At 43.7% G+C, this 144,179-nt stretch overlaps 1 protein-coding gene and 1 pseudogene across 1 annotated transcript; one reads left to right on the top strand and one right to left on the bottom strand.

Annotated features, from left to right (window-relative positions):
• Nucleotides 1-54,832: 54,832 nt before the first annotated feature.
• TSEN15 (tRNA splicing endonuclease subunit 15) lies at nt 54,833-131,213 on the bottom strand. The gene is made up of 4 exons (XM_077452657.1): nt 131,074-131,213; nt 124,937-125,018; nt 101,362-101,497; nt 54,833-55,811 (listed from the first exon to the last, which is right to left on the bottom strand). Exons 1-4 carry the CDS (start codon nt 131,158-131,160, stop codon nt 55,610-55,612), a joined length of 507 nt encoding a protein of 168 aa, XP_077308783.1. The 5' UTR covers nt 131,161-131,213; the 3' UTR covers nt 54,833-55,609.
• Nucleotides 115,508-115,626, top strand: LOC143928979 (5S ribosomal RNA; annotated as a pseudogene).
• Nucleotides 131,214-144,179: the final 12,966 nt, after the last annotated feature.

Genomic DNA, 144,179 nt, shown 5'->3' with positions numbered 1-144,179 from the left:
TGACCCCATAGCAAATGCCCTTAAACTTTTCCTGCAGGACAATTTAGGCTCGGCCTCTATAGACGTAGTCTGGGATGCAGCTAAGGCCTTCCTTAGGGGGCAATTTATCACCGCTATAAATGGTATAAAACGGAATACTAAAGCTTGGGAAATGGAGGTCGGTAGAGCACTTAGAGAGTCAGAGCAGGCCTATGTTGACAACCCTTCGGAGGACACTAAGAGGTCTTGGTTGGGGGCACAATCTATGTCTAGACAGGTGACTTTACAACTGGCAGAAAATAAACGATTTTTCCTACAACAAACGCACTTTGAGGAGGGGGAATCGACGGGCCATATGCTGGCTCTGCTGGCGAGGGCTCAGGGTTCCGCTCCTATGGTTCAATCACTGTGCGATTCGCAGGGGGTGACCCACTCGGACACCCCTGGGATCTTACAGATATTTCGGTCCTTTTATGCAGACTTGTACTCCTCCAAGGTGCAGCCCGGTGACGGGGAGATTGTGGACTTTTTGAATGGTTGTGATATCCCATGCCTGTCTACGTCGGATGGGGAGCTGTTGAACGCCCCCATAACGGGGGAGGAATTGGCTTCTGCACTGGAACACTCCCATAATAACAAAGCTCCGGGGGCTGATGGCCTCCCATCCGAGGTATACAAGCGTTATGCCGGTGTTCTTTTGCCCACCCTTTTGAAAGTGTTCAACAACGCCCTAGAGACAGGGGTCCTGCCTGCTTCTATGAACGAAGCAATCATAATTGTACTTCTAAAGCCGGGTAAGGTAGCGACATCACCGGATGCATATAGGCCCATCTCCTTACTCACGACGGACGTTAAGCTATTGGCTCGGGTCTTGGCGACGAGATTGTCCCTCAGGACCCGGCACGTCTTCCATGTCGGCAGAAGTGGGAGGCGGACCTGGGGCCCTTGGACGCGGAGACCTGGAACCTTTGTTTATCCTCCGCTCCGTTGGTGTCGGTGTCGGCCTCCCATAGGCTCTCCCATCTATACTTACTACATAGGACTTATAGGACACCAGTTAAACTGCACAGTTGGGGTGTTAGGGGGTCTCCCCTTTGCCCTAAATGTATGCGGGACCATGGGGATCTCATGCATATGTTCTGGAGGTGCCCGAAACTCAAACGGTATTGGGATGGAATCCTTGACACTATATCTTCTGTGTTCTCTGTTGGTATTCCGCGGTGTCCGTTGGTCTGCCTGTTGGGGGCCCTGGATGAAGAATTGTTGACGCCCTCAGTTCATACAACCATTATTAGGCTGCTATACGTAGCCAGGAAATTAATAGCGCGATTGTGGATAACACACAGGGTTCCCACCAGGCAGCAATGGACGGAACAGGTGAACCAGATGCTGATCAGGGAAAAGATAACATACCAACACAGAAATGCACCGCACAAATTTAATGCCATGTGGGGGGGATGGCTCGAGGTTCTGGGACTAGCTCCCCACCAACTTATACAGGACAGACTTTTACAGGGTTGAAGGTCCAAGGACATGTGCATGGAGGTATATAAACACTTGTGATCCCGGTAAGGGGCTAACTCTATGTCTCTCCCTCACCCGGCATTTGTAGGGGGTGTAGGGAGACACCAGTGGGACTGGGTGGAGGGATGCTGGACGCAGTGCATAATTCTGGTACTTATGTGGTTGTCTCCTGGTGCGGTGTGGTCTCTGAGAGAATGTTACTTTTGTTTTTATTCTTGGTTCCTTTTTTTTACTTTTTTTTTTAGTTTCATTGACATTTTCCATGTCTCAGCGGTCTACAAACCGAGCTTATTTGTACTTTGTGTTTCCTGTATACCTTTGGATGTAAAAACCAATGCTGCTGTACGACTGTACTTTACTCCTATGTTTGGTTTGTACCATATGTGTTTTGCAATAAAAACTTATTTGATTTAAAAAAATAAAAATAAACATACTGTAAATCTGAGATTATTTGGAATCAAAATCACTTGCTATTAATTAGGTTTAATACTAAAAGGAAGGATTTACCCCCTTCCTGACAAGAGCACTTTTTTGCAATTTGCCCTGCGTCGATTTAACTGACAATTGCGCGGTCGTGCGACGTGGTTCTCCAAAAAATTGACGTCCTTTATTTCCCACAAATAGAGCTTTCTTTTGGTGGTATTTGATCACCTCTGCAATTTTTATTTTTTGCGCTATAACCAAAAACAGAGCGACAATTTTGAATAAAACGCATTATTTTTTTACTTTTTGCTATAATAAATATCCCCCAAAAATATTTAAAAAAAAATGTTTTCCTCAGTTTAGGCCGATACGTATTCTTGTACATATTTTTGGTTAAAAAAAATCGCAATAAGCGTTTATTGATTGGTTTACGCAAAAGTTATAATGTCTACAAAATAGGGGATAGTTTTATGGCATTTTTATTAATATTTTTTTTTTTACTAGTAATGGCGGCGATCAGCGATTTTATCATGACTGCGACATTATTGTGGACACATCAGACAATTTTGACACATTTTTGGGACCATTGGCATTAATACAGCGATCAATGTTATAAAATGGCATTTATTACTATAAAAATTTCACTGGCAGGGAAGGGGTTAACCACTAGGGGGCAGGGAGGGGTTAAGTGTGTCCTGGGCAGTGATTCTAACTGTCTGGAGGATGGGTTAGCAGTGACAAGACACTGATCACTGCTCCCGATGACAGGAAGCAGATGATCAGTGTTCTGTCACTAGGCAGAACTGGAAGATGCTGTTTACATCGGCATCTCCCCATTCTTCAGCTCCGTGACACGATTGTGGGTATCCCAGCGGCGATTGAGTCCGCGAGTCCTGCGGGCACAGTCACGGAGCTAGCGGCAGGCATGCGCTGCCGGCATCACACACGTGCGCATGAATGACGGGAAATTCAAAGTAACATATGGGTACGTTACTTTGCCCAGCCGTGCCATTCTGCCGACGTATATGTGCTGACAGCAGTCGGCAAGTGGTTAAAAAGTAAGTGGCGACTATGGGGAAAAAAAGCTCCTGGCTAGCAATCTAGCTTGTATGCTAGAAATAAAATTAACTGCTAGTGCTAGCAGAGATCAGGCCTGATCTTGCTAACAATGCGGTGGACAATGTATCAGAGGGGCAGTGATTATAAAAATTATACTGACACTTCACTTGTTGGGGAGGGCAGGGGTGCTAAACACAAGGGCTGATCCTGCTAATGCTGCATTTTGGGGGACACTATATTATTGGGGACACTAGTATAGTTCTGTTAATAATCAAGGTACTGACTGTACAGACACTATACTAGCAATGGCGAAGATCAGTGGCTTATAGTGTGACTGCAATCTACTCTGACATGGCTGGAAGAGACGCTGACTGACTGATGCTGATATTGCTAGTAACACTATTACAGTGATCAGTGATAAATACTGTACACTGGCACTGTACCAACGGGTTAACTGGAGGGTAATCAAAGGGTTAAATGCGCAGGTTTATAAGTGTAAATTTGCTGCTTTTACTCTTGCAGGTCTTGCTTTCTTCTCTTCTTGAATGGAAAAGGGCTCGGGAAGAGAAGAACCAAAAATAGCCTGTGTCTGTGTTTACAAGCAAGACACAGGACCATGCTATGATTGGCTACAGCCGATCAGTAGGTTCACAGCCAAAATCATTGGCCAAAACCTGCTGATAAACTGTAGCCAACGATAGCACTGGTCAGACATTGTGCTTGTCAATGGCTATTGACAAGCACAATACTTAAGTGTTTTTAAACAGTTTATTTATTTTAATAGGGTAGCAACAATGCACTATTAGGAGCATCTTGGTCTGTTTCATGTATTTCGTGCAGAAATACAGTCACTATACCTGGGAGAAGGAGGATCGGCACCTGCATACTACCAAAAAGGGGATAGAGCGAGCCTGGAGAAATACAAACAAGTGTACAAAGACCAACTTATTAGTTTAAGGGGTCATGGATAGCTGGTGAGTGCGGCGTGTGGACGGGAGCACGGAATCAGCACTTGGAATAAATTATTACTGTACTTCTTAGCGAGAGTGATTTATAAGCCATTGGACACTTTATGATATTTTTTCTCAAATTTCTATAGAGAAAACTAAGAAAATATTATTGTACATTAAGAAGCACATGGACACTTTATACTTTGTGGAACACTTTAAACTCAATAAATAATAATTTTTATTTATTTATGTTTGCACATTAGCACCTTGCATTGTTTTGCACAGACGTTGCATTTTGCAGTTTATCGATTACACTGTAACTGAAAGTATTATTGCTTGATGAATAGTCCTGCACCCATACCCTTCACTTTATATAAAATGTTTATTCAAATACAATAACACACAAGAAATATCATAACCCTAACACAGAAACTTATTTAAAATAAATACCTACAACATCTGACACTATATACTTTCCAATAGTATATAAAGAACTAAATACTGACAATGAATCACAAAAACATCTATATAGGTCCATACAAATATATGAATATTGTTTGAAGAGTAACTCCACTTTTGTTGAGAAAAAAACATTCTGGGTGATCAACGTTCAACAGACATTGCAGGGATTTTAACAAACTTTATAGCAGATTCTTACCTTTTGTTATTCTGCAGAAATAGCTGTTTGTGTCCATGTGCAAAATCAGTGTGAACGTGAGAGATTTTATAAATTATCAATCAGCTGCTGCTCTTGCAGGGTTCTAATGAAGAAAGTGTCATGGTCTGTATTCCTTTAGACGCGATTTATACCTTTGGGTGCATTACACCAAAAATTACATTCCTGACAGGCTCCATGGCAGCATACGTGTGGGTTAGCCCCGCCTCCATAATTACCCAATAGGACCTCTACTCCCATAAATCTTTGCTCCAAGCTGCTATCCGTGTTCCTTTTTTGTCCTTCTCCATAGGACAGGTGTTTCCTATCTGAAGAGATCTTCACTACGATCAAGTCGGCCGACTATCAAGCTTTTGTTCCTCCGATAGGCCCTGTCTGTTAAGCATGGGTATGGAGTGTATGGCAGAGTAGCGCTGAAGGCTTGGTTTGTCCGAAGATAAAGTGCGCACGGCTTATTACCTGCTATGTAAGGTGGCCATTATCTGCCCGGTGGATCGGTGGTGTGTGCTTGAACCTGTTTGGCCAGACGATCGTTGGTGGAGTGGTGAGCTGTAAAAATTCAGTTTTTCATGGCAGCAGTGTTTATGTGTTTTTCTTTTTTCTATCTGTGTCTTTCATATGCCAGCTGGTTCTTGTGCATAGGCGCTGACGCTTCCGCGTTCCAGCAGCCTTTCTCCCCCTGTTTCCGGGTTCAGCGCTTCGTTCTGCGCATGCGCGGACCCAAATCCAAAGCGAGGCTTGGTTCCCGCGCATGCGCGCGGGCATCTCGCGTCTGACGCCGCTGATGACGTCATGGGCGCCATATTTAAAACACAGTGAGAGATGTCAGAATTTGGGAATGATTGCAGGAAATTCAGCGACTTCCCGGGGCCATTCTCTGGTTGGTGTAAGGTAGGTTATGATCTGCTCTGATGTATTATTGCTCCTGTGTTTTGTATGGCTGCTTATGAGGGTCTATTGTTGTTACAGTCAGCGTTCTTAGTCATGGATGCCTCACTGCCTACTAGTGACCTGCCCGCTTGTAACAGGTATGTGCATGGCTGGATTGCTGTGTATATGTGGAGTATTCCTTAGCATTTGATACCAGCCTGGTCTGTATCTCTCTCTCTTTCTTGTATATTTCCTTATAGCCCTTCTAGGTCTGAAGCGCATTACAGTGCGCATAGTCGCAGTGGATCGTCAAAATCGCACCACCGCAAATCATCGTCAAAGTCTGGTTACCGCAGGTCTTCCAGATCTGGACAACGCAGTGGTCACTTGCACTCAAGCAGAGGACCAGATAATTCATGTTGGGGCTGTAAGATGCCCATTTCATCAGACAAATCGCTCTGTGATCATTGCTTCTCTAAAGTCGCAGATGAAAGAGATGGTGCGGATCAACGCTTGGAATCTATGGTGAGAAGAGTGGTAAAGGAATCCCTGCAGCAGAGGGAAGCTCATCACGCTATGGAATCCCCCTCAGACCCATTATGTCCTTCAGGAGGTGAAGGGCTCTTACAAGAGACTGGGGAATCTTCTCAACCAAGCCACCACTCTGTGCTCTTGTCTGACAGCGAATCGGATCCAGAGGATCCAGGAGTAGGATTTGATTATGCTTTAGTACCTGCTCTTGTCAAGGCAGTGAAAGAAGCTTTAAAATGGGAAGAACCCACTTCTTCCCCCCTTCCCAAACAAAGAAAGTTTTTCAAACAACTCAAAAAGGAACGGCAACATTTTCCTTTCCTATCTGAATTGGGAGAAATCATTACTGAAGAGTGGAGCAAGATTGATAGGAAGAGCTCCATGCAATCAAAGGTGTCTAAATTGTACCCCTTTAAGGAGGATGATGTGAAGCACCTTGAATCAGCTCCTCTGGTAGACGCAGCACTTATGCGTTTAGTTAAATACGTGACTGTCCCTTTGGAAGACACGGTATCTTTCAAAGATCCGTTAGAGAGAAGAATTGACTCAGATCTGAAAAGAATTTATCTAACTTCAGGGATGGCTTGTAAACCAACTTTGGCTTTAGCCGCAGTCTCATAGGCTATTGAAACATGGGCAGACAATGTTGAAGAGTTCTTGAGAGGTATCTCAGTGAATACGGCTAAAGACTCTCCTATTCAGGAGATCAGAATGGCATCAGCTTTTTTGGGGGAGGCATCTATTGACATTACCCGCCTTCTGTCTCGGGCTATGTTGGCAGCAGTCTCGGCACGCCGTGCTTTGTGGCTCCGTCCCTGGTTGGCGGATCCAACATCTAAGCAGGCATGGTGTCGTATACCATTTGAGGGTACCTCCTTGTTTGGTAATAAACTAGATAGCGCCATATCCCGGGCCACGGGTGGGAGGTCTGGGTTCCTCCCTCAAGACAGACGTCTTCAAAACCAAAAACGTATTTTCTCAAGAAGGCAGACCTCGGATCGCGCTAGAGAAGCGCGCAGTTATAGGCCCGGCAGGGAGTTCTCTAGATCTTGGAGGTCCAGACAATCCTCCCTTAAGAAAACCTCAAAGGGGGCTTCCGCAGGTAATCAAGATTCTACCAAATCTTTTTGAAATTGGGCCCGCTCAAACATGTCAGGTGGGGGCTCGCCTTCTTCACTACCGACATGTTTGGGCGGCCTCAATTCAAGATTATTGGACCGTCAAGACGGTTTCCTCGGGTCACAAGTGGACTTTCATCAACACTCCGAGGTTAAGGTTCATTCCCACAACAATTCCAGGCTCAGAGGAAAAGAAACAGGTCCTATTGACCTACGTAAGTTGTTTGCTGGATCAAGGTGCAGCCGTGCCCGTGCCAGAAGACGAACATGGCGAAGGCATGTATTCTCCTCTGTTTATGGTTCAGAAAAGAAATGGCGCATGGAGGCCGGTGATAGATTTGACCCACCTCAATTCCTTCATTCGCAAGGAAAAGTTCAAGATGGAGTCTCTTCTTACAATCCAACAGTCAGTGCAGCTAGGGGATTGGTTAATCTCAATCGATTTGAAGGACGCATACTTTCATGTGCCAGTAGCAAGGGATTTCCAGCAATTTCTCAGTTTCGCAGTTGGCGATCAACACCTCCAGTTTACCTGTCTCCCATTCGGGTTGATGACATCTCCTCGGGTCTTCTCCAAGGTACTCCTAGCGATAGTAGCTCTTTTACGAGTCAAAGGAGTTCGTCTCCATCATTATCTGGACGATTTGCTCCTATTATCTCAGGACAGAGATCAAATTCTGGAACACAAGAGTTTAGTCATCTCCACTCTGCAGACGTTTGGTTGGCTCCTGAACCTAGAGAAGAGCCATCTGGTTCCAACTCAAGTGATCGTGTTTCTAGGGGCTCAGTTCGACACATTAAAAGGCACTATCTCCCTGCCGGAGGAAAAAATCAGTGTGATCCGGGACAGGATTCACAAGGCTTGGGAATCATCTCATCTTTCGGCTCTACAATGCTTGAAAGTGATCGGCACAATGACGGCCACCATCCCTATGGTGAAGTGGGCCCAGTGGCACACTCGTCCCTTCCAGAAAGGGTTTCTGCAACAGTGGGACTCGTCCAATCAAACACAGCGCATACGCCTTACACCAGCGATGAGGATGTCTCTCCTCTGGTGGCTTCAAGGGAAGAATCTACGCAACCATCATTCGATAGTCCCCATTTCCTGGATAATAGTAACCTCAGATGCCAGCAACAAAGGTTGGGGCGCCCATTGCCTTACGGAAGTAGCTCAAGGAAGGTGGTCGTTCCCGTCGCGGTATGTGGTCTCCAACATCCTGGAGTTGAGAGCAGCCTTTCGAGCACTCATAGCATTTCGCCATCTGGTGGCAGGGTCGTCAGTAGAACCGATAATGAACTGGGCTCAGAAGAATGTGGTCAACATTTCTGCTGTATACATCCCAGGAGTCCAGAATGTTCAAGCAGATTTTCTGTCAAGGGTCAAAATAGACAACAACGAGTGGTCCCTTCACAGGGATGTCTTCGAGTGGCTTCTGACTCTGGGAGTATCTCCAGAGGTCGATCTGTTCGCTTCGCCGTACAATCGCAAGATGCACAGATACTACTTGAGGTTCAGGGATCCTCAGGCGTTCGGGATAGATGCTCTCACGGATTGTTGGAAGTTCCAGAGAGCCTATGCCTTCCCTCCAGTTCCTGTAATCCTACAGTTCCTTCGGAGGCTCAGAGGGGAGAAGGTGGAAATCATTGCGATAATACCATTCTGGCCCAACAGGCCTTGGTTTCCTCTGCTGTTGCTCCTCAGCTATCAGGACCCAGTTCCCCTGCCTCTCAGGCCAGATCTACTGTCTCAAGGCACGCTGTTACACCCGTGCCCATCCTGTCTACACCTCAGGGCATGGTTCTTGAGAGGGGAAGGCTAGAAGCTCTAGGTTGCCCAGAAGAAGCGATTCCAACCCTTCTTAGTGCCAGACGGAAGAGTACCAATAAAGTGTACGAACGTATATGGGCCAGGTTTATGGGCCACATGTCTTCTAGGTCAAATTCATATAATTCTCCAGCAGTTCAAGATATCTTGTCTTTCCTTCAGTCAGGGTTAGACTTGTCTCTGGCAGTTAGCTCTCTTAGAGTACAAGTTTCTGCCATTTCAGCCTTTACAGGAGTTTCGTGGGCGAATCACACCTTAATTCAACAATTCTTTAAAGGAGCCATCAGGCTTAGGCCTCAAAAGAGGCCCAGGTTTCCCAAATGGGACCTTCCGTTAGTATTGGACTTTCTTTCTGATCTTTGGAAAGGTTTGGATGCTCCCCTGTCTTTAGGAGATCTCACTATCAAGACGGTGTTTCTGGTGGCAATAACTTCAGCCAAAAGAGTGTCGGAAATTAGGAATCTTGGGTCAGTTGAACCATTTCTAACTTTCTTTCCGGACAGAGTGGTCCTGATCCCTATGCTTGGATCAAATCCAAAAGTCACATCAGTATTTCACGAAAATCAGGAGATCGTGCTACCTACGTTTAGAATGTCAGACAACCAAGAGATTCATCCCCTGGATGTTGGTCGCACCTTGAAACAATATCTGGACGCTACAGCCTCGTTCAGACGAACAGACTTTCTTTTTGTCCTTCTTCATGGCAAAAATAAAGGGATGCGAGCATCAGTAAGATCAATCTCATCTTGGGTGGTCCAAACGATTAAAAGGGCATACAAGGCAAAGGGCATGGTTCCTCCTGAGGCAGTGACGGCTCATTCAACTCGGGGCATCTCGACCTCTTGGGCAGCAGTTCGACATGTCGCACCAGAAGTTATCTGTAGAGCAGCTTCCTGGTCTTCAATTAATACCTTTGTTTCCCATTATTGTGTAGAGCCAGCTGCGCTTTCTTCTGTTAATTTTGGTTTACAAGTATTGTCAGTGGACAATGAAAAATAAAATTCTAGTTTCTTTGCTCAACATTTTTAGCCCACCCGGGTGTGTTTGGCGAGTTATTTCCCACACGTATGCTGCCATGGAGCCTGTCAGGAAAATGGAAAATTTATATCAAATACTTACCGTAATTTTCCTTTCCTGATGGGCTCCATGGCAGCAGGAGTTCCCTCCCAAATGTTGGAGTAGGCTAGTTACGGAACACGGATAGCAGCTTGGAGCAAAGATTTATGGGAGTAGAGGTCCTATTGGGTAATTATGGAGGCGGGGCTAACCCACACGTATGCTGCCATGGAGCCCATCAGGAAAGGAAAATTACGGTAAGTATTTGATATAAATTTTCCATTTTTTTGTTTTAGGGGATGCCCAAAATCTGACTTGTATCTTAGTGCATACTTCTGTGAAAATTGGTAAACCAATCATGAAAACAGGAAATTACACCATCTGTGTACAGAACACGTCCCGGTTGCCATATTGCCTTGCATTTTACAGAAAATGACAGCAGTGTAATGAAAAGTAGTTTTCTTTGGACTTCTCTTCAGGTTTCATTATCAGAAATGTATTGTAATAGTAGCCTTAAAATGTTATGTTTACTTAGATGAATCCTATAGTCCGTGGACTAATGATGACCAAAGAAAGAAATGCCCAGGGAACAACAGAGTACAAAAAAAATTGTGGTTCTACAAAATGGGTCCATTCTTTCCTTTTAACCTCTTTTTTTCTGCTTGATCTTTTCACTCAATTTCCTTTGTAGTTCCCCTTGGTTTGTTCCATTTCTATTCCTTTTGTATTTCCCCAGCACTTGTCTGTATGCAGGGTAGGAACATGGGATAGCACTATTGCACAGTTTCACGGTCTATCCTGCAGCTTTCTGTTTGTGAAATTCTTACCTTCTTGCTGCAGTGGTTTTGCTAGATCTGTGATTCCATTAACCACTTTCAGACCGGACCATTTTGCTGGTCAAAGACCAGACCACTTTTTGCGATTCGGCACTGCGTCGCTTTAACTGACAATTGCGCGGTCGTGCGACGTGGCTCCCAAACAAAATTGACGTCCTTTTTTTCCCACAAATAGAGCTTTCTTTTGGTGGTATTTGATCACGCCTGCGGGTTTTATTTTTTGCGCTATAAACAAAAATAGAGCGACAATTTTGAAAAAAACGCATTATTTTTTACTTTTTGTTATAATAAATATCCCCCAAAAATATATAAAAAAACATTTTCTTCCCTCAGTTTAGGCCGATACGTATTCTTCTACATATTTTTGGTAAAAAAAATCGCAATAAGTGATTATTGATTGGTTTGCGCAAAAGTTATAGCGTTTAAAAAATAGGGATAGTTTTATAGCATTTTTATTAATAATTTTTTATTATTATTTTTTTACTAGTAAAGGCGACGATCAGCGATTTTTATTGTGACTGCGACATTGTGGGGGACCCATCGGACATTTTTGGGACCATTGTCATTTATACAGTAATCACTGCTATATAAATGCAGTGATTCCTGTGTAAATGACACTGGCAGTGAAGGGGTTAACCAGTGGGTGGCAGTGTAGGGGTTAAGTGTTCCTAGGGGTGTGTTACTAACTGGGGGGGGGGGGTTGGGCTTTCATTTAGTGAACACTGATCTCTGCTCCAATCACATGGAGCAGAGATCAGCGTCACTAGTTGCTAGGCAGAATGGAGCAATGTTGTTTACAACGGGATTTCTTCATTCGGCCGCTCCGTGAGACGATCGCGGGGATGCCCGCGGCGATCGAGTCCGTGCGTCCCGCGACCGGACTCACAGGGGTCCCGACCAGCGCGGGAGCGTGCCGGCGGCGGCGCGCTCCTGATGGCAGGGCGGCAAATTTAAAGGGACGTACATGTACGCCCATTTGCCTGCCTGTGCCATTCTGTCGACGTACATCGTTGTGCGCTGGTCGGCAAGTGGTTAATGTGCTGCTGGCTTCTATGTTCACCTATGGGTGTCACCTGCTATACTGTGGATTTATATCCCTTTCCCTTCTATCATTTCCTGGCCCACTCCCCAGACTGCTTCCCTATATATAGACATGCTCAGTGCAACGTGGGTTGTCTGAGCAACTTTCTAGTTTCTATGTGCTACTGGTTTGCCTTCTATTGCTTGTATTCTGTGCCTGACTACCTGTGTAGCGACCCTGGCTTTGTCTACCATTTTCGCTTGTCTGCCACCTGCCCTGACTTCGGCTCTTTTCCCTTATTCTCTTCTGTCCCCTGTCATCTGTATTCTGCATACACGAGTGGTTAGCCTGGCGGACCTGGGGGCGGCAACCTGGTTCCAGTTTGCTGCAAGTCCATCCCTACCATCAGGGGCCGTGTTGAAAAAGCAGGCTAGAGCTTAGACTCCGTGCCCTAGGGAACTCCACGTTGGCTTTCTACAAGGGCTCACTACTCTAGAAACACAAAGTTTCTCTGTCGGCTGCTTCAGAAGCTTCTAATATATTCTAAAACATTTTAAGTATATCTGTCTTGAGAGAATCACCCCTTCCTTTAGCTTCCGGGATATCATTGTGATGCTTTGAATGCCACAGTCTCACAGTTACTGATTCGAAAGTATAGAGATTAGAAAATCAGGCACATTTCTGACACACATTTTCAGCATGCATGTTCCCAGTTTATAACTAAATAATACTGAGTATGTAGCCAAAATAGTACCACTTAAATGGCCCCCAAACCTATGTCAGTCTGATCAGCATGTGAATAGTGATGGACGAACTTCCGACGGGACGTTTCGCGAACGCGAAACGCGAACGGACACAAACGTTCGCGAAAACGACCGTTCGCCGCGGGCTCCATTGACTTCAATGGGAGGCGAATTTCGCAAACCTTTAGGTCGAATTTGCGGCCACGGGGTAATTATTAGGGGGTAGCACGTAGTCCCACCACCTGGACAATAGCATAATACATGTATGAGGTGAATTTGGGATCGATAACTACAAGCATTTTTTTTTTATTTGGGAAATTGTTCTGACAATTCAGGACTATGGAGCTAATGAAGGCAATGGAGGAGAGGGAAGGTCAGGGACCAGGGTAGGCAAACAAGAGGGTGCAGGAGATACAGAGCACTGACAGCAGCACCGTAATACAGAGCACTGACATCAGCACCGTGACATACAGCGCTGACAGCAGCTCCGTGACATACAGCGCTGACAGCAGCTCCGTGACATACAGCGCTGACAGCAGCTCCGTGACATACAGCGCTGACAGCAGCTCCGTGACATACAGCGCTGACAGCAGCTCCGTGACATACAGCGCTGACAGCAGCACCGTGACATACAGCGCTGACAGCAGCTCCGTGACATACAGCGCTGACAGCAGCTCCGTGACATACAGCGCTGACAGCAGCTCCGTGACATACAGCACTGACAGCAGCTCCGTGACATACAGCGCTGACAGCAGCTCCGTGACATACAGCGCTGACAGCAGCACCGTGACATACAGCGCTGACAGCAGCTCCGTGACATACAGCGCTGACAGCAGCTCCGTGACATACAGCGCTGACAGCAGCTCCGTGACATACAGCACTGACAGCAGCTCCGTGACATACAGCGCTGACAGCAGCTCCGTGACATACAGCGCTGACAGCAGCACCGTGACATACAGCGCTGACAGCAGCTCCGTGACATACAGCGCTGACAGCAGCTCCGTGACATACAGCGCTGACAGCAGCTCCGTGACATACAGCGCTGACAGCAGCTCCGTGACATACAGCGCTGACAGCAGCTCCGTGACATACAGCGCTGACAGCAGCTCCGTGACATACAGCGCTGACAGCAGCTCCGTGACATACAGCGCTGACAGCAGCTCCGTGACATACAGCGCTGACAGCAGCACCGTAAGCAGCCCCAGGAGGAAGTCAGCACAGCACAGGGATGGTGTGATCCCCTCATAATAAGAACCCCCAGGAGGAAGTCAGCACAGCACAGGGATGGTGGGAGCCCCTCATAATAAGAACCCCCAGGAGGAAGTCAGCACAGCACAGGGATGGTGGGAGCCCCTCATAATAAGAACACCCAGGAGGAAGTCAGCACAGCACAGGGATGGTGGGAACCCCTCATAATAAGCAGCCCCAGTAGAAATATGACACCGCTCAACCTCTTCAAAGAGGAGGGTAGGGGCATATAGTACGGTGTGCTTTTTTGGGTCAGGGAAGTGAGCCAAATGAATTAAGAAGGTCTGTGTGCTTGATTCCAAAAATTGTTTATAGACATATACATGGTCTACTGATCACATGTGTTGAATTCCTCCGAGATCCATGCCTCATTCATTTTTAGAAATGTGAGGTAGTTAACACTGTCGTGAGCTAGGCGAGTACGCTTATCGGTCACAATCCCCCCTGCTGCGCTGAACGTCCTTTCGGACAGGACACTGGATGAGGGGCAAGCCAACAGTTCGATTGCAAATTGGGCAAGCTCTGGCCAGAGGTCAAGCCTGCCCACCCAGTAGTCTAGGGGTTCATCACTCCTCAGAGCGTCCACATCGGCCGTTAACCCAATGTAGTCGGACACCTGACGGTCTAGGCGTTCCCTGATGCTGGATCCGGATGACACCTGTCGATGGGTCGGCTGAAAGAATGACCTCATATCCGAAGTCACCAACACATCTTCAAACCGGCCTCTTCTTGCAGGCGCTGTTGGATTGGTACCCGCAAATCCTTCTCTGGGAGTGGGAATTGCTCCTCTGCCAGCGCACGCAAAAGCAGAATGCAGCATTTCTCGAAGCAAGGCCTGGAAGTGCTGCATTCTGACAGCCCTCTGCGACGGCGGTAACATTTCCGCCATTTTGTGTTTGTACCGGGGATCTAAGTACGTTGCCACCCAGTACTGGTCCTTGACCCTCATGCTTTTTATACGGGGGTCCCTATTAAAACACTGGAGCATGAAGGCCCCCATTTGCACTCAAGCGGAAGGTATGTGGTGGTGGTGGTGTTGTTGGTGGTAGTGTCTTTGGGGGTGCACATAGCAGAGAGTGAAGAAGAGGGTGCAGATCGAGAGGATGAGGAGGGTGCAGAAGAATAAGGCTGAGTGAGCCACTCAACCAAGTCTGGTGCGTCCTTTAAAGTAATTGAACGCACCTTCTGCAACTTCCCACTTTGGCTCAAGGCTGTTGCTCCTGCCCTACCCCTACCACCCCTGCGGAAGGGCCTGCCTCTTCCTCTGCCTGTCATTTTTTAAATCACCCTGTGACAAAACTCTTAGTCCCTATACCGCTGAAGGACTGCTGCAGTATAGGGCAGCGGTCAGCAGTAGTGCACGTCAACCCTATGTATTGTGGACCGATAGCGGTCCTTACAGAACAGCAGACTGTAACGCACTCAGGCCTATGTACCGTAGCACCCTATACCAAGTTACCAGTCCTTATAAGAACTTTTGTGGACCAAGCAGGTTGTGTGTTAGTGATTAGCAGACTGTACGTCAGTCCCTATACCAATGAAGGACTGCTGCAGTATAGGGCAGCGGTCAGCAGTAGTGCACGGCAACCCTATGTATTGTGGACCGATAGCGGTCCTTACAGAACAGCAGACTGTACTGCACTCAGGCCTATGTACCGTAGCACCCTATACCAAGTTACCAGTCCTTATAAGAACTTTTGTGGACCAAGCAGGTTGTGTGTTAGTGTTTAGCAGACTGTGCGTCAGTCCCTATACCGCTGAAGGACTGCTGCAGTATAGGGCAGCGGTCAGCAGTAGTGCACGGCAACCCTATGTATTGTGGACCGATAGCGGTCCTTACAGAACAGCAGACTGTAACGCACTCAGGCCTATGTACCGTAGCACCCTATACCAAGTTACCAGTCCTTATAAGAACTTTTGTGGACCAAGCAGGTTGTGTGTTAGTGATTAGCAGACTGTACGTCAGTCCCTATACCGCTGAAGGACTGCTGCAGTATAGGGCAGCGGTCAGCAGTAGTGCACGGCAACCCTATGTATTGTGGACCGATAGCGGTCCTTACAGAACAGCAGACTGTAACGCACTCAGGCCTATGTACCGTAGCACCCTATACCAAGTTACCAGTCCTTATAAGAACTTTTGTGGACCAAGCAGGTTGTGTGTTAGTGATTAGCAGACTGTACGTCAGTCCCTATACCAATGAAGGACTGCTGCAGTATAGGGCAGCGGTCAGCAGTAGTGCACGGCAACCCTATGTATTGTGGACCGATAGCGGTCCTTACAGAACAGCAGACTGTACTGCACTCAGGCCTATGTACCGTAGCACCCTATACCAAGTTACCAGTCCTTATAAGAACTTTTGTGGACCAAGCAGGTTGTGTGTTAGTGTTTAGCAGACTGTGCGTCAGTCCCTATACCGCTGAAGGACTGCTGCAGTATAGGGCAGCGGTCAGCAGTAGTGCACGGCAACCCTATGTATTGTGGACCGATAGCGGTCCTTACAGAACAGCAGACTGTAACGCACTCAGGCCTATGTACCGTAGCACCCTATACCAAGTTACCAGTCCTTATAAGAACTTTTGTGGACCAAGCAGGTTGTGTGTTAGTGATTAGCAGACTGTACGTCAGTCCCTATACCAATGAAGGACTGCTGCAGTATAGGGCAGCGGTCAGCAGTAGTGCACGGCAACCCTATGTATTGTGGACCGATAGCGGTCCTTACAGAACAGCAGACTGTAACGCACTCAGGCCTATGTACCGTAGCACCCTATACCAAGTTACCAGTCCTTATAAGAACTTTTGTGGACCAAGCAGGTTGTGTGTTAGTGATTAGCAGACTGTACGTCAGTCCCTATACCAATGAAGGACTGCTGCAGTATAGGGCAGCGGTCAGCAGTAGTGCACGGCAACCCTATGTATTGTGGACCGATAGCGGTCCTTACAGAACAGCAGACTGTACTGCACTCAGGCCTATGTACCGTAGCACCCTATACCAAGTTACCAGTCCTTATAAGAACTTTTGTGGACCAAGCAGGTTGTGTGTTAGTGTTTAGCAGACTGTGCGTCAGTCCCTATACCGCTGAAGGACTGCTGCAGTATAGGGCAGCGGTCAGCAGTAGTGCACGGCAACCCTATGTATTGTGGACCGATAGCGGTCCTTACAGAACAGCAGACTGTAACGCACTCAGGCCTATGTACCGTAGCACCCTATACCAAGTTACCAGTCCTTATAAGAACTTTTGTGGACCAAGCAGGTTGTGTGTTAGTGATTAGCAGACTGTACGTCAGTCCCTATACCAATGAAGGACTGCTGCAGTATAGGGCAGCGGTCAGCAGTAGTGCACGGCAACCCTATGTATTGTGGACCGATAGCGGTCCTTACAGAACAGCAGACTGTAACGCACTCAGGCCTATGTACCGTAGCACCCTATACCAAGTTACCAGTCCTTATAAGAACTTTTGTGGACCAAGCAGGTTGTGTGTTAGTGATTAGCAGACTGTACGTCAGTCCCTATACCAATGAAGGACTGCTGCAGTATAGGGCAGCGGTCAGCAGTAGTGCACGGCAACCCTATGTATTGTGGACCGATAGCGGTCCTTACAGAACAGCAGACTGTAACGCACTCAGGCCTATGTACCGTAGCACCCTATACCAAGTTACCAGTCCTTATAAGAACTTTTGTGGACCAAGCAGGTTGTGTGTTAGTGATTAGCAGACTGTACGTCAGTCCCTATACCAATGAAGGACTGCTGCAGTATAGGGCAGCGGTCAGCAGTAGTGCACGGCAACCCTATGTATTGTGGACCGATAGCGGTCCTTACAGAACAGCAGACTGTAACGCACTCAGGCCTATGTACCGTAGCACCCTATACCAAGTTACCAGTCCTTATAAGAACTTTTGTGGACCAAGCAGGTTGTGTATTAGTGTTTAGCAGACTGTGCGTCAGTCCCTATACCGCTGAAGGACTGCTGCAGTATAGGGCAGCGGTCAGCAGTAGTGCACGGCAACCCTATGTATTGTGGACCGATAGCAGTCCTTACAGAACAGCAGACTGTACTGCACTCAGGCCTATGTACCGTAGCACCCTATACCAAGTTACCAGTCCTTATAAGAACTTTTGTGGACCAAGCAGGTTGTGTGTTAGTGTTTAGCAGACTGTGCGTCAGTCCCTATACCGCTGAAGGACTGCTGCAGTATAGGGCAGCGGTCAGCAGTAGTGCACGTCAACCCTATGTATTGTGGACCGATAGCGGTCCTTACAGAACAGCAGACTGTAACGCACTCAGGCCTATGTACCGTAGCACCCTATACCAAGTTACCAGTCCTTATAAGAACTTTTGTGGACCAAGCAGGTTGTGTATTAGTGTTTAGCAGACTGTGCGTCAGTCCCTATACCGCTGAAGGACTGCTGCAGTATAGGGCAGCGGTCAGCAGTAGTGCACGGCAACCCTATCTATTGTGGACCGATAGCGGTCCTTACAGAACAGCAGACTGTACCGCACCCAAGCCTATGTACCGTAGCACCCTAGACAGACCAAGTTACCAGTCCTGATAAAGAGCTTTGTGGAACAAGTGAGTTGTGAATGATTAGCAGACTGCAGCAGAAGGGCAGCAGTCAAGTATAATATTCTTTCTATATTTGGAAGAAAGAATATTATACGTGTACAAGCCTATTACCGTACCACTGATACCAGTCCTGAAAAGAACCTTTGTGGAACTAATAGTAACAGCAAGTCTTTAAAATTATCCTCACTGCCTGACACACTGCTTCCTGCCTGTCCCTATACAAATTGGCAAAAAAGAGTAGGCTGGAACGATTAGCTGGAACAGCTCTTTTGTGGACCTGATAGTAACAGCTAATGATGATGATGATGATGATGATGAAGAAAGACTAATCTGGCTGAGCTGTCCCTAAAATAGCAGCATACAGCGCTCTGTCCCTTTATCTAAACTGACAAAAGAAACTCAGGCTGCTGACCTAACACCTATACCAGTCCTGAAAAGAACTTTTGTGTACCAAATAGCTAGCGTTTTCTCTGTCCCTACTCCACACAGGATCCTTTCCCTACAGTGACAGAAGAAAGAATGTAAAATGGCCACCGGATCGGGTGTATTTATAGGTTAGGGGGAATGTCCAAGTGTCCATGAGCTGTCATGTCTCAATTGGTTGTCCTGTAACACATGATAAACGTGTCACGAAAGGTTAAAGTTCTTGTATACATTAAACACGTAAGTCCGCCGGGGCGAACGACGGAAAAAGGCGTTCGAACCCGCGGACGGCGAAAGTCGGAAATTCGCCGCGAAACGACCGCCGGGCGAACCGTTCGGCCATCACTACATGTGAACAGACTGACACAAAACTGAATTGCCTTGTCAGTCTCCAGTAGACTTCAACAAAATGGTGGCGGTTTGCACACAGGCACTGACTCCCTGTTTCATAAATGTGAATGAGATGAGTAAAAGATAGCTTTAGCTCCTGTTCTCCACCTGTAAAGAACTCCTCAGACGCGTTTCACCCTTAATCGTAGAGGCCTTAATCATTAATCATAGAGGCCTTATAGGCATAGTTTCCAACTGTCCCGAATTTCCCTGAACATTCCCGGGATTAGGACATTTGTCCTGATTTAATTTTGTCCCGGGAAATTAGGTTTGTCCCGTTTTTCACCGCCACCGGCTGCTATTTTAAAGAAGACCTGAAGCTGGTCTTCAATAGAGATCAGATGCTGCGGCGCCGCCCACCCTCGCTGCCAGTGTGCCTGTGAAGTGCAGTGGGCGGCGCCGCAGTTCAAAGTAATTCCACGCGACAACTATGGCGTGCCGCGTCTGGAGGAGGTGTCAGGGCCAGTCTGTGGATGTCGGGGGCCGGTCTGGAGATGTGGGGGCCAGTGAGTCTGTGTATGTGGGGGCCAGTCTGGAGATGTGGGGGCCAGTCTGTGGATGTCGGGGGCCAGTCTATGAATGTGGGGGCCAGTCTGTGGATGTGGGGGCCAGTCTGTGGATGTCGGGGGCCAGTCTGTGGATGTGGGGGCCAGTCTGTGTATGTCGGGGCCAGTCTGTGTATGTCGGGGCCAGTCTGTGTATGTCGGGGCCAGTCTGGATGTGGGGGCCAGTGTGGATGTGGGGGCCAGTCTGTGGATGTGGGGGCCAGTCTGTGTATGTCGGGGGCCAGTCTGTGTATGTGGGGGCCAGTCTGTGTATGTGAGGGCCAGTCTGTGTATGTGGGGGCCAGTCTGTAGATGTCGGGGGCCAGTCTGTGGATGTCGCGAGCCAGTCTGTGGATGTCAGAGGGCACAGTCTGGATGTCAGAGGGAGCAGTGTGGATGTCAGAGGGGCACCAGTTGTAAGGAGGGGCTCCGCTGATGGACACAGATGTGAGGAAGGTACCTCTGATGGGGCACCTGATGTAAGGAGGGACTCTGCTGGGGGCACCTGATGGCATCTGGTGGCAGGCAACGTGGCTAGTGACGCGCTCATGGCTCCCACTGATTCTGCATTACGGTGAGTTGAATGATTTCATTTCATATTACAATGTAATAATAGAAATATCAATCATCCTGACACCATAACAATCATGGCTGCGCTCGCCGCATTTTCACCTTTTCCTATGCCACACCTATAACCGCATGCCCCGCAACCCTAATTATAACACAACACCGCCTACTGCCAAAAAAGTGTTCCGAATTTTTTTTTACAATGTTGGCAACTATGCTTATAGGTAGTCTGTGTGTACCATTTTGTTTAAAAAAACTGAAGCCAGCCAACTAGCATTTTTAGAAAAAGACCACAAATGGAAATTTCCTTATTCTTGTCATGAGATGTGAATAGTAAGAAACTATTAAAAATAGTGCTTATTTCTATGTGCACCACTTCCATTGTTCTTACTGTATATCCAGGCATGTACTGGCCATCGGGACTACCGGGAGATTCCCGGTGGGCCGATGGCTCAGTGGGCCGGTTTCAGTGACAGCCTGCCAAATTAATGGCTGCGCTACTCACGCAGCCATTCATTTGAGCACCGCTGTACTTCCGAGCGCAGCACGGCGCACTTCGGCTCTTTCCGCCCCCACTCGGTGCTCTCAGAACACTGGCATTGCACACATCTTCGGCCACCTCCGGCCCACAGTCGTCCTTTTCCGCCACCGCTCGGCTTCCCCCGCCCCCTTCCTCTCCGACAGCTCTTCAGCTTCAGCAAACAAAACTCGGCTATCTCCGGCGGCCCCCGCGATAACGGACGCTGTGAGTTTAAATGAGACGGGGGCCGCCGTGTGATGTCCTGAGAGCAGCCGACAGGCAGAGAATTCCCCAGAGCAGACGAGGGAGGCTGGAGGATGGCGGTGCTGCAGGTAACCAGCAGGCCCAGCACAGCCATTGAATACTGTATATAGCATATGGCTGTATATATATATATATATATATATATATATATATATACTGTATATAGCTGTATATATATATATACTGTATATAGCTGTATATAGAATATGGCTGTATATATATATTGTAGACATGTCACTGGAGAAGTGATCGAGGGGGTGTACATCTCACCTAGGTTGCTACACAGTGTGAGATGGTAAATCCAGGATGGATCAGTTTCTCAGCAGCGATATGCTGCTGAGTTGTTATTTAATTTTGCCGGGCCTGGGTTTATATGGAATGGCAGGTAGGTTTGGTAGAGGGACCTGTCATTCCACATCCCCCGATCCAGTTCTGGGTTTGGGATCAGGTGAGCTTGGATCCTAATTAGCCTGGGAAGCTAAAGGCTCTGTAGGGTCTGCAGGAGATTGCTCTCAGCCAGGGAATGAACAATCTGTGTGTTGAAGGAAGCTCCAAGCACAGCCACTGCTGGAGCTAAAACTCACCCTGCGACATCCAGGCGAAAGACGCTGTGTTTGTAAGTGTCAGATAGGTGAGCAGAACCTGTTAGTAAGCGCCCAGCCGGGCTAGGACTTTTTATTTTTGTTGTACTTAGAAAGCACGGTGTTGCTGTATATTTTGTTTGCTGGACTGTTTGTACCACGAATAAACGCCAAGATCTGCTTTATAAATTCCAAGTCTGCTGTGAACTGTGTCCAAACACACCCTACCCCGGGAAGATCCCTTACAATTGGTGGAGAATGCGGGCAAAGTCGGTTGCTAGGGGCAACGGTGTGGACAGACTTGGCTACAGCTGCTTATGTCTTGGGTGAAAGCTGCAATGACACTCCAGGAACAGTCCAGCAACATGGAGGAGATGCTGAAGCAGTTTATGCAAGTGAGTTTGCAACAACAGCAACGACATGAACAGTCCATGGCGGCACAACAGCAGATGCATAAGGAAGAGTTGCAAGCTTTGCGCCAAAGCCAACAACAACTTATCGAGCACCTGATAGTAAATCGTGAGGCGCCTGTGGTTACTAATCCACCCATAGTGATGGGAGCCGCTCCAGAGATTTTTTTTGGGAGAAGGACTGTGCAGAAAGCGCTGCAAAAGATGACTGCTGAGGACGATGTTGAGGCCTTTCTAACAGTATTTGAGCGCGTGGCTGAGCGAGAGAAGTTACCAGCCGCTGAGTGGGCAGAGGTAATTGCGCCCTATTTAACAGGTGAACCCCAAAAGGCCTACTATGACCTCAGTGAGCAAGAGGTTAAGGACTATACTCGGCTAAAAGAGGAGATACTTGCCCGACTAGGAGTTACTACTGCAGTCCGTGCCCGGAGGGTACGCAACTGGAGCTACAGTCTGGACAAATCAGCGAGGTCCCAGATGTATGACCTAATCCATTTGGCAAGAAAGTGGTTGGAGCCAGACACTTCTACTCCTGCACAAATCCTAGAGAAGGTCGTGATGGATCGCTACCTCCGAGCGCTTCCTACTGACCTGCAACGCTGGGTGGGACAAGGTGATCCTAAGAACGCAAACGAACTTGTCAACCTTGTGGAGAGGTTCCAGGCGACTGAGGACTACCTCCGTGATGTTCCTGCAGCATCTTCACCTCCCCGGAGCGCCAGATCTGTGCCGTCAGCTGGTAAGAGACTTCCATCTATTGGGGGAGTGTGGAGGGGTGCTGATGGGGGGAAAAGGGCTCAAGTGGTGTCTCAGGGACAAAAGACTGGTGATGGTCCCGGGTGGCTAAGGGGCTCTGAAAAGGACTCCTTGCCAAAGAGACCAGGCCCTATCCAGTGTTGGAGATGCCATGAGGCGGGACACGTGTCGGCCCATTGCCCTCTTACCTCTGAACCCATGGAATGTGACGCTAGCCGGCGTCAGTCGCTATTTGCGGAACCATCTTGTGCTGCAGTTCCTGGACTAGAGACTGAACCGCAAATCTGCGATATTACAATCAATGACTTTCCTGTTAAAGCGTTAATGGACTCAGGAAGCCTTGTAACCTTGGTGCATGCTAGCCTGGTGACTGGGGACTTAGAGTCTCAAAAGCATATGAGTGTTGTGTGCATACATGGTGATACAAAAATGTACCCTATAGTGCTGGCTAAAGTCGGGACTGAACAAGGCACCGTACAATATGAAGTGGGTGTGGTTAAAAACCTCATGCATAATGTAATATTGGGGCGCGATTTTCCATTATTCTGGGCTCTCTGGGAAAAAAGAAAAATCCCCAAAAGGAGTGAGGATACCTCTAAGGGGGTTGCCTTGTCCACTGTGAATGATAAAAGTATGCAGGATGAAAATGATTGTTTTCCTTTACAGGTCCTGGCTGGGGAGGAGGAGGCTCCTCCCACTGAGCAAAATATACTAGACTTAAAGGTGTCTAGAGATAATTTTGGGGCTGCACAATTACAGGACCCCACTCTCAAAAATGCGAGAGAGCAGGTTGCTGTAATGAATGGGGTACCTCAGGAACCAGATGCTGAAAAAAGATTTCCACATTTTTCGGTGACTAATGATCTTTTCTATAGGGTTAATAAGGTTAAGGATGAGATTGTGGAACAGCTTCTGGTACCTAAGCCGTACCGGCGTCAGGTGCTTGACATGGCACATAACCATGTTCTTGGGGGACACTTGGGGACTGACAAAACGCGAGAGAGGGTTCTCCAGAGGTTTTTTTGGCCGGCCATATATGATGACATTAAAAAATACTGTGAGTCGTGCCCCACATGTCAGGTTAGTGCCCCAGTGTCACATTTTCGCAGTCCTTTGGTTTCGCTCCCTATTATAGAGGTGCCTTTTGAGCGTATTGCCATGGATTTAGTGGGTCCCATTGTAAAGTCAGCTAGAGGACACCAGTATATTTTGGTAGTCCTGGATTATGCGACCCGCTATCCTGAGGCTGTACCCTTAAGAAACACTGCATCTAAAACAATTGCACGTGAGTTGTTTTATATGTTCTCTAGGACTGGGATCCCCAAAGAAATCCTAACTGACCAAGGTACGCCATTTATGTCGAAAGTAATGAAGGCATTATGCAGACTATTTAAAATCTCACACATCCGTACCTCTGTGTACCACCCCCAGACGGACGGATTGGTGGAGAGATTTAATAAAACTTTGAAACATATGTTGAAGAAAGTGGTGGCAAAAGATGGTCGTGACTGGGATCATTTATTACCCTACCTCATGTTTGCTATTAGGGAGGTGCCCCAAGCGTCCACAGGGTTCTCACCATTCGAGTTGGTCTATGGTCATCACCCTAGGGGTCTACTAGACATTGCAAAAGAGACATGGGAGAATGAGTCCACCCCATACAAGAGTGTTATTGAGCATGTAGCACAAATGCAGGACCGTATAGCCACTGTAATGCCCCTGGTAAGGGAACACCTCCAGAGAGCTCAAGAGGCCCAAAGTAGAATTTACAACCGGTCCGCAAGAATCAGGACATTCAACCCAGGCGATAGGGTCCTTATACTAGTCCCCACTGTTGAGAGTAAATTCTTGGCGAAGTGGCAAGGTCCTTATGAAATTGTTGAAAAGATCAGTGAGGTGAACTACAAGGTGCACCAACCAGGTAGAAGGAAGCCTTTCCAAGTTTATCACATAAACTTGATCAAGCCCTGGAAAGACAGGGAATCCTTGGGGGCGACAAATACTGTTAATAATTTGTCACAACCAATCCCTCCAGTCAAGGTAGGTGATGCTCTATCAGTATCACAGAAACAGGAGGCTCAGGAATTTTTACAGAAAAACAAAAACAAGTTCTCTGACCTCCCAGGGCGTACACACCTCATCCATCATCACATTGAAACTGAGCCTAGAAGCAGAGTAAACCTTAAGCCCTATAGGATACCCGAGGCACGTAGGGAAGCCGTATCTGCCGAGGTAAAACGTATGCTTGCTCTGGGGGTAATTGAGGTGTCACAGAGTGAATGGTCCAGCCCAATTGTGCTAATCCCAAAGCCCAATGGAACTTGGAGGTTCTGTAACGATTTCAGAAAGTTGAATGAGATCTCCAAGTTCGATGCGTATCCTATGCCCAGGGTAGATGAGTTGATTGAGAAGTTGGGTAACGCCAGGTACATAACCACCCTCGATCTCACAAAGGGCTATTGGCAGATTCCACTTTCTGACGAGGCTAAAGAGAAAACTGCTTTCTCCACCCCTGATGGGCTATTCCAGTATGTAGTGATGCCGTTCGGGTTACATGGAGCGCCTGCAACTTTCCAGAGGTTGATGGACTTGATTCTGCGACCACATCGTGATTACTCAGCCGCCTACCTCGATGATGTGGTCATTTTTAGCCCTGATTGGGAAAGTCACCTCTGTAAGGTACAGGCCGTGTTGGATGCCATAAGTGATGCAGGGTTGACCATAAATGCCGAGAAGTGTGCTCTAGCCCTAGAAGAGGCCAAATATCTGGGCTACATTGTTGGAAGAGGATTGGTTAGGCCACAGCTAAATAAAATTGAGGCAATACAGAATTGGCCTAGACCCCTGACAAGGAAACAGGTTAGAGCTTTCCTGGGTATTACGGGTTATTACCGTAGATTTGTGCCGAACTTTGCCTCAGTTGCTGCTCCGCTAACTGACTTGACAAAGGGCGGAAAGACAGCAATGGTCACGTGGACCCCAGAGGCCGAGGAGGCTTTCCAAAGCCTTAAGTCTGCCTTGTGCCAACCACCTGTGTTAGTCACCCCCGATTTCAGGCGAGAATTTCTGGTCCAGACAGATGCCTCTAGCACAGGCTTAGGTGCAGTACTCTCACAAGTAGTGAATGGTGAGGAGCATCCGGTGACGTACTTGAGTAGAAAACTAACCCCGGCCGAGAAAAATTATGCCATTGTGGAGCGAGAATGTTTGGCAGTGAAGTGGGCCCTAGAATCTTTAAAGTATTACTTGCTAGGCAGGAAATTCAAGTTGGTGACAGACCATGCCCCCCTAACATGGATGAAGTTAAACAAGGAGAGAAATGCAAGAGTGACTAGATGGTTTCTCTCCCTACAAAACTTTAATTTCACTGTGGAACACAGGCCAGGGAAATTACAGGCAAATGCTGACGCATTGTCAAGGGTAAGTTGTCTGTGGGGACAAAAGGCTCAGCCCTCCGGTCTGAAAAAGAGGGGGGGGATATGTAGACATGTCACTGGAGAAGTGATCGAGGGGGTGTACATCTCACCTAGGTTGCTACACAGTGTGAGATGGTAAATCCAGGATGGATCAGTTTCTCAGCAGCGATATGCTGCTGAGTTGTTATTTAATTTTGCCGGGCCTGGGTTTATATGGAATGGCAGGTAGGTTTGGTAGAGGGACCTGTCATTCCACATCCCCCGATCCAGTTCTGGGTTTGGGATCAGGTGAGCTTGGATCCTAATTAGCCTGGGAAGCTAAAGGCTCTGTAGGGTCTGCAGGAGATTGCTCTCAGCCAGGGAATGAACAATCTGTGTGTTGAAGGAAGCTCCAAGCACAGCCACTGCTGGAGCTAAAACTCACCCTGCGACATCCAGGCGAAAGACGCTGTGTTTGTAAGTGTCAGATAGGTGAGCAGAACCTGTTAGTAAGCGCCCAGCCGGGCTAGGACTTTTTATTTTTGTTGTACTTAGAAAGCACGGTGTTGCTGTATATTTTGTTTGCTGGACTGTTTGTACCACGAATAAACGCCAAGATCTGCTTTATAAATTCCAAGTCTGCTGTGAACTGTGTCCAAACACACCCTACCCCGGGAAGATCCCTTACAATATATATATATATATATATATATATATATATATATAGAGCAAAGGATGTGGTGCTAAATAAAATAACAAAAAAAATCAATTTGGTGAAAATAATGATTAAAATAATATGCAAAATCCAACATAGCTAAAAGTTCACCAAAACTGTCAATTAATATTAAAATGTGCATAAAAATATTTTCAGCAAAAAATTCATATATAAACCATGCTTATAATTAAAATCCCCCCTTTTTTTTTTGCACTCTTTTTGCACTTTAATACCAAGGACATAGTTTAGATAAAATGGTTTTAATTATAAGCATGGTTTATATAAGGTAATGAGGGAACCATCTTGTTAAGAGACATCCATTTTGGGTAATGGAAAATTACTGTCAGCATGACATAGAAACCTATTGCTTAAGGTCATATGTGTTTTTGCTTGTACAAGGTATTTAGAATTATCACAAGGTTAGATATCTGTTCAGAACAGATGGATGCGGTTAAGCTACTTCCCTTTTTAAGAGCAGAAGTAACTTCATGGCGTTAGACCACAGGCCTGTCTTGCATCACACCTAAGAAACATTTTAAACTGAATGTATATGTATATATTTAGCTTTTGTTACTAGGCAGAAATATTGCTTGTGCAAAAAACCATGATGACGTAGTAAAATATACTATCTTGCATATTTTATGTGGCAGTCCCTGATTGGCTAAACCACAGGGCTGTGTTTTAGCTCAAACTGCATAAAACTACTGTGTGCTCCAATAAACTCACAGTCATTATTCACGTACAATCGTGTATGTGTGGTGTCTGTCCACCGGTGATCGGGACCTCCGCTCTTCCATCCTAGCCTAGGCTACCAGGGGTATTATTAAGAAGACGAAGCACCTAACAGTTTATATATGATTTTTTTGCAGAATTTTTTTTTATGCGCTTTTCAATATTAATTGACACGTTTGATGTACTTTTAGCTATGTTGGATTTTTTGTATTATTTGAATCATTATTTGCACCAAATGGATTTTTTATGTTATTTTGGTTAGCATCACATCCTTTGCTATATATTCAATTTATCTGTGGGTTTTTGTTAACCTGTTGGATGTTGGCAGCTTCTCATTACTGCGGTTGATCAAAAATAAGTGTGCGCATTAGTTGTTTATTTTAAAATATATAATGCAGAGCCAGGCTTCGGGCGGGTGACAGGGGGACACCAGGGGGTAGAGGGGGGGGGGGGGGGCTGGAAAATAAAAGATCACCAGCAGTGTGCTGTCGGCTTCTGAGTTTGCATACTCCTGCTATGTGTCTAGCCGGGCCGTGATGACGTCACTCTCGTGCAAGTGCGCAGCATACTGTTTTTGTGCATGTTTGCAAAATTGGAGTGGGCCGGTCTGGATGAAGTCCAGGGCCAAATTTTTGTCCCAGTCCAGCCCTGTGTATATCTCATTGTTCAAAATTAATGTTTTAAGAGTAGGAATGGTAGATAGCTGCTAGGCCCAAACCCTCTGTTTTTGATTTGGTCAGCTTCACATACCATGTTCAATGCATCATTGAATACATCTGGAGCATTCAAGCACACATGCTTTTCATGTAGCTATTCTGGTCAGATGCAGATGTCCCCTCTAATTCAAAATGTGGCAACATTTAAATCATAACCCTTTTTTCCCTTTTTTTTCTTACTATTGTAATTATTATATAACTTACTAGCACTGAAAAAGAATAACCCATATGTCAATAATGTCTGTAAATATATATATATATATATATATATATATATATATATATATATATATATATATATATACTGTATATATATTGTGACAGTAGGAGATGCTGTCACGGTACAATTGGTAGTTTGGGGTACACAGGGTGTGCACATTTGCTTGGTGCAAGGCTGTAGAGCATAGATGTGGACTGGAGAAGACTGCTTTTACAGCTTTCTCCAGGTTTTGGTATTCCGGCATGGGGCTCTGTAGTTTGGAGATTTCACAGTGTCTTGGGAGGGACGGGATGTCCAACCCTGTATCCAGATGTAGCACTGACCCCCGAAGGAGCTGCTGGTTTAGTTGGGCTTACTGTTACCTTCTTGACCTCGCCTCAGTCTAGGGGTTTCCGTGGTAGATGGCCCAAAGAAATGCAGAAACTGACACTGGATCCTCTTTCGGTTATTTATTTTTAGAAGATAATACAGTTTCTTAATAAAAGGTAGAGAGTTAGAAAGGAAGTTCAGGTACTTTTTTTGGACTGCAAAATCCAGAGAATAAACGTTTCACAGCTGGATTCTCACAACCCCCGGATAGACCTCCTCTTACTAGTCCTAGCAGCCATCAGGGTATTAAGTAAATCAAAGTCTCTGCCACAGACTTGAATGTAGAACACCTGAGAAATAAAAGTCTCTGCCACAGACTTGAATGTAACTGAGGGACGTAGATAAATTTAGAGAACTATGATACAGTACCAGTATCTCTCAGCCGGTCCGGGGAAACTGTATGACTATAGATCCACAAAGTGTCCTTCAACTGAGCCTCTAGGCTCCTTCTGAGAAACCAGCTTTACGCATGGCCTTCTCCAGAAGAGTCCTCCCCTTAGTGCTTCTCCAGTTGCTGGGCCTCTCCCTAGATGAGACAGCACTGGACCACCTTTGAATCACTATGGCCTCATTTCCATTCAGGCCTGTCCCTGCAGTTGTTCGCCTCAGGCTATCCAGCCCCGAGGCTCGGAATTGCATGGATCTGCACCCCATGCCAGGAGGGCCATGGGGGCTGGTCAGGAGGAGCAGGACCGAACAGACAGAAAATCTCTTCTGGACCGGAACCCCCGAAGAATGTGATCGCAGTACCTTAAATACCACCTCCCAGAATGCACAGCAGGACAACCCTCCCACTGGGCTGGTTCCCGAGACAAGAATGGTACTCAATACACCCAACTAGACTGCGTTCTACCACTTGCTGGTGGTGACAGCGACATCTGAAGCCAAGGAGAACCTAGTTCAATCCAGCTAGACTGGTACTGAAACCATAATTTGGCAAAATTAGCCCTAAAACCCAACTGTGGCTTTAGGAATATTAATTTTTACAAATATATAGCCCGTGCTCATCAGAAGCTGGCACTACATACCCCCCCCTCCCATTTAGACAATGTCCTCATCGTCTGGGAAAGAAGAAAAAAACACTTTAATCCTAGAAAAAATTTAAGTACCTGAACTTTAAGGTTGAAATAGGAAGTGGAAAGAAACACAGAAAACATTGAACAATATAATACTTTTAACGGTTAATACAAGTAGGTTACAGATCACACATCCCAATTCCTGACTATCTACATCACTCACTCTCCAGTAGCATGACAGATGCTCTTAGTGAATCCTGTAAAGAAAAGCACACAAAACAACAATAAAATACACATTATTGCTATATTTTTAGAAGGCAGAGTCTCATCCTCATCCGACAATGATACTCTCTCTCTTTAAGTGCTGAGAATTTACATCCTAGCGAAGAAGACCAGGAAGTTTTTTTTTTTGTGCAGACTCACACCACCTGGTGGTAAAAGTCCTTCTTTAAACAAGTGGTGTGACCCATGGGTAGCCTTGACACGGAGCTCTCTTAGAAAACTAACACTAACTAGCTACCCCACAGTCCTTGTATTCAAGAAAAAAGAAGGAAAAAAAAATATTTTGAGCCAAAAAAAACAGTCCCGATAGTCTACCAATAAAACCTTGGGTCAGGTAAAGTAAGTGTTTTTCCCTGAGTGTCTACTGTAGTAATGAATTAGACAACATTGTCCCTTCCCGGCCGGCAGATCACAACTTTGTCCGAGTAAATATGTCTTAAATAACTCCAATTCTGGAGACAACGTTCATACATTTCAGGGGCACACACTTTATTCCTGAATGGTTTAGGTACCTTCAAATAGTCCCATATATCGCTTGCGTACCAGTCCTCTCGATTCTCCTCAATTTCTTCATAATCTCCTTAGGAAGATAAGGAAATTCCAGTCCATATTCTGTTGTTATACAGCAGCCGCTGGGACCGGGCGAGCCTGGGTAGAGCTCGAACACTTCCATCCCCGGGAGGCACACAGGAATCGGGAGATTTGTGCACCATTGTAAAAGATGTTTTCTTTGGTTCAGGTAAATTGACAGGCTTTGGTAAAGTTAAGTCTATGGTAGTAGGGGTTCCCGCCCGAGGCGATGTACTGCCTGAATTAAGGGCCAGCCAGCCGGAGACACTGCAAATTGCGGCCACATCATCCACATTTACCCACAACATCTCCTGGGACAAAGTCTTGAAATCATCCCCCTACATCGGAGAGAGAATCTAACTCCGAATCCCCCATCTCCTCTGCTGGCAGATAATTATTCACAGTCCCGCTCAACACAATTGCCCCAGATTTCTCACCAGTAATTGTGGCTGACTTCTCTGGAACGATCACCTTCCTCTGATCAGGTTTGGATAAGCTTTGAGATGGACCTCTACTGCGGCCGCAGGAGGCCTTGACATAGCCCACTCTCTTCTGAGCAGGTCCGGTGGTAGTGGTGACAGTGAACGAAGTGGTGTCCATGACATCTGGAGTAGTTCCTCCAGTAACGGCAGTAACAGCATCTCCCTCCGGGACACTGGCAGCAGCAAGCAATGTAGAAGTTGTAGGCTTCACCACAGGAGTGTAGATAGTAGACTCCTCAGTGGCAAAGCCCGTGGCCCAGTCCATGCGGTAGGCCCTAGTCACTGCGATGGGTTGTTCCACCTTGAACAGGTATTCTCCACACTGGAGATAATGAACAAATGGCCGGGGACTTGCGACTAGTCCCTCACACTTTCTGCAAAGCATCCCATGGGCCTCAATGTCCCCCGACGTATACAGGACAAAACGGCCCTGCGGTAACAGGTGAATTCCTGTATACGTCAGCACAGTCCCAGGCAGATTCACACTCGTGCGATTTCCCACCGAAGGCATCCTGGGTCCCAAGATGGGCAATGTCCCTGGCACTCTGAACATTTTCACATTTTTTTCTTCTTTTCCACAGCAAAACACAACCTACTTCCTCTCTCTCCTATGACACACTCACGTGGTGCCTCGTGCAGGGAAAAGAAACAGGCATGACTCCTCCCATTGGTTCCTCTGGTCACGCAACTCGTAGGCTTTTTCCAACTCTGCTCACAGTTTTCACGCCAACAGTGGATGTCAATCACTCTTTGCAGAAATGGCGCAAAAATTATAACCCTCTACCATATAAATACCACAGGGTGGACAATTCTCTTTCTTTGCGAGGGGTAACGGTAAATCCCGGACGAGCCCCCACGTGTGCATACACCCACAGCTAGCCCAACCCCCCTGTGGTCATTGCCCACAGTCTCTAGATAGCTTGACAGATTGTTACAATCACTGGGGCACCCCAAAATAAGTAAATAAGGGGGTTTCACTTACCGGTCCAGGCACAGGGCAGCCTTAGAAACGAATCTTCACACATCACAGCGATTTCAGTCACTTGGGGACCTTCAAAGACTGGGTACCCTTTCAGTTTTAGGGTCCACTCCCTTGGACCTGTACAGTACCCTGCAGGAATGCCTTAACTCTGTGGTGTTCAGGATTCCACTACTCGGGGTCATGCGCTCTAATGTAGTGTTACAGGCAAAACCTTTCAGGATCCTTGCATCTTCTTTGTGAGGCTCAGGTACCATTTATTTAACCACTTGCTTACTGGGCACTTAAACCCCCCTCATTCCCAGACCAATTTTCAGCTTTCAGTGCTCTCACATTTTGAATGACAATTACTCAGTCATGCAACACTGTAACCAAATGATTTTTTTGTCATTTTCTTCATACCAATAGAGCTTTCTTTTGGTGGTATTTGATCACCTCTCGGTTTTTTATTTTCTGCGCTATAAATGAAAAAAGACCGAAAATTTTGAAAAAAAATGAATTTTTCTTCGTTTCTGTGACAAAATTTAGCAAATTAGCAATTTTTCTTCATAAATTTTGGCCACAATTTATACTACTACACATCTTTGGTAAAAATAACCCAAATTTTTGCATATTATATGATCTGTGTGAAATTTATAGAGTCTACAAGCTATGGTGCAAATCATAAAGATTTGCAAAAAAAGATCACATCTGATGTACTAAGGCCTATCTCCATTCTTGAGACCCTAACAAGCCAGGAAAGTACAAATGCCCCCCAAATGACCCCTTTTTGGAAAGTAGACATTCCAATGTATTTAGTAAGAGGCATGGTCAGTTATTTTAAGTTGTCATTTTCTCCCATAATTCTTTGCAAAATTACGATTTTTTTTTCACAAAATTTTCATTGTAATAGCTTATTTCTCCCACACGGAATGTGCATACCACAAATAACACCCCAAAATACATTCTCCTACTCCTCCTGAGTATAACGATACCACATGTGTGAGACTTTTACACAGCCTGACCACAAACAGAGGCCTAATTTTGAAGTAGCACCTTCAGGCATTCTAGGAGCATAAATTACACATTTCATTTCTCAACCACCTATTACAGTTTTGAAGGCCCTGGAACACCAGGGCAATGGAAACGTCCAGAAAATGACCCCATTTTGGAAAGCTAACACCCCAACGTATAATCTATGAGGCATAATGAGTCTTTTCAATGGTTCATTTTTTTCCAGAAGTTTTCGGAAAATGTGGAAAAAAATGAAAACGCATTTTTTTTTACACAAAGTTGTCCGTTTATAAGATATTTCCAACGCATAGCATTTACATAGCAAAAATAACACCCCAAAATATGTTCTACTACTCCTCCTGAGTATAACGATACCAAATGTGTGAGACTTTTACACAGCCTGACCACATACAGAGGCCTAATTTTGAAGTAGCACCTTCAGGCATTCTAAGAGCATAAATTACACATTTCATTTCTCAACCACCTATTACAGTTTTGAAGGCCCTGGAACACCAGGGCAATGGAAACGTCCAGAAAATGACCCCATTTTGGAAAGCTAACACCCCAACGTATAATCTATGAGGCATAATGAGTCTTTTCAATGGTTCATTTTTTTCCAGAAGTTTTCGGAAAATGTGGAAAAAAATGAAAACGCATTTTTTTTTACACAAAGTTGTCCGTTTATAAGATATTTCCAACGCATAGCATTTACATAGCAAAAATAACACCCCAAAATACGTTCTACTACTCCTCCTGAGTATAACAATACCAAATGTGTGAGACTTTTACACAGCCTGACCACATACAGAGGCCTAATTTTGAAGTAGCACCTTCAGGCATTCTAAGAGCATAAATTACACATTTCATTTCTCAACCACCTATTACAGTTTTGAAGGCCCTGGAACATCAGGGCAATCGAAAACGTCCAGAAAATGACCCCATTTTGGAAAGCTAACACCCCAACGTATAATCTATGAGGCATAATGAGTCTTTTCAATGGTTCATTTTTTTCCAGAAGTTTTCGGAAAATGTGGAAAAAAATGAAAACGCATTTTTTTTTACACAAAGTTGTCCGTTTATAAGATATTTCCAACGCATAGCATTTACATAGCAAAAATAACACCCCAAAATACGTTCTACTACTCCTCCTGAGTATAACGATACCACATGTGTGAGACTTTTACACAGCCTGACCACATACAGAGGCCTAATTTTGAAGTAGCACCTTCAGGCATTCTAGGAGCATAAATTACACATTTCATTTCTCAACCACCTATTACAGTTTTGAAGGCCCTGGAACACCAGGGCAATGGAAACGTCCAGAAAATGACCCCATTTTGGAAAGCTAACACCCCAACGTATAATCCATGAGGCATAATGAGTCTTTTCAATGGTTCATTTTTTTCCAGAAGTTTTCGGAAAATGTGGAAAAAAATGAAAACGCATTTTTTTTTACACAAAGTTGTCCGTTTATAAGATATTTCCAACGCATAGCATTTACATAGCAAAAATAACACCCCAAAATACGTTCTACTACTCCTCCTGAGTATAACAATACCAAATGTGTGAGACTTTTACACAGCCTGACCACATACAGAGGCCTAATTTTGAAGTAGCACCTTCAGGCATTCTAAGAGCATAAATTACACATTTCATTTCTCAACCACCTATTACAGTTTTGAAGGCCCTGGAACACCAGGGCAATGGAAACGTCCAGAAAATGACCCCATTTTGGAAAGCTAACACCCCAACGTATAATCTATGAGGCATAATGAGTCTTTTCAATGGTTCATTTTTTTCCAGAAGTTTTCGGAAAATGTGGAAAAAAATGAAAACGCATTTTTTTTTACACAAAGTTGTCCGTTTATAAGATATTTCCAACGCATAGCATTTACATAGCAAAAATAACACCCCAAAATACGTTCTACTACTCCTCCTGAGTATAACGATACCACATGTGTGAGACTTTTACACAGCCTGACCACATACAGAGGCCTAATTTTGAAGTAGCACCTTCAGGCATTCTAGGAGCATAAATTACACATTTCATTTCTCAACCACCTATTACAGTTTTGAAGGCCCTGGAACACCAGGGCAATGGAAACGTCCAGAAAATGACCCCATTTTGGAAAGCTAACACCCCAACGTATAATCTATGAGGCATAATGAGTCTTTTCAATGGTTCATTTTTTTCCAGAAGTTTTCGGAAAATGTGGAAAAAAATGAAAACGCATTTTTTTTTACACAAAGTTGTCCGTTTATAAGATATTTCCAACGCATAGCATTTACATAGCAAAAATAACACCCCAAAATACGTTCTACTACTCCTCCTGAGTATAACGATACCACATGTGTGAGACTTTTACACAGCCTGACCACAAACAGAGGCCTAATTTTGAAGTAGCACCTTCAGGCATTCTAGGAGCATAAATTACACATTTCATTTCTCAACCACCTATTACAGTTTTGAAGGCCCTGGAACACCAGGGCAATGGAAACGTCCAGAATATGACCCCATTTTGGAAAGCTAACACCCCAACGTATAATCTATGAGGCATAATGAGTCTTTTCAATGGTTCATTTTTTTCCAGAAGTTTTCGGAAAATGTGGAAAAAAATGAAAACGCATTTTTTTTTACACAAAGTTGTCCGTTTATAAGATATTTCCAATGCATAGCATTTACATAGAAAAAATAACACCCCAAAATACGTTCTACTACTCCTCCTGAGTATAACGATACCACATGTGTGAGACTTTTACACAGCCTGACCACATACAGAGGCCTAATTTTGAAGTAGCACCTTCAGGCATTCTAGGAGCATAAATTACACATTTCATTTCTCAACCACCTATTACAGTTTTGAAGGCCCTGGAACACCAGGGCAATGGAAACGTCCAGAAAATGACCCCATTTTGGAAAGCTAACACCCCAACGTATAATCTATGAGGCATAATGAGTCTTTTCAATGGTTCATTTTTTTCCAGAAGTTTTCGGAAAATGTGGAAAAAAATGAAAACGCATTTTTTTTTACACAAAGTTGTCCGTTTATAAGATATTTCCAACGCATAGCATTTACATAGCAAAAATAACACCCCAAAATACGTTCTACTACTCCTCCTGAGTATAACAATACCAAATGTGTGAGACTTTTACACAGCCTGACCACATACAGAGGCCTAATTTTGAAGTAGCACCTTCAGGCATTCTAAGAGCATAAATTACACATTTCATTTCTCAACCACCTATTACAGTTTTGAAGGCCCTGGAACACCAGGGCAATGGAAACGTCCAGAAAATGACCCCATTTTGGAAAGCTAACACCCCAACGTATAATCTATGAGGCATAATGAGTCTTTTCAATGGTTCATTTTTTTCCAGAAGTTTTCGGAAAATGTGGAAAAAAATGAAAACGCATTTTTTTTTACACAAAGTTGTCCGTTTATAAGATATTTCCAACGCATAGCATTTACATAGCAAAAATAACACCCCAAAATACGTTCTACTACTCCTCCTGAGTATAACAATACCACATGTGTGAGACTTTTACACAGCCTGACCACATACAGAGGCCTAATTTTGAAGTAGCACCTTCAGGCATTCTAGGAGCATAAATTACACATTTCATTTCTCAACCACCTATTACAGTTTTGAAGGCCCTGGAACACCAGGGCAATGGAAACGTCCAGAAAATGACCCCATTTTGGAAAGCTAACACCCCAACGTATAATCTATGAGGCATAATGAGTCTTTTCAATGGTTCATTTTTTTCCAGAAGTTTTCGGAAAATGTGGAAAAAAATGAAAACGCATTTTTTTTTACACAAAGTTGTCCGTTTATAAGATATTTCCAACGCATAGCATTTACATAGCAAAAATAACACCCCAAAATACGTTCTACTACTCCTCCTGAGTATAACGATACCACATGTGTGAGACTTTTACACAGCCTGACCAAATACAGAGGCGCAACATGCAAGAAACACCGTCGGCGTTCCAGGGACACATAGCCTGCACATACCAAGAATTACACCCCCAAATACATTATGCTGAGCAAAGGGTAAAGAAAAGATTACCTGTGGTTTTAGAAGCGCAGTTGTCCACAGGAGGATATCACTGGTCCAGGCAGCAGGCAGGGACTTGGTCAGCAACAGCGAACACAGTTTTTCAGGCAGCAGGCAGGGATACTGTCCATATTACAGTCCAGGGTTAGTGCAGAGATGTCAGCAGTGCCAAAAATATTGGTCCTGGTAGTAGGCAGGTCCTTGTGGTGTGGTCAGTGCGGCATGATGGCAGTAAGTCCTACAGGCAGCAGACAGAAGTAGAGCCTCGTTCAGGACAGAATGGGGATAGGGGTAGAGGCTTCTCCCTCCCAAATCTCTTTGAAGCCTCCGAGTCTCCAGACCCTAATCTAGGAATAAGAAAACAAAGAAAATTGTTTTCTTCTTCCAGAAAAACTATACTGGAGCCCCTCACATATGTGAGACCCCGTGTTGAATCCCACTAGTCCAGTTGCAGAATACAAGATCAGTCCAAAAGGCAGGCAAATATCGTGGTCAAACAGTCCAAGGTCAGTTCCAGATCAGGCAGAGATATATACAGAATCGTTTGACAGAAGCATGGTCAAATAACAGTCCAGGGTCAGTTCCAGATCAGGCAGAGGTATGTACAGAATCGTTAGGCAGAAGCGTGGTCGAATAACAGTCCAGGGTCAGTTCCAGATCAGGCAGCGGTATGTACAGAATCGGCAGGCATAAGAGTGGTCAAATAACAAGCCAGGGTCAGTTACAAAGCAGGCAGTGGCATAAGGGGTGTGAAGGTGTATGAAGGCAGGAACTGAGGATTATGTTTACCATACTTCACTAAAAATTTATTGAAGTATGGTAACGCCGAAAACAGTCGCCTATGCAGAGGCCTGGTTGGGAAGGACATTGTGCACAATAATAAGATGTGTCTCTTCTGACTCCTGCTTTGGTACACACCTTACATCTTTTTTGGCGTCTTTTGCCTGTTGGTGTGGGGGGAATTTTATCCGGAAAGTGGCGCTCGGAGAGTCGACTAACAACGTCTGATCTGATATTTTCTGGTGGGCCGTTTGGGAAAATAAGGGCTGTGAAAACTTCCTCCTGGTAGCCAAAGAAACGTTTGGGGTTTTGGGTGGCGTTGCTGTAAATTACATATGAATTGTAAATGGGCAATTGAAAAAAATAAATTGCTACTTTTTTGTACCAATGATATGTCCGTCTTGAGACCAGATATGGTTCCATCATTTGGTCGTTGAAGTCGACTCCTCCCATGAACAAATTATACTCGGAAATACATTTGGCCATTCCTTCTGGGGATTTCCACGAAGGTATCGTTGTGGATAGAAGACAACATATACACATCCCTTCTGTCCCTCCACTTCACTGCCAGAACCTCCTTGTTTCTTAGACTTGCGGTTTCTCTTTTCCGCAGCTTCTTGTTCACCAGACTTTGAGGAAAGCCCTTCCGATTCTTTTTTACAGTGCCACATGCTGGCGTCTTCTTCCGGTGAAGGTTGTGGAACAGGGGCAGAGATGTGTGGAAGTTATCTACATAGAGGTGGTAGCCTTTATCCAGTAGGGGGTATATGAGGTCCCAAACAATTTTTCCGCTGGATCCCAAGTAGTCCGGACAATTAGGGGGCTGCAGCTGGGTGTCCTTCCCTTCGTACACCTTGAAGGAATATGTGTACCCTGTGGCTCGGTCACATAATTTGTAGACCTTCACCCCATAGCGGGCCCTTTTGCTGGGCATAAACTGCTTCATCCTAAGCCTGCCACTAAATTTAATAAGGGACTCATCCACACATATGTGTTGGTCCGGGGTAAACAATTTGGGGAATATTTCAGAAAAATAATTTAGTATTGGTCGAATTTTGTAAAGGCGGTCATAATTTGGATCATTTCGTGGAAGGCATTGGGAATTGTCACTGAAATGTAAGAACCTCAGGATCATCTGATATCTGGTTCTGGGCATTACCGCGGAGAAGAGCGGTGAGTGGTGGAGGGGGTGGGTTGACCAGTAGGTACGTAATTGGTTTTTTTTGTTGAGTCCCATATTAAAAAAAGCTTGAACTCTTCCACTGTTAGGTCTCTCCATTCGTAGGGACGGGCATAATAGGAGGTCGGATTTTGAAAAATAAATTGTTGTGCATACAGGTTGCACTGGGCCACAATTGACGCCAACATGTCCTCCGTAAAAATTAAATTAAAAAAATCGATGGGGCTAAAATTCTCCGTGTCCACCTGGACTCCTGGCTGGGTGGTGAAAGGGGGAACATTGGCCTCTCCTGAATTAGGAGGAAGCCACAAGAGGTTCTGAAGGGCATAGGGAAGGCCAGCATGGCTCCTAACCCTTTGGGGCTGAGATGACACCCCACTGGTACTTGGCCTTTCTTGCTGGGGCACTGCGGTGCTGGTGGACGGCATTGCGGTGCTGGTGGACGGCACTGCGGTGCTGGTGGACGGCACTGCCTCACTAGAACGCCTTCGCTTGATGGGCCGGATATCTTCCTCCTCGGATTCATCAGTCAGTGTTTCACTGCTGAGGACTGGCTCATAAGTTACGTCGGCTTCAGAATCCGAATCCGAAAAGGAATCGGAAGAGGAGAGCTCCCCGTTGCTCTCGTCGGCCGCGGAAATAATTTGGTACGCCTCCTCAGCGGAAAAGACGCGTTTAGCCATTGTAGCACTGATGGGCACTGATGAGGTGGCACAGATGGGCGCTTTTGAGGTGGCACAGATGGGCGCTTTTGAGGTGGCACAAATGGACACTGATGGGTCGGCACAGATGTGCACTGATTTATTGCACAGATGTGCAGATTTATTGCACGGATGTGCACTGATGAGGCGGCAGATGGGCACTGCTGAGGCGGCAGATGGGCACTGCTGAGGCGGCACAGATGGGCACTGCTGAGGCGGCAGATGGGCACTGATGGGTCGGCACAGATGTGCACTGATTTATTGCACGGATGTGCACTGATTTATTGCACGGATGTGCACTGATGAGGCGGCAGATGGGCACTGCTGAGGCGGCAGATGGGCACTGCTGAGGCGGCAGAGATGGTCACTGCTGAGGCGGCACAGATGGGCACTGATAGGTCGGCAGATGGGCACTGATAGGTCGGCACAGATGTGCACTGATTTATTGCACGGATGTGCACTGATAAGGCAGCAGATGGGCACAGATGGGCACTGCTGAGGCGGCACAGATGGGCACTGCTGAGGCGGCACAGATGGGCACTGCTGAGGTGGCACAGATGGGCACTGCTTAGGCGGCACAGATGGGCACTGCTGAGGCACAGATGGGCACCGATTGGTACAGATGGGCACCGATTGGCACTGGCGGTGCACAGGTGGGCACTGGCGGGCACTGGTGGTGCACAGATGGAGCACTGGCGGTGCACAGGTGGGCACTGGCCGTGCACAGGTGGGCACAGGTGGGGTAGATCTGGGCACTGACAGGGTAGATCTGGGCACTGGCAGGGTAGATCTGGGCACTGGCAGGGTAGATCTGGGCACTGGCAGGGTTTTTGAGTTTTACTGGCACTTTTTATTTGTAACTGACTGGCAGAGAAGCTGACTCACGGTTCGCTGTCTCCTCACACGCTATCGCTGTGTGAGGAGACACATTCGGCAATGGGTGATGATCTCATTTGTTTACATTTGAGATCATCACCCATTGGAGGAGGCGATCGCGCTGTAAACGGCCACTGTGATTGGCCGTTTACAGCGATCTGTGATTGGCTGTGTCCAGCGGACACGGCCAACACAGATTTTCCCCGATGCGCGCTCCCGGGAGCGCGCGGGGAACTCTTAAAGGGGACGACGTCAATAGACGTAGTCCCAGAAATTGAGATCCGTGCTGTAGCCGTCATTTTACTATAGCGTGGATCTCAAGTGGTTAAGCATAAAAGCTTTTCTTCAAATGGATCTGATCGGTCAATCCCTTGATTCATTATAATAACCGTTTTGAGACTCAAGACCTGAAGCTCAAGAGAGCTCAACAAACGTGCCCATCCATCTTGCAGACACTGGTAAAAAAACTGAAGTACTTCCTGTATGGGGGGTTATATAGGGGCGAACTTCCTGTCTAAGACTGTCTACCAGTGTCTATTTACCTAGAGATGGTGTATAACCCAGTAGGTAATGGATAATAGCCTAATTCTGTGTGATAAAGAAAAACACTGTTAAATGTTTCATGCATAATTAAGTTACAAAAATAAATATTAAAAACTTTATCAGTGCCCATCAATGCAGCCTATCAGTGCTCATTAGTGCCCATCAGTGCAGCTTATCAGTGCCCATCAGTGCTGTCTCACCAGTGCTCATCAATGCAGCCTATTAGTTCCCATTAGTACACCTTATCAGTGCCACCTCACCAGTGCTCATCAATGCAGCCTATCAGTGCCCATCAGTACAGTTTGTCAATGCCGCCTCACCAGTGCTCATCAATGCAGCCTCACCTGAGCCCATCAGTGCAGCCTCACCTGTGCTCATCAATGCAGCATGACCAGTGCTGGGGATCAGAGAGAGGTGAGGAAAAGGAGAGCCCTCCGCATTATCACACAGAATAGGGATCGCTGGCTGTGACAGCTTGGATTTGAATTGCCGGAAGCTCACAGTCACACACAGTCCAACCTCCTGGATCGACTCCTATGATAGACACGACACAGCTCGGCATTGGACCGATGTTCTGTCTATTAAAGGAACTGGTCCAGGAGGCAGGATTGTCACAGCCAGTGATGCCTGCTGTGTGATAATGCGGCCGGCTCTCCTCTTCCTCTCCTCTCTCTGATGCCTTGGCCAATTACTGGGAGAACGGCTCCCATTCAACACCACCTGCCGGTGGTGCTCGCCCCCTCCTCCCCTCAGAGGCAGTCCCACACCCACCCTCAAGCTTGTTCCACTCGCCAAATGCGAGCAAGCAAGTAGAAATTTTAAGGGCTGGTCTACAGTACTTTTGTATTAATATTTTGCAAGTTTGCAGCTTAATAAAAGGCTCTTCGGAAATGGCAAATCATGATTTAATGTAACATTTCAATACTTTAAAGAATCTTTCTTTTAGCCCTTCAAAACCTCATCATTCCAATGTCAGTGGTTATAAATTAAAGCCAGTGAACACAGTGGAGTTGCTGGGGGTGCAGTCCGCACCTGGGTAGCACCCGCCAGAGGGTGACGCCACACCAGGCTGAGACTGGCAATCTGGCGCTGGTGCCGTGTCTCCCTTCTTCCATTCCAGATCTTCTCAGCTGCATGCGATGTGCGGGGAGGGGGGTGCAGTGGTGTCACTAGGGTTGGTGTCACTTGATGCGGTAAAACATGGTGTCACCTCCCCGGGAATGGATGGAGCCGGGATGGAATCAGAGGAATGAATGGAGCCGGGATGGAATCTGGGGAATGGATGGAGCCAGGATGGAATCGGGGTAATGAACTGAGCCGGGATGGAATCTGGGGAATGGATGGAGCCGGAATGTGATCAGGGGGTGGATGGAGCTGGAATAGGATCGGTGGGGATGGACGGAGCCAGGATGTGATCAGTGGAGTGGATGCAGCCAGGATGGAATTAGGAGAATGGATGGAGCCGGGATGTAATTAGGAAAATGGATAGAGCCAGGATGGAATTAGGGAAATGGTTGATTGAATGGAGCCAGGATGCGATCGGGGGGGGGGGGGGTGGATGGAGCTGGAATAAGATGGGGGATGGATGGAGCCAGGATGGGATCACCGTAATGGATAGAGCCAGGATGGGATTGGGTTGTGAAAGGAGATGGGATGGGGTGGAGCTAGGATGGGTTTGTGGATGGAGCTGGGATGGGATCAGGGGGATGGATGGAGCAAGGATGGGATCAGAGGAGTGAATGGAGCCAGAATGTAATTAGGGGAATGGATGGAATTAGGGAAATGGATGGAACAGGGATGGAATCTGGAGATTGGATGGAGCTGGGATGGGGTGGTGCATGCAGCCAGGATGTGATCGGGTGGGGTGGATGGAGCTGGAATAAGATGGGGAATGGATGGAGCCAGGACGGAATCAGGGGAATGGATAGAGCCAAGATGGGATGGGAGCGGTGGATGGGGATGTGGATGGAGCTGGGATGGGGTTGAGGGGATGGATGGAGCTGGGATGAGATATTTGATTTTGGGGGGTTAGAGGATATGTGCTAGGAGTGCTTTGGAAGGGGAGAGGAATTGTGCGGGGGGGGGGGTTAAACTTCAAATCTACCTCCCTCCTGATAGCACAAGTCATTTCTAAGCCAAAGCAAAGCACCCATTAGCACATATCCTCAAACGCCCCTTCCTATAATGACTCTCCTGGCAGCATAGATGTCCCCCTCCTCTGCAATACCTCGGCCCAGGGCAGGTGCTGTAGCGCACTGTCCCTATTCTTCCACGGCTCCTCAGTCAAGGAGGCAGCAGCTATAGTCTGGTATGCAGTGCGTGCAGCCGGTGGGGAGAGAAATGATTGTGGCGTGTGGGCCAGTGTCAGACTCCGGGCACCTCTGCCTCACTACCTCCCCCCACCCCACACATGGCATGCAGCTGAGGAGCTCTGGAAGGGAAGGAGGGAGCCTTGGCGCTGGTGCCAGACTGCCAGCCTGGTGTGGTTTCACTATCTGGTGGGTGTCACCCGGGTGTGGAATGCATCCCCCACCCCCCCTAGTAACACCACTGGGGGGAGTTAGCTGAGGAGCCAGGGAGAAAGAGAGACAGCATGCTAAAGAACCTGTCCTGGGCTGAGGTAGGGGACATCTATGCTGCCAGGAGAGTCATTTTAGGGAGGAGGGGTTTGAGGATATGTGCTAGGGGGTGCTTTGCTTTGGTTTAGAAATGACTTGTGCTATAAGAAGGGGGCAGATTTGAAGTTTAACCCCTCCAGCACAATTCCTCTCCCCTTCCAAAGCACCCCCTAGCACATATCCTCTAACCCCCCAAAAATCAATATCCCATCCCAGCTCCATCCACCCCCCTTACCCCATTCCTGCTCTGTCTACCCCCATCCCATCCCAGCTCCATCCCTCCCCCTGATTCCAGCTCCCCGATCCCACCCATCCCCATCCACCACCCCCATCCCAGCTCCCTTCACAACCCAATCCCATCCTGGCTCTATCCATTACCATGATCCCATCCTGGCTCCATCCATCCCCATCTTAATTCAGATCATTTAACCCCTCAGATCACATCCCGGCTCCATCCACCACCCCATCCGAGCTCCATCCATTAGCCTGATTCCACCCTGACTCCACCCATTTCCCAGATTCCATCCTGGCTCCATCCACTTCCCTGATCCCACCCTGGCTCTATCCATCCCCACTGGTCCTATTCCAGCTCCATCCACCCCGATCACATCCCGGCTCTATCCATTCCCCAGATTCCATCCCAGCTCCATTCATTCCCCAGATTCCATCCTGGCTCCATTCATACCCCTGATTCCATCCTAGCTCCATCCATTCCTGGGGGAGAGGGGGGTGACACCATGTTTTGCTGCACCAGGTGACACCAACCCTAGTGATGCCACTGAGTGAACTGTGTCTGGCAGAGGCTATTTAGCTAGAGGGGCCAAAGTGCGAGTTGACATCTAAATGTGTTGTTTTTTGTTTTTTTTACTGTATTAGGGATCTGCAACAAATCAACTAATACAGCTCTTGTTCCTGAAGACTGCAATTCTATTTCAAGTGTTGGACAGTACAAACAGGACAAAAAGTACTCATTAAAGCAGCCTTTATATGATGTATATATCTTGATCTTTACAAAGGAAAAGCTGCAAAATAGTCCTTTTCCCACAGTGGGATACCATGGCTCCAGGGACGTGCAGTGAGGTCAGTGGCTGGTGAAGCACTGGCTAGTATCAGTGCCAGATATACAGGTTACATACACCAGCAATCATTTTAGCACTAGACCTCCTCTGTAACTCTAAACAGGTAACCTTTCAAATTTTGAATGTGTCATCTATGGAGATTTTTAAGTACCGGTACTGAAGTTTGGAGCAATTTTAAAGAGTGACATGTTAGGTATGTATTTACTCGTCCAAACATCATCTTTCACATTATACAAAAAAATCAAGGCTAACTTTAGTGGGTGTTTTTTTTATTCATGAAACAGTTTATTTACCAAAAAACGTGTTTGAAAAATTTCTGTGCAACTACTGTGCAACATAAAAAGTTGCAATGACCACCGTTTTATTCCCTAGGGTGTCTGCTAAAACAATATATATAATTTTTGGGGGTTCAGAGTAAATTTCTAGCAAAAAAAATATTTTTATATGTAGGAGAGAAGTGTCAGTGGCAAGGGGTTAATTACCATAAGAAAATAATATACAAATAATTATTATATATTTTTAAGGTAATTGACTGTAGCGCTGACTCCTGGCGAGCAGGCACTATGGTTTTTTTGAAAAGTTAATTTGCCTGAAACCACAGTTGGGTTTCGAGACGATTTCTCTAAACTTCTGGTTTCAGTATTAGTCCAGCTGGGTTGCACTGGGTTCTCCTTGACCGCAGGTGTCGCTGTCACTGAATTGAATGCTACTATTCTCTCGGAAAGGAGCCCAGTGGAAGTGTTTTTCCTGCTGTGCATTCTGGGGGTGTTATTTAAGGTACCAACACCACGTGGTTTGGGATTCCATTTTTATTTTCTGTCTGATCGGTTCTGATGGTCCTCCTGACCAATCCCCATGGCCCTCCTGGCCTGGGGTGCGGAACCATGCATCCTGAGTCTCGGGGCCGGCTGGCCCGAGGCGACGGAACTGTAGGGACAGGCCCGAGTGAAGTTTTGGGGCCTACTGATTCAAGGGTGGTCCGGTGTCGTCTCATCCGAAGGGAGAGGCCCAGCAACTGAAGAACCCCAGGGGAGGACTCTTCAGGAGAATGCAGTGCATAAGGCTGTCTTCTTTGAAGGGGCCTGGAGGCTTAGTTGAAGGATCCAGCCTGGATCAACACTCATACGGTATCGCCGGAACGGCTGAGAGAACCTGGTACCATATGTTAGCTCTTTAAATTTATCTACGTCCCTTGGTAATGCTCAAGTGTACCTCATAAGTCTGTGGCAGAGACTTTACCGAACACCCCAACAGCTGCTAGGCCTAGTGAGAGGAGGTCTATCCAGGGGTTGTTAAATCCAGTTGTGAAATGGTTGCTATTCTCTGGATTTATCTCTAAAGACTTCTATTTTTTGCAATCTAAGTACCTGAACTCACTCCTAACCCTCTACCCTTTATTGAAAGACTCTGTTTCTGTTCTAAATAAATAACCCAAAAGAAGATTCAGTGTCAGTTTCCACATTCTTTGGACCATCTACCATGAGAACCCCAAGATGGAGAAGCAAACAAGGAGGTAACGGTAAGCCCAAATAAAACCAGCAGCTCCTTCGGCGGTCAGTGCTACATTACTACAGTTTCAAAAACTGTACTCAAACAGGGGACTTAATGGACAAATTATTGAAGTTATAACTTCAAACCAGTAATTTCACAGTAAATAGATAAATAATAAATGATCTTATAATATAATAATATATGATTTAGCTTGATTAAAAACAGTACCCTTTCAACAGCAGCAGATCTCTTAACTGTGTGAGAAAAACATGGGATTATAGGTAAATCTTATACCCATAAACCCATGTTTTTTCCTTGTAGATAGGAGGGCTGGGCTGGAAGGGAGAATTGGGTTTTTTGACACATGTCCCCTTCTATGACACTGCAGTGAGAGGACAGCCTCCACTGCAGCATTTTTATTGGACAGCTGGGGCCAACAGAGTGTGTCAGCTTGTATTTAAACTAACTGCTCTGTATGACAGGTTGCACAAGGAGCTCCATATCTCCGGAACGACACGATAGGAGCTCCAAATTTTGACCAGTGGTGGGGAAGGACTCCAGCTACCTGACCCCAGGTTGTTATTTTTATTTTTTTAATGTTCATGGCAGGTGAAGCTTCTATTTCTGTATTTGGATGGTGGCACTGTAAATATTTAAATAAAAACTTTTTAGTACCCTTTTCCTAATCGATATACAGCTGTCACATGACCCAGCCATTTCCCAGCCTGGCTGCAGAGAAACATAAGCAGGAGGAGCTTCTAGTCCTCTGCTGCTGATCACATGTTCAAAATAAAAAAACAGCCTTTGGGAAACAGAGTAAAAATAAATAAATAAATAATTTAAATAAACAGTTTTAAATTGTCTTACAAATATATATTTTAAATGAAATCTGCCCACATGGTGTGGGCAGATTTCTGCCAGTCACAGGCTGTTTCACGCCCCTCCAGCCTGTGAAATGCACTGTCATAGCAATGTCCTGGGAGATCACGGTGCATACCATTTGCGGTTAATCCATTACAGCTACTCCCCAATCTGAGGCATCTGGCACAGCCCTCTGACATAATATTCAGCACCCGAAGGCTGAGTGCTGCAGCGCTGTATGAAAGAATTACATTCTTCCGGCGGATCCTTCCTAGCAACTCCGCTGGTCTATTACACCAGTAGTCATCAACCCTGTCCTCGGGGCCCACTAACAGGCCAGATTTTATGTATTATTTTGGGGAGATGCAGACCAGAATACTGCAATCACTGAGCAGCAAATGATATCACCTGTGATGTATTTCAGTTATCTTGCAAACCTGGCCTGTTATTGGGCCCTGAGGACAGGGTTGATGACCACTGTATTACACCATCTCTAATGGCCAGCAAGTAGCCTTATAACTTGCACCTAATGTGGCTCGGATGTGTTTGCCTGGTTTTATCACAATTTTATACTTAATAGCACTACAAACTTGCACTACAGTGCATATGTCTATAATTTAAGTTTTATATGGCTTAATAAACATTTGATGCTTGCTTATATACATTACTCCAGTGGAATCTATATTAGTACTGTAATCCACCATCAGTGCATTGACATAATATAGAGCTCCTAGTGCTTTCATAGAGGTTTTTTTTATGGTGTTTTTTTGTTCTCCCTGCAAGGGATATCTCTAGCAGCTATGGACTCTTATTAACTGCTTCAGGACCGCCTCACGCCATTATATGTTGGCAGAATGGCATGGTTGGGCACAAGCACGTACAGGTACATTGCCCTTTAAAGAGGAAGTAAACCCTGATGGGTTTACTTCCTCTTTCATTCCCTGCAAAGGCAAAGCATAATGGACTACTATGCATCGCATAGTAGCCCATTATGTGTCACTCACCTGACACAGGAGCCAGCGATGTCACCGCTGTCCCCTGTAGTCCGGTGCATCCATTTTTTCTGTGGGGTCTCGCAGCTCCGCCGCTGTCATTCGGCGGAGCCGCGATGACGTCACTCCTGCGCATGTGCGCGGGAGCCGACACGCGCGGCAGCTCCATTGTTGGAAATGACGCGCTCAGTGCGCCTGCGCGCCGCTGTCTACGGCGCATGCGCCGTAGACAGCGGTGCCTGTCTTCGGGCAAATATCTCCTAAACCGTATAGGTTTAGGAGATATTTCTTGGACCTACAGGTAAGCCTTAATCTAGGATTACATGTAGGTCAAAGTGGTTTGTAAGGGTTTACAACCACTTTAAGTGTGCAGCAGTGGGTAGTGGTCCTTAGCTCCGTGACCGTGGCCGGTGTCCCACGATCGGGTCACAGAGCTGAAGGACGACGAGAGGTAAGTGTAAACAAACCTCTCCTTGTGCTTCCTAGTGAGGCTGTCACTGATCATCAGTTCCCTGTTATAGGGAAAGACGATCAGTGACGTCACACGCCAAGCCACGCCCCCCTACAGTAAAAAAACCAAACACACACACGTAACGCCTACACTACACTGCCCCCTAGTGGTTAACCCCTTCATTGCCAGTGACATTTTTACAGTAATAGGTGCATTTTTAATCGCACTGATCCCTGTATTAATGCCAATGGTCCTAAAAATGTGCCAAAATTGTCCGACGTGTCCGCCATAATGTCGCAGTCACAATAAAAAAATCACTGATCGCCACCATTATTAGTAAAAAAAAAATTATTAATAAAAATGCCATAAAACTATCCCCTATTTTGTAGACGCTATAACTTTTGCGCAAACCTATCAATAAACGCTTATTGCGATTTTTTTTACCATAAATATGTAGAATACGTATCGGCCTAAACTGAGGAAAAAAAATGTTGTTTTATATATTTTTGGGGGATATTTATTATAGCAAAAAAATAGTGCATTTTTTTCAAAATTGTCACTCTATTTTTGTTTATAGCCCAAAAAATAAAAACGAGGTGATCAAATACCACGAAAAGAAAGCTCTATTTGTGGGGAAAAAAAGGACGCAAATTTTGTTTGGGAGCCAACGTCACACGACCGCGCAATTGTCAGTTAAACCGACGCAGTGCCGAATCGCAAAAAGGGGCTTGGTCCTTTAGCTGCAAAATGGTCCGGGGCTTAAGTGGTTAAAGGATCTTTTGGTCTACATCTCCTATATTGGTGCCTGATTTTTTTATGTGTGTGTGAAGCCTAAGCCTAACATATAACTAAAAAGTAAAAAATATTAATTTAAATTATTTTTAAGTATGCTGGGTAAATGGGAACATATATATTTGGCTAAAAATACACTTTAAGCAAAAATGCTGGAGTCAGAGTCCCGAGCCGTCCCTGTCCCCTCTCTCCCCTGATTGGCTAACTGACTTTGATTGACAGCCACAGGAGCTAATGGTGCTGCTGCTGTATCTCAGCCAATCAGGAGGAGAGTCCCGGACGGCTAAGACACTCGTGGACATCGCAGGAGAGAGAGGAGGTTCAGGTTAATAATTAGGGGGTGCTGGGGAGGCGGCTACACACAGAAGGCGTTTTCTCTTCATGCATAGAATGCATGAAGATAAAAAACCTTCTACCTTTACAACTCCTTTAAGGACTATTTACAAAAATGTTCTGATTAGCAAAATATACATCCTTGTATAAGTAATCATTAAAATACATAACCGGTCAAGAGTTAACTTAGACAATTTAAAAAATGTGTTAAATCAGTGGACTGTTAACCTAATCCAATTTGCACATGGATTCCTGGGGCACTCTGAACTTTAAGGTCATTTTCATACAAATGTCCTCAGCTTAAGTATCCTACAAAAAAAAAAGACAATCACAGCTGCAAATCTCCCATGTTATAACTTGTCTGGAATGCATGCCTCTGTCTGTTTCTGCTATACTGGGAACATGTGCAGGTGTGGTGCAGTTTATTCGCCAAGGAAACAACATTTTTAGAAAGAATGACTGGCAAACAACAATATTCAAAGAGATAAAATGAAACTGATAAAGTTCCGTTCAATTGCGCTTCAGTTTGTTCCTACATTGGGATACAAAGGCTCTGGGGTACCAATTAGTGCCACAAGGGGGTGCAGTAAGAAGGGAGAGTCATTCAGATTCAGGTGGCGGTGTGTTGGAATCTAATTTTCTAAAAATGCATTTGCATTATGCACATTTGATCCAAAAAGTTTTTTTTTTTAGGATAATTTTACACTTATGCTTTTGCAATATAATGCATTTTTGACAAGCTTTACAGCATTCATTTATAAACACGTACGAACATTTCAAAAGGTTTTTTTTTTCATGCATTATTCAAAGCGAAGAAGAACCTTTCAGTATAGAGATTTTTAATGCTGCAGATGCAATAAAAACCATAGACACAGACCCGCTCTAACTTGGAAATAAAAAAAACCCACTTCGTTTTAGGCTTAATGTACACGGGACGTTTTAAAACCTCTCCTCAACAATTTAACTTGACAAATAGTAACGGACGTTTAAAAACGTCAGTTTTGCAATGGTTGCGTTTAGAAGTGTTTTTTTTTGTAGGCCTGTTTGGTGGTTTTAGTTGGCCTGTTAGCTTGTTAGCTTTTGTTCTGTTGCTCACCCCACACTTGGACTGCTTTTGGATGCTGGAATACTTAAAGTGATATTAAACACACAATGTTTAATTTACATTGCCCCCTCTTTTTCTGTATGTGGATGATGGCACTAAGTATTTTAATAAAAAACAAAAAAAAATCTAAAGTACATTTTTCCTAATCAATATACAGTTGATACATGACCCAGATCTTTCCTAGCCTGTCTGCAGGGAAACATAAGCAGGAGGAGCTGAAAGTCCTCTGCTGCTGGTCACGTGTTCAAGATAAGAAAAAAAAATCAGCCTTTGGAATTCAGAAGTATAAATAAATAATGAATATGAATACACTGTTTTAAATTGTCATACAAGTATATATTTCAAATCAAATCTTTATTATTGTTTGGCAATAACATGGTGTGGGCAGGAATTTCTGCCCCTCCAGCCTATGCCTTAGTATAAGAGGGAGGTGAAGCATCCATCTATATGTAATATCCCATCCCCACTGTGTTTAGCTGGTTAGCGGGCATGGAGGGAGATTGAGGGAGTTGGCTGTTATTTACCACTGTGTATGTGCCCACGTGTGTCACTCTATAGTCACATGGGCTGCTCAGATGTGATAGGGAGGAAATGCTCAGCATAGAAACTCACTGAAAACTGAGCATGTGCAGAGCTGTCAAAGCTTGCTGGCTGGCTGCGGTACCCCATCTGCAGATATACAATTGCACAAAAAGATTTTCATTCAAAAATGGACTTTAAAGTGGTTCTAAAGCCAAAAGGTTTTTTGTCTTAATGCTTTACTTGCATTAGGATAATAAATCTTCCATTAGTTGTTTACCCCCCCGAATCCACTCCCTAAATACTTACCCGAGCCCTGTATCAATCCATCCTCTCTCTCTTCTTACAGGCTCTCCACACCTGAGCTGGCGTTTGGATGCTGCAGTCCATAATGCATGCATTTCCTTGCACACCTGAACTGAATCCTGGTGCTGGTGTTAGTGATACATATTCTTTTCTCCTACAGGTATCCGCTATCTCTTTTTGTTTTCCTCCCTTGCCTCTAACTTCATTGGGCTTCATCATTTTTCCTTTGCAAGAGCAATTTGTTTGTTTTTTCTTTTGTCTGCATTTTTTCCTTTCATCTGTTCCCTTTCCTGTGACCAGCGTGCATGCGCAATCCGGTCCAGGTTTTGTGTCCGTTTCTGGTCTCAGGACCGGCTATGGCGTCCATGCATGCACTGTGCAGAGGCAGCCATCTTTTGCTATGGCATGTCCAGATTTACGAATGCGTGAGGTGTTTTTTGCACTGGGAACATCTTCTGTTTTCCCTTGCTTATGCTGCAGGTGAAGGGGGGAGAGGAGGATGGTGATTCAGGCACATGTCTATGATTTGTTTGCTTCTTTTTCTGAGTCTTCTTTTTTCTTTCTGCGCAGTACTGACATCCTTGCTCCAATAGGAACTTTCTGACACATAGCCAAGACCTTTATGCGCTCAAGTAGGGACCATAAGTCTGGTAATTAAGAAGAGAAAAAGAATGCCTTTCCATGAGCATGGCCTTTGTCTTCTGGTGCAACCTAGCCCGATCTCACTCTTGCTTAGGGTCAAGCTAAAAGAGCATTACCATGTCATGACAAGTCCAGTGTGGACATCGGCTTGCGGGTCCCGCAGACTCGATCGCTGTGGGGATATCCGCGATCGTCTCACGGGGAGATGATAATGTAAACAAGCATCTCCCCGTTCTGCCTAGTGACAGTGTCACTGATCTCTGCTCCCTGTAATCAGAGCAGAGATCAGTAACGTGTCACACTCGGCCCCTCCCCCCCACAGTTAGAAACATGCCCCAGGACACACTTAACCCTTACACTGCCACCTAGTGGTTAACCCATTCACTGCCAGTGTCATTTACACAGGAATCAGTGCATTTGTATAGCACTGATTGCTGTATAAATGACAATGGTCCCAAAAATGTGTAAAAAATGTCCGATGTGCCCGCCATAATGTCGCAGTCACGATAAAAATCGCTGATCTCCGCCATTTACAAAAAAAAATATTTGCCATAAAACTATCCCCTATTTTGTAAACGCTATAACTTTTGCGCAAACCAATCAATAGCTTATTGCGATTTTATTTTTTTACCAAAAATATGTAGAAGAATACGTAGCGGCCTAAACTGAGGAGAAAAATCTTTTTTTTATATATTTTTGGGGGATATTTATTATAGCAAAATGTAAAAAAGTATGTGTTTTTTTCAAAATTGTCGCTCTTAAATAAAAACCGCAGGGGTGATCAAATATCACCAAAAGAAAGCTCTATTTGTGGGAAAAAAAGGACGTAAATTTTGCTTGGGAGCCACGTCACACGACCGCGCAATTGTCAGTTAAAGCGACGCAGTGCCGAATCGCAAAAAGTGCTCTGGTCAGGATGAGGGTAAATTCTTCTGGGGCTGAAGTGGTTAACCGCTTGTCGACCGTATACTGTACATGTACAGCGGCTCCCCTGTGCAGAATCACATACCTGTACATGATCCTGCATCTCTGGGTCCGAGGCGTGCTGCCGTCAATCCTGCTCCTGCTGTGATTGGACACAGTGGGAGCCAATCAGCAGGTCCGGTGGACTCAATATCCGCTGGGACCCGCCGATCGTTCCCAATAAACAAACAATTTAAACAAGGCACATGGCAGTTCTGTTGGTAGGGAAGGTAGAGATCCTGTGTTTCTGCTAAGCAGAAACACGGATCTCTGGTTGCCTACAGAAAAAAACACATCCCACACAGTTAGCAAGCACTCCCTATGAACACATTTAACCCTTTGAGCACCCCTGGTATTAACCCCTTCCTAGCTAGTGTCATTAGTACACTGACAGTGCATATTGTTAAGCCCTTGCCCCCCCCAAAAAAGTGTTTAAAGTGTCACTTAGTGTCCGATTTTGTCCACCACAATGTCAAAGTCCTGCAAATGTTAAAGTAACGCAGTGGTGTATTGCAAAAAAATGGCTTGGTCATGAAGGAGGGTAAACCTTCCAGAGCTGAAGTGGTTAAAGGGGATTTATTCATTTTAGGACAGGGGTGCAGCTATGCAAATCTTTCCTTTATGCCTCTTTGTGGCCAATTACACATCCAAAATCACTGGTTTAGATGGCAGATACAGTCTTTATTATAGGACAATTTATTCCAAACTGCATACAGCTGTACAGTATAGTTGGGCATCATCAGTGCAGTTATGGAAACTACAGCTTCTATGCAGTAAGGCTTATGGAATAACACAATGGAACAAATAGACATGTTATAATGAGGTGGGCTCAAATGAGCTAAAAAGCAAGAACACAAAAGATTTTTGGCAGGAAAAATTAACAGGTGGCGGATTAAGCATCTGGCAAAGGACTATATGCTGGTTGACATGGTACCCCAAACTCTTAAATTCAGTATATGTAATGTTTAACCTCTCCCTGCAGAAACTGTGATAAAGTTTGGTGTTGAATATATTCAAAACATGCAATTTCAACAGGGGTGCCAAAACTTTTACGTTTCTTTTTAGCACAATATAACTATGAGAACTCTAGTCCCTGTGATTTCAAAACACCTATGTATGCACTTATGTGTGTGGAATATACATCTTTACAAAATTGAATAACAAAATGGAGGAGTGGATGAAGACAAAGTAGTTGAAAAACTCAGTATTTTTAATGAATTTCACTTTTCTCTTACACGTTTTTTGGTGCTCGCAGTGGGCTTGTAAGTAGAACTGAAGTATTCATGAGATTTACATTTCAGATTTTATAGTTATAATTATCTCGGAAAAAACAACGCTCATTAAAAGGCTGCCATGCGGAGTACTGCTGCAGAAATATATGCCAAGTGTTATCCACTCAGTAACATGACAAATCTCTTGACACTGACCAGACATTTCCACCCATCATCCATTTTGGTACAGATTATTAAAGTGATTGTAAAGGTAAATAAAAAAAAAATACAAATAAAAAATAACAAACATGTCTATTTACCTGCTCAGTGCCGCGGAGGGGCACAGAGCTGCCGAAAATCTCCACTTTTCCGGTCCCCTGCTGGCGCTCCTGGCCCCTCCCCTCTGTCCAGTGACCCCATGGGAAGCCACACCCGAGCTCTGTTGCTGCGTTTATTGACACAGACAGTGGGACTTGGCCGCACCCCGCTCCCTGGATCGAAAGAGGGCTCAAGTAAATAAAAGGGGGGGGGGGGGGGTAGCTGACACCTAAACATTTTTTAACTTAATGCAAGGAATGCATTAAGGTAAAAAAATGTTTAAGCTTTACAACCACTTTAAAGGCTCTTCAAATATTTTTATTAGGTGGTGTTAATATAATACGTTAATAGAGATATACCCATAACAAGCACAAAGATGACACCATCATCTTAAAAAAAAAAAACCCACACAATTTCAGCACTGTATAACTTTTTGGCTATCTCAAGCACCTAAGTTTTTTCTTTTTCCAGCGTTTATTGTCCACATCCTCTGCAAAGTCTGGGGGATCTGGTATCACAAAACCGTTTGTCAGTTTGTAGTAAACAATAGTTGAATCAGATTCCACAATGCCTAAAAGTGTTGAATATGATACATTTTCATCTTCTGCTGTGTGGCCGAGTTTCAGATACTGCTGAATTCTGAAACAAAAACAAACATAAAAGAATACTTAATAAAAAGAAAATAACAATATAAATAGCTGAAAGTTTTATTACTTTGACTATGGGCAATTCATGTTGGCTCCCTACACTTCACTACCATATCTTTAGTGTAAAGTTGGCCAACAATTTAAGTAAACAAAAGGTCTCCAAGCTCAGTCACAATTATCCTCTGTGACCAAACATTCTATCATTAGCCTTTCCATAAAAAAGGGATTACTCCTTGCGCTCCTATTGAGGAAACAGAATTGACACAGTACTATGATAAAGGTTTTGCAGTCTCATCCCATGGCAACCTATGCGCAATGCCAAAAAATTAAATCATACAATAGTTTGTTTTTACACATCTGCAGACCACCTTTGTTGGAATATTGTGGCTGTCCCTATCATAAAACTGTAAATGTTTAACCAAGGCTCCATCCCCTTAACTGTCACAGGCATGAATGAATGGCAAGAATGTACACAAACATGAGCTTTATGGGGTTTACAAGACGACGTCTATGAGAAAATCCTGTAAAACACCCAATGGTATCTTGTTATGACAAATGTCAAATGTGTTTTTCTTTTCAACACAACCCACAAAATCTTTTTCAACAGCATCCATATTTTTCTATCAGAACAATTTCAGTTTTCATCCAGGAAAACAACACGGAATCAGATATTTCATTTAAAACTGAAAAATAAAAATGGGAACCAGTCAGAAATACACCATCTTTTCACCAATTTCAGGGCAGCTTATAAAAACATGCTGTAAACCAAAGAAACTGTTTGAAAGTGAAGTCAGGTAAAATTGGTGAAAATGACCAAGGTTGGTAAAATATATAATCTTAATGAACACCTTGACTTAGGCTTCTGTGCAGGTGAGACCATGCTCAACAATTGAGGGCTTGTTTACACTACAAAGTGTGTCCAGGTACACACCCTTTTTGTGCATTCCAGCACGGCGGATTAAGGGCAGCCCATTAGCTTTAATGGTCTGCTCTATGCATATGAAACGCACACAAATAGTGCAGGCATGATTTTTAAAATCGTGCTTCACTAAACTGCACAGGTGCTGAGGTACCATGCATTTTGGCAGCTGCAGGCGCATATGCATTTGCCAGATCCATGGGGGGTGCTATTAACCTCCCTGGCGGTATGATTATTTCAGATTTTAGATGCTGAAAGCGGTACAATTATTTTGCAAGAGAAAAATTTTTAAATATGAAATCATAATATATATAAAAATAAATAACTATACATAATTATAACAAATAATAATATAACAATAAAAATTATTAAATAATGTAATCAAATAAAAAACACTGAAATATGCTGAGTTGCAGAATTGTCGCTGTCATTACTTTTAGTGTTTGATGACGAATTTCCCCACAAATTACTATCGCTCAATTCTGCGAGTGATTCTAATTTATTATCGCTGTTTTCTAGCTGGTCTATAACCACTTTTGATGTAAACGGACACTTTTTGGTTGCTATGGACAATCTCCAGTTTCCAGGCATAAAGAACTGTATTTATAATCTAAAACTGTATGCAGGGCACTGGACAAACCACTAGGGACAAAGGGGATGTGTAATTATTTGATACAGTACTGTAATCGGTAAGATTACAGTATACTGTATCTATACTGTGTATTTTACTTTTTGAATTTAGCGCCGACCTCGGTCTCCGTGCGTCGCAATGCTTGCAGGGAACGGAGCCCGGCGATGTGACAGATCGAGCGGAGGACGGCTCGCAGATCACAGCGGGGGGACATCACTGGATCCAGGGGACAAGGTAAGTAAACCCCTCCATGGATCCAGCGATGCGGTCCCGAGTCTGGCTTGGGAATACTGCTTATGGTATTTAAAACTTACCCCGAGCCATACACGGGAATACCGCCAGGGAGGTTAAGACTTATTGGCACATGTGTTTGTGGGTGGAGCAGGAAAACACACAATTTTGCACATGTTCCCACACCACACCTGTGTGTGAACAACCCTTAATGTATATTATAAATATTCAAAGCACAGTGCTCTGATAAAGTCCAGTCACTTTTATCTCAACCGTTAATACAGACATGCCAAACTCTGTGAGCAAAATGAGGACTAAATCTTCAAAGGGGCCACATTATGTCTACTGTGGGCCATTTTTGGATTGTAAACTTGGATTGTAAGCTTATGCCGCGTACACACGATCAAATAATCCGGTGGAAAAGACAATCCGCCCGTGTGTAGGCTCCGGCTGACTTTTTTTTACCCAAAAGTCCGGCGGACTAAGAAAGTAGTTTTGCACACCAATCTGTCCGCCGGACCCGCATTTCGGCAGACAGTACGGCCGTGTGTGTGCCAGTCCGCCGTACTTTTGAAATGAACTGACTTTTCCCGCCCGGAGAAATGTCTGCTCATTTTGAGCGCGGCTCCAGGTAGCCGGGGCCAGCGAAGGAGGCGTCACTGGCCCCGTCACCTGGTATGGACTTAAAGGGGAATCCCTACGCCGAAAAATCGGCGTGGGGGTCCCTCCCTAGGTCCATATCAGACCCTTATCCGAGCACGCTACCCGGTCGGCCAGGAAAGGAGGTGGGGACGAGCGAGCACCCCCTCCCTCCTGAGCCGTACTAGGCCGCGTGCCCTCAACATGGGGGGTGCCTTGGGGAAGGGGGGCTGCGTGGCCCCCCCACCCCAAAGCACCCTGTCCCCATGTTGATGAGGACAAGGGCCTCTTCCCGATAACCCTGGCCGTTGGTTGTTGGGGTCTGCGGGCGGGGGGCTTATCGGAATCCGTGAGCCCCCTTTAATAAGGGGGCCCCCCACCCTATGTGAATGAGTATGGGGTACAATGTACCCCTACCCATTCACCTGTGAAAAAAGTTAAAAAAAAACAACACACAAGGGTTAAAATAGTTTATTGCACAGCTCCGGGGGTCTTCTTCCGTCTTCGGGGGTCTTCTCGCCGGACTCCTCCGCTATCTTCTGCTAGCTCTTTTACTAGCGGAGGAGCCCTGCTTTCTTCTTCGCCGCCGCCACCCTCTTCTTCCGACTTTGGGGGTCTTGTCCCCCTTTTCGGGGGTCTTCTCCCCTCTTCAGTTCTTCTTGCCTTGGTCTTCTGTCGTCGCTGCTGCTGTCGCCGTCTTCTGTTCTTCTCTTCTGGAGATGTTGCCTCGTCGCTGTCTCCGGTCACAATGACAGGACACGCGATGCGCGGCGACTTATATAGGGACATCACCGGATGATGTCCCCGCCCATTATGATGTCACAGTCCCAGAGGAGTCCCGTGAGAAGACCCCCGAAGACGGAAGAAGACCCCCGGAGCTGACAATAAACTATTTTAATCCTTGTGTGTTGTGGTTTGTTTTTATTTTTTTTCACAGGTGAATGGGTAGGGGTATATTGTACCCCATACTCATTCACATAGGGTGGGGGGCCGGGATCCCCCTTATTAAAGGGGGCTCACGGATTCCGATAAGCCCCCCGCCCGCAGACCTCAACAACCAACGGCCAGGGTTGTCGGGAAGAGACCCTTGTCCTCATCAACATGGGGACAAGGCACCCCCCATGTTGAGGGCACGCGGCCTGGTACAGCTCAGGAGGGGGGGGGGGGCGCTCGCTCGTCTCCACCCCCTTTCCTGGCCGGCCGGGTAGCGTGCTCGGATAAGGGTCTGATATGGACCTGGGGGGGGGGCGATTTTTCGGGGTAGGGATTCCCCTTTAAATCCATACCAGGTAAATCCCATATAGATAACTTAAATGACCCATAATATAGCTTTTCTGAAGGGTGCTTTTTTACCTAAACCTTGTTGAGAACTTAAACGAAGTACCCCCAGCGGATGACAAATGCACCCCCCAGAGAACCACACAGCGGCACAGGTGCTCACACTGTGGAGGCTATACTACCCCTGCAGGGGCAGGGTATCTGGTGAGGGCATTACCAATTTTTGTCATGCGCACTGGGAAGATCTTCATTATTAATTACACATCTCCTGCACAAATTATCTGTACAAACTTTTGGGACCTGTATACCTGAGGACTTAATGATTGTCTATTGGATGTTTTCACAGTTTGCATTTTCTGATATTTGATTGTATCGTTACTTATCAATTTTATGTAAGCACTTCCGCATAAGGATTGTATATTGTGACCGCTGAGGATATATACTCTCACCGGTCACTAATAAACACACACATTTTATATATATATATATATATATATATATATATATATATATATATATATATACACACATACATACATACATACATACATACACACACACACACACATACATAACTTATTTATTTTATTTTTATTTTTTCACACACACACACACATTTTCTCCACGTATATAATCATAGAATTTTTCACGTACACATTTTTTTCTAATAACATTTTATTCACTAACACGACTCCATGAAACACTTTTATTTATGTTTATTTATAACCTCACGTAGGTTTACACATTGTTAATTTTTTAGCACCACTGCGATATTTTTTCCTATTCCGTATTAATTCTTCCTATTTGTCATTTAAATCTTAAAAAGGTATAGCGCCAGATCTGCTTTCTTTCCCTTAGATTATATCCAATAATCCAATATATTTTCACCCAGGGGGTGGCAATATTAGGCAGAGGCAGCTCATACCATTAATATATCGTCTTTATCCATAGCGTAATTTCTTTTCACCATTTTTATTATTTACCTATTTACTGTGAAATTACTGGTTTGAAGTTATAACTTCAAACTTTAGTCATCTGTCCGTTAAGCCAACTGCTCGAGTACAGTTTCAGAAAATATAGTAAATTACCTTAAAACAATATATATTATATGTATATTACTTACTCATGGTAAGTAACCACCCAGGCCAATTCTGACACTTCTCTCCTATATGTAAAAATCATAATTTTTTGCTAGAAAATTACTGAGAACCCCCAAATATTATAATATATATATATATATATATATATATATATATAGCAAAATGATGGCGGCAAAGTGGTTTCAATATCCTGACCAAACGTCATGATGTCTTCAGGATATTGAGCCGCTGCGTGCCCTCGGGGTTGCGCATTGCGGTGATCGTTGATGCAGGGTAGTCAGTCTGACACCCCCGCAACACCGATCTAGGTAAAGAGTCTCTGACGGAGACTCTTTGGACACGGCTGATCACGTGGTAATCACGGCTGATCACGTGGTAATCACGGCTGATCAGTGTAAACAGGGAGAGCGGATGATCGGCTTTTCCTCACTCGGGTCTGTCTGCCTTTTTTTTTAATGTGTTTAGCAGAAAATAAAAATCCCAGAGGTGATCAAATACCACCAAAAGAAAGCTCTATTTGTGGGAACAAAATAAATGATAAAAATGTAGTTTGGGTACAGTGTAGCATGACCGCACAATTGTCATTCAAAGTGCGAAAGTGCTGAAAGCTGAAAATTGGTCTGGACAGGAAGGAGTATAAGTGCCCTGTATTGAAGTGGATTAAAAAAAAAAAAACACTAACTTTAGCCCGATTTTTTATTTTTTTTGTGTAATGTGAAAGATGGCCAAACTTCTGGTTGGAAGCTAAACAGAGGGGACCTTGAGTGGAGAGTGAACAAGTCTCGCTTTTTGACTGCTGGTGACTGCTGAGTTGCATTTTTTAGGTTCTTTTTGGGGCTATTCCTTGTAGCTTTTAAACACCCTTTTCTGACACTTTTTAAACAGTTTTTTTTCTGTGCTTCATTCAGCCTACTAATTAAGGATAGTGGTTAATTGGTCACAGGTGCTTGAGGCCTATATAACCTTGTGCAGAACTCATTGTGAGCTTGCTCATCTTTGAGTCTGCTGGAACTCTGTCCAAGTGGAACTGGTCAAAGTGGTGAGTTAAAAACCAGAGTTTAAAACAGGAGGTAATAACAGGGGTCATAGTACCTGTGTAGTGTGCATACCTGAGTGTTGTCTGAGTAGTGTGTGTGGATCGTTAGTACTTGTGTATTGTGAGTGCGAGTGCACATAGTTCTGAAAGTGCACATAGGTCTGCGAGTGCACATAGTTCTGCAAGTACCTGTGTATTGCCTTGAGTATTAGCCCTTGTACACACGGTCGGACATTCCGACAACAGAATCCAACGGATTTTGTCTGAAACTGTTGCATACAGTTGTCGGAATGTCCGATTGTTCAGAACGTGGTGACGTTATTTTGTTACGACGGGACTACGTTCAGGCTAGTAGCCAATAGCTTTGGTGTAGGAATTTGATCTGAGCATGCGTGGCACTTTGTCCGATTTGAATTCTCTACACATGATCGCACAAGGTCCGATTGGATCATGTTGTCGGAAAGTTTTATAGCCAAGCTGGAAAACTTGGTCCGTCGGATATTCGGATGGAAACAGTCCAATGGAGCCCACACACGGTCGGATTATCCGACAACACGGTCCGATCGGACATTTTCCGTCGGGAATGTCCAACCGTGTGTACAAGGGCTTAGTGTCAGGAAGCTAGTTAGGCAATTTGGACAGGCTATAATCCCCAATCCTCATTAAATGTAATAGGTCCGATGCCTGGCGGGTGTGGAGAGGCGACTTTTTGTACATCTTGTGGCATTTATGCGTTTCTTGACCATCCGATCGAGGGTGAATACTGCTGTGCAAAATGTAAGCACATTGTTTCCCTGGAAGCCCAGGTTCTGAATCTGTGGAAGCAACTGTCAGCACTGAGAAGTCCCTCCATACCAAAGGAGAGCCAGGAATGTACACGGCAGCTGCCAGCACAGAGGTGGGTAGAGACAAATAGGTGCAGGCACTAGCAAAGAGTAGATGGGTGACAGTCAGGAAGGGTAGAGGGGGGGGGGGGGAGTGCCAGGGAGGCTGATCCTGGGCTGGAGCATCCCAATAAGTATGCTCCATTGAGTGACATTGGTGAAACCAGTCAGGGACCAGCACTGCTGGAGCTGATTGACTCTCCTAGCTGCCAGGGGAAGAACTCCTCCAGTGAGAGTGGGGGGGGAGGGAGGGAAAGGAAAGACGGATTCTGGTGGTAGGGGGCTCAATTCTTAGAAGGACAGAGAGGCCAATCTGTAAGAAAGACCTGAAGCGCCAAACAGTATGTTGTCTACTGGTTGCTCGGATTCGGCACATCACGGATCTGGTGGACAGATTACTGGGAAGGGCTGGGGAAGACCCAGCTGTTATGGTGCATGTTGCCACCAATGACAAAGTCAGAGGCAGATGGAGTGTCAAAAAGAATGATTTTAGGGACTTAGGCCGCGTACACACGGGCGGATTGTCTTCCCAACTAAGTTCGTCAGACAATCCGACAGACAGTCCGTCCAAATTTTGAATGAACGGACTTGACCACACACGATGAACAGACAGTCCGCTGAAAACTTGCGCGATGACGTGTACAGCACGTACGACGGGACTAGAAAAACGACGTCCAATACACTGCAATGCAACCTTCGGCCGTGTAAATCCTTTCTGAGCATGCGCCATACTTAGTCCATCCAACTTGCCTACACACGAGCGGACTGTCCGCTGAAACCAAGTTTGGACGGACAAAACCAAGTTTGGACGGACAAAACCAAGTTTGGACGGACAAAATTACGGAAATTCCGAAAGACAAAGTCCGTCAGACTGTCCGCTGAAAAAGTCCGCTGAAGCCCACATACGAGCAGATTGTCCGCTGAAACACGGTTCAGCGGACTAAGTTGGGCAGACAATCCGCCCATGTGTACGCGGCCTTAGGAGCTAAATTGAGGAAAAGGACCTCCGAGGTAGTATTCTCAGGAATACAACCGATACATTGAGCCACACCAGAAAGGAAGAAGGAGATTAGAGAAGTAAACAAGTGGCTGAAGAGCTGGTGTAGTAAGGAGGGGTTTGGGTTCCTGGAGGACTGGGGCGACTTCTCAGTCGATAACCGGTACTATAGAAGGGACGGACTGCACCTAAATGAGGAGGGTGCAAATCAGCTGGGAATGAAGATGGACGAAAAGTTAGAGGGGATTTTAAACTAGGCGATGAGTCCAGAGGGTAGTATTGGGGGCATTAGTGGTAGGTTGACCAAACCACATAAACCCAAGGTAAGTATAGTAGCAAGTATTAGTTGCATTCTTGGAACACCCAATAAGAGGATAATACGATAATACGCGACCCATCTAAACTACGTGACATGTTCACCAATGCCAGGAGCCTGGCAGACAAGATGGGTGAACTAGAGATACTATTGTATGAGGAGAATTTGGATTTTGTGGGAATTTCAGAGACCTGGTTCAACAGCTCTCATGATTGGCTGGCAAACATTCAAGGGTATACCCTTTATTGCAAAGATAGAGAGGGTAAAAAAAGGGGGGAGGGGTATGCCTATATATCAAGAATAATGTACAAGTGAATGTGAGAGATGACATCACTAAGGGAGCTAGGGAGGAGGTGGAATCCTTATGGGTAGAGTATGTTATAGACCCCCTAACCTGAGGGAGGAAGGGGAGACAGATCTCCTATAACAATTTGGATTAGCAGCAAGGATGGGAAGTGTTATCATAATGGGAGATTTTAATTATCCAGACATAGACTGGGCGGAGGGAACTGCGCATTCATCTAAGGCTCGCCAGTTCCTAAATGTCTTGCAGGACAATTTTATGGGTCAGATGGTAGACGCAGCAACTAGAAATAAAGCGTTACTGGATCTACTGATTACCAACAATATAGACCTGATCACGGATGTGGAAATATGGGGAAATTTAGGGAACAGCGACCACAGGTCAATTGGCTTCAGTATAAATCACACAAATAGGAAACATAAGGGGAATACAAAGACACTGAATTTCAAAAGAGCCAACTTCCATAAACTACGAACCTTACTAGAAGGCATAAATTGGGATAAAATCTTAGGAACAAAGAATGTGGAGGAGAGATGGGTTTGCTTTAAGAGCATATAAAATAAGGGCCTTAGCCAATGGATCCCATTGGGAAATAAAATAAGTCCTGGGTGGCTTAACTCCAATGTAAAAATGCATATAAAAGCAATGGAGAAGGCCTTAAAAAAATACAAGGTTGAGGGATCATCATCAGCATTCAGACTTTATAAAGAATGCAACAAGAAATATAAGGGTGCAATAAGGACAGCTAAGATAGAACATGAGACACATAGCGGAGGGGAGCAAAAAAATCCCAAGAAATTCTTTAAGTATGTAAACAGTAAAAAAGGGAGGACAGACCATATTGGCCTTAAAAAGAATAAGGAAGGACATCTGGTTACAAGGGATGGGGAGATGGCAAAGGTATTGGATTTATTCTTATCCTCAGTCTCAGGGAATCGGGGGGCTTCAGTAACCAAAACTGCAGTGTTTACCCTCATGACACATCACAGGATGCACCTCCATGGTTAACAAAAGACATAAAGTCTAAAATTAGACTTGGGAAACGTAACATTAATAAATCACCAGGACCAGATGGCTTGCACCCGAGGGAACTTGGGGAACTCAGTCAAGTAATTGCCAGACCATTGTTCCTAATTTTTACTGACAGTATACTGACTGGAATGGTACAAGCTGATTGGAGAAAAGCCAATGTAGCACCAATGTTTAAAAAGGACCCAAAATACATCCCTGGGAATTACAGACCTGTTAGCCTAACATCAATAGTATGTAAACTCCTGGAGGGGATGATAAGAGACTAAATACAAGATTTTAGTAATGAGAGCGGTATCATTAGCAGTAATCAGCATGGATTCATGAAGAATCGTTCTTGCCAAACCAATCTACTAACCTTCTATGAGGAGGTGAGTTGCCAGCTAGATAAAGGAAGGCCCGTAGATGTGGTGTATCTGGATTTTGCAAAAGCATTTGACACAGTTACCCATAAAAGTTTACTGTACAAAATAAGGTCCATTGGCATGGACCATAGGGTGAGTACATGGATTGAAAACTGGCTACAAGGGCGAGTTCAGAGGGTGGTGATAAATGTAGAGTACTTGGAATGGTCAGGGGTGGGTAGTGGGGTCCCCCAGCGTTCTGTGCTGGGACCAATCCTATTTAATTTGTTCATAAACGACCTGAAGGATGGGGTAAACAGTTCAATCTCTGTATTTGTGGATGATACTAAGCTAAGCAGGGCAATAACTTCTCTGCAGGATGTGGAAACCTTGTAAAAAGATCTGAACAAATTAATGGGGTGGGCAACTACATGGCAAATGAGGTTCAATGTAGAAAAATGTAAAATAATGTATTTGGGTGGCAAAAATATATATGCAATCTATACGCTGGGGGGAGAACCTCTGGGGTAATCTAGGATACAAAAGGACCTGGGGTCCTAGTAGATAGGCTCAGAAATGGCATGCAATGCCAAGCTGCTGCTAACAAAGCAAACAGAATATTAGCATGCATTAAAAAGGGGATCAACTCCAGAGATAAAATGATAATTCTCCCTCTCTACAAGACTCTGGCCTGGCCGCACCTGGAGTATGCTGTCCAGTTCTGGGCACCAGTCCTCAGGAAGGATGTACTGGAAATGGAGCGAGTACAAAAAAGAGCAACAAAGCTAATAAAGGGTTTGGAGGATATTAGTTATGAGGAAAGGTTGAGAGCTCTGGAGAAGAGACGCTTGAGAGGGGATATCATTTCAATATACAAATACCATACTGGTGACCCCACAATAGGGATAAAACTTTTTCGCAAAACGGAATTTAAAGCAGAAGTAAACCCATTGATTTAAAAGTTTACAAAAGCAGTTACATTCACGGCATGCCGGGAATGCTGTCACATTGGTTGTGCTCTCAAGCAAACTGTCAAACCATCCAATGGCTGGTGTCATAACTGATCACATGTGCAGCATCATGACAGTTGAAGATTAAACAGAGGCCAAGATGGCAGCTTCCTTGGCTGAAAACGATACAAGGAATTACTTCCACTTTAACAAGACTCATGGCCACTCATTAACATTAGAAGAAAAGAGGTTTAACCTTAAACTACGTAGAGGGTTCTTTACTGTAAGCCCTTGTATACACGGTCGGACATTCCGACAACCAAATCCGTTGGATTTTGTCCGACGGATTTTGTCCGAAAACTGTTGCATACACACGGTCGGACAAAGTTGTCAGAAAATCTGATCGTTCAGAACGTGATGACATTATTTCGTTACGACAGGACTACGTTCAGGCTAGTAGCCAATAGCTTTGGTGTAGGAATTTGATCTGAGCATGCGTGGCACTTTGTCCGATCGGAATTCTCTACACATGATCGGTCAAGGTCCGATCGGATCATGTTGTCGGAAAATTTTACTGACAAGTTGGAAAACTTGGTCCGTCGGATACTCTGACGGAAACAGTCCGATGAAGACCACACACAGTCGATTATCCGACAAAACTGTCCAATCGGACAGATTCCGTTGAAATCTCCGACCGTGTGTGCAAGGGCTAAGAGTGGCAAGGATGTGGAATTCCCTTCCAGAGGCGGTGGTCTCAGCGGGGGACATTGATAGTTTCAAGAAACTATTAGATAAGCACCTGAACAACCACAACATACAGGGATATGCAATGTAATACTGACATATAATCACACACATAGGTTGGACTTCTTTTCTTTTTTCAACCTCACCTACTATGTAACTATGATGTTATGCTGAGTAAATAGATACCCAACATGTTACGCTTTAAAATTGCGCACACATTTGTATAATGGCACCAAACTTCAGTATTTAAAAATCTTCATAGGTGATGCTTTTAAACATTTTTACAGGTTACATGTTTAGAGTTATTGAGGAGGTCTAGTGCTAGAATTATTGCTCTCGCTCTAACATTCGTGTCAATACCTCAAATGTGTGGTTTGAACGCCGTTTACATATGCTAATAAATCCTTATGCTGGTTAAATTAGTAAACTATGAGAACTAATGAAGGTGCTATATATAAATCAATATAATCAGAGAATGGTTCAGGTTCTATTCTTTTATTACATAGATTATATATGGCACTTTCATTAGTTCTCATAGTTTACTAATTTAACCAACATAAGGACTTGTTTTAATACAATCACGACTTTTGGTAGCTAATGGGAATCAAATATGTAACTTGCGAATATGTAACCTGTGTGTATCTGGCTCTGATACTAGCCAGTGCCTCACCAGCCACTGACCTCACTGCACATCCCTGCTAGGAGGAGAGTAGCTGGGAGAGTCAATGGTGAAGGATCTGGGTGTTCTGGTAGATCATAAGCTTTATAATGACATGCAATGCCAAGCTGCAGTTTCTAAAGCAAGCAAAATCCTTTATTGTATTAAGAGAGGCATGGACTGCAGAGAGAGAGATATCATTTTGCCTCTGTACAAATCATTAGTAAGACCTCATCTGGAATACGCAGTTCAGTTTTGGGCACCAGTTCATAAAAAGATAGGATAGCCCTACTAATGGCAAAAAATACAGTGCAACTATATTCATAAATGGAAAAAATTAAAAATAAATTTTTGAAAGTGCAACCGTGCATTAATGAATCAAAAGGTGACTGTGTGCATAATACTCGTAAGGTTTGCTGTAATAAATCACAAAGTGACTGTGTGCATAATACTCATATGATTTGCTGCACACACCAAAATGCATAAGCAAAAAACAGTGTAAGAATAGTTAAATATGTACAGAAAATGGAGCAAATGGTGACAAATGATAACGTGAACAATAAAACAAAATCTGAATCCAAGTGACAGCAGTGAATCAAACTAAAGTGTCCCATACATGATCAGATAGTGCAATTCGGTAAACACACTTAGATTAAAGTGCAACGTGCTGAGCCAACAATCCTTCAGTGATGATCCGTGCAAGTGATGCTAATGCTATGCAATTACCTCACCGCTGTAAGGTAAACAGCGAAAATAATTCAGGGCACCCAGGTAACAAGGGATGATCATGGGGATGGCTGTGCAGCAGGCTCTTGGAGACTTCTCCAACTTCCTCATATGTGGTAAATGGTAGGTAAGCTCAGAGGGATGAACCAAAGAGAACCGCCATAGTGTAGTATTTCAAACGTATATCATTTATTAAGAATATAAAAACTACTCACAAAAGAAGTTGGGAAATACACAGTGACAAACAACAGTAGACCGGATATGAACGTCACTTCTGGGTTCCTACGCGTTACGTCGTCAAGACTTCAACTCCCAGTTGAAGTCTTGACGACGTAACGCGTAGGAACCCGGAAGTGACGTTCATATCCGGTCTACTGTTGTTTGTCACTGTGTATTTCCCAACTTCTTTTGTGAGTAGTTTTTATATTCTTAATAAATTATATACGTTTGAAATACTACACTATGGCGGTTCTCTTTGGTTCATCCCTCTGAGCTTACCTACCATTTACCACATATGAGGAAGTTGGAGAAGTCTCCAAGAGCCTGCTGCACAGCCATCCCCATGATCATCCCTTGTTACCTGGGTGCCCTGAATTATTTTCGCTGTTTACCTTACAGCGGTGAGGTAATTGCATAGCATTAGCATCACTTGCACGGATCATCACTGAAGGATTGTTGGCTCAGCACGTTGCACTTTAATCTAAGTGTGTTTACCGAATTGCACTATCTGATCATGTATGGGACACTTTAGTTTGATTCACTGCTGTCACTTGGATTCAGATTTGTTTTATTGTTCACGTTATCGTTTGTCACCATTTGCTCCATTTTCTGTACATATTTAACTATTCTTACACTGTTTTTTGCTTATGCATTTTGGTGTGTGCAGCAAATCATATGAGTATTATGCACACAGTCACTTTGTGATTTATTACAGCAAACCTTACGAGTATTATGCACACAGTCACCTTTTGATTCATTAATGCACGGTTGCACTTTCAAAAATTTATTTTTAATTTTTTCCATTTATGAATATAGTTGCACTGTATTTTTTGCCATTAGTAGGACTATCCTATTTATTTATCATTATCTTTATTAAGGCCTCATGCACACGGACGTTTTTACAGCCACTTTTTTGAGCTTTTTTTGCAGCTTAAAAACGGCTGTCCATGTTAGTCTATGGCTTCATGCCCACCTAGGCGTTTTTGAGCTGCAAATGGCATAGGCGTTTTTAAGCTGTAAAAAAAACCCAGGACCAGTGCGTTCCGTGGCGTGGAGCTAGAGCTGTAAAAACGCGAATCGCGGGAAAACGCGCAAAAACGCGCATAAACGCGCATAAAAGCGCAACATATTTTCTTTGTTTTCTGAGTGCTATAGCCAAGAGATGTGTTTCTTAAAAAACGCTCCTTAACGCTAACGCTAAAAAACGCGCAAAAACGCGCAAAAACGCCAATGCAAAACGCGGTAAAAATCACGTTTTTAACAACAATTTTTCCAGGCATCGGAGCTAGCTTTGCAGCCAGTTTTTTAAAACGTCCGTGTGCATGAGCACTTATGGTTGTAAATTAGCGCATCACACCCCTTCCCTGTTTTAAAGTTTACATTAGTGAGAGCCAACTCATATAGTGATTGCTGATTTTTTCATTCGCTGTTTTTGGCTTCTTCTATTGTCCATAGAGCGCAGAAGTCCTTAGCTATACACAGTTCATAAAAAGGATATTGGGAAACTGGAGAAAGTGCAGAGAAGGGCAATCAAACCTGAGAGAAGGCGTGGAAGAGCTCACCTATGAGGAACAATTAGCTGAACTGAATTAATTCTATCTTGAGGAGATTAAGGGGGATATGATCAACGTGTATAAATACATAAGGGGTCCATATAGTGAACTTGTTGATTAGTTATTCACTTTAAAGTCTTCACAGAGAACAAGGGGGCACTCTTAACGTCTGGGAGGAAAAAAGATTTAATCTCCAAATACAGAAAGGTTTCTTCACAGTAAGAGCTGTGAAAACGTGGAATAGATTCCCTCAAGAAGTGGTTCTGGCCAGCTCAGTAGATTGTTTTAAGAAAGGCCTGGATTCTTTCCTAGATACACATAATATAACTGGATACTAATATTTATAAGTAAAGTTGATCCAGGGAATATCCTCCGATTCCCTGGGTATAGTGAACAAAAATCTTGGGACTTTCACATTCTTTTTGGTTGCAAATAAATCCACTTCTGGGTTTCCCCAGTATAAGGCTATGCTGTTGAATAACTCTGGGTGAACCCTGGTTTGAGAATTAGTGCCGACTCAGAAAATCTGGGGTATTGTTCTGCTCTCCCTTCCGATGAACTGCAGAAATAGAATTGAGATTCCGATTCCAACTGAAAAATAGTTTTGGCCAGTGACATTAATTAGGGATCCTTGGAACCCCCTTGTTTGTTGATATTAGGGATGAGCCTGGTGTTCGAGTCAAACAATTCGTGTGGCGCTCACGGCCCACAATGCACTGCGCCATCACAGTGCATTGCTGGCTCATGATTGGCCAAGCATGCACTGTGACCCCGCATGCTTGGCCAATCACAGCGCCGGCAGCGAGGAGAGCCATAATTGGCCACAGGCAGAATGCCTGTGGCCAATTATAGCTCAGGAGGTTTAGTACACGCCCCACGCTATATAAGGCAGCGAGCGCTGCAGCGTTGTGTAGTGTGTTCCGGCGTGCAGGGAGAGAAGGATAGGCAGGGACCGTGTGTTCTTTTCTCAGGCATCTGCAGGAGTTAAAGTGGGTGTTGTGTGCCTCCAGCACAGTATACATCTGTATCTACCCTTTATTGCTGGTGTTCTCTAATACAGGCATCTGCAGGACTTAAAGTGGGTGCTGTGTGCCTCCTACACAGTATACACTACCCAATTTCTGGTTTTCCCATCTCCCTGCAGGCCATTACTACTGTATGTCTGGAAGGCCAACAAGGAGAGGCAGACAGTCACGAGCCAATAAAAGAGGACAAGCAGGCTCTGTGTCTAGAGACAATAGTGCTGGTGCATCGTCATCAGCACGTGGCCATGGGACACGCTTGTCCTTATTTTCGGCAGCTGGACGTGTTGAGCCGCATCATGCCAAAGACTTGGTAGAGTGGATGACCAAGCCCTCCTCATCCTCTCTCATCCAGGCTCAGGGTACTAGCAAAGCAGCTGCCAATGCGTCCTCTTCTCTCGTCTTAATGTCATCAGTCACTCCTTCCCTAGACTCACCGAACTGTTTAAGCACAGTGTTGGGTAGATGCTCCAGGAGGATGCCCAGCGTTTTGAAGGCTCTGATGATGATACCCAGCTAGAGGAAGGCAGTAGCATGAGTGCAGAGAGAGGGGATTCTCAAGTAGGACAGCAATCTGGCAGTCATGTTCCACCAACTGCAGCATACTGCCAGGTTTGCTCCAGTGATGAAGAGGGAGGTGATGATGAGGTCACTGACTCCACGTGGGTGCCTGATAGGAGAGAGGAGGAGGACACACATCTCCAGCGAGGCAGGATGCCCTCCGGGGGCCAGCTTAGGGGCAGCACACCGACTGAATCAAACTGCAGAGCTCCGCCTGTGCAGGGCGCTGCCTCTGAGCGTTATTACAAAAGTTCTTTGGTGTGGGCTTTTTTTGAGACGAGTGCTATTTGCAACAAATGTCTCAAGCGTATCTCGCGTGGCCAAAACATCAGCCGTTTGGTCACCACATGCTTGACCAAACATATGTTGACCTGTCATGCAGCTTGTTGGCAAGCGTACCTTAAAGACCCACACCAAAGAACAAAGGGGACCTCTCCTAGCTTCTCATCAGCTGGGATCTCCAACCCCACTAGACCTTCAGTCCTCTCTGAAACCTGCACTGAGAGGAATGAAGGTGTAGAATTAGGTGTGTCACAGCCAAGTACTTGCACACACTCTGCTAGCAGTACACCCACGTCTGATTGTAGCAGGCAAATTTTCCTCCCCCAGCTGCTGGACCGTCGAAAGAAGTTTACTCCCAGCCATCCACATGCCCAGCGGTTGAATGCTAGCTTGGCTAAATTGCTAGCACTTCAACTGCTGCTTTTTCAGTTGGTAGACTCAGCCCCCTTCCGTGAGTTTGTGCAATAAGCAGTTGCTCAGTGGCAGGTCCCCAAACGTCACTTTTTCTCAAGGAAGGTGATTCCGGCTCTCTAACGGCATGTGGAAGACAATGTCCATGCCTCGCTGGACAGGGCGGTCATCGGCAAGGTGCACATTACCACTGACTCATGGACCAGTGTTTTTTAAAAATGCTCTCCATCTCCAAAGATCTAAAAATTTTGGGTCCTTGAATCAATTCCAGATAAATTTCCCCCAGCAGAACGTTTCAAAAGGCTGTGTCGTCAGGAAACTTATTGGATTTTCACTTTGGATACCATGTTGCCTAGAGGAATGAATGAGGAGATCGAAATCAGCACTGTTATTTAATCAGGTGCTGGTGTGATTTTTTCCCCCCATGTCATGCCTCAGTGGGTCGCCCGGTTACTGGTGAATGGATACCCAGTTTTTTCCACTAAACAGCTCATTTGGGCAACAAACACAAATTTGTCACCGCCTTTTTTTTTTATATATATATTTTTACCACCCCCATTTTGTTTTTACCGCCCCTTTGTCCTTTTTTTTCCTTTTGCCCCCCTTCCCTTCTTTGTACAATATTGTGTTCCCTCTAGAGAGTATTGGGACATAAAGATGTTTGTATATACTCACGTATATACATGCGTTTGTTGCACATGTACATGTTTACAACTGCACGTACGTGCAGGTATGTGGGTATGTATATGCATGAGCTGTTATTGTATTTGTGTGTGTGTATATGTATGATTATATGTGTGCACACATATATACACAGTAGGTATTACCATCATTATCCATTAACCATTTATTATCTGAAGATTTGATTTTATCCTTTTGAGAGGTATTTTTGGTCATGATATAACTTAGAACCTTAATATTATATCTAGCATAGAGTCCTTTCCTTCCTCCATTCTCACCATTTTATTAATTCATTATTCATGAATTCATGAATTCATTAATTCATTGTGGGGAAAAAAAAGGATGTCAATTTTGTTTGAGTACAGTGTCACACGACCACGCAATTGTTAAAGCGACGCAGTGCCGAATTGCAAATAATGGTCCGGTCATTCAGCAGCCTTCCGGGGCTGAAGTGATTAAAGAAACTAGTGCCTCGGCTAACACTTTGGTGAAAAGTCTCGGGGACAATAACAGCCCGAAAGGGAAGGGCCCTGCACTGAAAACGATAAATCTTGCCTCTGATCTAAATTCCTAGGCGGCAGAACCTTTGACATTCTTCCCTTATGGGGATATGTAAATGGCCATCTTTTAGATCCAAAGTTGCCATGAAGACTTCTTTTTTGGAAAAATAGACACCATGTGAAACCTATTGGATGGATGAGTTCAAGGCTGGAGATTCAGTCTGAATTTCCCGGATAGTTTCCGCAATACAAATACCGTATATACTCGAGTATAGGCCGACCCGAATATAAGCCGAGGCCCCCAATTTACCCCCAAAAAAACTGGCAAACTTATTGACTCGTGTATAAGCCGAGGGTGAGACATGCCTGTCCATCCCTGTGTGTGTGTCCGTCCATCCCTGTGTGTCCGTCCATCCCTGTGTGTCCGTCCATCCATCCCTGTGTGTGTGTGTGTCCATCCATCCATCCATCCCTGTGTGTGTGTGTGTCTCCATCCATCCATCCATCCATCCCTGTGTGTGTGTGTCTCCATCCATCCATCCATCCCTGTGTGTGTGTGTGTCTCCATCCGTGTGTGTGTGTGTGTGTGTGTGTGTGTGTGTGTGTGTGTGTGTGTGTGTGTGTGTGTGTCCAGCCTACCTGTGTCCCGAGCCTTTGTCCCGAGCCTCCGTCCCGTGCCTTGCCTCCTTGCCTCCGTCCCGTGCCGTGCCTTGCCGCCGTGCCTTGCCTCCGTCCCGTCCCGTCCCGTGCCGTGCCTTGCCTTGCCTCCGTCCCGTGCCCTCTTCGTCGGCGGCCATTGTAAAATTCAAAAGCCGCGCCTCCTCCTTCGCCTGTGATAGGCGGAACACTGAATTTCCCAGCAGCCTGTGTTCCGCCTATCACGGACGTCGTATCATCCTCGTCCGTAGTACGAGGATGAGACGATGCCCGTGATAGGCGGAACACAGGCTGCTGGGAAATTCAGTGTTCCGCCTATCACAGGCGAAGGCGGAGCCGGAGGCGCGGCTTTTGAATCATAGAATGGCCGCTGTCTGTCTGCTCGACACGCTGATCGAGCGGGCAGACAGCGATGACTCGAGTATAAGCCGAGGGGGGCACTTTCAGCCTCAAAAAAGAGGCTGAAAATCTCGGCTTATACTCGAGTATATACGGTACGTGCAAAAAAAAAAACACCAAAAAAAACCCGTGTTCCTGAACTGGGACTGGTACCAATACTTCTTGGTCTACAATTTCCCCAATAAGTAAAGGTAAGGCCTTGGCTTTCTCTAGGTCTCCAGGCAATTTTGTAACAAGATACTTCGGGGGTGGATTTTCTGTGAAACTCCAGGGCATAGCCCTTTATGATGTTTTGCACAAAATTGTTTGCTGTTACAGCTTCCCGCTGTGGGAGAAATCTTTTCAATCTTCCTCCCACCGAAAACCTGGCATAACTGTGGTTTTGACTGGGACAGTTAAAGAGAATACCTCCCCTACCTTTACCCTTATGTCCTGACCAATGCTTCTTAGGTCTGAACTCTCTCTGCCTTTGGGGGGGCGAAAAAAAAAAATGTATTTGTAAAAACGTATTTTTTCGCGAGAAAGGTCTGCTGTTTGTCAGCTGTTCTCTCCAGGGCGGCATCCAATTCTGGACCAAATAACAGGTCCCCAAGTAAAAGGGACGCTGCACAGATGCATTGTGGATGCTGTATCTCCTGTCCAAGTTTTCACCCATACTGATCTTGTGGCCGCTACTGAGAGATTAGCAGATTTAACTGCGAACTTGATGGACTCTGTCGATGCGTCTGCTATGAACCCCATGCTCTTGAACAGCACTGGAAAAGATTTTAGTAGTTCTCCTTTTGGGGAACCTGAAACCAAATGCTCTTGCAGCTGCGCAAGCCAGAATTCAAGGTTGCTACGACACAAGTTGTGGCTAATGCTGGTTTTAGATTGGCCAAAGATCCCAGGCCCTTTTTAGGACTATATCCGTTCTATCCATAGGATCCTTCAAGTGCCCCATGCCTTCAAATGCCAGGTCTGCCTGTTTCCCTAGACCCCGATACATCATATTATGTCTGGATAACTGCATCTCTTCCTCCTGGATTTCAATAGTATCCTAAATTGCGCCTAGTAGCCCATTCACCTCTTCAGGGTCAATTTGTACTCTGCAGTTTTACTAGCCATGGCCTGCTCTTCATCCTGCTCTGAATCTGAGTCTGAAGAGGCTGGCCTGAACACTGCCGTGCTCTGCTCTCTATCCACTTGGGGCTCTGCTTTCAAGGGACTGTATGTTTGGGGGTTCTAAGTAATTTTCTAGCAATAGCAAAAATACTGATTTAAAAACTTTTAAACAAGTGCAAGAAAAGGCTTTGTCTGCAAACGGTTATGACAACTCAGTAGTTCCATGTAAGGTTTATTAACCTTTCAAAAAGTATTTTCTATAATTTGCCAACAAAGATGAAATTCAAAACCTGCTTATAGAGTGTACCCTTTTATTTCACTAAGCCGTTGTATTTTCCACACTGAAACACTTCACACTCCATCAAGTCCAAAGTGGACTTCATAAAACTGTACTACTCAATCCCAGAACAGTTTATTACTTGTGTAAAACAAAACTATGAATGCCATTTCTCCCACAGTGTTAGAGTGTGCTTTGGCAATTGTATGCTTTTAACTGATGCAGGCGCAATGCTTTAAATGTCAGAACATAATGTAAACAAGACCCATATTGTTGCTGTGCTTCAATATAATAAAGCGGGGGCATTCTCCTAAAAAAATAAATAAAAAAATAAAATAAAAAAGGTTTATTTAAAGGAAATGGAGAACACTGTGTCACAGCAGAATACTTATCAGGTTTTAAAGGGGGACCCTACCTGTAAAATGTAAGAAGCCGCTAGATAAGGTAATTGGTAGAGCTTACACTCGGAAAACTGTTAAAAAAAGCTTTCTGTATTCCACTCGTCCCCAGAGTACTGCTATATTATTTTCTGAAAATGCACAAGTGTGTTGAACCATCTGGGATGCCCAATAGTCAGCTGCACAGATTCTGTCACCTCAATCTGTAAATATGTTGACTTGTTCTTGCAGCTGCTGGTGGAGGAAACGCCATCATAACTTAAAGCGGATCTAAAGTCATCAATTTATGGGTTTCAAAGGAACAGTTCCCATCAAATTGCTGGAGTCATAACTGATCACCATGGCAGTTGCCAATCTACAGAGGCTAAGATGGCAGCCTTATTGGCTGAAAAGGATAAGAGGGTTTAGTTCCGCATTAAGGATACCAAGCAAATTATTAATACATTGTGAGAGGTTGCTTCTGAAGATGTTTATTGGTAACAGCAGATGTTCCCTCTTTGCATTCTATTATTCCCCACGATGGAGGCTTTGAGGTGGTTAGGCATTTTCTCCTACAGGATGGAGTTTTTTCTGATGTACAAAAAGTTTTCATTTTTGAGCTCCTTGACTTTGCCATGAAGTATAACTACTTCTGGAAGGATGGTAAGTTTTAGTTTTTTTTAGAAAACAGGTGTGGAGATGGGTGCCAAGTTCGCTCTGAGTTTACCAACTTGTTTATGTCCTGGTGGGTGGAGGATGTCACCTGGGGGTTTCCCTGCCAGATTTTGCTCTCCGGAGGTGGTACATTGATGACATCCTCCTCCTATGAAGGGTAGATTCCTTGCATAGCTAGGCAAAGGCAAAGCTTAATGCCAATAATCTGGACATTAAATTGCCCTATGAATGAAATTAACTTTCTTGACCTCACTATAATGATTAAGATAGGTCATTTTATACCAAAAAATTTTTCAAGAAGACCAGCAGGAATACATTCCTGTAGGGAGCTCTCACCGTTCTTTATGGCTGAAAAGCCAATGTCTCCATTTAAGATGCAAGTGCTCATCCGTGGAGGACTTTCATTCCCAAGCTAAGGTTTTAAAATTGAGGTTTCTTGAAAAGGGTTATGGAGAGCACCAACTGGTGGAGCATATACAGCAGGTATCTCAGGTTTGATCGAAATAGACTACTTGGGAATAAAAGAGAAGTTAAAACGGGAAGAAAACTTTGAAATGGCTTTAGTTACAACCTTTTCTAGGCAATATTGCAAGCTGAAGAAGCTGGCCAATAAACACTGGCATATTTTAAAGAATGATTATACCTTGGGCCCCATGTTACCCAATAAGCCAGCTATTATTTTAACCACTTCTCGACCAGCGCACGACGATGTACGTCGACAGAATGGCAGGGGCAGGCATATTGGCGTACAGGTACGTCCAATATTCAATGCCGCCCTGCCATCGGGAGCGCGCCGGCGGCACGCTCCCGCGCTGGTCGGGACCCCCGTGAGTCCGGTCGCGGGACCCAGGACTTGATCGCCGCGGGCATCCCCGCGATCGTCTCACGGAGCGGCCGAATGGAGGAAATGCTGAGTAAACAGCATTTCTCCATTCTGCCTAGCAACGCTGATCTCTGCTCCATGTGATTGGAGCAGAGATCAGTGTTCACTAAATGAAAGCCCAACCCCCCCCACAGTTAGTAACACACCCCTAGGAACACTTAACCCCTACACTGCCACCCACTGGTTAACCCCTTCACTGCCAGTGTCATTTACACAGGAATCACTGCATTTATATAGCAGTGATTACTGTATAAATGACAATGGTCCCAAAAATGTGTCAAAAATGTCCGATGGGTCCCCCACAATGTCGCAGTCACAATAAAAAATCACTGATCGCCGCCATTACTAGTAAAAAAAAAAATAATAATAAAAAATTATTAATAAAAATGCTATAAAACTATCCCTATTTTGTAAACGCTATAACTTTTGCGCAAACCAATCAATCGCTTATTGCGATTTTTTTTACCAAAAATATGTAGAAGAATACGTATCGGCCTAAACTGAGGGAAAAAAATGTTTTTTTATATATTTTTGGGGGATATTTATTATAACAAAAAGTAAAAAATAATGCGTTTTTTTCAAAATTGTCGCTCTATTTTTGTTTATAGCGCAAAAAATAAAAACCGCAGGGGTGATCAAATACCAAAAGAAAGCTCTATTTGTGGGAAAAAAAGGACGTCAATTTTGTTTGGGAGCAACGTCGCACGACCGCGCAATTGTCAGTTAAAGCGACGCAGTGCCGAATCGCAAAAAGTGGTCTGGTCTTTGACCAGCAAATTGGTCCAGTCTGAAAGTGGTTAAAGAAGGTCCATACATTAAAGGGACAAAATTGCTCCAAATATTGTTGTGCCAAAAAAAAGAATTAGGTTATTTGAGAACTGAAAGGTTTTTTTCCTTACAGAAGGTACAAGGTTTATCCATGTGCGGGTGCCAATGCCCCAACGTCCTCATCCTTTATCTCTAATAGTACCAGTTATACTTCTGAAATTCACGACTTTATCACATGTTCTACAAATATTGTTAATTAGAATTTCCCTGTGGACTTTGGTGCATTGGAAGGACGACCCACAGTTTAAAAACCAGGAGAGGCAAGCAAACTGCTAACATGTGTAAAATATTTGGTGAGCTCAATTTATCGAGGCAAGGACCCAAAAGAACTCAAAATCCTGGGAATAGACACATTTTTGCCCCACTGGAGGGAAAGTAATTGTTGAAAAGAGATTTACAGGATGGAGACCTAATGAATTTACAATATGAAACATACAGCCCATATGGGCTAAATATTGTTTGGCACATACATTGTTTCTTTAACAACAGATGAATGATTTTTATGGCTTTATAAAGCATGAGACCATTCTTTATGTTATTGATGACTTTAGGGCATTTTGGTCTATATATGATTTTTAGAAACAGTAACATGCAATATAAAGTATCTTCCAATACTCCTGCTCTTACTATTATATGTATATATTTGTGAGTGTATATTTTTTTTTACCACTAGATGGTGCCTTTTTTAGTTTTTAATTGGATTTTATAGTATTGGATGATCTAAAAAGGTAGTACTGTGTGCAGGCAGGCTGATTCCGGCCATTCCAATACCCATGAAAGTGGGATGAGTACATATGACCTCCATATATTAAGGGGTCTAACCATCTGGTAAAGGGTGCAATGGTATGTGGTGGTGGGGAAAGTTTGCCTTGGCATTACAAGTCAGATGGTGAGAATAGATTTATATCCTGTTTATAGAGTGTTTTTAATATATTTAGACTTGTTGTTTATAAATACTTACAGTGAATTTTAGGGCTTCTGGTTTTGTCACTAAGGACTTTTTAATGTTAGAAACTCTATGTTGTAACAATTTCAAATGCTATTAACACCATTGCTGCACTCTATGTGATACTATTACACATATATTTTGAATATTTAATTTGACTGAGATTTTGAAGGTATCAGAACCACGAACCACTTGGCTACTCTAATCTGACATTAAAAGGATAAAAAATTATTTAACAGGAAACAAAATAAATCAAGTACGGCGCTGTCACATCCTATCCAGTTCCTCCAGAATACCTCTGCACAATATATATTGCTTGTTACATCCACTCTGGGTGTTGCTGCTCTTATTAAAGTCCACTGGGTGGCAGACAAACCTAAAAAGCACAGAGAAACAGAGCGCACACCAGCCCTAGTGCATTAAAGTTTATTTAACTCAATAAAAGGTTAAAAAAGCCAGGTATGTCACTCACAAACATCCGTTGAGTAGTAGCATTGGTATTTACAGCCTCCACTGTTGCCACCTTCCCCGATTTTAGGCTCCCTGCAGTAGCTAGCAATACGGATGGTTAAGTACTCGGTTCGCTTGCTGGCTGCAGGTACACTCTCTATCCACGCCTCACACGCACGGACCTGCATGCTCTGGATGACGTCACTCGCAATGGGGGGCGGATCTCTCAACGTGTGTACTGACTCTGACGCTGGCTATGACTGTTCCCAAGACAACATGTTTCGGAGGTGTGGCCTCCTTCTTCAGGTGACGCCCTAATGTGTGCTTACAGCATAAATACGCTGACACCCTCCCCGCCCTCCCTGCTAGTGCCAATCACAGGGAGCCTAACATTTAGGGGAGGAGACAAGCCCATCTACCAATCAAGAAGAGCGACAAGGAAACAAGGATATTATAAGACTACTATTACAATCATAGCTATTAGAAGTTCTTTCAATGTATATCTGCATGTAACCATAACAAGGAAATAAAATAAAATTATATTATATATACATAAAATTAAGATAATACTAAAAACTGAACCAACAAAATTAGTATATATAAAGAATTAAATTAGAAAAAAGAATTTTATATCAAATTAAAAATAAAAATAGAAATGAAAAATAAAAAATAATAATAAAAATAAAAATAAAATATAAAAATAAAAATAAAATTAATATAAATAAAAGTAAAATTATATACATATATATATATACATACACATATAAACATGTACACATACATACATACACACACATGCACCTAGAAACAATTTTTTGCAAATGGATGAATGAACTATATGAATTTTTTAAAAAAGGATAAAAGATAAAAAAAAAAAATTTGAAATATATATATAAATTAGAAGTCTATTAGAGGGGACTAGTACAGATGGGTTTCTGAGATATATAGATATATAGATATATAAATTCTCTTCATATGGAGACAAAAGCTATTTCTTTGTAGCAAGTGTATATATATACATAACAAATACATCATATATATACATTATATTATATATAATATACAAATATTCTGCATATATATCTCTCTCTGTATATACTTGCACCTCTGCATACCAGCATGCATGTTATCAGCTTGAACACTCCTTTCATCTGGTGGGCGGTATAGATAGCCTAGGGTTATATGAGGGCCCCAATTTCCAGCTCCTCGTTTAGCCCTTCCGGTGCCATACTATTTAACGTAAAAATCCAGAAGGATTCACGTTTGCACAATCTGTCAAACCGTTCACCCTCCGGTATGGACATCGGAATGGCTTCTATACCAAACAATTCTAACCCTTTGGTGCTACCGTCATGCTTGTGTTTAAAGTGGCGGGGTACACTATGTTTCTCTATTTTCTTCTCTATAAATCTCCTGTGTTCACCGAAGCGAGTTCTCATTTCGCGTACTGTCCTACCCACGTAGAGGAACCCACAAGGGCACCTTAGCCCATAGATTACAAATTGTGTACTGCAACATATGAATTGTTTAATCTGAAACTTACGGCCATCCTTGCAGCTAAATGTTGTTAGTCCATGTGTGATAAATCTGCATGCCTTACATTTTTTACTTTTACATTTAAAGCTGCCTATAATATCAAAAAGCTGGGGTATAGTACGCATATTTTGATTGTGACTTTTCACCTTTTTGATACGACTGGGGGCAATAATACTCTTTATGTTTTTAGCGCGTCTAAACACTACCTGAGGTTTTTTTGGGAGAATTTTACCCAAAATTTTATCCTGGCCCAAAATAGGCCAATACTTTTGTACTGCTCTCTTTATAGCCCAGTGTTGGTCATTAAAGGTGGTGATAAATGGTATATCACGCTGATCTTTTTCCCACATATTTTCCTTCTTGTTATCAGGGATTCCGTTCATATAGCGGTTTTTTGCTTCTTCTATCTGTTTTTCTTCATATCCCTTTTCCAAGAATTTTTTAGACAATATGGCCGCCTGAGCTTTATAATCCTTAATATCGCTACAGTTTCTCCGTAATCTACAGAATTGGCTATGGGGTATATTTTCTTTCCATCTGGGATGGTGGCAGCTCTTACGATGTAAATAGGAGTTGCCTGCTGTTTCTTTAAAATGTGTTTTTGACATGATGTTACCATATGTGTCATAGCTAAGCTCAAGATCCAAGAATACTAGTGACCTAGCATCCACTACATAAGTAAAGTGGATGCCAAAGGTATTGTTGTTACAGTATGAGACAAATTCTTGGACTAAATCCAATGTCCCATCCCAGATGATAAGAATATCATCAATGTACCTCCCATAGTACACTAGATGTTTAGCAAATGGCAGCATAACCCATTTGCTAAACATCTAGTGTACTATGGGAGGTACATTGATGATATTCTTATCATCTGGGATGGGACATTGGATTTAGTCCAAGAATTTGTCTCATACTGTAACAACAATACCTTTGGCATCCACTTTACTTATGTAGTGGATGCTAGGTCACTAGTATTCTTGGATCTTGAGCTTAGCTATGACACATATGGTAACATCATGTCAAAAACACATTTTAAAGAAACAGCAGGCAACTCCTATTTACATCGTAAGAGCTGCCACCATCCCAGATGGAAAGAAAATATACCCCATAGCCAATTCTGTAGATTACGGAGAAACTGTAGCGATATTAAGGATTATGAAGCTCAGGCGGCCATATTGTCTAAAAAATTCTTGGAAAAGGGATATGAAGAAAAACAGATAGAAGAAGCAAAAAACCGCTATATGAACGGAATCCCTGATAACAAGAAGGAAAATATGTGGGAAAAAGATCAGCGTGATATACCATTTATCACCACCTTTAATGACCAACACTGGGCTATAAAGAGAGCAGTACAAAAGTATTGGCCTATTTTGGGCCAGGATAACATTTTGGGTAAAATTCTCCCAAAAAAACCTCAGGTAGTGTTTAGACGCGCTAAAAACATAAAGAGTATTATTGCCCCCAGTCGTATCAAAAAGGTGAAAAGTCACAATCAAAATATGCGTACTATACCCCAGCTTTTTGATATTATAGGCAGCTTTAAATGTAAAAGTAAAAAATGTAAGGCATGCAGATTTATCACACATGGACTAACAACATTTAGCTGCAAGGATGGCCGTAAGTTTCAGATTAAACAATTCATATGTTGCAGTACACAGTTTGTAATCTATGGGCTAAGGTGCCCTTGTGGGTTCCTCTACGTGGGTAGGACAGTACGCGAAATGAGAACTCGCTTCGGTGAACACAGGAGATTTATAGAGAAGAAAATAGAGAAACATAGTGTACCCCGCCACTTTAAACACAAGCATGACGGTAGCACCAAAGGGTTAGAATTGTTTGGTATAGAAGCCATTCCGATGTCCATACCGGAGGGTGAACGGTTTGACAGATTGTGCAAACGTGAATCCTTCTGGATTTTTACGTTAAATAGTATGGCACCGGAAGGGCTAAACGAGGAGCTGGAAATTGGGGCCCTCATATAACCCTAGGCTATCTATACCGCCCACCAGATGAAAGGAGTGTTCAAGCTGATAACATGCATGCTGGTATGCAGAGGTGCAAGTATATACAGAGAGAGATATATATGCAGAATATTTGTATATTATATATAATATAATGTATATATATGATGTATTTGTTATGTATATATATATACACTTGCTACAAAGAAATAGCTTTTGTCTCCATATGAAGAGAATTTATATATCTATATATCTATATATCTCAGAAACCCATCTGTACTAGTCCCCTCTAATAGACTTCTAATTTATATATATATATTTCAAAATTTTTTTTTTTTTATCTTTTATCCTTTTTTAAAAAATTCATATAGTTCATTCATCCATTTGCAAAAAATTGTTTCTAGGTGCATGTGTGTGTATGTATGTATGTGTACATGTTTATATGTGTATGTATATATATATATATGTATATAATTTTACTTTTATTTATATTAATTTTATTTTTATTTTTATATTTATTTTTATTTTTATTATTATTTTTTATTTTTCATTTCTATTTTTATTTTTATTTTTATTTTTAATTTGATATAAAATTCTTTTTTCTAATTTAATTCTTTATATATACTAATTTTGTTGGTTCAGTTTTTAGTATTATCTTAATTTTATGTATATATAATATAATTTTATTTTATTTCCTTGTTATGGTTACATGCAGATATACATTGAAAGAATTTCTAATAGCTATGATTGTAATAGTAGTCTTATAATATCCTTGTTTCCTTGTCGCTCTTCTTGATTGGTAGATGGGCTTGTCTCCTCCCCTAAATGTTAGGCTCCCTGTGATTGGCACTAGCAGGGAGGGCGGGGAGGGTGTCAGCGTATTTATGCTGTAAGCACACATTAGGGCGTCACCTGAAGAAGGAGGCCACGCCTCCGAAACATGTTGTCTTGGGAACAGTCATAGCCAGCGTCAGAGTCAGTACACACGTTGAGAGATCCGCCCCCCATTGCGAGTGACGTCATCCAGAGCCGGCAGGTCCGTGCGTGTGAGGCGTGGATAGAGAGTGTACCTGCAGCCAGCAAGCGAACCGAGTACTTAACCATCCGTATTGCTAGCTACTGCAGGGAGCCTAAAATCGGGGAAGGTGGCAACAGTGGAGGCTGTAAATACCAATGCTACTACTCAACGGATGTTTGTGAGTGACATACCTGGCTTTTTTAACCTTTTATTGAGTTAAATAAACTTTAATGCACTAGGGCTGGTGTGCGCTCTGTTTCTCTGTGCTAAAAAATTATTTAGAAAATCAAATTGGGACAACGGATGGTTAATGTAAAGCCTAAGTTTAGGTAACACTAAAAGGATGGTACTTATATCTTATTATATTTATTTACTTACATATGTATACTCTCACCAGCCACTTTATTAGATACACCTGTTCAATTGCTTGGTAACACAAATTGCTAATAAGCCAATCACATGGCAGAAACTCAATGCATTTATGCATCTAGATGTGGTGAAGATGACTTGCTGAAGTTCAAACTGAGCACTAGAATGGGGAAAAGAGGGGATTTAAGTGACTTTGAATGTGGCATGGTTGTTGGTGCCAGACAGGCTGGTCTGAGTATTTCAAAAACAGATGATCTACTTTGATCTCGATGCACAACCATCTCTAGGGTTTACAGAGAATGGGCCGAAGAAGAGAAAATGTCCAGTGAGCGGTATTTGTGTGGTCAAAAATGCCTTGTTGATGTCAGAGGAGAATGGGCGGACAAGTTTGAGATGATAGAAAGGCAACAGTAACTTAAAGTGGTTGTAAACCCTATACAACCACATTAAACTACAGGCAAGCCTACAATTAGGCATGCCTGTAGCTACACTGGATATCTCCTAAACCATCCAGCAAACTGTGAAGCAGATGGGCTACAGCAGCAAAAGACCATACAGGGTGCACTCCTGTCAGCTAAAAACAGGAAACTGAGGCTATAATTCACACAGGCTCACCAAAATTGGTCAATAGAAGATTGAAAAAACGCCTGTGTGATGAGTCTCAAATTTCAGCTGAAACATTCAGATAAGGTCAGCATTTAGCATAAACATGAAAGCATGGAACCATCCTGCCTTGTATCAACAATTCAGGCTGGTGGTGGTGGTATAATAGTGTGGGAGTTTTATTTTGGCACACCTTGAACCCCTTAGTACCAATTGAGCATCGTTTAAATGCCACAGCCTACCTGTGTATTGCATTGTTGCTAACCATGTCCATCCCTTTATGACTACAGTGTACCCATGTTCTGATGGCTACTTCCAGCAGGATAATGCACCATCTCATGAAGCTCAAACCATCTCAAGCTGGTTTCTGGTTTACATGACAATGAGTTTACTGTACTCCAATAGCCTACAAAGTCGCCAGATCTTAACCCAATAGAGTACCTTTTGAATGTGATGGAACGGGAAATTCATATCATTGATTTGTAGCTGACAAATCCGCAGCAACTGCGTGATGCTATCATGTCAATATGGACCAAAATCTATGAGGAATGTTTCCAACACCTTGTTGAATCTATGGCACAAAGAGTTAAGGCAGTTCTGAAGGCAAACGGGAGTCCAACTCGGTACTACCAAGGTGTACCTAATAAAGTTGTCAGTGAGTTTATATGGCTTCTGCTGGTACCAGCTGTCCTAATTAAAATTTGTCCTCTGCCCCCCCATACTCCTCTGAAGTTTAAGGGGGACAGAGGCTTTTGGATTTCAACTAGGACAGCTAGCACCAGCACAAGCATCCACCCCTGTGCATGGCAACCAATCATGTAGGAAATTACATTTATATGGGGTGTTCACAGAAAATTACATTTCTACAGGGCATTCTGTACACCATCTGCACAGAACACCTCCAGGTTGGCATATTGCATTGCATTTTACAGAAAATTACAGCATTGCAAAGGAAATTGTAATTTTAATAACAGTCAATCACAATATGACTTGTGTAGGACTTGCGATTGTATACACTATACATACATATATATATATATATATATATATATATATATATATATATTTTATTTATTTTTTTCCACAAAAGTTGAGCTACCCTTTCACTGGTAACAGAACCATTAAAAAAAGATATTGCCGTTTTGTGTATGTTGGCTACAGACTTGTACAAAGCCCTCATGCATTGAGACAAGGGGGACTTTACAATTTTCAGGTGAAATCTGAGCACATTTTTGTTTCTTTTCATAGAGGAAACAATGTTCATGAATCTGTCTCTCTAACCATGTACCAGGGAACACCAGAGTCTCCAGTACAGCCCTGTTCCTCCTAAAACAGTTGCATATTCAAAGACATACCACGGACACAGTAGCTTATACACCGCAACATTTGTATAAGTGACTTCAAGAGAATGAAAGCAAGCTGGTCTCTTGGGAGGAAACGGAACAATCATTTACTTGTGCTGCTGGCTAAATTAACTTTTGGCAATAGTTTTTGAAAACTTTTTTTTTATGTTGGATTTTTCTGCTCACAAGTGAAATCTTGCAACATTTGCCATAATTTCAAATCATAAATGGATACCAAGTACTACATGTTTATTCCTTGTAAAGAGAATTTCAACCAATACCCAGATATTGCATACCTCAACTGTACAGGGTATTTAGGAATGCCAGATTGTTTATCAAAACACGGTTTCAGGTTATGTTAGAATGATTAATTATAACCAAAAAATAGTTACACATCAATTTCTTGCAAATGGTCAGTATGCAATTTAGTATCTTACCCTTGCACAATTGATTACTACAACTGATTACTCAGAGTTCAACAAGCAAAGTACTAAGTGTAAAGTGCAGTTACCTACAGCTAACAAACAAAATTCACTGTACTAAATACAGAATACATTTTAATTTGGTGATATGGGTATATATCCCTGAATCCTTTAGTACAACCCAATCAATAAAACCTCATATAAGCATTAGCAGGTGATTGTGATTTCAAATGCAATTTTTCTTTTTAAAATTTGCAGGCTTCAATAAAATGCTGTAACATCTGGTGGTCTTGCCATAAAGGGCCTTGTTCAGACAGTTCCTGTCATAGAATGGAATTACTCTGTCCCTGTTTTTCGGCTCCTGCGTTGTCACCCTGTCACAAGATGTTAGGGCTGTCTGTCACCACCTGGAAACTCTTACTGAGAAACGTGCATGAGTAAACATGAAGTTGCTGCAAATAGGCTGCGGGTGATCACCAGCGCGGAGATGCAAAAAGGACAAAATAAAAGCTAGTATTTTTTTTATAAAGTGCTCTAGCAAACTAGATTTTTTTACTAATTTAGGGTTTACATCTACTCCACATTACTCACCTTTTTCTCCAAGGATGTGATGCCCACATTCCCACGTTGGTTCCGACATCTTTGTCCAGTCTTCCTTCAGGTTCAACATCTTTGGCCATCTTAATTGGACAGGCTAGAGCAATACAACTCCCATGCATGTGCAAGGAAGTTAATTCATGCCAACAATGTACTTCTAAAGACGTTTGCAAAGAAAAAGGTAAAGAGCTCACAACAGGTCAAATTTTTAACACATTCGGTAGTTGCGCATTGTCTGTGAAGAGTCATTAAAACACAGGAAATGTCACACATTTAGATTAGTGTGCTGTAAGCACATAAAACAACACCAGCAATTGTCAGTGTACTCCCAGCAATTCAAAGACACATTTTACTGTCCCGCAGGAAAAGTGAGTTGAAATGCATCCATCAATCAGTATTTTTTCTAGCACGCTATAGTGCTAACAATTACATTTTAAATGACACCATAAATGTATGTCACATGACAAACACAGTGATGTCAATGCATGGCTATTCACTGGGGTTTCCCTTAACAAGCAGGTCACATGTGGGAATATCATGCCCTTAAAATTGTACATACATTCACAGTGATTTCTACAAAAGAATCTTACAAGTTTGCTCATCTAAATAAAGTTCAAGCTAATCAAAAATCTCAAGCTTTCTGTGACCCATGTCTGCTTACCTATCTTAAATGCTATCCTCTGAAGCAAACCTGTTGTTTTGAGGGGAGGCAGAGGGGGCACTGCTTTTGGGGACACAAAGTCACCCCTCCCCTTTGCAAAAAGACTAGGATAATCATGGCTGCTAAGCCCCTGATACCGTGGTCTATTTGTATGATTCCATCAGCCGCAGCTCTCCTGTCTGCAGCTCTCCCTGTCTGAGTCCTCTGTCCTCCGCTCCTCTCCCCTCCCTGCTCGTACCTGGCCCCCCCCCCCCCCCACCACGCTTCTCTTACCTATCATAACTCCTCTTATCCCCTCTGTATCATTAGAACATCTGTCCCTGTGCTTGTGTAATGTAAAACCTCCACCGATCTGAACCTGTATAATCGGCTCCCACTACCCATGTAATCATCGGCTCTCTCCTCTCTCTCCCCCGCCTTCCTAGCTGGCGTCAGTGGGATGGCATGGCACCGCCCACTGCAGCTGAGAGCCGAGACAGAAGAGAGGAGAGCAATCAGTTGTGTGCCCAGAGCAGAGCTTATATTGTTACAGATCGGCAGATTTTTTATATTACACAAGCACAGGGACACATTCTTATTCCCTCTGTATCATAAGAACATTATATTACAGTGGCTTAACAGACATTTTAATCATTTAAAGGCACCTCCAAGATACAAGGATAAGACCATTCAACGTCAGAAAAAGTTTTGAGATTTTCCAGTTTAGGGATGCATTTTTATCCTAATTCCTTTTTCCATCCAATCGTCTGGTTTCTGCATCCCCCATTAAGTTTATAAGGATAGAAGGAAAAAAAAAAAAAAAAATGTACACGGTCATATTGTTTACTGAAATTTTAGTGGCCTAAAGGGACACTTAAAAGGTTTCTGTGAAGGAACACAGCCTACAAACTGTGCAAGGGCCCCATTAGCTTGTAGTTATAACTTCTTTTCTGGTCATTATGATGGCAGCGAGGTCTGATAAGCACCAAAATGGGTGGAGGGGATACAAAAGTCATACTGAACACACAGGCACCCTAATTTTTCCAAAGTTGATATAAAGGCTTTTAACCACTTGCCAACTGGGCACTTTTACCCCCTTCCTGTCCAATTTTTAGCTTTCAGCACTGTCGCACTTTGAGTGACAATTGCACGGTCATGCTATACTGTATTCATGTGAAATTTGTATAATTTTTTTCACACAAATAGAGCTTTTCTTTGGTGGTATTTAATCAGCACTGTTTTTTTTTTGCTAAAAAAAAAAAAGAAAAAAAAGCCATAGGTAAAAAAAAAAAAGAAAGAAAAAGAATAAGTTTTTCATAGTTTCTGTTATCAAATTTTGCAAATAGGTAATTTTTCTCCTTCACTGATGTCTGCTGATGAAGCTGCACTGATTAGGCGCCACTAGGTGCCACTGAAGGGCACTGTTGGGTGGCACTAAAGGGCACTGTTGGAGCTGCACTGATATTCAGGATATAGTCGTGATCAGCTGTGATAGGACACAGAGTGCGCCGGGTTCTCGGTTCTGGGAGGACGTGAATAGATGCCCTCCCAGAACTGAACAACCGCGCTGTAGCCATTTGGCTATAGCATGGTCAACAAGTGCAGTTAATGCAGCCCTGTCGTAAATAGTTGCCATAAAAAGGTTGTAAATTGGTATAGCGAAACTTTAGAAATCTCGGTGTAGAATTTTTGTAACTTCCAAAGCAAAATCCTGGTTCGTATTGCATCATTTTTTTTATTATTATAATTACTTGCGCTGGAGAGTAAATTTACCAATAAAAAGGAAGTGTCTTTATGTCAGTATTACATTGTATGCATGTTGTGGTCAGGTGCCTATCTAATAGTTTTTTTTAATTATTGATGCTCCCTCCTGAAACCACCACCTGTGGAATAGAATTACACATCCTTACCGCTCTTACAGTAAAGAACCCTCTACGTGGTTTAGGGTTAAACCGCTTCTCTTCTAATTTTAGTAAATGGATGCGTGTCTTTTTAAATTTCCTTTCGCTGAAAAGTTTTATCCCTATTGTGGGGTCAACAGTACTGTATTTGTACATTGAAATCATATCCCCTCTCAAGCGTCTCTTTTCCAAAGGGAATACGTTCAGTGCTCATAGCCTTACCTCATAATGAAGGTCCTCCAGTCCCTTTATTAGCTTTGTTGCCCTTCTCTGGGCCCTCTCCAGTTCCAACACATCCTTCCTGAGGACTGGTGCCCAGAACTGGACAGCATACTCCAGGTGTGGTCGGACCAGAGTCTTGTAGAGAGGGAGAATTATCGTTTTATCTCTGGTGTTAATCCCCTTTTTAATGCATGTCATTATTCTGTTTGCTTCGCTTGCAGCAGCTTGGCATTGCATGCCATTGCTGAGCCTATCAACTACTAGGACCCTCATTTGTCACGTAGTTGCCCACCACATTAATTTTCACATCCTACGAAGAAATTATTACCCTGCTTAGCTTAATATCACCCACAAATACTGAGATTGAGCAGTTTATCCCATCCTCCATGTAGTTTATGAATAAATTAAATAGGATTGGTCTCAGGACAGAACCCTGGGGGACTCCGCTTTCCACACCTTACCATTTAGAGTACTCCCCATTTATCACTAAACTCTGAACTCGCCCCTATAGCCAGTTTTTAACCCACCAGTACTCACCCCTATGGTCCATGCCGACAGACCTTAGTTTGTACAGTAAACGTTTATGGGGAACTGTATAAAATGCCTTTGCAAAATCCAGATACACCATGGCTACGGGCCTTCCTTTATCTAGATGGCAGCTCACGTCCTCATAGAAGGTTAATAGGTTGGTTTGGCAAGAACAATTCTTCATGAATCCATTCCCATTGCTGCTAATGATACTGTTTTCATTACTAAAATCTTGCATATAGTCCCTTATCACACTCTCCAAGAGCTTGCATACTATTAATGTTAGGCTAACTGGTCTGTAATTCCCAGGGTTGTATCTTGGCCCTTTTATTAAATATTGGAGCTACATTGGATTTTCTCCAATCTGCTGGTACCATTCCAGTCAGTAGACTGTTTGTAATAATTAGGAACAATGGTCTGGCAATTACTTGACCAAGTTCCTTAGGGACCCTCAGGTGCAAGCCATCGGGTCCCGGTGACTTATCAATGTTAAGTTTTTCTAATCTATTTCTAATTCTATCCTCTGTTAGCCATGAGGGTGCTTCTTGTGACGTGACGTGTCATGAGGATAAACATTGCAGTTTTGGTTACTGAATCCCCCCGTTTCCTTCATGAAGACTGAGGAAAAGAATAAAATAAACTCAATACCTTTGCCATCTCTCCATCCTTAGTAACCAGATTCCCTTCATTATTCTTTATGGGACCAATATGATCTGACTTTCTTATCTTATTAATTTATATACTTAAAGAATTTCGTGGGATTTTTTTTTTACTCACCTCCACTATGTGCCTTTCGTGTTCTATCTTGGCCGCCCTGATTGTGCCTTTACATTTCTTGTTGCATTCTTTGTAAAGTTGCAATGCTGATGATAATTGCTCAGTCTTGTATTTTTTGAAGGCCTTCTCCTTTGCTTTTATATGCATTTTTACACTGGAGTTAAGCCACCCAGGACTTTTATTAGCTCTTTTAAATGTATTTTCCATTGGGATGCACTGGTTAATTCCCTTATTTAATATGCTCTTAAAGCATACCAATTTTTCCTCTGTGTTCTTTGTTCCTAACATTTTATCCCATTTAGTATCTTCTAGCAAGGATCGTAGTTTAGGGAAGTTGGCTCTTTTGAAAATTGGTGTCTTTGTATTCCCCTTCTGTTTCCTATTTATACTGAAACAAATTAACCTGTGATCACCATTTCCTAAATTGACATTTGAGGCACAGCACAGCAGGGGCAGGAGCTACCAACAACCATATAGGTTATTACAGTATGTGCAGTTGCGAATTCACTCCTAATCAAAATGGTAGTAGGCAATATGCAAGTGCAGGTAATATTTTTACATCTATGGCTTTATTCAGACATTTGTGTTTAACCACGTCAACACCGGGCACTGTAACACTTTGAATGATAAATGCACGGTCATGCAGCACCGTACTCATGACATTTTTATCATTTGTTCACACAAACAGAGCTTTCTTCTGGTGGTATTTTTTTGCTAAATACAATAAAAAAAAACAAAAAAAGACCAAAAATTGGGGGAAAAAACCCCAAAAAACATGTTTTTCTTAATTTCCGTTATAAAATTTAGCAAATAAATAATCTTTCTTCATAAATTTAGGCCAAACTGTACACTGCTACATTTCTTTGGTGAAAATAACCAAATCCATGTTTATTATTTAGTCTGTATGAACGTTACAAAAAAAAAAAAAAAAAATTATACACACACACACATATATATATATATATATATATATATATATATATATATATATAACACAAGTATGGTAGGTGAGATGCACAAACGGTCAATCAGACAAATGTGTCAGCAATCAAGTCCTTCCCAGGGACTCAATATGAAAAAAAAAACAAAAAGGGATTGCTGCACAATCAAATGAAAATGTATTGATACAAATTACATTACATCAAGTATATTTCAGGTTGTGCAGCAATCCCTTTTTGTTTATATATATATATATATATATATATATATATATATATATATATACACACACATACAGTATCTCACAAAAGCGAGTACACCCCTCCCATTTTGTAAATATTTTATTATATCTTTTCATGTGATAACATGTTGCTACAATGTAAAGTAGTGAGTGTACAGCTTGTATAACAGTGTAAATTTGCTGTCTCCTCAAAATACCTCAACACACAGCCATTAATGTCTAAACCACTGGCAGCAAAAGTGAGTACACTCCTAAGTGAAAATGTCCAAATTGGGCCCAAAGTGTCAATATTTTGTATGGCCATTATTATTTTCCAGGACTACCTTATCCCTCTTGGGCATGGAGTTCACCAGAGCTTCACAGGATGCCACTGGAGTCCTCTTCCACTCCTCCATGACTTCATCAGGGAGCTGGTGGATGTTAGAGACCTCGCACTCCTCCACCTTCCTTTTGAGGATGGCCCACATGCTCTGCTTCAGTATGTCACAGGACATTTTGGCATTCATGGTTCCCTCAATGAACTGTAGCTGGCAGCTCTCATGCAGTCCCAGACAATGACACTCCCACTATCATGCTTGACTGTAGGCAAGACACACTTGTCTTTGTACTCCTCACCTGGTTGCTGCCGCACAGGCTTGACACCGTCTGAACCAAATACGTTTATCTTGGTCTCATCAGACCACAGGACATGGTTCCTGTAATCCATGTCCTTAGTCTGCTTGTCTTCAACAAACTGTTGCAGGCTTTCTTGTGCATCATCTTTAGAAGAGGCAAGAGGCTTCCTTCTGGGACGACAGCCACGCAGGCCAATTTGATGCAATGTACAGTGTATGGCACTGACAGGCTGACCCCCCCCCCCCTCCCACCCACCTCTTCAACCTCTGCAGCAATGCTGGCAGCACTCCTAACTAAATTTCCCAAAGATGTCCTCTGGATATGACGCTGAGCAGGTGTTCAAATTTTTGGGGAATGTTTTTATTTAACATAGTGTCACCAGTGCAGTAAAGCTGTTTCCTCTGCAGAGCTTCCCCCCACTGGAGACCGGATTGGCTTCAAAAAACGTTAGTATACCGATTTCTTCTTTACGGGGTTAGATAGGTTAGTGTTAGATTGTGGATGACTGTAGATGCAGAGATTTTAGTGTTAGTCTGAACTTCAACTTTAAGCTTGGCTTATACTGAACACTCACAGCTTGCAGGCCGGCCATCTTGCAAGGCCTGGACACCCTCCCAAAATTTTTTAAAACCTTCAAGCTTCAGGCTCCAGTCTGGGAATACAAAACCCAGAGAATACTGAAAAAACAATCTTCTCTGCACAAAAACAATAATCTGGAACTTCATACTCTGCAAATCCTGTGTCATTCCTATGTTCATTTCCTAAACTCACACCGTGGCACAGTCTAGCACTGTCACTCCCTATTTACACAAAATTCTGTTATGTTAGGGGGTGCAGGTGGGTCTCTTACTCTCTCTGTTTCTTCCATAACCAGTTGTGGACTTTGGGCATACAATGTACAGCCAAAAAAACAGTACACAGGCGTACTTCACACGTCTTGTCTCATTATCCCCCGGGCGCATTGTAGCTACTAAGTTTTATTCATATGCAGATCAAGACAGTGAAAACTGATCTGCATATGATGTTTAACCACTTTCAGACCGGACCATTTTGCTGGTCAATGACCAGAGGTCTTTTTACAATTTGGCACTGCGCTGCTTTAACTGGTAATTGCGCGGTCATGCAATGTTGTACCCAAACAAAATTTGCGTAGTTTTTTTCCCACAAATAGAGCTTTCTTTTAAAGGTATTTGACTGACTCTGCGATTTTTATTTTTTGCAATATAAACGTAAAAAGACCGCAAATTTTGAAAAAAAATGATATTTTCTACTTTTTGTTATTAGAAAAATCCAATAAACTCAATTTTAGTCATACATTTAGGCCAAAATGTATTCAGCCACATGTCTTTGGTAAAAAAAAAGTCAATAATTGTATATTTATTGGTTTGCGCAAAAGTTGTCACATCTACAAACTAAGGTAAGTTTTCTGGAATTTACGCAGCTTTTAGTTTATGACTGCCTATCTAAATTCTTGAGGTGCTAAAATGGCAGGGCAGTGCAAAACCCCCCCAAATGACCCCATTTTGGAAAGTAGACACCCTAAGGAAATTGATAAGAGGCATGTTGAGCCCATTGAATATTTTATTTTTTTGCCTCAAGCGATTGAATAATGACAAAAAAAAACATTTTTTTTTTTTTTTTACACAAAGTTGTCACTAAATGATATATTGCTCACACATGCCATGGTTATATGTGGAATTGTACCCCAAAATACATTCTGCTGCTTCTCCTGAGTACGGGGATACCACATGTGGTCGACTTTTTGGAAGCCTAGCCGCGTACGGGGCCCCAAAAACCAAGCACCGCCTTCAGGATTTCTAAGGGCGTACATTTGTAATTTCACTCCTTACTACCTATCACAGTTTTGAAGGCCATAAAATGCCAAGATGGCACAAAACCCCCACAAATGACCCCATTTTAGAAAGTAGACACCCCAAGCTATTTGCTGAGAGGCATGTTGAGTCCATGGAATATTTTATATTTTGCCACAAGTTACGGGAATATTACAAACTTTTTTTTTTTTTTTCACAAAGTTGTCACTAAATGATATATTGCTCACGCATGCCATGGGCATATGTGAAATGACACCCCAAAATAAATTCTGCTGCTTCTCCTGAGTACGGGGATACCACATGTGTGGGATTTTTTGGGAGCCTAGCCGCGTACGGGGCCCCGAAAACCAAGCACTGCCTTCAGGATTTCTAAGGGTGTACATTTTTGATTTTACTCCTCACTACCTATCGCAGTTTTGAAGACCATAAAATGCCAAGATGGCACAAACCCCCCCCAAATGACCCCATTTTGGAAATTAGACACCCCTAAATTTAGGGGTACACTAGTGAGACTCACAGGTAAAAAAGCACCTAGGCTGTCAGCGACTGTATCAAAACGCTACAAAAAAAACTGTTAGCGATCGCAGGGATCAGGCCTGACTCTGCGAACGCTGCAGTTATGTGTTTTGTAAGTGACAGTGATCGATCGATACTGCACTTGGGTGGGCTGGGCTGGGCTTGGCGGAGGGGCTAAACGCAGGTGCTAGCAGGTATCTGGGCTGATCCCGCTAACAATGCGTTTTGGGAAACCTAAACTGCTGGCGAGGCTAATATAGATCTGATCAGATACTATATTACTAAGGGAGGTGTATGCTTTGCGCGTGGGTGTTAGCGGTACTGGCACTAACCTGACGCTGCCTGGGGCGACGCAGACCTTATCTGACCCTCAAACTTATATCACCCGCCGGGTGATCAGGGGGTTAAACCTTTATTAGGTAATAATGGCGGGTGCCCTGAAACTATAAAAAAATAACTAACCAACCAGCGTCACCTGTAACAGTTATATGGTGATCACTGGTGAAAGGGTTAACTAGGGGGCAATCAGGGGGCTTTATGCGGTAGTATATGGGGGTCCCTGGCGCTATAAAAAGCTGCGGCGAACCTAAATACCTACCTGCCTAACTAGCGTCACCTGTGACACTAATACAGCGATCAGAAAAACGATCGCTTATTAGGCTGGGTTCACACTGGAGCGATGCGGGAACGCCACAAATCTGCGGCGGGTTCCCGCATCACACTGCCCTATGCGAACTGCTGGGAGTGAAATGTTAATGACACCCCCAGATCAGTTCGCATATCGCAGTGCGATCTGCAAACTCGGACAGGAATCGGATCGCATGGTGTGAACACCCATGTGATCCGATTCTGCTGCGGACCACAAAAAGGGTCCCGTGCGAGTTTGCGGCGGGTGCGACGTGAATTCAGCCATACTATCTGTATGGCTGAACTCGAATCGCACAGAGATCGGATGTGATTTGCACTGCAGTGCGGTGCGAATCACATCCGTTCTCATAAACCGCTGCAATGTGAACCCAGCCTTAGTGACACTGGCGACGGGGGGTGATCACGGGGTTAAACCTTTATTGGGGGGGTTAGGGGGGTACCTTAGAACTAAAGGGGGCTAACCCTAACTGCCCTAACAGTTATTACAGTCACAAATGACACCAATGCAAAAAAAAATAAAAAAATAAAAATAAAATGCAATTGGTGTCACTGTGACTGGGGGTGCAGGGGTGATTGGGGGGGGGTGAAGGGGGGGTGAGAGTGTGCCTGGCATGTTCTACTGTACGTGTGGTGTGTTGGTGCAACTCACCAATCCTCTCTCCTTGGTGCTGGAACGAAAAATACCGACACGGAGGAGAGATTACATCACTTCCTCTGCCTGTGTTTACATTAGAGGAGAGGAAGTGATGTCACGCTTCACTTCCATTCATCAGGAGCGATCCCGAGGGGGTGGCCATGAACGAATGGCCGCCCCCTCATCCCGGATCACTCCTGAACGGATACCGACCGCCGCTGGCACCGGGGGGGGGGGGGCCCGATCGGGCCCCCCACCCGCGGGAAGGCAGGGACGTACATGTACGCCCATATGCCTGCCCGTGCCATTCTGTCGACGTACATCGTCGTGCGGCGGTCGGCAAGTGGTTAAGCCAACCTTACAAATTCACGTAATGTTTTAAAAATGGAATTTGTTTTTCAATTTGGTATTAACATGTATATTTAATTTTTTGTGCTTTGAATAAATTAGGGCAAGTTTTAAAAAGCTGAAACGAACTTGGGTTCTGCAGCAGGACAATGATCCTAAACACACCAGCAAGTCCACCACCGAATGGCTGAAGAAAAACAAAATGAAGACTTTGGAGTGGCCTAGCCAAAGTCCTGACCTGAATCCTATTGAGATGTTGTGGTATGACCTTAAAAAGGCCGTTCATGCTTGAAAACCCTCTAATGTAACTGAATTAGGACAATTCTGCAAAGATGAGTGGGCCAAAATTCCTCCAGGACGCTGTAAAAGCCTCATTGCACGTTATCGCAAACGCTTGGTTGCAGTTGTTGCTGCTAAGGGTGGCCCAACCAGTTATTAGGTTTAGGGGGCAATCACTTTTTCACACAGGGCCATGATGGTTTGGATTTTTTTTCACCTGTAATAATAAACACCTTCATTTACAAATTGCATTTTGTGTTTACTTGTGTTGTCCTTGACTATTGTTTAAATTGGTTTGATGTTCCGAAACACTTAAGTGTGACAAACATGCAAAGGAACAGGAAATGAGGAAGGGGGCAAACACTTTTTCACACCACTGTAGACTATTGCCTGAGAGGACCAGAGTTCATCACTACTGGAATCCATTGATGCAGGGAACAACATGTGGTGAATTTTGTATTTTTAAAACATTTTTAGATGTTCAAAAACAGTATTTTTCCCCCTTGCAAAAATGCTAATAAAACGCAAATGGGCATAAACACAGTTTGCCGCGGTTACAAGCACTTGGCACATTTTAATCACCTCTGCCAGTGTTAAGTGGTTTGTCTAATCCATGTAAACTGATTCTTCTGGAGAGCTTGAGCTTGTGAAAAACAACAGACCTGCTGGCCAGATCAACAAACGAAAATAGAAGAAAGAAAGCCTAAAAAAGAAAAAAGTAATGCCGCCATCATATCTAAGAATTGGTAAGCTTTTGGGTTTAATACTGCCTGAAAGTGGTTGTAAACCCTTACATATATCCGGTGAAGTGACTGGCCTTACGTTATACACAGAGATTAAATAAATGCTCCTTCTTAAGTTGTACCTGTTTATCTGCAGTCTTCTCTACAGCCATTCAAAATCAGAACTTATAAAGTTTGTCTGAGCTGTCAGAAATAAGCAGGCAGAGAGTTGAAGTCACTCTGCAGAGCTCAGTGAGGAGAGCTCTGATAGTTGATTGGAGGGAAGAGACACTCCCCCTTCACACAGCTCACAGGAACAGAGCTGAGGTTGTCAATCAGCTGGAGGTCCCTCCCCGTCACCATTTTTCTCTTGGTGTCAGGAAAACTTGTCAGAGGTGGATCATGCTGACAGCAGAAGAACGAAGCAGTGGACAGAAATTATAATTAGTGCTCCTAATTGAAACAAGTACACACTATAGAGGGATATGCTTTGTTCATATTTCTTGTCTGAGGTTTACAACCATTTTAAATTACCTTCAGAATTCTTAAATACTGTGCTACTATACACTGATCGTCACTGACATATTCCTCAATCACGTTTCCTATTTCCTTTATGTTTTCCAGATCTAACTTGAAGAATCTGACTTTCTTCATTCAATTGCACATATTTCTCCTCTATTTGTGAGGGTTTAAATGTTTTTTTTTAGAAAATCTTCAAACAATTCCATCACTTCATACTGGAAATGTCCAGCCATTTCTTTACTTCTGTTTCCCTCCCTTTCTGACTGGGCTACATGTCGTGAAGTAAATGTTGTTGAAAGGTTGTGCTTGCACCATTTTGTACTTGGTGCTAATTTTTTTATAGCAATTTTCACCAATTTCTTAAATTTGGCACAACCGGTCAAAGGTTCTGTGGCAAATTTCCCTGTGTTTACCTGTGACACTTCACCTGCAAAGGAAACCCTGATTTTACAATCTCAAATTCTCTTCTGGAATTTATTACTGCAGAGGTCAATGATGGCTTGGTTTGAAGCTTTTTAAAAACATTTAATAACATTGATGTCCACAGTCTGGGCACAGATGAACTTTAAGCTTACAATGCACTACTACTGTAACTGTCAGATGCCGAAATCACAGTGCCCATCAAGTAAGCTGTTATGTTCTGAGCTGGCAGAAAAAAGTACCATGCAATGCATTTAATGGGCTGAAGCCCTGCAAACTTAGCAGAAGCTAGAGCAATAAATATTATATACACATCACAAAATACATAGATAAAGGAAAAAGTATGTGTCCTTCACAAGTGCAAGTATTAAAGTTGTATTCCAAACACGCATACAAAACGTGCCTTTTTTTTTTATACCTTTGTGGATTTTCCTTCCAGTTATCTGGTAACCTTTGATGTGATAGTGCAGTCTAATCTTAAACACTGTTTTGAAAGAGCCTCTGGTAATAAATCACTAAAATGTAGAATGCTGTTAATTAGATAAAGCTGGGTACACATTGGCTGGAAAATTCCTGCTGAAATGGCTGACTTTCAGTCGGTGTGTACATCGGTTGTGCACACTGACAGAAGCCAGTCCAAAGCCTGGTACACACAGGACGAATATTGACCGGTGTACAGCATCCTGTCTGGGTTCTGCCGAATGGGCATGGTGGAAAAACAGCATCTGATCAGAGCGTGTAGCCAATGGCTGTGAGCGATGACCAGTGTGTTCTAGCCGGGGAGTTGTATAGTTAGTACAGTGAGCATAATTAGTACCGTGAGCTCCTCAGATTTTTTTTTACATTCAGACCACTGAGTTGAACGAAAAAAAACAAAACACAACTTACCATGTGTACCAGGCTTTACGACCGGCTTTTGTCCAAGGGACATGCTGGAGAAGCAGCATCCAATCAGCACTTGCAGCCAATGGTGGCGAGCGCTGATCAGTGTATTCTAGCAGGGGCAAGGGCGAGTCCTCCTGTCAGAATACAATAGCACAGAGGAGGAATATCGCTGCACCAATGCGATCTGTCATTTTTTTTTTTTACCCGCTGGGTTGAATAAACAAAAAATAAAATAAAAACTTGCAGTGGACTTTATGTTTGAACACGCTACTTTTTCCATCAAATTAGGCATGATAAAATAACATTGTTAGTCTAATGTACAGAAGTGAGAAAATTGCACATCACAGAATCAATACATTTTATTTGAAAAAATGATAGGCTTTAATGTGAAATGTGATCAGATCACATACCTTTCATGGCTGCATGACATGGTGACTGGTGTGGGGATTATGACCTGAGGCTTATGGTCAGCTTTCTCCTGTCCAAGCAGGTAGACAAGATGAAGTTCAGACGAGCCCAAAATCTGTAAATCGTGCCAGTTTCTCACTGAGAAAACAAAATATTCCTTTAACATGATAACTTAGTCATTTGATACATTGATACACTGATACATTTAGACTCCGTTCACGTGTTTTAGCGCTAAAAATAGCATCCCAAGCCACCCCAGTGTGAAAGCCCGAACGCTTTCACACTGGGGCGGTGTGATTGCAGGACGGGTAAAAAAGTCCTGCAAGCAGCATCTTTGGGGCGGTGCGGGAGTGGTGTATAAACCGCTCCCGCCCATTGAAATGTATCACCTGCAAAGTGTTTCGGGCAGCGCCGCAACACAGGCGCTAATAACCCTTTCTTTGGCCACTAGCGGGGGTCAAAAGCACCTCGCTAGCGGCCTAAAACTAGCAGCGTTTTACCGTTAACGCCCGCACCTCCCCAGTGTTGAAGGGTTCTAAAGCCTCATGCACACTGAGTGTTAAAAATGCTCCTTTTAGAGGCATCCAGTAATAGTTTTTTTGCCTCTGAATGCTCCTTAATCTTAGCCTGTGTCCATGCACACATAGGCGTTTAGAAGCATTTAGAGACAGAGAAAAAAAACCTACTGAGAGCGCATCCAGGAGCAGCAGCGTTTTGATAGAAAAAACGCTTGAGTGTAAACACAAATAAACGTGTCTGAACATGAGTTAACGCTAGGAACATCAATCTCTTTAGCATTAATTTAAATGGCCAGAATAAATTACTATTCTGGCCAATTAAATAATTTAAAGCCCAAGCGATTGACACACCGAAAGATGTCTAAATGCATCCAGACACAATTATATGCGTCAATAATTTTTCTGCCAAAATGCTAGGCATTTAGGAGAGCGTGGCAAACACCCGCTGCCTTAGGCCGCGTACACACGCGGGGACAACTTTGTTCGTCAAACAGTTTGAGCGGCCAGTCCGCTCAAAATTAGCATGGACGGACTTGGCCACACACGACGAACGAACAGTCCGCTGAAACTTGCGCGATGACGTGAACGGCACGTACGACGGGACTAGAAATACGACGTCCTATACACTGCAATGCAACCTTCGCCGTGTAAATCCTTTCTGAGCATGCGCGGAACTTAGTTTGACGAACAAGCCTACACACGGGCGGACTGTCCGCTCAAACCAAGTTTCAGCGGACAGTTTTACGGAATTTCCGAAAAACTTTGTTCGTCAGACTGTCCGCTGAAACTGTCCGCTGAAGCCCACACACGAGCGGACTGTCCGCCGAAACACTGTTCAGCGGACAAAGTTGGGCGAACAGTCCCCGCGTGTGTACGCGGCCTAACTGTCAAGAAAAAGCAGCTTAACACAGAAACAAGCTCTCTTAATCAATATTACCTATTTTCAATGCTTATGCTGCTAGCCTTAGTAAATACATAGGAAGGTGTATTATATTTACTTTGAACTTTTTGAACTCTTATTTACATTTCTGCAGTTGCTTCCTGGTTTCTGGTCTAGGCCAAAATTATGTCATACATCCCAGGAGTCTGAGAAAATGGGCATTTTTATATTCTTTCGTTTGGATGAGGGCAGAAGGGGCTTTCTCAGCTAAGCATGCCCTCCTGCCTGCATTGCTGAGCTAAGGGCAGATGGATTCCAGGAAACAAATGCTACATGAATCATCTATCCTTACTTCAGATGTCCAAGGTTAGAAATGCTAGGAAGTGATTTGTCAACAATTAAAGCATGGAGATATGGACGGAAGGGCGAGTTTGCTTTGAATAATAAAAAATCATTAAAATAGCCTTTTCAGTTTGTGGTGCTTAGACACAGTTTAGTTCTGCTTTAAAATTTCCATGTGTCCTGCCACTTTAAATAGTTCTTTGGGCCAAGGTGGCCCAAATGAGCCATTTCCAATGTGGCCACTGTGAATGCTGTATCATACTGTACTGCCACAGTATTTGCACACATATTTAAAGCGGAGGTCCACCCTAAAGTGGACCTCCGCTCATCGGAACCCTCCCCCCCTCCGGCGCCACAATTGGCACCTTTCAGGGGGGAGGGGGGTGCAGATACCTGTACAGTACAGGTATTCTGCACCCACTTCCGGGATAGCTCTCTGCGGAAAGGGGCGTATATTACGCCCCTTTCCGCAAGTGCCCCGCTGCCTGCTGGGAAACACACAGATCCCAGAGGCAGCGGGGACCGTCCTTATTGCGCAGCGCGATTCGCGCATGCGCAGTAGGGAACCGGGAAATGAAGCCGAAAGACTCCATTTCCTGATTCCCATACCCAAGATGGCGGCGGCAGCACCCGACATACGATCTACAGATCGGCTTCGGGTGCCGACATCGCAGGCGCGCTGGACAGGTAAGTGTCACTATTTTAAAAGTCAGCAGCTGCAGTATTTGTAGCTGCTGGCTTTTAAAAAAAAACAAAAAACGCAGAGTCCCGGTGGACTCCCGCTTTAAAGGCATTGTACACTTTCAAGTATTAGTGTAGTTCTTTTTACTGTACCATTTCCTTGCCCTATATTGCACTGATGGGCTCACACGTTGTGAGTGCAGTTTCATGACTGATCAAGTCCTCTATGTCCATACAGTAATCCACCTAAGTTGTTACTATTCTTTAAAGGGACAGGTAACTTTTTGTTCATGATCACATAGCATCCAGTCCAAACCTTGCCATTTCTCTGTGCTCCATCACAAATATATAGGAATGCTAATGGGATGAAACACTTATCTTTATTGGTTTGCCGGCTTGTAGCTTTGTCAGATTACTGTTAAGCCCTTACCTGCAGAACACTTCACTGAAAGACCTAGAGATTGTGGGATATAAAGCTTCTTCACAGGAAGTGTCAGTTCCTAGACTACAGACTGAGGTCATGCATTAACACCTGTGCAGTGCCATGCAGCATGTCTTGTGTTTAAACACAAACAACTACTCACAAGGGAATGCAAAGATTTACTCTACTACAGCCTGTGTGTACAAGGCAACAAATGACACCATGAAACTACATGATCAATACATATATTTTTCAGGTTAACACCTTTCCGTCCAGCCTATAGCAGAATGACGGCCAGGGCGGTGGCTTTACTATCCTGACTGGATGTCATACGACGTACTTTGCATCGTGCCACCCATGAGTGCCCCCAAGAGAGCGCAGTGCAGCAATCGGTGGTGCGCTGTGTCCAATGGACACAGCGCATAATCAATCAATGTAAAGAGCCAATGAAATAGATTCTTTACCATGAGATCAGCTGTGTCCAATCACATGCTGGTTATTGCCATTTTCTTTCCTCAGGACTCAGTGTTTGAGGAAAGGAAAGCCGATAACCGGCTTTCCAGTTACAAGGGACATTTATGCAGATAATCAGGGCTCTGATCATCAGTGCAAAATATCAGTGTTCATCGGTCCCACCTCATCAATGTTCATCAGTGCCACCTCATCAATGTTCATCAGTGCCACCTCATCAATGTTCATCAGTGCCACCTCATCAATGCCCATCAGTGCCACCTTATCAGTGTCCATCAGTGCCACCTTACCAGTGTCCATCAGTGCAGCCTCAACAGTGCACATCAGTGAAAAATAAAAATTACTTATTTGCAAAATTGTATAATAGAAATGGAAAAAAAGGTTGTTTTCATACGTTTATTAAAAAATAAAAAAAAACAGTGGTGATCAAAATGAAAGCTCTACTTGTGTAAAAAAAATGATAAAAATGTCACATGGGTACAGTGCTGCATGACTGCGCAATTGTTATTTAAAGTTTAACAGCGCTGAAAGCTGAAAAGTGGCCTGGGCAGGAAGAGGGTGAAAGTGCCCTGTATTGAAGTTGTTAAAAAAATAAACAAGGTGCAGGGTAGGAAGATGTAGGTCTTTAAATAATAGCTCTTTACCAATCTCCTAGGAAGGAAACCAGCATTGTCTTATTTTATTTAAACAGAAAGGTGCATGATCTACTCAAGCAAGATACTCAAGATAATCAAGCAACTAGATGAAAAATGTCAGAACCAGTGGCGTAACTAGAACCTTCAGGGCCCCGATGCAAGAAACCATGAAGGGCCCCCCTGAACCCCAGCCGGGGCCCTTCCCTCCAAGTCTGGCACTGGAACTCCGGGGCGTGGTCACAGGTATGACCTTTGCGAGCCCTGTAGTTCCACCACTGGTATTAGTCGTTTTTTTAAATTATTTTATTTTTTATTTTTAGGTGGCCCATTGGGGGACTGTCCCTAGGCAGGATGGGGTCCCCGTCCCCAGAAGAGATGAGGTCCTTTTCTCCAGGGCAGATGAAGTTACTGCCCCCAGATGAGAAGGGGTCCCTGTCCCCAGGGGAGGTGGGGGTCCCTGTTCCCCACGTGAGAAGGGGTCCCTGTCCCCAGGGGGAGATGGAAGGGGTATGTAATGGTGTGTGGGGGATGGGGTCCTCTCACTCACCATGACCAAGCTGCAGTTTGCGAACTCATCCATGTTGGCCTGGGCTCCATCAGGTGTACTAGACAGGTGATCAGCATATCTCCCAGACAGACCTTTCATCATCTGTGTATGACGGGGGAGGAGGGGGGCTGGCAGACAAGCCTACAGTGTCCTCCGGGGAGCTCTCATAGGGCTGCACTGCATCTGTGTGTTTAAAGTTTGTTTACCCGAGAGAAGTATGCAGTGCAGTGTGGGCCGGACTCAGGGGGGGTGGGACTCTGGCTGGGGAGAACAGACATTGGACTGAGCGGCAATGCATGGAGCAGGAGAGGGGTACTCTGAGGAGCCGGTCGAGGACACAGGTCATGCTGGGAATGCACAACTAAAGAGCAGCCAGGGCGATAGTCGAGCATGGAGCTCTGCTAGTCACCCTCCACCTCCAGCCACCCGTGTGCATGGTGCACTGGTACCCCTAGCTGCCTATGCTGCCGGCCATATGTAGAGGGGGCTGCATGGGCCCCCTGCATCACAGGGCCCAGTTGCGGTCGCGACTGCTGCACCCCCTATAGTTACGCCCCTGGTCAGAACATTGTGACTGCTAAAGGGAAAGAAGTATAGCCGTGGTTATTGATCCTGAGCTACTCCTGTAAGTTACCATTATCAGAGACAAGAAATCACTCAATGTATCCACAAAGGATATTATGACTAAGTTTCAAGCCAAGTTCAATTACCACTTATTAAAACACAGGCATGAGCTGTATATGAGTGTTTTGAGGACTGGGGATCATCACAACCAAGCTCCAACCTTTCTCCAACCTACAGGAAAACTTTAGCACCTACGTGGGAACATGGAATCCCATCTACATGATTATGTGTAATTTAATTACAGCTAGACTAGTGCAATCAACTTAACCACTTCAGTTCCGGACCAATAAACACCTTAAGGACCAGAGGTCTTTTTGCAATTTCGCACTGCGCTGCTTTAACTGGTAATTGCGCGGTCATGCAATATTGCACCCAAACGAAATTTGCGTCCTTTTCTTCCCACAAATAGAGCTTTCTTTTGATGGTATTTGATTGCCTCTGCGATTTTTTTTTTTTGCGATATAAATGAAAAAAGAGCGAAAATTTTGAAAAAAAAAGATATTTTCTTCTTTTTGTTATAAGAAAAATCGAATAAACTAAATTTTAGTCATACATTGAGGGCAAAATTTATTCAGCCACATGTCTTTAGTAAAAAAAATGTCAATAAGCGTATATTTTTTGGTTTGCGCAAAAGTTATAGCGTCTACAAACTAGAGTACATTTTCTGGAATTTACACAGCTTTTAATTTATGACTGCCGATCTCATTTCTTGAGGTGCTAAAATGGCAGGGCAGTACAAATCCCCCCCAAATGACCCCATTTTGGAAAGTAGACACCCCAAGGAAATTGCTGATGGGTATGTTGAGCCCATTGAATATTTATTTTTTTTGTCCTAAGGGATTGAATAATGACAAAAAAAAAAAAAAAAATTTTTTTTTACAAAAAGTTGTCACTAAATGATATATTGCTCACACATGCCATGGTTATATGTGAAATGACACCCCAAAATACATTCTGCTGCTTCTCCCGAGTACGGGGATACCACATGTGTGGGACTTTTTGGGAGTCTAGTCGCGCACGGCACCCCGAAAACCAATCACCACCTTCAGGATTTCTAAGGGTGCAAATTTTTGATTTAACTCCTCACTACCTATCACAGTTTCGAAGGCCATAAAATGCCAAAATAGCACAAAACCCCCCCAAATGACCCCATTTTGGAAAGTAGACACCCCAAGCTATTTACTGAGAGGCATGTTGAGTCCATGGAATATTTTATATTTTGCCAAAAGTTGCGGGAATATTACAAACTTTTTTTTTTTTGCACAAAGTTGTCACTAAATGATATATTGCTCACACATGCTATGGGCAGAAGTCAAATTACACCCCAAAATAAATTCTGCTGCTTCTCCCGAGTACGGGGATACCACATGTGGGGGACTTTTTGGGAGCCTAGTTAACTAGCTACCTAGCGACACTAGCGACACTGATGCAGCGTTCAGAAAAATTATCGCTTAGTGACACTGGCAAAAGGGGGTGAAAGGGTTAACTAGCGGAAATCAGGGGGTTAAAACCATTATTGGGTAGTATATCGGGGTACCTAGCGCTATAAAAACCTGGCGGTGAACCTAAAAAAATAACTAGCTACCTAGCGACTGTAGCGACACTAATGCAGCGATCAGAAAAACGATCGCTTAGTGACACTGGCAAAAGGGGGTGAAAGGGTTAACTAGCGGCAATCAGGGGGTTAAAAACATTATTGGGTAGTATATCGGGGTACCTAGCGATATAAAAACCTGGCGGTGAACCTAAAAAAATAACTAGCTACCTAGCGACACATGCAGCGATCAGAAAAATGATCGCTTAGTGACACTGGCAAAAGGGGGTGAAAGGGTTAACTAGCGGCAATCAGGGGGTTAAAAACATTATTGGGTAGTATATCGGGGTACCTAGCGCTATAAAAACCTGGCGGTGAACCTAAAAAAATAACTAGCTACCTAGCGACTGTAGCGACACTAATGCAGCGATCAGAAAAACGATCGCTTAGTGACACTGGCAAAAGGGGGTGAAAGGGTTAACTAGCGGCAATCAGGGGGTTAAAAACATTATTGGGTAGTATATCGGGGTACCTAGCGATATAAAAACCTGGCGGTGAACCTAAAAAAATAACTAGCTACCTAGCGACACTAGCGACACATGCAGCGATCAGAAAAATGATCGCTTAGTGACACTGGCAAAAGGGGGTGAAAGGGTTAACTCTAGGGGCAATCAGGGGGTTAAATCTTTATTGGGGGGTGATAGGGGGCTACCCTGGACCTAACACTAACTGTCCTGACAGTTTTTACTGTCACAACTGACACTGAATGCATTGATCAGTAAAGAAATGATCAATGCAATCAGTGACACTGTGACTGGGGGGGGGGGGGGGGGCGGGGGGGGAATCGGGGGGCGATCGGGGGGGGGATCGGGGGGGGTTTGTGTGCCTGTGTGTACCTACATGTCAGTGTAGTGTTCGTGCAGACTTACTTTTACTCTTCTCCTCGTAGTCCGGTCAAAAAGACCGCCCCGAGGAGAATGACATCACTTCCTCCTTCCTGTGTAAACAATACACAGGGGAGGAAGCTTCTCATTGGCCAGGAGCGATCCAGAGGGGGTGGCCGAAAACGAACGGCCATCCCCTCATCACGGAGCGCTCCTGGACCGAATCGGACCGCCGTAACCAGCGGGAGGGGGTCCGATGGGACCCCCCACCCGCTGGAAGGCAATCACGTAGATGTACGTGATTCTGCCTGCCTGTGCCATTGTGCTGACGTACAATGGCAATACGGCGGTCCTGAAGTGGTTAAAGAGGAGTTCCCGTAAAAAAAAAAAAAAAAAAAAAAAAAAATTAAAAGTCAGCAGCTACAAATACTGCAGCTGCTGACTTAGTAATCGGACACTTACCTGTCTCAGGATCCAGCGATGCAGGGGAACGAAGCCCCTCTCGCCCCCCTTCGCTCAGCGGCGCCGGCATTGCAACTGTGGGCACCCGGCTGTGGCTTCACTGCTGGGCGCCCACAATGCATGAGTAACCCTGCAGTCATCTGGGACCTGTCACGTGTCCCAGATGACTGACAGGAGGGAAGGGGCAGAGCTGAGCCCTTCCTGCGCTGAGGGGAAGTGATGTCACGAGTCCAAGCACTGAAGGAGGCAGACTACGAGGGACCCCTTAGCAACAGGCATTTAGAGGTGAGTTAAAAAAAAAAAATTCCAATGTTTTTTTTTTTTAAAAATTAGGAATTTTAATCTTTTTTTATTTTTTTGTATGGAACACCACTTTAAGTACAATTTGATATTGTGCAACTGCATGTATAATATGTCCGATTTGTGGTCTCAAGACAAAGTATCTTGACTTGACTGAAATTCTGAAGAGAACAAGTGATCCACAGATCACAAATAAAAGAAAAGCCTGGTCTCCTTTCACAATACTGCTCTGTATTAGTCCCTGGCTAAACTAGAACCAAAAATATATGGACCCTAACTCTGTTACCAACAATATGAATTATCTTACATACAAACAGTCCCTTCCTCTATCCTTGCGAATCTCTATGATTTATCTTGTTGCCAGGCCCAAGGTATCTTCTTTTTCTTCCATTACAGTCTACTCAGATTTGCCATCTAACTTAGAGCTGTACTATCACACATCACCATTTCTGTGTGGCTCTGGGTCAGCAACCTTCTACTTTAGTGGGAAGAGGTATATTATTTCTTTGAATAAACTGTATAGTCAAAATGCATTGATATTGTACAGTATATTTAGAATTATTTGCTAGTATTTGTTATTTCTCTTCAGTGTTTCATGCTGCACATGTTATATTCATTTTTCTTTCCATTCACATACCTCCCAACATTCTGAGATGGGAATGAGGGACACCTATCAGCAAAAGTATACAGGCATAGGACACACCCCCTGGACACACCCCTTAACGGAGAATTGTACAAAAAACAAGATTGGTTAAACTCACAAGTGCTTTTTAGACCACTGCTATTCCTTTATATTGGCTTTTGGAATTCACAAATGCAGCAATTTAGAAATCAGATGAGATGTTTAGGGCTGGAAACACTTTTTGATAGATAAAAAATACATTTTATATACATCTTAACAGATCAGGCCAAAATGAGGGACAAATGAGGAGGAATGAGGGACATTGCTCCAAATCAGGGACAGTCCCTCCAAATCAGGGACAGTTGGGAGCTATGTATTCAGCTTTCTGTAGCTGAATGAGGTAAACCTGTCTTTAATTTGGTGTATATGTCTATATGTTTATTGTGCTGTGCCTTTTTTCCCCATACAATAACAGACGGTAACACTTAGGCCATATGATTTGGGAAAAGGACAGAATCTGAAACTGCAAAAAGAATGAATTGTGTTCACATTCCCAGGGAATGGATAGACTCACTTTAACATTGTGCAGAATTATAACCTTTCCTTTTGAGGATTTACTGTTTACAAACAAAAACAAAACATTTGTTATAATAACTAGCTTGTCTATAAACTATACAAACATATTGTTGTCTGAGATAGTTTTAATGTTATGTTTACCAGATGATATGCAGTGTACATATAAGGGATGGAACAACTTCTGACAACAATGTGCCTCCTTGTCTCCTAATCTTATGATTACATAAACCTGTATTGAAAGAGCACCAATTGATAGCCATATGACAGTAGGCGCATGTGTTAACTGCCTTTTGTTTGCTTCAGAACTGCTTCCCTCGCCATACAAGTCTATGGGAATACAGCGTCGGCTTGAAGCAAGTCGAATTCAGGTCACAAAGAGGTCAGATGCATCTGTCATTGAATTATGAATTCTCAAGTCAAAAGCACAGGCACAAACCTCAGACACAGGTGCCTTTCTTATCTGAAATTGCAGCTTATTAACCAATTCCTGCTCGGCCTATGTTTGATCAGAGTGGACATCTCATGACGTCCTCCCGGGTGGAGCCACTCAGCGCTACGATTTGTCACTGGTTGTGTCCACCAGACACATCAATAACTGATCACTGTACTGGCCCACTACTGGTACCATGTGACAGCTGTAACCAATAACAGCAGGTCACATGACAGTTGTAAACAATGGATGGCTCCCTTTTATGCCATCCATTGTGTACAATTGTGTTGCTAGCTGTGATTGGTCACAGTGATCACATGGTACAGACTGGGCCAAACACTGCCCATCTGTGTCGGTATAATACTTGCATGTGGCAATTAAATTCATTACTATAAGCAAACATAATGTGTAAAAAAAAAAAAAAAATTGATCACTTCCCCAGATTAGTACAATGTTACTATGGTAACATTATATTGCTCTGGTCAAAGGGTGTTAAAATAAATAAAAAAAAGTGAAACAATTTAAAATATATACCGTAATAAAAAATTAAAATAAAACTGATTACTATTTTTTTTAAATAAAAGATTATATATATATATATATATATATATATATATATATATATATATATATATATATATATATATATATATATATATATATATATATATATATATATATTACACACACACACACACACACACAGAGTGCCTTGCGAAAGTATTCGGCCCCCTTGAACTTTTCAATCTTTTGCCACATTTCAGGCTTCAAAACATAAAGATATAAAATTTTAATTTTTTGTGAAGAATTACCAACAAGTGGGACACAATTGTGAAATGGAACAAAATCTATTGGATATTTTAAACTTTTTTAGCAAATAAAAAACTGAAAAGTGGTGTGTGCAAAATTATTCGGCCCCTTTACTTTCAGTGCAGCAAACTCACTCCAGAAGTTCAGCGAGGATCTCTGAATGATCCAATGTTGTCCTAAATGACTGATGGTGTATAATAGAATCCACCTGTGTGTAATCAAGTCTCTGTATAAATGCACCTGCTCTGTGATAGTCTCAGGGTTCTGTTGAAAGCGCAGAGAGCATCATGAAGACCAAGGAACACACCAGCCAGGTCCGTAATACTGTTGTGGAGAAGTTTAAAGCCGGATTTAGATACAAAAAGATTTCCCAAGCTTTAAACATCCCAAAGGAGCACTGTGCAAGCGATCATTTTGAAATGGAAGGAGTATCAGACCACTGCAAATCTACCAAGACCTGGCCGTCCCTCTAAACTTTCAGCTCAGACAAGGAGAACACTGATCAGAGATGCAGCCAAGAGGCCCATGATCACTCTGGATGAACTGCAGAGAACTACAGCTGAGGTGGGAGAGTCTGTCCATAGGACAACAATCAGTCGTACACTGCACAAATCTGGCCTTTATGGAAGAGTGGCAAGAAGAAAGCCATTTCTCAAAGATATCCATAAAAAGTCTCGTCTAAAGTTTGCCACAAGCCACCTGGGAGACACACCAAGCATGTGGAAGAAGGTGCTCTGGTCAGATGAAACCAAAATCGAACTTTTTGCCCACAATGCAAAACGATATGTTTGGCGTTAAAGCAACACAGCTCATCACCCTCAACACACCATCCCCGCTGTCAAACATGGTGGTGGCAGCATCATAGTTTGGGCCTGCTTTTCTTCAGCAGGGACAGGGAAGATGGTTAAAATTGAGGGGAAGATGGACGCAGCCAAATACAGGACCATTCTGGATGAAAACCTGTTGGAGTCTGCAAAAGACCTGAAACTGGGACGGAGATTTATCTTCCAACAAGACAATGATCCCAAACATACAGCAAAATCTACAAAGGAATGGTTCACAAATAAACGTATCCAGGTGTTAGAATGGCCAAGTCAAAATCCAGACCTGAATCCAATCGAGAATCTGTGGAAAGAGCTGAAAACTGCTGTTCACAAACGCTCTCCATCCAACCTCACTGAGCTCGAGCTGTTTTGCAAGGAAGAATGGGCAAGAATTTCAGTCTCTCGATGTGCAAAACTGATAGAGACATACCCCAAGCGACTTGCAGCTGTAACGCAGCAAAAGGTGGCTCTACAAAGTATTAACGCAAGGGGGCCGAATAATTTTGTACGCCCCACTTTTCATTTTTTTATTAGTTAAAAAAGTTTCAAAAATCCATAAATTTCGTCCCACTTCACAATTGTGTCCCACTTGTTGGTGATTCTTCACAAAAAATAAACATTTTATATCTTTATGTTTGAAGCCTGAAATGTGGCAAAAGGTTGAAAAGTTCAAGGGGGCGAATACTTTCGCAAGGCACTGTATACACACACACACACACACACACACACACACACACACACACATTTCTTCCCCCTCATACTGTCACCAGTCAGTGTCTCTGATCACTGCCACACCCATTATATGATGCCACGGTACTGCACTGGTGACAGTATGTAAAATAAAATAAAAAAATTTAAAAAATGTAGTTTTATTTATTTTTTCCCAAAATGTATAACTTCAAAAAACTTGCCATGCCTCTCACTAAATACCTTGGACTAACTACATTCCAAAAAAGGGGTAATTAGGGCAATATCTGTACTGCCCTGACATTTTTGGGCCTGGTTGAGTTATGTTGTGCAATAGCCATCCTACCACAGGAGGTCACTGTGACTGAATTTTCATGCTGTAGACTTGTAGAGCTCTTGCTGAAGACTCACTACTGCAACTTTGCTCTTGCTAGAGACTTGCCATGCAAATTTGCTACACATTGAAAAAATGTCAACTAGAACTTGCGCTTCAAGTGCTGCAAGTGTACAACTTGGCAGAGAAAATATGCAGCACTTCAACAGTTTTACAATTCAACACTGCCACAAATTTGCACGTTAGCCTTGCTATCTGAGATACATGGATTTGGGTTATTTTCACCAAAGAAATGTAGCAGAATATATTTTGGCCTAAATTCACAAAGAAAGATTACTTATTTGCAAAATTTTATAACAGAAACAAAAAAAACTTGTTTTTTTTTCAACATTTTCGGTATTTTAGCAAAAAATTTAAAACCCAGAGATGATTAAATACCACCAAAAGAAATCTCTATTTGTGTGAACAAAATTATAAAAATTTAGTTTGGGTACAGTGTTGCATCACTGCGCAATTGTCATTCAAAGTGTGACAGCAATGAAAGCTGAAAATTGGCCTGGGCAGGAAGGGGGTAAAAGTGCCCAGTATTGAAGTGGTTAAGAGTGGGAGGATCTGGTAAAGCAGAAATTATGTTAAAAAACAACATTTGCAGAAAATATATACTATTTCTCTTCTACAGCGAAGGATTTTGACCTCCCCTTCACAAAATTGTTTACACTATACAATGAACTGCACATGTGGAGCTCAGTGTACAATTTCTGGTCCAATAAAGACATAAAGCGGATCTTCACTACAGCCGAGAACCAGAAACCAAAAACACTATTTAATTCAAATTGTATATTCAAGGCAAACTCCCCCATCCATCCATGTCTCCATGCTTTATTTTGTTAAAAAATCACTTTGAAAAACAACCCCCTAGCATTCCTGGCCCTGGCCATCTTGAGTAAAGGCAGATGATACATGTAGCATTTTCTTCCTGGAATCCATCTGCCCTTAGCTCAAGCAAGGAGGCAGGAAAACCCCTCCTTTCGTCCTGAAGACTCCTGGGATGTATGACATCATTTGCACAGGCAAGAAACCAGGCAGTAACTAAAGAAATGCAAAAAATATATATATAAAATATACTTTCCTATCTATTTACTAATGCTAGCAGCATGAGGGTTAAAAATAATCAATGTTGATTGGGATTGGGAGAGTGAAGTGCTACTATAACTCCCTTGCATGTGCACCGGAGTGATGTCATCCAAACCTGGCCAAAGATCTTGAATCTGTTTCAAATTACTTTTTATTACATTTTTAAGAAACAACATATTAACATTTATCCAACAATAAACATTTGAAAAAACAAACATAAAATACTTCCTTTACATAACCATATAGAGATCTCACTTATAGGCTATTACATTTCCTTATTAACTTTCCCCTTTCTCTCTTATCCATTCTCCCCACACTCATACAGAAGAAAAGAGAGAGAAATTCCTCTCCCACTCATCTCCGCCGTCACCTCCTCCTGTTCCACCTTTATCATCCCACTGGACCACTTGTTCCTTTCTGATTATAAGTATTCTCTGCGGCCACATTACCCTGAATGCGCTCGATCTCGTCTGATCTCGGATGCTAAGCAGGGTCGGGCCTGGTTAGTATCTGGATGGGAGACCGCCTGGGAATACCAGGTGCCGTAGGCTTAAAAAGAGGGGTCAGGGGGATGACGTAGGAACGCTCCGACGGAAGGGAGGGGTTACGAGGAGGCTGAGCAGGAGAAGGCGTGCGGCGTGTGGAAGAGAAATGCAGAGCGGAATAATGCTGGAAGGTGAGAGGCTCCAGTAATGAAAGACACCGCCGCAAGACGCCGCTCCGGAACCTGTCTACCCTACCGGCCATAAATAACAGCTGCCACCTCGCCTCCTCTCTGCCGCCCTCCCCCCCAACCTCTCGGGATTTCGAAGATAAAAGGAGAGCATGATCACGGAGAGCAACAGATAAGCTAAGTACTATATCCCGGTGCAAGTCATAGCTGTCTTAAATGACCGTATGTCTAAACTGCCAGGGGAATAGAAAGGACTGTAATAACAATGATGGGACAACATGAATGATGAGGTGTTTCTCTTTCTGGGATAGACAATTCAGACCAGCTTTGCGCTGGTTGCTGGAACTATACATAAACAAATATAAGATATAAAGATACCAGGCTGCATTGTGTTAGAAAAATTTGTATGAACACTATAAATGCGCTGAAGTGGTCAGCAGGATATTAGACTTTTCCCTTCACCTCTCTGATGCAACATAACAGCAGTTTTTCTTTGTAAGCTGGGACGCACTAAGGGATGAACTAAGGAAGATAAACGAGTATAAGAGATAAGATAAGTGATACTTATGTCTGCAAAACTCATCTGTCTTAAATAAGAATATGTTTAAACTATCATGGTCATTAAAACTGGAGTAAAAGTAAAGAGATAGTATGAATGATGACATACTTTTACCCTGGGATATATAATTCAGATTAATACTATACTCGTCGCTGAGATTCTCTGCAAAAAAAAAAAAAAAAAAAAAAATTATAAGATACCAGGTGGGAGTGAGGGAAATGCCCAGAGAAATAGCCTGAAATATTACTAACCAGACTGAAAGCGGCCAGTGAGGATGAAACAAGCATTATATAAGACACTCAAGATGGAATGAACGAATAACTCCTTAGCTGCCTGCTTTCAGAAAATCAATCCGGATCCTTAAATGTAATGATAGATGGTTAATATAAGGTAACCCCCTGGAAAAGAACCCCACGGCACTCCTGCTTAGCTACTCAAAAATCGCATATTTTCTAAACGCATGAGCAGTGATGTAACTCGGTGGAGTAATATATTCATAGCATGTAGGAAACTGCATGAAGGACAGTACACGCATGGAAAGCGATCCCATTTTGCAGCTGCATACTTTCCTGGGAGCCCAGCAGAATTCTCAAGAGTAAACATAACCTTACATAGTACGCACGTCCCTATAGAATTCGATGACCAGCTAATATAGAGGTAAAATATCAGGAGAGGCACAATAAGGGGAGAAACCCCATATTTAACGCATAACGAAATTATGATATGCGACTTACAGGTGTCTACTAAAGATATAGGGACGGAAGACGTCATTGCTCAATAGATAAAGCTAACTGTGGTGCCACTGGTTTTTTCTCTCTACTTTCTGTCTTCTCTTTTTTTTTTTTTTTTTGTTACCCCTTTCTTCTCCCTCTTTCTCCCGGACCCCCTTTCCCTGTGTTGGAGGGAGGGAGGAAGAAAGAGAGGAGATAATAAGAATAAATGCTTGGACTGAAAGTACCTGCCCTTGATCGACCATAAAGAAGGGGGAGAAACACTTATAGCAGACTGACAAACTTAGGGCGGAAAACCGCTCAGCCATAACCAAGGGATCCTACCCTGGTAGATACTGTAAGGGGCTGATTGGAGGGAATTCTCAGAAGAAAAAGCACCAGCCATAGAAGGAGAACGTGAGAAGACCAGCAAACTGGGGCGACGACCACGGGAAGCAAAAAAAACCAAAATGAGCAGAGCCTCAAAGCAAAATACTAAGGGGGGCCTTAAAACCCCAAAAAATCCCAACACGGAAAGCACCATAAAACAATATATGACCCAAGGAGCTAGCCCAAGAGGAGGAGGGAAGGAAAAGATACCCACAAACCATGGAGGAAAAAGGGGAGTGGAAAAAACAGCAGGGGAGACCCCGGATCAGTCTAGAGACGAACTGACAACGGAAAGCGAATTAGAACTAAGTAAAAATGAGGATCAGAGGATGGAAGACCTGGGAATAACAAAAGGGTTCATGAGGGAGATGCTCCAAAAACTGGAGAACTCTATAAGATCAGATATTAGTCTCCTAAGAAGTGACCTTGGTCATATGCTAGCGAGAGTTGAAGCTGTAGAAGAAAGAACTGAGAATCAAGAACAGAAGTTAAAGAAAGTACAGACGCAAGTTAAATCAATTTCTCAGAACCAGAGAAGAATTCTCTACCGACTCGAAGACCAAGAAAATAGAAATAGAAGACTAAATCTGAGAATAAGAAATGTCCCAGAGAACAAGAAAGAAGATTTAAGGGAGGTTCTGAAAGATATATTTCGCCCCATACTAGACAATGCAGAGGGGGTACTCCCTTTGTTAGAGAGGGTGCATCGGGTTGGGAGGATAGGATCGGAAGAAACAGGAAGGGGAAGATTCCGCGATATTATCGTAAGGTTTGAACACTATGAAGATAAAGAGGAGATCTGGAGGAAATTAAGGGGAAACCCCCCATTAAAGTATGCGGAAACAGAAATACAAATCTTCCCGGACCTAGCATTTGAGACCCTAGCCAGAAGACGTCTCCTGAAACCTCTCTTGGAACAGATGAGAGTACGAAACATTAGATACAGATGGGGCTTCCCGGCTTGCCTGTTGGCATTTAAAGATGGAATAACAGCTAAATTAAGTTTCCCTGAAGAGTTAAGAGAATTTTGTGAAAAACTGGAGATTCCAACTCCAAGTTTACCCGGCTGGACAGACGAGTCAGAGGAATCACCTTAAAATGCCACCCAACTTAAATGATAAATTAGAAGTGGAAGAGACTGGGATCATGGGGGAGACGGGGGGGGGGGGGGGAGGGGTGGAGAGGTAGGGGGATGTATGTGGTCGGACCGGTTGGGTGGGGCAGTCCCATTCCCATCCCTATGAGGAGATATACCAAAGTAGGGAGGGAAAGGAGGCAACTGGCGAACCCCACCTCGGAGCACTAAGACTTAGAAATGGCCAGAGATTTGAGGCCAATTGATAAGTCGAGGGCCGCAGGATGGCCAAAACAGGGGGGGGGGAGGGGGATGGGGAGATGGGCGGGAGAGGGGGGTATGGGGGAGAGGGGGAAGGGGAGGGAGGAAGGAGAAGAAGATGTCAGTAGTGAAACCCTGAGGGAAAAAAGGAGGGAAGGAAAAGAAAAACGAAAACATGGTCAGGACAGAGAATATGGATAAAAGGAAACTGGAATTAAACTTCCTATCTTATAATGTTAGGGGGCTCAACACAGCAAAAAAGAGGCATAAAATCCTGGTAGAATTAAAACAACTAGAGGCAGATGTGATCTTTCTCCAGGAGACACATATAACACATACGTCAAGGAGTAGGCTTTACTCTAAAGACCACCCGAAATGGTACTATGGGGATACGATCTCAAAAAGGGCAAGAGGAGTAGCAATAGGATTCGGTAAGGATATTCGATTCACTGTAGAAGGAAGAGTAGCAGACCCAGAAGGAAGATATCTATTTTTGAAAGGAAAATTAGGAAATATTAGGTATACACTGGCTAACATTTACTCTCCAAATAAAAACCCTATAAATTTCTTGAGGGGAATACTGGCCAAAATACAAGAATTTAAAAGTGGCCATGTAGTTATAATGGGAGATCTGAATCTCTGTCTAGACCCCATACTTGACAGTACGTCCCGGGTACTGGGAGGGAATAGCACTCAATTAAAAAGGTTAATTCAAAACTTGAATAAAAACCAACTAGTTGATGTATGGAGGGCACAACACCCCAAAATAAGGGACTACACATTTTTCTCCCCAGTACACGGGTCGTACTCAAGGATTGATTATATTCTTGTGGAACACAGAGCCCTAGAGATGGTACTAGAAACAAGTATAGAAATAACAACACAGTCAGATCACGCGCCTTTAAAAATGAAAATGCAGATTCCCGGACAAAGTAAATGTTTCTCTAGGTGGCGACTAAATGACACGTTGATTCTTGATAAGGAGGGGGGGGAAGTAGTGAGTAAGGAATTAGAGAAGTACTTTCTGATGAATGAGACCGAAGGAATCTCTGGGCAGGTCCTGTGGGATGCCCATAAGGCGTATATTCGGGGGATCTTGATTGCACGAGGCTCGCAGAAAAAAAAAGAACGTATAGAGAGGGGTAATAAACTCAGAGAGGAAATCCTCAAAATTGAACAACAACATAAAAGGGGGCTTACAGATAAAAAGCTATATCAAAAATTAACGTCCAGGAGAGAAGAACTACGTGGGTTAATGGAACAAGAAACTAAAAAATTTTTTAATCAACTCAATAAAGTGAGGTATCAAGAAGAAAACAAACCTACTAAATATCTAGCCAGGACGCTCCAAAAGAAAAAAGCTACGAACTACATAGAGAAAATTCAAACAGAAACCGGGGACATGGTATACGCTTCAAAAGAAATAGCCGAATCATTCAAAACATACTACGGGAAATTATATGCGGTAAAAAACAACTTGATAGATAAAGAAGGTAAACTAAAAGAAACTGTTAAATATTTAAATAAGGCGAGACTCCCCAGGATCAGTGAAATTGATAAAGAATACTTAGAAAACCCCATAACGGAAGCAGAAATAAACGAGGTATTAGCGGAATCAGCTCCTGGGAAAAGCCCGGGACCAGACGGTCTGACAATTAGTTACTACAAGAGGTTTAAGAATATACTAGTACCGAAACTCTGTAAATATATGAACGGGATTGGGACAGAGTACGCCATGAGTAAAGAGGCGCTATCTGCCTCAATAACGATCATACGGAAAGAAGGAAAAGACGAGACCAAGTGCGCAAGTTACAGACCAATATCACTCCTTAATGAGGATACTAAACTATTTGCTAAGGTGTTAGCAAATAGAATGAAAAAAGTAATGAATATACTAGTACATCCAGATCAGACTGGGTTTATCCGCGGGAGAGAGGGAAAGGACAATGGAGTGAGAACTTTATTGATTCTATCTCAAAGGAAGAAGACGGAACCCCCGGCGCTACTATTATCAATAGATGCCCAAAAGGCCTTTGATAGAGTCGATTGGGGATTCATGTTCCAGACAATGGACAAAATGGGCATAGGCCCTAGGATGGCCAGATGGATTAAAACGATGTATGACCACCCGACAGCGACTGTAAACATCAACGGGTTGCCCTCCTCTTCCTTTGAGATGGAAAATGGGACCAGACAGGGATGCCCACTATCACCTCTTCTTTTTGTGCTTTCGTTGGAACCCCTACTCGCGACAATCAGAAACAACCCGGAAATAAGCGGAATTAAGGCTGAGCAAGAGGAACATAAACTTGCAGCATATGCAGACGACGTGTTGTTTTATATAAGTAACCCAGTAGATTCTCTGCCCAAGATAACAAAGGCCCTGGATGAGTACGGGAAATTATCAAACTTCAAAATTAACCAAACAAAATCTGAAATCCTTAATATAAATGTAGGTGCGACGGAAGTACAACTAATCCAAGAACAAAGTAAATTTAAATGGACAAAAGAGCTGAAATACCTGGGGGTAAAATTGGCAAACACTCTGGATAAGATATACCGTCTAAATTATATCCCTTTATTGAATGAAATAAAAACTGAACTCAGAAGAGCAAGTAATAGATCGATCTCGTGGATAGGTCGAATAAACGTGTATAAAATGTTTATTCTTCCAAAAATTGTATATAAATTCCAGATGTTGCCAGTTGAAATCCCATCCAGCTATTTCCAAAAATTAAAAGCAATAATGAGCAAATTTATATGGAATAACAAAAAACCTAGGATCTCCTATGGAGTATTAAAACAAGAAAAAGGGAGGGGAGGATTAGCGGTCCCTGATTTACAATATTATTATCAGGCGGTGGTCTTATCAAGAATTGTAGAATGGGTAAAAGGGAAAAAAAAAGAGGAAAAAAGATGGGTTAATTTAGAATATACATACAGTAAAGCACAATTAAATAAGATAATATGGAATCCCCCAAAATACAGGGTACTAGATATAGACACAAATAAGTTAACACAGACTGCACTGAAGATATGGGATAAGGAATATAAAAGATTAAATGGACACTATAATTCGCCACTGATAACCTTAAAAGATAACGAATATTTCCCACCGGGTAGAGGGGTGATAGGAGGGAACTGGATAAGATTAGAGGGGTCACAAATAAAAGATATAATTAAAAAAGGGAAACTTCTTTCACATGAAGAGTTAGTGCACATGGGATTTATGAGAAGGGATAGGTGGCGATATCTCCAGCTGACCCGTTTCATAGAAAAACTTCCCCAGCCGATTAGGTCTGAAAAGGATTTGACAGGGGTGGAACAACTTTGTACGGCTGATAGTACAAAGGGTATAATATCAAAGCTATATGGGCTATTGATGCGGACCAGCTGGAAAGATACGCCGCCATATATAAATAAATGGGAAAGGGAATTGGGATCACAAAAAGGTAAAGAAACAATAAATAAAATTTTGAAAATGACACACCGCTCGGCAAGGGACAATAAAACAGCTGAGATGAACTACAAACTTATCTCCCGATGGTATAACACCCCGGATAAGGTATCTAAATTCCAGCTAGGCGGGACCGCCGAGTGCTGGCGGGGCTGTGGGAAAACAGGTACCATGACACACATTTGGTGGGAGTGCGCTAAAATTAAACTATACTGGGAAAAGATCCTTCAAATGATTAAGGAAATAACTCAAACAGCATTGAAATCAGACCCCTGGGTAGTACTCTTTCACGGCACGGAGGTTGGGGTTAAACAATACCAAGACACAATCATCCCGCATCTATTAAACGCTGCGAAAAAACTGATCCCTAAAAAATGGCGAGAGGTAGAGTGCCCAACAACATGGGAGTGGGTAGATGCGGTAGAAGAAATATATAATATGGAAAGCCTGTGTTTGAGAGAAGAAGAGGAAAGGGTAATATTTCTAAAAAAATGGAGAGGTTGGAAACAATTTAAGTGGGATTGGAGTTTCTCCGCACAACTAAGACCATAAAGACCAGAATATCAGGAGCAGGGACACTACTGACAAGGGGAAAGGGGAGGGGGGGGGGGGGGTAGTATAACTTTAATATAATTTCAGTGAAATATTGGGAGTAAGATATAAGAATTGTTTTAAGAAATATGAAATAAAAGTTGGATAAATGTTTTTACATTTAATTATACAAGTAAGCAACAAGAAAACAGCCACAATGATGTGAAGATTAATTCTAAGAGACAACAATGAACGTTAAGTTGATTCATAGTCTCAGGTAAAGATTCGCTGATGTGGCAAAAAAAAAAAAAAAAAAAAAAAAAAAAAAAAAAAAAAAAAAAAAAAAAAAGAAAAAAAGATAAGTATTCTATCATCTTTCTTGAGGACCGAAATTCTTCCCATTTTTGCCATATTACTGGCATTTGATTGTTTATATATCCTTCTTCTCTTATCTGTTTTTCCATGTATTGTATTTCGTTTATTTCACATATCCAACCCGACACAGTTGGGCTACTTATTTCGCTCCATGTATGTGCTATTACGGTTCTAGCTGCTGTTGTCATATGGTGTAATAATTCTGCCTTACCATGCTTTATTGAATTTGGTGTGAGAGAAAATAACGCAATATTTATATTTGGACTCAACTCTACTCCGACCATTTTCTGATATATTTCCAGTATCTTATACTAGAAAACTCTCACCTTACATCATCCATACCATATATGTTCTAAAATCCCTCTTTCTACTTTACATCTCCAAGAATTCTCTGTATTCCCGCTATTTATTGTATTCATTACTACTGGACTCCTATACCATCTTAATGCAATCTTATAGTTTCTTTCTTGATATTTAGTTGCTGTTGATGTTTTATGTATTATTCCAAAAAGAAATTCCCATTCTTCCTCTGTTAATGAGTTTCCTGTTTCTTCCTCCCATTTTTTCATTCCTGTTAGTTCCCTAATATTTCCAGAGGGAGGTAATAAATCATATATCTTAGATCATTTTTTAATCGGTTTATGTTCCTCCATAATTATTTGTTCAAATTTAGTAGCTTGTCTGTTTATTAAGATTTTAATCGGTTCAATAATTTTTCTTAATTGATGGTATTGTAGCCATTTATTTTTATATTCGGGTCCCAAATCTTGAAATTTTGCCATTTTTCCATCCAGTAAGATCTGTACCACTCTTGCATTCTCCAATATATTCCATTTTAAATATTTTGTGGTTTTTAATGCTGGTGTAAATTCTGGATTGGAGAATAATGGGGTCATAGGTCCGACCATAGTGGACAGTTTTCCTTTTTCCAGTACGGCATCTCATGTTTTTAATGTATCCTTTACAAAAATCGGTAGTTCTTTTGGTCTTAAATGGAGTTTTATCCAAGACAAGTATTTAAGTTGTGTCCCTATAATATCCACCTTAAGATTAACCCATGGTTTATTTTTTGTACTGTGGTGCCAATCTACTATTCTGATTAATGATGCTGCTTGTAAATATTTAGAAAAGTCAGGTAATGCTAATCCTCTAATTAAAATTTCTCTTCTTATTCGGGGGGTTTTAAGGGACCAGATAAAGCTTCCTACTGCTTTTCTTAATCCCTCATTAGTTTTTGTTAATTGTATTATAGGTATCATTTGAGAGATATATAGTAATAATGGCAATATCTCCATTTTCACTATATTTATTTTTCCTATCCATGAATAAGTTATTTTATCATATTTTTGCAATAATTTACTTTTTGGATTGTCACACTGTAATTCAGTTCTTGTAATCGTTTTTAAATTTTTCGGGATATATATTCCCAGATATTTAATCGCATCCTGCTTCCATTTAAATGGAAAGTCTTTTTGTGTCTGTGTTTTTTCTTCCAATGTAATATTCATCAACTCACTTTACTTTAAAGTTACTTAATTCCCCAAACCGTTTAAATTCTTTTATTAAATTTGGAATTGTTATAATAGTGTAAAGATCTTGAATCTGTAAGAAGACAATGAGATGATGGAGATTGCCAACATTGCATTGCTGGAGTGGAGGTAGGTAAAGATTTTTTTAAGCAGCATTTACAGTATGAAAGCTAACAGATATGAATATGGAGAAACTGCTGGGAATCACAAAATCCATGTACGGTTATTTTGCCATTTTTTTACATCTGAAATTTTAAAATGTATTTCTAGTTCAAAAAGGTAGAAATATGATTTTACTTACCTTCTAGAAGATCTATGTATACTAGAAATGCAGAATAAACTTGAGAACTGTCAGCTACATCCAATGAGATCATCTCCTTGAACTGTAAAAAATAATTTAAAAGAAAAAACATAAAGGGAGATCCTGTTCAGTTGAGAAAAACTTCTGCAGATTTATTGATGATTCTTATCGACTTCTGTTCTATATATACTGAAATGTCAAAATAGTTTGTAAAATCTGTTTTAATCAGGTGCTAAGTAGCACTTGCTTATCTTATTTCATTGTACAGAAAAAAAAAAAAAGTCACTGCAATCAAAATTGACATTACAGTAAACTAAAGCCTAGTACACATGGGTTGAATGTCAGGCGGCATTGGCCAATTCAATAGAAACCAGCCGACATTTTGCCCGTGTATACTTCAGCCGGTCCGACAGGTCTGCCAACCAACGTCCAGTCAGAGCTCTCAGCCAATGGCACAGCAGAGTGTTCTGGCGGGGGGGGGGGGGGGGTTGTCCTCATCAGAACACAATAAAACACCAGGAGAGCTTGCTGTACTAACATCGGATAGTAAAGCAGCTCCGGCCTGAGCTGTCATTTAACAACAAAAAACTAGTACTGTGTACCAGGCTTTAGGCTTCATGTACACTGGCAGCTCCTAAACTTGAATTTTGGAACTTTTTTTATCAACTTTATTATTACAAGGGATGAACAACATACAAGCCTTGTGATAGCATGGGCTGTGACAGGTCCTCTTTTTGGAGAGATCTGGGATCTATTAGACCCCAGATCTCTCCTCTGGCCTCCAAAGCATCAGATCAAACTGAGATCAGCTTGATCAAATGCTGTACAAGCCATCTGGAGGGGTTAACTCATCTTCAGGTCTAAAATTTACATTTTAACCACTTCAATACTGTTATATATAGTGCCTTGAAAAAGAATTCATACGCCTTGAAAATTTCCACATTTTGTTATGCTTACAACTAAAAACGTAAATGTATTTTATTGGGATTTTTTGTGATAGACCAACACAAAGTGGCACATAATTGTGAAGTGGAAGGAAAATAATAAATGGTTTCCAAAATCTTTTACAAATAAATATCTGCAAAGTGTAGCATTTGTATTCAGTCCCGTTTACTCTGATACCCCTAACTAAAATATAGTGGAACCAATTGCCTTCAGAAGTCACCTAATTAGTAAATAGAGTCCACTGGTGTGTAATTCAGGGCTTGACAAATTTGCTTGGAATCTAGGAGCCAGCTAAAAAAGTTAGGAGCCAGGTCGGTAATGGCGATCCGGACCTGTCCTTGGCCTGACATGGAGACGAGTGAGGGGAAGATAGAGCGTGAGGGGATATATTAAGCGGCTGCGTGTCCAATCACGGCTGATCACAGTGTAAATAGGAAGAGCCGGTGATCGGCTTTTCTTCACTCGCGTCTGTCCTCTGACAGGGGGAGTCTGTGCTGATCGATTATCAGCACAGGCCCCCCGAGGATGCCCCCACTGGACCACCAGGGACGCCACTAGACCACCAGGAGATGCCCAGCACCAGGTATGCCCCCTAGACCACCAGGGATGCCAGCCAGTGCCCATAATGAATGACAATCGCTGCCCATAATGGATGCCAATCAGTGCCCACAATGGGCATCACTGATTGGCATGCATTATTGTTTGGCACTGATTGGCATCCATCCCTACAAAACTTTAAATTACAATGCCGCCTATCAGTGCCCATCCTAGCCGCCTATCAGTGCCCATCCGTGCCAATACGTGCCACCTATCAGTGTCTATCTGTGTCGTATATCAGTGCCACCTATCAGTGCCACTTCATTGGTGCCACCTTATCAGTGCCTGTCACTGCAGCCCCGTCAGTGTCCATCAGTGAAGGAGAAAACGTACTTATTTACAAAGTTTTGTAACTGAAACAAAAAAAAAACATGTTTTTTTTTTCAAGATTTTCTGTCTTTTTTTATTTGTTTAGCAGAAAATAAAAATCCCAGAGGCGATCAAATACCACCAAAATAAATTTCTATTTGTGGGAACAAAATGATAAAAATTTAGTTTGGGTACAGTGTAGCATGACCGCGCAATTGTCATTCAAAGTGCAACAGCGCTGAAAGCTCAAAATTGGTCTGGGCAGGAAGGTGTATAAGTGCCCTGTATTGAAGTGGTTAAATTGCATTTTAGTGTAAATATGAGATGTGAGGTCTCTCTGACCCCAGATCTAGTATTTTAAGAGGACCTGTTGTGCTTTTTTCTATTACAAGGGATTTTTACATTCCTTGTAATAGGAATAAAATTGACACTTTTTTTTTTTTTTTTAAAGAACAGTGAAAAAAATTAAAATAAAAGTTAAAGTAAGAAAATAAAAATAATTTTAAACGTGCCCTGTCCCGCCCGCATATGAAAGCGGTGTTCAAACCACACATGTGAGGTATCGCTGTGATCGGTAGAGCGAGAGCAATAATTCTAGCACTAGACCTCTGTAACTCAAAACGTGCAACCTGTAAAAAAATTTAAACGTCACCTATGGAGATTTTAAAGGGTAAAAGTTTGTCGCCATTCCATGAGCGGGCGCAATTTTGAAACATGACATGTTGGGTATCAATTTAGTCGGCGTAACATTATGTTTCACAATATAAAAAAAAATTGGGCTAACTTTACTGTTGTCTTATTTTTTTATTAAATAAATTATTTTTCCCCAAAAAAGTGCGCTTGCAAGTCTGCTGCGCAAATACGGTGTGACAGACAGTATTGCAACGACCACCATTTTATTCTCTAGGGTGTTAGAATAAAAAATATATATAATGTTTAGGGGTTCTAAATAAAGGGAAGGAGATAGGCAGGCAATAAAACACAGGCAAGGGAAGATCCATTAGCATTGCTGGTTGTGATACCAACGGCCACCACAAGAGGGCGCCAGATTCCAGAAGGAATCATAGGACTGCAGAAGGCCTCAATTACCGGCCACCGGCGGAACGGCCCGACACGATCACACCGGGGGGGGGGTCCACGGAGACAGGATACCCCCAGTTGTGCTGCCCCAGGCGCCAGGTCGCTAATTCTAGTCGCAAATGCGACCTGGCGCCCGGGTTTTGTCGAGCCCTGGTGTAATTTATTCTCAGCTTAAATACGGCTGTTCTGTGAAGCCCTTGGAGGTTTGTTAGAGAACCTTAGTGAACAAACAGCATCATGAAGGCCAAGGAACACACCAGCCAGGTCAGGGATAAAGTTGTGGAGAAGTTTAAAACAGGGTAAGTTTATAAAAAAAAATCCCAAGTTTTGAACATCTCACAGAGCACTGTTCAATCCATCATCCAAAAATGGAAAGAGTATGGCACAACTGCAAACCTACCAAGACATGGCCATCCACCTAAACTGAGAGGCCGGGCAAGGAGAGTATTACTCAGAGAAGCAGCCAAGAGGCCCATGGTAACTCTGGAGAAGCTGCAGAGATCCACAGTTCAGGCGAGAGAAACATGTGGAAGAAGATGCTCTGGTCAGAACTTGGCCTAAAAGCAAAACGCTACGTGTGGTGGAAAACTAACACTGCACATCACCCTGAACACACCATCCCCACCGTTAAAACATGGTGGCGGCAGCATAATGTTGTGGGATGCTTTTCTTAGGGAGGGACAGGGAAGCAGGTCAGAGTTGATGGGACGATGGATGGAGCCAAATACAGGGCAATCTTAGAAGAAAACCTGTTAAGCTACGTACACGCGAGTGGAATGTCCAACAGAAAAATCAGACGGGAGCTTTTCATCGTACATTCCAATCGTGTGTATGCCCCATCTGACTTTTAACATTGAAAATTCTAACAGACCTAGAAATGGAACATGTTCTAAATATTTCCAGTGGAACCAATTCCTATCGGGAAAACCAGTTTCAAAACATCTGGGGTGCCAAGGTTCGCCATCATTGGCCTAGGCTATAACAAGATTGCCAAGACCCTGAAACTGAGCTGCAGCATGGTGGCCAAGACCATACAGAGGTTTAACAGGACAGGTTCCACTCAGAACAGGCCTCACCACGGTTGACCAAAGAAGTTGAGTGCATGTGCTCAGCATCATATCCAGAGGTTGTCTTTGGGAAATAGACATATGAGTGCTACCAGCATTGCTGCAGAGGTTGAAGGGGTGGTGGTTCAACCTGTCAGTGCACAGACCATATGCTGCACACTGCATCAAAATGTTCTGCATGGCTGTCATCCCTGAAGGAAGCCTCTTATAAAGATGATGCACAATAAAGTCTGCAAACATGTGCTGAAGACAAGCAGACTAAAGGACAGGGATTACTGGAACCATGTCCTGTGGTCTGATGAGACCAAGATAAACTTATTTGGTTCAGATGGTGTCAAGTGTGTGTGTGGCGGCAACCAGATAAGTACAAAGACAACAGTGTCTTGCCTACAGTCAAGTATTTAAGCGTGGTGGTGGGAGTGTCATGGTCTGGGGCTGCATGAGTGCTCTCGGCACTGGGAAGATACAGTTTATTGATGGAACCATGAATGTACATGTACTGTGACATACTGAAGCAGAGTATGATCCCCTCCCTTCGGAGACTGGGTCACAGGGCAGTAGTTCAACATGATAACGACCCCAAGCACATCCCCAAGACGACCACCGCCTGGTATTTGATCACCTCTGCGGTTTTTATTTTTTGCGACGATTTTTAAAAAAAAAAAACAATATTTTTTACTTTTTGCTATAATAAATATCCCCAAAAAATATATATAAAAATCAAATTTCTTTCTCAGTTTAGGCTATGTATTCTTCTACATATTTTTGGTAAAAAATAATAATAAAAAAACGCAATAAGTGTATATTGATTGGTTTGTGAAAAAGTTATAGCGTCTACAAAATAGGAGATAGATTTATGGCATTTTTTTTATTTTTATTAGTAATGGCATTGATCTGCGATTTTAATTGTGTCTGCAACATTACGGCGGACACATCGGACACTATTTTGGGACCATTGTCATTTACACAGCGATCAGTGCTATAAAAATGCATTGGTTACTGTGTAAATTACACTGTCGATCAAGGGGTTAAGTGTATCCTAGGGAGTGATTCTAACTGTGGGGGGTGATGGGCTCGCTACAACATGACAGAGATCACTGCTCACGATGACAGGGAGAATTAGATCTCTGTCATGTTGCTAGGCAGAACAGGGAAATGCCTTGTTTACATAGGTATCTCCCCGTTCTGCTACTCCGTGACATGATCGTGGGCCCCGTGGTCACGGTGTACACGTGTGTGTCCATGCCCACAATGCCGTGATTTAAAAGGGGACGTACCTGTACGCCCATTTGCCCAGCTGTGCCATTGTGCCAACGTATATCGTTGTGCGCTGGTTGGCACGTGGTTAATGATGGTGAGGATGAGGAAGACATGATAGAATAGGATAGGATAAGGGTGATAATAATGATAAAAATGATTGTGGTGATGACAGTAGAAAGGATAAAAATCAGGAAGATAAAAGGGGAGATTGTGAGAACAGTGATCATGATGCTAACAGTAAAGAACTAAAACTGATCGGCTGTATTTTCCTCCTGCAGCAGCTTAATTCCGGCAGGAGGGAAAGGAGGAGAAGCCGGATTTCAGCTGCAGCAGCAGGAAAACACAGCAAGTTGTTCTAGTGAATGCCAACCTCGCTGTCCCTTCTGTCCGGGTTCCACCCGCTGTTCACCGTGGTGCTGAAGTGTTTGGGTTTGGCTTGAAGAAAAACTGGCAACCCTAGGCAGGGGGTGTACATAGTTTTTCTAATAGGTGTCCCTCATTCCCAACTCTAAACGTTAGGGGGCATGATAACATGTGTACAATGGGAAAAAGACTCTGCTGGCGATGTGGTTAAAAATGCCAACAGCAAACATGGCAGACACTGTGTGCAACGGTCAGAGCTCCCTTCACTTCCCACGAGTGTGCAAAAGGCCTCCCAGCCTTCATTTTAGCACAGCCAATAGGAATCGTGATGGGCGGAGCTCCTCTATCAGCACAAAGGATTATTTAGGAAAAGTCCGCCTTATGCACCGATAATTTCTCAGCAATGTAAAGACCGCCTTATAGTAGCATTAGAGTAACAAGTGAGCCCAGCATCAGCACTGCATTCTCCGGACACTCCCACACCACGTGCTCTACTCCCCTACACGGCTTCCTCACCCGCGGGTGTTCCAGTATCCAGGGCTCCGCCCCCTCCCGAACACCGACGTTCCATTCAGCAGAGAGTCCGACTCGCTCCGTGTCCATGACAACCGGAATAGGAGGAGTGCACACAGAAAAGCCTTCCGCGGGTAACAAGCATTCCTTATCAGGTTCCGGCTGCTATTTTATTTGAAATAAACAATGATTTCTGAGCTGAGCGCACTCCTCTTTACTGTGATAACGTTTTTGTGTTCTGGAAGCTGATTTTGAACATTGATGTTATAAAGTTATTAATTCCGATTGGTGCAGCACGTAATTCTAATCTAGGTTGGTGAGTGAGTATGAATTCCACATTCCAGCCTTTTGTCTCCCTTTCCTCCTCATTTGTTTCTCATAAAGGACATAAATAATGATGATGAACACAGCATTCCACATCCACTTTTCAAGGCACGGGATGCTTGGATCATCAATCAAAATCAGTCCCTTTCATAAACAGTCTGCACTGAATTAACCACTTCAGTACCGGGCACTTTTACTCCCTTAGTGCCCAGGCCAATTTTTTCTTTGCCGCTATAGGCGGCACAGGGTGAAAGGGGTCTTAAAGGGGCATTCTTGCCAATATTTTTTTTTTAAAAACACTGTAGCTGCTGACTTTTAATAAGGACACTTACCTGTCCAACGATCCCGCGATGTCGGCCGATCTGTCCATCGGATCGGCTGCCGCCGCCTCCATCCTAACGAAGGAAAACAGGCAGTGGAGCCTTGCGGCTTCACTGCCCATTTCCTACTGCGCATGCGCTAGTCGCGCGGCGCTTTGTGAATGGCCCCATGGTTTCTGGGACACACACGTGTCCCAGAAGGCAACAGGGCTGCTCACCGAAGAGGAGAAAGCGCTGCAGATTAGGAAGACTGCCTAACAACAGCGTTTCAAGTTAGTGAAAATTTTTAATTTTTTAAAAAAAATTCTTAATGCATTTTTTTTTTTTGGGTGGCCTTCCACTTTAAGTGCAGGTAAATTAAGCCAGGCCTGTGCTTTAGGTAATGCCTGGTTGTTCTTAATTTTGGGACTGTGAGTGTCTAGTGTAGTGGGGGGTGTGGCCACCTGTACTCTGGCTCAGAGATGCCTCCTCTGATTTCAGATGGATGGTTCTGGAAGAGAGTTGGTACCCGAGTGGCAGACAGCTCCCTGACCAGTTATCTCTTGGTATTGGTAGGGGGCAGGCCTCTCATATAAGCTGGGGTCACATGCTTCCAGGGAGGAGTTCTGTGGAGCAGAAAGACAGAATGAATGTTTGAGGTAGTGTTCCATGCGTCCCCACGTGGGGGATGGAGGAACCGCTAGGAAGGCGCTAAAGATACAGAGCTTCATCTCTAAGGAGGCATTCAGCTGCTGTGACCGGGAAACACAGGACCTGGATGTAAAGAGGATCAAGCAAAGGAAGTAGCAGTCAAGCGGAAGAGAGTAGAGCAGCAGTTCTGTAACCAGGGACACAGAACTGTTTTGGAGGAGAAAGGTCAGTGTAACAGAAGAAGAGAAACTTGTCAGAGCAGTGTAGAATGCTGTGGCCGGGGAACACAGCATTGTTAGTGATGGACTGGCTGGAAGTAGTGGTCCTTTTGTTGCCATGTGTCAGGTCAGCGGGGGGAGGGGGATGCCGTGTCATCTCTGGCCTGGTTAGCACATTGGTAATACCTTCCAAAGACTGGGTGACTGTCCGATTTATGGAGGCTGGAGGGAGCAGCTGTGTGCAGCTCTGGCTCTTTGATTCATGAAGACAACGTCATTCCGGTTTACAAATGGGAATAATTCAGTGTTTCCTTTTGTTCTTTTGGAAGTAAAGCTAGTAACTCAGTAACTATGCAGTGAAGGATTTGCACAAAGAAAAGAAGCAACAGTCAGTAAAGAAGTTAGGCCCCTTTCACACTGAGCCACAGGGGGGTGTTCGTGGTAAAGTGGCGCTATTTTTAGCGCCGCTTTACCGTCGTTTGAGCGGTGCCATTTGGACAGTTTTACCCCCTGCTAGCAGCCGAAAAGGGGTTAAATCCAGCAGCAAAATGCCGCCGGAGAGGCATTTCTCCGGCGGTATCGCAGCGCTGCCCCATTGATTTCAATGGGGAGGAGCGGTGAGTTCACCGCTCCAAAGAAGCTGCTGGCAGGACTTTTTGTGACACCCTGCCAGCACACCACTCCAATGTGAAAGTCTTTGGGCTTTCATACTGGAGTGAGAGGAACCGCTTTTTTCAGGCGCTATTTTTAGTGTGAAAGGGGTCTTATTGCACAGAAATACTAAGATACAGGGCCAAGGCCACGAGTAAATTCAAGAATGTTCTTTATCATGGACATCTCATATTCCCTTTTCTCCCATCCAATTTGTACCCCACAATAAAAACAACAAAACGGAGAAAAATGACTGTTCATTGTCTTTAAAATGGTGAATGCTAGTAACCAAATCAGCAGCCCTTACGAGGGTACTGCTACAGTGATAATACATATTATTCACCCGGATTAAGCTGCCTTTATTCCAAACATGTCAACAGCTGTTAATATTAGGCAAGCTTATCTTAATGTGAGGATCCCTGCGACTAACCATACCAATCGGGCCTTCCTGCCATTGGATGCCATTAAGGCATTTGACAGTGTAGAATGGCCCTATCTTTGGGCCATTCTGGAGAAAGTTTGTCTGGGGGGTACATTCTGTCAATGGGTTCAACTACTATACTTTAGCCCCAGGGCTTCAATTAGGGTTAATGACATACAGTCTTCCTCCTTCATGCTATTTTGTGGCACAAGGCAGAGGTTTCCTTTGTCACCCCTCCAACCTGCCAATGAACCATTTGCATCCCTTCTCCGGGCGCTTCAGATGTAATGGGTTTGGTAAGAGGAAATATGGAAGAAAAGTTATGCTGTTTTTTATCTAATCTTCGGTCCTCTGTGCCAGCATTTATGAGCTATATGGATGTGTTTGCTAAATTCTCAGGGCTAGCTATAAACCACTTTAAGACTGGGCCACTTTTTTTAGATTTCAAGTTTACAAGTTTAAATTACATGTTAAAAACATTTATTTTTTGCTAGAAATTTTCTAGAAAGTTAGCCTACTTTTTTTTTTTTTAATATATATAATGTGAAAGATGTTGTTACGCAGAGTAAATTGATATCCAACATGTCACGCTTCAAAATTGCGCCCCCTTGTGGAATGGCGACAAACTTTTACCCTTAAAAATCTCCATAGGCGACATTTAAAAAATTCTACAGGTTGCATGTTTTGCATTACAGGGGATGTCTAGGGCTAGAATTATTGCTCTCGCTCTACCGATCACGGCGATACCTCAAGTGTGGTTTGAACACTGTTTTCATATGCGGGCACTACTCATGTATGTCCAGCGCTCTACAGCCATCTGGTTCCTGTCAAGGTCTGGCCAGCACCGTCCACTACATCTGCCCTCGAGCCACTCTGTGTCCTTCACTCCCTGTCACTACTATCAGGGGCTTCAGGAGGTGCAAGAGAAGTCCTCTCTCCAGCTCGATCTCCACTAGGTACATGATAGCCACCCTCTCGCCTAGATAGGTAAGTTACATTGTGTTTGATCAGGTTCAGCCTATTTCCCCATAACAGTTGGAAAAAACAGCTGTACACCCTTGCATAGAGAGATGCTGGCAAGATACAGACAAAGCTGACATATAAAAAGATTGGGACCAGGTATGTTTTGATCAAGTCAACCGTATCCCTCAAGGAAAGCTTCCATTTCACCATAGTCACCAGGACCTTTACACTTTAATTTTCTGGGGCTCGGGGAAGGCATCCGGAAGTTCGAAGCCATCACCCTCCTCACCCATCCAGAAAACTTCACTCTTTTCATGGTTGACTTTATAATGAGAAGACTCCGTGTACTGTTTTATCATAGAGACCACCTCCTGCGCCTCCTCCGTTCCAGAGACAATAACAGGCACATCATTGGCATAGGCCACGACCTTCAAAGGCGGCACACCAGCAATGCCCAAAGGGGTAGATTGTGAATACATATAACAGGGGGCTCAGAGGACATCCCCGGTGCACACCAGAGCCAACATCAAAAGGCCATCCAACCCAACCATTAACTAGTGGGAAGCTCTCAGCCCCTCTATATAATGTGTTCAGCCAATCTATAAACCTCCCCTGCAGGCCATATCTACAGGGCCATTTTTAAGGCAGGGCAAAAGGGGAAGCTGCCCTGGGCCCTGTCATTGTTGTGGGGCCCAAAGCAGCTGCCTCATACTTGCCAACTACCAGTTTAAATGCCCTTGTCCCTTGAGGTTTTAGTCCAGTGCTGTGTCCCAATATATCAACGTGAAGTGCTGCTACTAATGCTGCCCAGCTCTGCCCTATTGTTGTGTACAGATGACTCACCTGCAGGCCCTGTGTTTACATGTAAATAACCGGCATTCATATGTAAACAGCGGCGGCCAGCGGTAGCGATATGTATATCATGCCCCCCCTGAGGTCATATCCACAGTAATTTCTAGCAACGAATCAACAAGCTGAAATCATGTGCTGTAACCTCTAGCAACTAATCAGTGAGCCGTAATGTTTGCTGTAACCTCTAGCAACCAGTCAGTGAGCGGTAATGATACACCGTAACCTCTGGCAACCAATCGCAATAGCTGCCTGATCTGATTCAGTAAACGAATTTTGAGTCTAGCTGCTATTTATTGTATGTCTCAGAGCAGGTGGAGAGCAAAACTGCATGGGGGGGGGGGCCCTAGGAAAATTTTGCCCAGGGTCCAATCAATATTAAATACGGCCCTGCATATCTGCCAAGTAGCAAATACAGGTACTCGTGATTGACTCTATCAAAAGCCTTCGCCTGATCCAATGCCATCAAGTACTTTCTCCATCCAGCAGCCCTGCATCGTTCCAAAGCCTCCCGGACTGCTAAAACCATTGAAAAAGTACTTCTGCCTTGGACCGAGCAGTGCTGATGACTGGACAACAAATCGCCTGCCGCTGACAACAAGCGCCAAAAAAGAATCTTCGCCAAGATCATTCTATCAACATTAAGAAGACTGATGGTGTGCCAGTTCTCAATCATTGAGGGTCTTTACTTTTTGGCAGAAGAATCACAGCAGATTGCCTCATGGAGGGAGGGAGCCCTCTTCTAGACAGCTGTTATAAACCTCTGCTAAAAAGGGAGCCAGAATGGACTGAAAACACTTGTAGAATTCAGCTGTAAACCCATCTGGCCCAGGCAATGTTTTATTTTATTTTTTGGTAGCCAGCTTCTCTATAGCATGAACTGCCTCATCCACTGAAATTGGTTCTGTCAAATCCATCAAAGGCAACATACCACTTCCCAATCCTGGAGTAGAATCCAAAAAGCTTTCCATCCTGTCCCGACAAAGGTCCTTTCTTCTCAGAAGGTCTGCGTAATATGATCTGAAGATCTCCAGGATCCCAGATCTGGACTTCACCATGGAACCCGTACTATCCCTCAGGCCTATGATCGTCTTAACTGCTATGCCTTGTTTACAGTTCTGATAAGGATCAGGCACACCGGTCGTATTGACGCTTCCTAAGAAGAAGCTTTACCTCAGAGATCTCCCCTGGATCTCCTCTATACGGGACAAGACGATCAAGCTTCCTCCACAAATGCTGGTAGGCAATGTAGATACCAAGCTGCTTCTTCTTACTTAAAGTCCAATTGCCCTTTTGTTTCACAAGTTCCCACCACTCTGACTTACTGCTGCACAAGTTCAAAATAGAAACCTTTGCCTGAAAAAAATCCTCAAAGGATTGTCTTACCTCTACATCTTCCAGGAGAGCCAAATTCATTTTCCAGGTACCCCTTCCCCTGGGTGGAGTGTCCGAGGCATTCAGATTCACAGACAGCATACAGTGGTCAGGGAACTCCACCGCCCTCAACTCAGGAGACGAGAAAGCAGAGTTCTCCTTTAAAAAAAAAAAAAAAAAAACTATCTATCCTACTCTGACTATTCCCTTTCTGAAATGTGAATCCCGTGCTGCCAAGGCAGTGCTTAATATACACATCTACCAGGCCTGCTTGTCCCACCATATCTCTAAGAAAAAAAAACGATTGTAACCCAGCTTGTCTATGAAGCCTCTCCTGTCTTCAGGCCTAATTATGGTATTAAAGTCGCCTCCAAAGACAACCTGCTGGGATGTAAAAAAGAATGGCTTGATCTCTGTGAGGAGGCATTTCCTGCCCCATTTTGACTGGGGTCCATAGATATTGATCAGGTGCAGGTCCTGCCCCCTAACAGACATTCAAGACCATGCATCTCCCCATTTCTATCTCAATTACCCACTGGCGCATTGCCATATTGGTTTTAAAAAGGGCCGCAACTCTGCTGCGGGGCTCAGTCACAAGAGACCAAAAGGACGGACCACATCTCCACTCCAATCACCTTTTTGTTAGATGGACATCAGCCAAAATATTGAGCAAAAATAAAATCTCAGCATCAAACTCGCTGAGCAAAAATAAGGCAATATCACAAGCTCTTGCAGATTTAATGCTGGCGACATTAATGGTCGCCACCTTTATAGGAGTGGGAACTGCCATCAGGATGATTGAGGTAGTCGTGTCTTAACCTTTACCGACCTCTCATCACCAGGAGCAGCTCTCTTCAGACTACGTGATTCCCCATCATCCATGGATGATAAAGAGAAAGATATATCAGACATCTCATTACCTGACAAAACTGAAAAAGTGTTGCCAAGAGGAGCCCCTCCTGGGTCATGATCACTTGTCTTCCTCTTCTTTTTCCGCCTAAACTTCTCCCACCCCTCATCATCCAAATCCCCCTCAACAGAGGGTGAGACATGGGATATGGACACCCTTCCATCAGCCCCATCCAGCACCCCCACATTCCCCTGACCATGTTTGCGCTGCTGAGGGACAGGGACTGGAGGTTGAGAGGAAAGATCCACTAAACCTAACCCAGCAGCTTCTGCTAGTATGGAGGATCTACGTACAGAAGGATTAGGAACTACCACATGGGGGGGCAGACTTAGGGACCACATCGGTAGGGGAAACAGAATCCGAAAACAACGATGTAACAGACACAGTAGGGGCAACAACCATTTTAGCAGCCTCATTCACCTTATCAAGCCTCTGCAACTCAGCCTGCAATCCTGGCAAGTTATGTAATGCCTCCAGGCACTGGCTATAAGGATGACCAAGCTTTTGGCACAAGTTGCACCGAATGTTGGTACAATCCTTAGCCAAATGGTTCAGATCCTGGCATAGTGAACATTTCTTATGGGTACGGTAGATGCAAAATGGCCTTTGCCACCACATTTATTGCAAACTTTAGGCTGACTTTGATAAAAAATGGTCAGCCTATCCCTCCCCAGAAAAGCTGAACAGGGGAGGTATTGAACTACATTGCCCAGCACCCCCAATTTTAGTGACACTGTCCAAGGCCCTGTCCATATCCCATGTTCATCCAGGACCTTCCGCAGTGGAGTTCACCATATCAGCCATACTATCAAATCGGCCTCTGGAATGGATTTATTATGCACCAGGATCATCACCGGTTTTGTCAGAGGCTGTCTCGAAATCACCTTTGGCACCAAACCACTCCACTGCAGAAGGCCCCTGCACCTCCTATATCGCTCCCCAAACAGATCCAGACCCTCAGGCTTTACAAAGGACAAATTAAATTCATGACTCCCCACTGGGCAAATCAAAGCAAATATATCCAAGTCTTTAAACCCCATTTCCAAAACCAATTCAGCCACCCTCCCCCTTACTGGTGGGGTCACCTCCCACTTCAACTGAACCACATTCCTCCTCCTCCTCCTCCTGTACCCACCAAACCTTCCCAAATTGTGACCACTAGCATTTACAAAATTCCCTCCACCCTCCTTAGTGTAACTCCCCAAAACAGACGCGTAACTCCCCACATTCTTCCCTGCAGAAAAAAACATTTGTGTGTTTTGGACCATCTGACACATTTCTAGCAGGTATAGAGTGTACAGATTTGGTCTGCACAATCGATGAATCTTTCCTCTGCTGAGCAGGGAGAGAAATGTCATTTTTATTTTTCCCCAGCAGTATTAACCCCTTCACCGCCACCCACGAAATTCATTGTTTTGACAATAATGATAATCTTAATACTTGCTGGTATATTCATAGTTCCTGCAGTCTTTCCAACAGCGTCAGTTCCCACTGCTGTTCTGGAGGAATCTTCAGCTGGCCTGTTCTCTTCCATCAGGACAGGATTTTCAGCAGAGGATAGTGCAGGCTGGTCTGACACTGCAACAGGGGAAACATCCATGGCTTCCACTGCACATGGTGCAATATGTTGATACCCTCCCCCACCAGCATCAATCAGCTCTGCTGGAACACAGGGAGGCTCAGGTGAGGCAGCCTCTTTGTTGGTGTCACCCAAACTGTGTGAAACATATGCAGCAAACTTGGTAGAGGAACTACAGGTCTCAGCAAATGCAGGTGCAGAAACATCCATGTTCAGTGTTTGTTGCAGATCCATATTTATTCCCTGGTTTATTTTTCTGCTCATCCTCGGCCGCTGGCGATTCCAAAGCCTGACATGGGGGGAGAGGTGCAGAGGCAGATGGACCCGGGTCATCCATTACCTGAAGCTGCTGATCCATGGAACTTGCTGAGGTCTGGCTGGCAAATCTCCTCTCATTGTCAAACTTTTCTTTAAATACTCCACTTCTAGCTTTCAACTTCTCCAAAAATAAAGTTTGCTGCTTTACTTTCTCCTGCAATTCCTATAACTCAGGTTTCATGGCTGTGCGATATTTTACTCCAGGCCTTGAAGTATTTGGCTCTGAAGTTTTTATGTTCAGCCTTCAAAACATTAAGTTTCTCTTCAGCGCTTCCAATCACCCCAAAACAATCGATGATCTTTTGACTGAAGATACTCACATCCTCACCAGAGCCTGAATGGTCTGACCTACAGTCAGATCCTCCTTCTCACTAGGCCTCGTGTCATCAAGGGAATCCCTCCCAGGGCCTCCCCCAGGATCAGGCATTATTCCTGGGCAAAGCTAGCAGGCAAGGCCCAGGCTTGAAAAAAGGCTGGTTCTCACAGAGAGCTCCTAGAGTGTGTCCTCCTCCTTCTCACTCATAACCAATGTAAGGGCATGCATCCCACTGACCACCAATGTAAGGAGCATTCTTCCCACTGACCACCAATGTAAGGAGCATTCTTCCCACTGACCACCAATGTAAGGAGCATTCTAACCACTGACCACCAATGTAAGGAGCATTCTAACCACTGACCACCAATGTAAGGAGCATTCTAACCACTGACCACCAATGTAAGGAGCATTCTTCCCACTGACCACCAATGTAAGGAGCATTCTGACCACCAATGTAAGGAGCATTCTTCCCACTGACCACCAATGTAAGGAGCATTCTTCCCACTCACCACCAATGTAAGGGCATGCATCCCACTGACCACCAATGTAAGGCCATGCATCCCACTGACCACCAATGTAAGGCCATGCATCCCACTGACCACCAACGTAAGGCCATGCATCCCACTGACCACCAATGTAAGGAGCATTCTTCCCACTGACCACCAATGTAAGGAGCATTCTTCCCACTGACCACCAATGTAAGGCCATGCATCCCACTGACCACCAATCTCACTGACCACCACCAATGTAATGTTATGGAATGATATTGCATGCTCAGTATGTTGACACAGAAAGTGCAAAAAATACATGATGCACTGTTGAAAAATATGACTTTAGCAAATTTATTCAAAAAAGTATCAGATAATAAACCGTGCAGGATTGACAGCAAAAAAAGATGATGTTTGTCTCAATTCAATGGCATCAAGCTGTCATGATACCTGACCGTCAGGACTCATAAAGTAGTCTGTGAATTCCTCACGGATGCTGGCCCCTCTATAATTGCCCCTTGTGCTGGTCCACTCTGCGCCTTCCATATCATCCATCAACGAGTCCTTGAACAGGTATCCATCTCTAGCCCCAGTTAGAGTTATTGGGGTGTGAAGAAATTGCCATTTATTTGCCAGGATTCCAAAACTACACTCCACAACTCGTCGCTAGGGATGAGTCGAACACCCCCCGGTTCGGTTCGCACCAGAACTTTCGAACGGACCCCAAATTCGTACAAACTTTAGAACCCCATTGAAGTCTATGGGACTCGAACGTTCGAAATTAAAAGTGCTAATTTTAACAGCTAATATGCAAGATGCTATCCTAAAAAGGGTTTGGGGACCTGGCTCCTGCCCCAGGGGACATGGGTCAATGGCGGGAGCACTGATTTTAATGACGATTAAAGTGAAAAAAAATGTGAAATATTACTTTAAATATGGTGCCTGGGGGTGTCTATAGTATGCCTGTGAAGTGCCACGTGTTTCCCGTGTTTAGAACAGTCCCTGCACAAAATGACATTTAACGGAAATAACATCATTTCAAACTGCTTGCGGTTTTAATGTTTATATTTGGTTCCTGCAATATGGTTGAAAATCATTGAGAAAAATGGCATGGGTAGCCCTCCCTGCCCATTTTCAGCCCCTTTGGGTCTTGTACGGATATTAAGGGGAACCCCGTACCCATATTAAAAAAAGGAAATACGTGTGGCCCCCAGGCCCTATATACTCAGAACAGCAGTATACAGGCGGTGCAAACAAGACATGGACTGTGTAGGTTTGTTGTGTTAAGTTGAATCTGATTGTCATTTTCAACTGGTACATTTTTAAAGTGTAGCTCCAGTCAAAAAAACTATTTTTAAGCTTTTTGGAAAACATAGGGAAGGGTTATCACCCCTGTATAATTTGTTTTGCCGTCCGTCTTTTTTCATCTCACTTGCTGTTGTCTCCTTCCGTTTGCAAGTAGGAGATGTTTGTAAGTTGGATGTTTGAAAGTAGGGGCCTGCCCTATATGCTCTGCAGAAATGGCGGAACAAGGTGTTAGTTTTGCCACAACATTGTAAGCCCTCAAAGTGACTCTTGGTGGGCGCTGGAGCGAACTGCTGTGAACGATTATATCAAGAATTGTAATTACATGCCATTGTTGAACAGTGGTAGAAAAATTGACCTTTGGTGGTTGTGGTGCTGGTGCCACAACACTATAAGTGCTCACAGTTACTCTGGATGGGCACAGGAACGGGCCCTCCTGTGAAATATTATATCAAGAATTGTAATTACATGTCCCTGTTAAACAGGGGCAGAAAAATTGGGCCTTAGGCACTGGTGCTGGTGCCACGACACTGCAACCTCTCCCATATACTCTAGTTTTAGTGCAGGAATTAGCCCTGCTGCAAAGCATTGCATCAAAAATTGTAATTAAACGCCCCTGTTAAACAGGGGCAGAAAAATTGGGCTGATGGCATCACCCAGAACCAAAAATGTTCTTCCAACATATCAGCGGAGGAGGAAGAGGATAGACAATCAACATAACAGGACAGTCACTCAGCATCAGCATAGGCAGTCTTGAAGGGATGTGATATTTCAAAAAAATATTATTCGGTTACATCAGCTTCAGGTGCTTGGTAGCTGTGGGTGATCCAAGACTGATTCATCTTGATGAAGGTCAGTCAATCAACTGATTCGGTGGACAGGTGCACCCTGTGATCGGTAACAAAGCCACCAGCAGCACTGAAGGTGCTTTCCGAAAGAACGCTGGATGCAGAACAGGCCAGTAGCTCAATTGCATACTGTGTAAGCTCTGGCCAGTGATCCATCCTCAAGACCCAGTAAGCCAGAGGATTTTCGGTGGGAAAGTTGTCCAAGTCTGACCTTGCCCCTAGGTATTCCTGCACCATGTAAATCAGACGCTGGCGATGGTTTCTGGAACCGATCATACCTTGGGGCTGCGGACTAAAAAATTGTCTGAAAGCATCGGTCAGACGGCCACCTTCTCCACCGCTCCTTCTGACCGATGCCTCAGCAACACGTTGTCCAGGACCAGGAGTTTGTAACCTCCCAGTCTCTGGGAACGCGTTGCACAGACCTTTCTGCAAGGCCTCCCGGAGATGTCTCATCCTCTGCTCCCTCTGCGATGGCAAGATAAGGTCGGCAACCTTACCCTTGTACCGTGGATCAAGGAGAGTGGCCAGCCAGTAATGGTTCCTCTCCTTGATCCGAAGAATACGAGGATCCTTCCGCAGGCTTTGCAGGATCAGGGAGGCCATGCAGCGTAGGTTAGCTGAGGCATTCGGTCCGGAGTCCTCTGGGTCACTAAGGACAACATGATCCGCAGCTACCTCCTCCCAGCCACGTACAAGTCCACGGCTTTCTTGGGACTGTAAATCATCCCTACAAGACTGCTGCTGCTGCTGATGCTGAGTGCCAGCCTCCACCTCCATGCTGACACAATCATCCTCCTCCTCATCCTCTTCCTGTGTGATGGGTGGCACAGCAGGAACACTGTCTGGATAAAGGGGGCCTTGAGAGGCAAGGAAGTCCTCCTCTTCCTGCCTCTGTTCTGCCTCAAGTGCCCTGTCCATTATTCCATGCAGCGTATGCTCCAAGAGGTGGACAAGAGGTACAGTGTCACTGATGCATGCACTGTCACTGCTCACCATCCTTGTGACTTCTTCAAACAGTGACAGGACAGTGCATGCATCCCTGATCATGCCCCACTGGCGTGGTGAGAAAAAACCGAGCTCCCCTGACCCTGTCCTGGTAGTCGCACAGGTACTCATTGATGGCCCTCTGCTGCGTGTGCAGCCGCTGCAGCATGGCCAAAGTTGAGTTCCACCTGGTGGGCATGTCACATATAAGGCGGTTCTTGGGCAGGTTCAACTCCTTTTGGAGCTCAGCCAGCCGAGCACAGGCATTAAATGATCGGCGGAAATGCACACAGACTTTCATGGCCTGCTTCAGGACATCCTGTAAGCCCGGGTACCTGCCCAAGAATTGTTGCACCACCAGGTTAAGGACGTGAGCCACATAGGGCACATGGGTCAGTTGTCCCTGTCGGAGGGCGGAGAGGAGGTTGGTGCCATTGTCGCAAACCACCATTCCTGGCTTAAGCTGGCATGGCGTCAACCACCTCTCGGCCTGCCCCTGCAGAGCTGACAAAACATCCGCCCCAGTGTGGCTCCTGTCCCCCAAACAAACCAGCGCAAGCACGGCATGGCATCGTTTTGCCTGCGTACTTGCGTAGCCCCTGGAACCC

The sequence above is a fragment of the Lithobates pipiens genome, unplaced genomic scaffold (assembly GCF_037356315.1).
Source record: "Lithobates pipiens isolate NorthernLeopardFrog02 unplaced genomic scaffold, aLitPip1_a1.2 Scaffold_23, whole genome shotgun sequence".
NCBI lineage: Eukaryota > Metazoa > Chordata > Amphibia > Anura > Ranidae > Lithobates > Lithobates pipiens.
The sequence above is the reverse complement of the archived record's forward strand: the minus strand, read 5'-3'. Positions and strand labels throughout refer to the sequence as shown.

What these genes read in the sequence shown, in the direction of transcription:
- TSEN15 (XM_077452657.1), bottom strand. Translation starts at nt 131,160, where the DNA reads ATGGACACGGAGCGAGTCGGACTCTCTGCTGAATGGAACGTCGGTGTT. An exon ending in GGATACTGGAACACCCGCGG is followed by an intron (nt 125,019 to 131,073) that starts GTGAGGAAGCCG and finishes TATTTTTTACAG; the next exon opens with TTCAAGGAGATGATCTCATT. An exon ending in ATACATAGATCTTCTAGAAG is followed by an intron (nt 101,498 to 124,936) that starts GTAAGTAAAATC and finishes TTGTTTTCTCAG; the next exon opens with TGAGAAACTGGCACGATTTA.